Source organism: Sceloporus occidentalis, unplaced genomic scaffold (genome assembly GCF_023333645.1).
Source record: "Sceloporus occidentalis isolate IW3139 unplaced genomic scaffold, rSceOcc1.0.p SCAF_9, whole genome shotgun sequence".
In the NCBI taxonomy this organism is placed as follows: Eukaryota; Metazoa; Chordata; class Lepidosauria; order Squamata; family Phrynosomatidae; genus Sceloporus; species Sceloporus occidentalis.
The window spans coordinates 15,653,231-15,797,409 of record NW_028316989.1 but is presented as its reverse complement, the minus strand read 5'-3'; the positions used below and the strand labels follow the sequence as shown (position 1 = coordinate 15,797,409).

At 42.2% G+C, this 144,179-nt stretch overlaps 1 protein-coding gene across 3 annotated transcripts; it reads right to left on the bottom strand.

Moving 5' to 3' along the window:
• Positions 1–48,930: 48,930 nt before the first annotated feature.
• On the bottom strand, positions 48,931–135,308 carry SORL1 (sortilin related receptor 1). Of its 3 annotated transcripts, none has more exons than XM_089537365.1 (48): positions 135,041–135,308; positions 116,538–116,654; positions 115,364–115,489; positions 112,263–112,424; positions 109,636–109,703; positions 108,789–108,969; positions 104,226–104,327; positions 103,080–103,249; positions 99,173–99,365; positions 96,147–96,264; positions 95,156–95,229; positions 93,510–93,598; positions 93,227–93,405; positions 90,520–90,706; positions 89,870–89,998; positions 88,419–88,504; positions 87,858–88,030; positions 87,559–87,690; positions 85,099–85,190; positions 83,781–84,027; positions 82,342–82,480; positions 81,496–81,669; positions 80,811–80,924; positions 79,932–80,054; positions 79,627–79,746; positions 76,191–76,316; positions 75,531–75,638; positions 74,731–74,862; positions 73,972–74,103; positions 73,555–73,689; positions 72,679–72,834; positions 71,603–71,752; positions 70,234–70,362; positions 67,381–67,507; positions 66,612–66,781; positions 65,106–65,218; positions 64,694–64,798; positions 63,629–63,701; positions 62,114–62,196; positions 61,910–62,006; positions 60,591–60,775; positions 59,102–59,221; positions 58,372–58,536; positions 57,298–57,472; positions 56,907–57,013; positions 56,428–56,620; positions 55,522–55,734; positions 48,931–55,259 (listed from the first exon to the last, which is right to left on the bottom strand). In XM_089537365.1, exons 1-48 carry the CDS (start codon positions 135,080–135,082, stop codon positions 55,192–55,194), a joined length of 6,399 nt encoding a protein of 2,132 aa, XP_089393491.1. In that variant the 5' UTR covers positions 135,083–135,308; the 3' UTR covers positions 48,931–55,191. The 3 variants fall into 3 exon arrangements, with proteins under 3 accessions (XP_089393491.1, XP_089393492.1, XP_089393493.1); XM_089537366.1 differs by having other exon boundaries at positions 71,603–71,749; XM_089537367.1 differs by having other exon boundaries at positions 76,191–76,313.
• Between the last annotated feature and the right edge of the window lie 8,871 nt (positions 135,309–144,179).

Sequence of the window (144,179 nt, the reverse complement as noted above, 5' to 3'; positions counted from 1 at the left end):
CAGGGCTGACCCAAGACATTTTTCTGGTGGAAGAAAAGACCAAAATGGTTCTTGCACTACTACAATTTAATGGACAGAATCTTATCAGACTGGCAGCTGAATCTAATTTCTACTGCCCTTAAAGTAAAGAAGTAATTATTTGTTAATTTGATTCACAAAGGAAGCAACAAGTAATTTTAACAATTTTTCCTACTGTGAAAAAACTGAGAACTTTGAGGTTCAGGATGTATTCTGCATAAATGTTGTTGTTGTTTTTGTTCAGGAAATAGCATTTTTGGCACAGAAATGTCCTCTGTCCTGATGTGCACCAGTCCTCATTTTCCATCAGCCCTGTTGTACATCCATCACATTGCACATCAGTCCCATTGTGCATTGGGTTTTGTTGTGCGTCAGTTTTGTTGTGCATTGATTCCAATATGCACTGATCTCATCGTGCCTGTTGTGTGTTGGCCCTTATGCACCATGGCCACTCTGCTGGTTCACCAATGTAGTAACAGAACATCAGCCCCTTCCTGAATACAGATGTGAAACTGCTCAATTCCATTTCCTGCAGACATAGGACTACTTACAAGGATGGAAGTCCCCAAGTGAATTGTGGCCACTGTTCTCAGCATTTTCCCTTGCAAGGAAGAATTCTCTCCCCTTTCCATGAAATTTTCCTCCAGTTTCCAAATTTCAAGTTTTGCAATCACATAGAACTTGGGCTAGGTATTTCAAGATAAGAATCAGGTAAAGTGACCAAGAAAATTGAAATATGGAATATAGAAGAGTTCTAGGTGTGAATAGTTTTCAGTGACTCAGTCTCTGCAATGCTAGATATCTGGGAACTGAAGGGAAATTTCAATTGGGGTGCAGAATTCCTATTGGAGTTCAATGCATGCATTTTGGCCCCAACAACACGGGTAAGCTCAGATTTAGTTCCACTGACTCTTATAGCTTGCTTATAAGAGCAATGCTAACTGAACGAGCCTCTCTTAATTTTATGTTTTGCTTTTTGGTGAAGGAGTGATCCCCGAAAATGCTAGTCAGAAGCATGCATATTAACATGACAAATCAAATCTCTCAAAGGCATGTTTAAACAACAAGCTGCAGCCTTCACACTTCCTGTCAGGGAAAATATTTTATATCTCCCCTTTTATTTATACAAGGTAGTAGAAGGAGCAGATATAAATCTCATTCGCTTCCAGCCCTTTCGTCACTGTGTGCGAGAGATGCAGAAACAAGATGAAACGCTGTGCAAATAAACTGTAAATTTAACACACACGCCCTGTCTGGCGGAATGCTACAGGGCAGGAGGTGAGGAATAAACACATTGGAGAGAAAGCATGTGCTTAAGGAGGGCCGATTTGGGAAACCCGGATTCTGAGCCAAGATCTAATTTTGCACAGTATTTGAGAGGCTGGAAAGAAGGGTATTGTGGGTGGAGCATAGGAATACAAGGAGGAACCTAAGAGATCAAGGGAGACTATGGCTCTGGCTGCATCCACACTGCAGAAATGATCCAATTTGATACCATTTTAACTGCCATGGCTCAATGCTATGGGAATTTTGAGAATGAGAACCATCTAATTAAAAAGATTGTATGTACAGCACTGTGTAAAGTTACAGCGCTATATAAATAAAGCTTAATAATAAGAATAAGAAGAATGGTTGTTTGTTGGGGCACAAAGAGCTAAAGGCTTTCACACACACACACACAAATGTGCAACTTTACTTAGAATATGTCCCCCGTTAAAACCGTTTCTGTGCAGAAATTAATATTTTTTGGCTGTGCAGAAAAGGCTGTTTTCTGTATAAAACAAACACATGTGAATTTTTCGAAGATTAAGTCCCACATTGTGAAGATTCTCATTAGTCCAGAATGTTTGTTATGGGGGTTTCCCAACTCTTGAGAAACATGTTTTTGATCGCACCTCCCCCCCCAAAAAAATACTGTAATATATTCTTCCCATCTCTAAAAATTAAAAAAATCAGGGTGAGGACTAGTCTTATGTGACAGATATCTGTATAAACCAGAGATAGGTGTACCACCTTTCTGAGGTTAGAAGCTCCAAAGATGACTTGCAATGGCAATTTCAGTTCTGAAGAAATCACTGCATCTCTCAATTAACAGCAAAAGGCTTGCAAAATATTTCATTGTTCAGTAATCCCATTTTATAGGCAAATGAGCTTTAATCACATTATCTGTGTTCTGCTCATTTATTAACTGAGTCTGAAAAAGATTAAGAGTGAATCCCAGCACGATAGCTCATCCAGGTGCAGAATTTGGACATCTACGGCATTTGTTTTGCTTTCATTTTTAACCATCTCTGCAATTTCCCATTTGACAAAGGAATATACCTTTATCCTGGCTGCCAGAAAAGGAGACTCAGAGCTGTGACAAAATAGGAGATAATGGTCTAATCAGAGAGCTAGCTAAGTAATTCAAATGGAAATCCCAATGGAAACTACTCATCAATGAGCAGAGCTGGGAAAACTGGGAAAGACTTTGGGGTTCTGGTGAAGGGATGATGGGCCTTGCTTGGGAAGGACTAAAAACCAGGTTGAAGAAAGGAAAGGTTGGTCTTTGAGTAAGTGTAAGGAGCACACAGATTTGGAGAGTGAGGGCCTGTACAGACGGGGAGAAAGGGGTGCCGAAATGCTGCCCCTTTCTCCACCGGAAGGAAGCCACAGCAACCAAATGCTGTGGCCTCTGGGAGCCTTAAAAAGAACTCCCAGTGGGTCCTTTTTCAGTGTACATTGGGTGTCATTGCCGCCCTCGTGCACACCAATGACGTTCATGTGGCACAGTGCCATTTGGATGCTGTGTCATGCATACATCATTGTGGCGGCCCTCATGTGGATGGGGTGAGCCATGATGGCACCCAGACGGTGTGGTAGGGCTCGGTAGTGTGTGGACGCTCTTCTCTCCCAAGCCCTAAACTTGGCCCCAGGCCGGCACTTTGCACTACTCTGGCCTGAGTTTCTTTGTGAAGGAAAGACTTCTTTTATATGAGAGGCAGGAGACCAAAGAAAGCTTTATAACTTCCAAAGGCCTTGCCTGTTGAAGGGGAAGTCTGATATTTCATCATGGAGGAGGGCAGTCCTCTGATGATGTTTCTTCCACAAAAACAAACATTATTTTGGTGAGGAAATTCTCATTGTATCTTTTTTTAAAAAAAAATAAATAAACAGGTTATGTCACTGTAGATCCTTCTGTGCCCAGTTCTGGTACATGAGTCTAAGTGCGCATGGGTACCCTGAATTGTCAAGTGCACATGTTCTCAAGCAGCAACAACTGTAGGACACTTCTCTGCCATGTCTGCTCCATTGACTACAGACTGGAATTTGAACCATTGCTCCCAAGGTGGGAGTTCAAACCCCCAGTCCAACTGTGGACACGTTTCCTTTTTTCTTTTTATTCCCCTGATCTGACAGCCATCTGTGGCATGATTGTGTCTGATATCTCTTGCCACTTTAAGAAATGCCTGATAGCTAATCCATTCCAATCCCCTCTTTCCCTCCCTTTCCCTCTTTCACGCTGTTTCTAAAATAATACTCTGAAAGAGGTTCAGGGGGCAGGGAAGGATGGCAAAGGAGCTCAGGCTGCAGATTAAATATTTGTGTCAAAACATCATCCCGCCAAGTTCAAAACCAGCTCCTGGCCTCAGAAGTTAAGAGACGATGTTATGATCATTTCAAATGATCTAATCCCCTGCTAAAGAGACCTTTGTCTTCCCTACCCGCCACCTCCAACAAGACAGAAGAAGATGAGGTGAGCACCATTTATTAGCTTGCTGGAGCATGTGCTGAGCATTAAGTCTTATTTCAAAGGAGGATTTCTTTTTTAACTCCACCGCTTCATGTCTGCCAAAAGAAAAAGAAAAGATTGACTCTCTGTGCACTTTGCCATACTAAGAGAGAGGCAGAAGAAAACTTTGTTCAGGGGCTGTAGTTGCACCTATCCAGGTGCTTGAAAATCCTATCAGCATAGGCAAGGGTGAGGCAACATGGGAGTTGCAGCTCATAAAACACCCAGAAGACCACAATTATCAACACCACAGAGAAAGGGGGGGGGGACTATGGCTCAGTCTGTGGCACCCTACATTGGTGTGCACACAGAAGATCCCAGATTCAGCACCTGGTATTTTCAAAACCGAAGCTCAGTGGTAGTTGGTGGGCCCCATGTCAGTGCAGTGGTTAATGCACTCCAGGTTTTAGATAGCATCAAAAGTGCTATGTAGGGTGGTTCAAAACCTTGGAGAACTCCTTTATGTCTGAAGTTAAACCTGTAGTAGATTTTCTGCCCCAATGACATGTAAATCACAAGCCACCACTGACTTGTGCATCAGGGCTGGTGGAAAGGAATATTGGCCAAGGGTCTGCGGAACTGCCTCCCTGTTGGCTTGGACATTCATGGCAAAATAGCTTAAACGACTGTGCGGCTTTCCACTAATCCCACTACTGCCACCAACTGTGAGGGCTTCCATTTACCCTCACCTCTGCCACCAGCAAGTGGACTTCTTACTGACTCAATGCTGTGGCCACCAACTGTGGGGATGTCTTAGATGCCTGTGCAAGACACAGATGATTTCTGTGTGAAACTTTATTCATCTTATCCCCACACTGGACATCACCACTTTATATTAACTGCTGCCTCCACAGACACCATGCCTGAAGTCAAGCTTTCCAGTATATAGCATTCTTAGAGGCTCAAGTGTACAGCTATACGTGGCTTTCAGCTTACACTGAAAGCTGCGCCATGAAGAGGAAATGGTGCACGTGCCCCATTCGTTTCAATGGGGCTCAAGCACACGCGGAACTTGCCTTACATGGTGGGGTCCAGAATGGATCCTTGTATAAGGCAAAGACGCACTGCATAATACAAAAATAATGATTTATTAAACATAAATGGAACATAGAATCACAGATTACATATTTAATACATATATATCCTAAGTGACAATAACTCTAACACACTTTTCTCATTCTCTCTCTCACTTATTATTATTATTATTATTATCCTGCCTTTCTCCCAAAGTGGGACCCAAGGCAGCTAACATACATAAAACACAACAATTAAAATTGTACAATTAAAATTGTAAAACTATAAAAATTACAAATATAAATATAAAATTTATAATATAAATTTAAAATTTAAAACATATCCTAACTCTAACTTTAGCTCTGATTCTAGAATTCAAAGACATAGCTATGTTCATTTGGATCGGTATGGAAAGGTATCTTGTAGCTCATAGGTGAGACAAGACCCCTTAACAGTTAATCATAAAATGCAAAATTTAGTACCCTCTCAAAATCTCAGCCAAAGTTTAGTGTTTTTGAACCATTTTGTTCTGCAAATCCAGAGCTTTGCTCCCCTATTTGCAACTATATAACACATCCACCCATGTTCTTTCTAAATTTAATCCCTGTAAATTAATAGATTGTGAAAACAACATGGAGTCTCTCCAGATGAGAAAACGTTCTCTGAAAGTCGCAGGTTTTGTTTTTGCACAAACATTTTGGAGATCCATATGGTGCTTTCTTCATCCTGAAGTATTTCCTGGGAATTCCTGTCATTACCAAGGACCTTTCATTCCTACTTCCCCAGTTTAAATTCTGTTCTTCAGTCCCCTGAAATATACAATGTTAGAGCTCTTTGGCTGCAAATTCTAAATATCTCATAATCCACCCTCCCAGGATTCCATAGGACAGGGCCATAATTCCATAGAATGGGGCCATGACAGTTAAAGTGGTTTCAAAGTGGTATTAATTGTGCAGTGCGGATACAGCCAAAATCTGCCAGCTCGAAGCAGCCTGTTTCTCAAACATCTTCCTTCTCTGATGGCCACTGTCCCTATGCCAGTGAAGTTACACCAGCATAGTGCATCAACTGGTATTCCAGTCTGCATGTGCATGTCTGGCTTTTGGGGAAAAGATGTGCTTTTCCAGGTCTTGACTTTTTAAAAAACACTTGGTATATAGGAAACCCTTGAGCAACGATACATTTGTCTTTGGAGGAAGGATCATTTGTCTCCATGCCAGCTGTTTAGCCTGGTTTCCCATGCTTGAAAATTTAGATTTATTGGATGCCACAAATAGAAATGGATGCCATTTAATCGTCTCGTGTTCCATGAAGGGGAGACGATGGCTCGGCAGGGAAAAAATCAGGGCAGTTCAGAAACAAGGCAAATGGTAACTGGGAGGAAAGGCCCTTGTTTGTGGTTTCCAAATTCAATTCCGGACACCATGATCATTGACAAAAGGATATAATTGTTCTCTGCTCTGTAAGTGTTGCCTTTGCTAAGATTTGGTAACCCTCTTTTCTTATTATTCAAAGCACACTGGATCTAGAATTGCTTCTTTTTTCAACTTCAGTGGCTTGTTGGAGTGCTGGACCACAATTATGGCAAGAAGGGGCTCTTTCACACTAGAAAATTAAAACACTTTGATTCCACTTTAATGATGAATATGGAAGGTTGCTTACACAACCTAAGACCTTGCTGCATACATACCAAGTGTTCGTCTCCTGAACTACAGCTATCTACTTTCTCATCTCATCTGGTCAAGACTGTGCCTTCTTTCCAAGTTCAAAATTAATCCTGGCCTCAGATTTTTAAGATGGGTGTGTCTTAGGACTAATGGCTTCTAGAGGCAGCCAAGAACATTACTTAGCTTTCCAAATAAAGAATACATAATGGTCAACTTGATCTATAAAAACAGAATGCATAATGTTTGCTTTGTCTTTAGCCAAACAGTGGTCTTTACTCTTTCCTGTGGAATCTCAAGGTGTGCTAAAGCGTACATGTCTGAATATTAAAAGAATGTTTCCCAGTTAATTGTTGCCTTTGCTAAGATTTGGTAACCCCCTTTTCTTATTATTTAAAGCACACTGGATCCAGAATTGCTTCTCTTTCATAAATGAATTATTAGCAGACAGTGGGGAAAGGATACCTGCCCTGTCCTCTTTTCCCTGTTGCTACACTTCATTTCTTTATACCTGAGACTTCAACACAAGGCTGAAGATACTTCATCACCAAGTAAAATCATCCATTTGTGATTTTTCTGGTTGTGATTTTTGCTTCTGTGTGAGAAAAAAAGTATACATAATTTTCAGAGGAATGAGGCAATAGGAAGAAAATGCTGGCACCTGCTGAATGTTCGACTGCACGCCCAAAACTCAAGGATGTAACTACATACGGTGGGATGAGATTCGCCCTTCCAAATAAGAATTCTGCCCTCCCAAATGAAATTGTCCTTCAGTCCTCACATTTTTAGCATTGGAGTAATTTAAAACTTCAGATATCCAAAGAAAAGGGATGGGCACAATCATCCAAGAAACACAGCAAATGTAAGAATTCAAGGTGAGGATGATTTTCAGTGTCTCACTCTCTGCAATGCTAGAAATTGGGGGAATGAAAGAAAATTCCATTTGGAGGAGAAGAATTGTCATTTGGAGGGTCCATGCCCTGATTTTCCATCTCCTGTAACTACACCTCTGTCTCATTTATGGTTCTAACCACTGTAGAACACTATTCCAAATGCACAAAGCTCATGCTCTTAGCCACTATACTAGCAACATCTCTGGACTACAAAACTTGTGGAAGTGGATGTGGGGAGATAAAAACCTAAATTGAAAATTGTCTGAAAACATCACATTTGCCAGTCTGGGCACTGTGCAGATGACCCCACAATTTTGCTCCTAGACAGAAGAGTGCTGAATGATGCCATGAATGAATTAAACCCTTTTCTCTTCTCCTCCATAACTTGAAGGACATTTGAACCTGACCTTATTTACTTATAGTTTAATTTTAGTTCTTTCTCTATTTGCCCAAGTAGACACATTAAAAAAAACAATTTCAGGGAAAGTTATCCCATCCTTGAATGACTGGAAATGAATGCAACTCCAAAATGAAGGATTTCTCACTTTTCAGGGAAAGTCTCCAGACGTAGACAGACATCTGGGATTAGTTCCATAACTGTAGGTTAGCAAGTGAAATTCCATCTATACATTCTCTTACTTTGGAAATTACTGGCATAGTGAGGAAGAATCTCTACTTTTATCGTCATGCTGTAATGGTAGAGAAAAATCAAGCACTGAGGTATATAGGGCTGAGGGACTAGCATTTTCCATGCTTGGGTAACATCCAACTTGGACTTCTTGTTATTTGTCATCAAGTCAAATTCAACTTATGGTGGCTCAATAAGTGAGAGACCTACAAGACCTGAACGGATAGATGCAGGCCACATTTTCAGTTTCTTCCACAGATTTTTTGGGGGAAATCTCAAGCTCTTTTCACTTTGAAAACAAAGAAATTTGCAAATTTCAGTAAATCCATAGTAAAAATGAAAATCTGACCCATCTTTCCTAGCACAGGGAGAAACCCAGGAAAAATAGTAGAGATTCTGCCCATCCTCTATTCTAACAAGCTTCTCTGCACTCCAGTTTAAAATGAGATGAGGTTTTGCCCTAATCGTGTTCAATAATAATAAAATATCAAACGAAAGTAAGGTGTTGTTATAACAATATTAAACTGAACGAATCTCTTATTTTTAACAGGAAAAAGGCTGATCTGTTCTTTTTTCAGTACAGTTGCTTGTTACTTCTTCACATGATCTAACTGCAAAAGCTCAAAGCAGTGCCAAAATGTTTATTTTATACCTTCCGTCACAAACTCAGTGAACTGAACTGCAGCCATTTCTGTCTGCTGGTGTCTCATGCAATAGTGTGGGTGTTTGTGAGGGGATATCATGGCAGGCTTTGATTTCTCCCCTATTTATTAATACAGTTCAAAGGCAGCCAGGTAGTTATCTGCCTTTTGTTTTCTCTGGGACAACCCCACACCCAAGAGCTTTGCATGTGCAAAATCTACACACAACTGGGGAATTTCTGTCCTGTGCAAGAGCGTGGGAAAGTTGCTTTAGAGGATTACAATTTCCGATTTCCCCAACCAGCATGTCCCATTGCTCAAGATGGATGAGGAACCAGTGGGGTCATTGAAAAATGGCAGAGATAGTTGCAGGGATGTGGCTACTGGAGAGGATGGGGGCATTGCCTCTCAAAGCAGAATTTACCCTCCTAATGAAATTTTCCATCAGCCCACTAAAAAACTTCCACACCAAGAACTCTTCTACTTGCCATGTTCACATTATCTTGAACCCTTCACCTGTTCCTTTTCTTAGAATGCCAAAACTCTATTTTTAAACTGAAGTTTTAACTTACTTCAATACTAAAAACTTGGGAAGTGATGGAAAATTTCATTAGGAGGTAGAGATCTTATTTTTGGGAAGACTGTGCTTTCATTTTGCCCTCCCTCATTGATACAAGCCCAGGACTAGCATCAGAGAGATGTAAATTTAAGTCCGCAGTCATCCCTGATGCTCACTGTAATGCTCACCTTAGGTCAGCCACTCTCTCTTAGCTGTTCCTACTTCTGATGGTTGCCACTGATGCTAAAACAATGAGGAAATAACATATATGCCACCATGAGCTCCTTGGAGGAAAGACAGCATATGAATGTGATAAATGAAGTCATTATATGCTCAGCCTCAACACTCCATCTGCATCCTGGTGACCATGCTGACTTTCCTTGACAAGGTTTCTGTACTGTGAGATTTACTGACACAACATATGTGGTTGTAACGTATGTGAAAGAACCCTGTGTAGGTCTGCCAGGTTGGGGGCATTGTAGCACCTAAGATTTCGAGGCCAAAATCTGAGCTCTAGGCACAACCCTGGTAATTGTCATTAAGCATGACACATTAAGCATTGATCACACTTGCTCAAAGTATGCAATTAAAATAATTAAAACTAGTTCAGATAATAAGCACCACGTCGAACGAATGAGAAAACGTTTCTCTGGCTGGCAGTTCACTTTTCAAAGTGCCGCACTGAACAGAAAGAAAGAAAACCCACACTTTTCATAGCTCTGTTTCAAATGCCTGTTTTAAAAGAACATATGGAAATTGTAGCCCAATGAAAGTGAAAATTTCCAGCCTCTGCTTTGAACAGAAACCAGTCTATGGCAGCTATTGTAAAGCAGCCCGTGAAGAACTCAAAAATGTATCCAATTTTCAATGTAATACATTTGCCCTGAGATTCCTCTCCATGTCCTCTGAGGATTGGAAAAGAGGATCCAGACACAGGGATCTGGAAACCCTAGTCCTTTTGTACTTTGAAGGCCAATAAATTTCTACTTGCATCAGCATATGTGAAATGCTTATCCTGTATAAATAAAGGGTGTCCATTATTATGGGTTACCTTCAAGAAACCCACTAAGATTTATTTTCTCTGTTCTTTTTCTGCCAGAAGACAAATACTGTGCCATTTCATTTGGGTAGATGTTTGGCAACAGCAGAAGAAGGAACTTTTAAAGGTGGATTCATATTACAATAGAATCATGGAGTTGGAAGGGGGTTCAAGAACGATCTACTCCTATTACTTCTGCCCTGCAGAAATAGACAACTAAAGCAATTCTATGAATAGGGAGGCAATTTTTTGCTAATTTCCTTCTAAAGGAGGCAACAAGTAATTTGAACAATTTTCTTCCCAGTGCAAGAAAAGCTTTGAAAACAACACAGTTTTCAAAGCTTATTCGCAAATCAGAACTTTTTCTGTGCAAACTTCACAAGTGGTTGTATTATGAAGAAAACGGTGTTTTCTGGGGGAGGAAACAGCATTTTTTTTCTGTGGTGTATGTAATATTCCTGCACAGAAATGTTATTATTTTATGCACGGAAAAAGTACTACCCTGCACAGAACACGCAAATGAACCATGAGTGAATTTTGTGCAGAATAAGTCCCCAAATGCAGCATTGGAACCATTTGCAAATTTTGTGCAGAGTAAGTCCCAAACTGCAAAAATTATTGTCAGTCCAGGATGTTCTGCTATAATTTTTTAAAAATATTTTCAAACATTATTTCCATCCCTTCTTGAGGAATGACCATCCAAACTCTGTTTAGAGAATTCCATAGAAGGAGAGCCTACCATTCTTTATTCTACTTCTGAACAGCTTGAACAGTTAAGATATTCTTCCGAATGTTTCAATGGAATTTCTTTTCTTGCAATCTGAATTCACGGTGCTTTTCCTGGTGTTTTATATCATCGTTTTTAATTTTAACTCTTTTAATTATTTCCTGTTTTAGATGCATTTGTATTATTTAACAGTAAGTTGCCCCGAGTCCCATTGGTGGGAGAAAAGAAGGATACGATTCTAATAAATTAAATAATTTCACATTTATCTGTCATTTCTGGGGTGTTTCTTTCTTAAAAAGAAATGCCTTTTGTAGCTTGAGAAATCTTGCTTCCGAAAGTGAAAAGAAGGTGAAATTGTATTACATGGTCCATGCTGACACCATCCCATAATAAACACCAGACTGTGGGTAAGCCACATTCCTTCGTGGCTGAACTTTTTCCACCCTTCTTCCGTTATCTCTGGTCCCATTGTTTTCATTCCGGGGATTTCGTCAATCAGCACTTTCTCTTCTTCCTACTGGCATTCTTTTATCGGGCAGTTTGCAAATAAATTTGTCACACTCCATCCCTTTGCTCCAGACTATCTCCTCCCCACTCCCATGAAGTAAGAGAAACTGTTTAGATTATCCGCCGCTCTGCAAAGAGAATATTTTCAGTTATTCCCTGACATTTTTATCTGTTCTCTGTTACATGGTGAGTGGCGGCAGTGGATTATACAGGGAAGTCATATCAAACATTTCAGTGGCTGCGATGGATTGGGCAGATGTGTTCATGCTGGGGCACCCCACAACATGACTTAAATAGATTTGGCATAGGAATCTAAAGCAAAATTTATTATTGCGTCTAAAATCTATCGTTGCATCTATCTACACTTCACAATTGTAGCACTTTGATAGCTTTTTAAACTGTTAGAGGTATCAACAGTGTTGTTGTTATGTGCCTTCAAGTAAATTTCTGGTAGGCAGAAGAGGATGACAACATCCTTACATTTCCATGAGTGTCATTTTGTAAACTGTGTTTAGAAGTTTACAGGTGAGTCATGACTTAGCTAAAATTGAAGTGGGATAGGGCTTGTGGATTTAATCTCCTCACACCAATAGTTTAGGTACTTGGTCTCATTCAGTATACAAAGGATCTTGAAACAAAGTGAGATCTTGAAACTGAGAGAAAGAAGTTGTTGCATAAGCCTTTGTAGATTTTGGCCCGGTACAGACTGGTGCAAAGCACCAGCGTGGGACAGATTTTAGGGCTCGGGAGAGCAGAGCGTCTGCAGGCTCCTGAGCCCTACCATACTGTCTCGGTGCCATTTTGGCATGTGTGCATTCACATGGCGTGCACACTGATGGTGTGCCTCATGCTCCATGCCCAAACAGCGTGCTGCTCTGGGGTGCTAATGGTACCTCAGCAACTGTGGAGAAAGGAGCCATGTTTCATGGCTCCTTTTTCATTACGCATCGTTGCTGCGACGTGTGGTCTCTGTGGCAATGATCCTCTGGAGAAAGGGATGGCGTCTCACTGCCCCTTTCTGCCCATCTGTATTCCCCCCATGTCTACTTTCTCAGATGCATGGAGTGGTCCCGTTCTTATACAGTGGAGGATTTCACAAAGGAGTACCAGAAAAGCTCAGATAGCTTCATGAGAGCTAAGAAAGAAGAAATTCTTGTGATTAAAAACAAAAGTATTTGGCCGCATCCATATTGCAGAAATAATCCAGGGCATGCATTGTCATGTCCAGATCCAACTTCTACAAATGGTTGTAGCTGACACACTAGCTTTAACTGGGCAAACCTAAACCAGTAAGCCAGCAGGAAACGTACAAGTAATAGCACCACCAGCCTAGCCTCTTGGTGTCTGGATTCCTTCCCATTTAGCAAAGTGCATGGATAAGACAGAAACACCTGATACACCTTCACAATAGTGCCACTTCCTTCTCTAATGAGTAGTGGAGGCAGCTAATCTTGGTCTGTTTACTGCCTGGCTCTGTTCTAAGGTGATAATCCTGCAGACCCTGGCTGTCTCTGGGCAGCATCCTGGGGGAGAGAGGGGGGCGCATGAGACTTTGCTCATTGATCTGCAATCTGACAAATGTCTGCAGCTGCAGATAGTGTTTGCTGCTCTCCTGCTTTTTGCTGGCTTGAATTCCTCTATTTGCATGTTTTTGTAGGGAAGTGGATATAAAACCTTGTCAGGCCTACCAGCTCTTTTTACTACCTCTGCCATCCCACTGTTTCCCACTATAGAGCAAAAAAGGAGATGCAACTCTCCTTAGGTCTGCCTAGGGGGTCTTATCAGGTTTTAACTGCAACCTCACCAAATAGCATCAGGCTGATTCCTATAAGGTGCCAGTGCTACTTAGAGTGGTAGGGCCAATTGGCTGCCACAAATGTGTGGCAAGTCTCCAGGAAAGAGAGGAGGAATATTAGCCAATGGCACAAATATGTTACCTATCTCTCACACACTTGATAAGAACATTGACAGTCCATACTGCCCTTTTTCCCAAATAGCATTTCTTTGAGTTTCCTTTCTTTCATCTTGCTCCTGGATCTCACTGTCTTTTGCTGATACTGAGGTCAAAAAGAAAAGAAGAAGAATTAGAACCTGGGGGGGGGGTATTTCTCTTTCTCTGGTAAATGCAATAGGTGGCACTTTGTTTTATTCACCAGCATGTTTATGCTGAGAGTCAGTGAGGTGTAGTAGTTTGAGCATATGACCCTAGAGACCAGGTTTTGAATCCCAGCTCAGCCATGTAAACCCATTGAGTGACTTTGGGCAAGTCACACTTTCTTAGCATCAGAGGATGGCAATGGAAAAACCTCTTTGAAGAAATTTGCCAAGAAAACCGTGTGATACATTCACCTTAGGGTCACCATAAGTCAGAAATAACTTGAAGTAACACAACAATGACAAGCTCCTTTATACATGGAGTTGTATTTTATGGCTGGTCATGACATAATGTCTGTACTCAATTTACAGTTGCATAAATTGAGTACATAATGTCTGTACTCAATTTACAGTTGCATAAGTAGAGATCCACAAGTGTTTGCAAATTGCAAATGCTGTTTCACATCCTTGGGTAGCGCATAACTTTTTGTCTGTGCCTCCCATGTACAATTCGATTCACTGGGACTAAAGAAATAGCAAGCACATTCTCAAATACACAACTGAGTGCACAGTGTTGATATTGAGAAGACAAGGTGGTGCCATGCAACTACCACTTAACAACACTAGTGTAGATTTATACTATGCAAGTAGAATGTAAGACAGTGATGGCAAACCTTTTAGAGGCCAAGTGCCCAAACTGCAACCCAAAACCCATTCATTTATCGCAAAGTGCCATGTCCCTCTGGCTTTCTAGTAACAAACTCTGGCAAACTCTGTGTTGGGGTGACAGCACATGTGCCCACAGAGAGGGCACCACCACTAATGTAGGATCTTGCCTAATCCATGTAGACCTCTGGGAAGATCCTTCTTCCTTAGCACCAGGTTTTGACTAATAGCAATTTTCACCTTAAGACACTAGTCTGCATCATTTTAACCTGCAATAGTAGCCAAACATTCAAGAAAGCCATGAGATCACATTCTCTTGAAAGTTTTGAGGCTCAGTTCACAGGAGATGGACACTAATTTCCAATATCCAAAGAGTAAGACTTCACTTGGAATGTCTGTGGACATTCTGTGATGCCACAGAAAGCTAGGACTGGCAAAATCCAGAGAGAGTATTATTCTCTACTGGGGTGAGATTTTCCTCACTCAGAAGGGATCGTTTATTCTAGATATATAGATATAGACCATATAGATATATATGTAATTTTTCTATCCTCCCAACAAGCCAGCAGTGCTGGAGTTTCTTTGATAAAATCCTACTCTGATCCACATGATCGGGAACATGTGTGGAGCCTGGGCTGCAAAGGAAATCGCCTACTGTATGGAGAAAGAGAATTTGTTTTTAATAGCTTCTCACCAGGGATTTATTCCTCAAATTCCTAAAGAGGGAGGAGATGTCTAACCCTCAAAACTCCCAAACGGCATCCATCCCAAGGTCAACAACTCACGGCTGGAGATGGTGAGTGTGATAAGAAAGGCTGTGTAAGAACAGAGAAGCACATGCATTCATTGCCCCAAACTGCTGAATGTTTCACAATATAAATTGGAACTTTGGGCAATGCATAGTTAAAAGGCTACCTACTTCCTTATGTTGCACTGACCTTCCCACCATTGTCCAGAATGGAAGCAGTAGCACAGTAGACCAAGATAGGGAAAGTGCAGTCTTGGGGCTACATGCGACCCTTCAAAACTGTTTTATAGTCCTTGAATGTCCTTTCTGCCCTTTCCTGGACCAAAAGGGTGTACAGTCTAAGATACACAGAAGCCTTTTCCTCTGTTCCTCATTTCTGCATAATTTCACCATCTTTGTTGAAATTCTTTGGCTTCACTTGATATTCCCCTCTTGTTTTACCAGTGGAAGGACTCCAAAAGTATCTTTCAGTGTTGCTCTAGCCATCCCATTTCCAAGGCAAACCCTAGAAATTTCGATATATGTTATTATGAAGCCATAACCTGGTGCCAATCTCATGGCACAGCTTGCAAGCCGATTCTGTAGAAATGCTTCCATCCATTTTGTATCACACATTCAAGATGTTGGCTAAGCTGCGTGTGCTAAGGCCCATTATTAGCAGTTGAAATGTTGGGGGTTGTTTTCTTTCTTTCATATGCTCCACAAAGGATAGCTCCCTTCAGAAACTGCTAGCACTGACCTAGTAATTGCCTTGCCTTGTCATACCCAGGCTCATCCATCATGCACTGCAACATGACATATCAGCCAGAGAAATTCAAAAAGAAGCAGTTTTCTGTCTGCTCTGATTTGCCAACAGGAGGAAAGCAATGATTTTGCAAAGAAAGGGAGGCGGAATACCCATAGCTTTAAGTCTTTTGATTGTGCCATGCTAATAAATTTGCCCTCTCAGGAACTAAGTGGTTTAGAAAAGAATGTGGATGGGTTCTTCCATTAAACAGTCTATGATGAAATTTAGGATTCTACTCCAACAGATAATGGGTTGGATAACTCCAAACTAATGCAGCTGAACTTTACTCCCATTGAAATCAGCAGACATGGTAGTCATCAATTCATCAGCAGAAGCTGATGGTTTATACAATAGAGGGGTGGTGAATCCAGTCCAGATTGTTGTCTGAACCTGAAGGAGATATCCAAGATGCTGAGCCTATTTTGAAAATAGGATCCTTCACCTTGGATAGCACTTTTGAACTTTGGGCTAAAACCCAGAGTGGATTCAGCGCCTCACTGACCTGGGTGCCAGCATCTGAGTCGCATTGATTTCAGGAGGAACTGCCTTACAGACACACGCACCAGTAACACCCCTTGAACATCATCATCATGCCTCTTCCTCAATAATGATACTTATTAAAACCATATATATTATATTATATATGCTTGCACACAAACATTTTTGTAGCACTTTTCAAATATTCTTTCCATTCCTAAAGTAGAAACAAGAATCTGTCGAGGTAGAAAGAGGAGATGGGGTGATGTAAGCCTCTTTCCACTATAACTGAGACCAGAAGGAAGTGCAAAATATTAAAATAAAATCAGTAGCTACTTTGCACATTTCATGTTCTTCCTATCTTACCAAAAGCAAACCACTGTGGTCAACTAGTATCATGTGGAACAAAGAGCTGACAATAAGGCAGACAGAACACAAGAGGCAAGATCTGGTTCCTCAGCAATTCTCAGTTTTGAGAAAAGCACCACCGCTGAGTGTGCGGCTGAGCAGTTCAGCCAATCTCAATTTCTTCACAACAACTGTGTTACCATTGTGGTTAGCAACACACTGTGATCTGAGTGCCCTGAGCAATTGTGTGCATATAGATTCCAAGTGATATAAATGTTGTACTTAGTTTAGTTTCTTTACTGTATTCCACTCCGAAAGGTACCTCTGGCTGCTTCATTTGGATTAAGGATATATTTCCTAGGAAAGCACATTGACAGGTTTCTAAGATTTTGTCTCGTTGTTTGCTCCTTTGCGCTAAGCTTTTCCTCAATGGCATCGGGATGGTGGTGGGGAAAGACACCCTCTCCTCCATTTCTCAAACCAGACCAAATGCTCTGAATTTTTATTGGGAAACTATGAAAGAGCTCTGCATTCTTACCTTTATTTCAAGACCTCCTATGTGAAACAGGAAGGTAAACATTAAAGCTTTGCTTCTTTTAAATTAGTTGATAGTGGGAGAGAGGATTTTTCTTTCTTTCCCCCAGCCGCCCTTTACAGTAATGAAGAGGAAAAGAGCACTTTTAATTTTTTTTTCTTTTTTTAGAAGCCACAAAGACTTTTGAATTTCAAGACACTGGGATAACAGACACATGGCTTTAATTTACAGTTGGAGCCCCCCCCCCCATCACCACTACCACCGCCAGCCTCCCCTTTCCCTTCATGCGAATCCTATAAGAAGGACGTGTTGCTACAACGAATCCCACTGGGAACGTCTGGACCAAAGTCGAGGAACAGCTGGAGAGCTCCACCGTCCACAAAAGTCGGCTCCTGACACTGATATGAATTATTAGTTTAGTCGGAGAAATGCCTCTTTGCTTTCTCTCCTTACAGGCAATCCCATGCGGCACTTGAAAGGCATGAAAAACCATTCCTTCACCTCGGGCTAGGAGTGGTTAAAGGAACATTATGGCTGGAATCCTGTTGATGTCTTATGCATGTATAAGTTCCCTTATGCATGGAGCGGTGTGCAACATTCATATTTGACTGCAGGTTACAGAATTAGGGTTACATATGTGGTATCATGACGCCTTGTTGCACATTGCATACTGTACATTTCACATTGTGAAATAATGCACTTTGCATGGCTGCACTGGACACATCAATGCCTGGTACACATGTGATTCTTCAGTGTCACAATTGTGTAATGCAGTGGCATAAAGCAGCTTCATTCCCCTAACCAATTCAATGCAGGATTTCAGCATGTGTGAATTTTGTGTGATTAATAGAATTAACACATGTAAAATGAGCAACATTTTTCAAATTCTGCCTCCTTCAGTTGCTAAAGATGAAACTGAACTGCATCCAAGGGAGCACCATGTTTTCAATATTCTCCAGGGGATCATGGCGTTATTTGTCCAGCCTGAGGTCATGGGATGTTAGGGTATCAAGTCTATGAATCTTGTGGTCTCTTCCAACTCTATGATTCTATGAATCCAGAAATTCTCCATTTTGTCCAAAATGCCTGAAGGAGATGGCATCTCAATAGCAAACAGACAAATCAGAAAGGCTGTGATGTTCTGAGTTGAAATGCCTGGCCACTGATTGCTGATCTTCCTGGTCAGGACTGCAGTTCCTGAACTATATACTTAATTCTGTGACTGTTTCCTCTACAAACTGGAGATGCCATCATATGTGTCTGCATTAAATCACATAAATAAGATTGCAGCACCAGCAGATGATGTGTTGTTTAATACAGTAGGTCCTGCCAGTCAGTGTACTTCTAAAAGTGGATGAATGTTTTGGGTACTTACAGATGAGACAACACTTGGAATTAAAAGGGTGCAGTAGGAAAGCCAACGTGATGTAGTGGTTTGAGTGTTGGGCTATGACTCTGGAGATGAAAATTAACTCCACAATGGAAACTCACTGGGTGATCCTGGGTGAATCCCACACTTTCAGCCCCAGAAAACCCCGTGATAGGTTCACCTTAGTGTTGCCATAAGTCAGAAATAACTTGAAGGCACACAACAACAACAACAACAACAACAAAAGCAAGAAATATCATCCTTCCCTTCCTAGCTCCTATCATTTCACACTCCTGCTGCTGCTACTTCCCCTTAAAATCCTTGTTTTATTTTCCTTTTCAAAGAAAATAATAGAATAACCCCCTGGTGAAAGAAGTTTTCTACTGCTGATTCAACCTTATTGGAAAGCATTTACCCAATGGCCCCAACACAGTCCAGGAGAGCCATGGATGGGATGTCTGCTTTGCATGTGTACCTGACCAACCATCATGAGGCCAAATAGGCTGCTTTCTATCCCTGGGTTCTTCTCAGATGAGCTGAAACAAAATGGGAACCCTCCAAATACACCAGCAGCAATAGGGGGAGGCAGGAATCTTTGGGTAAATTAGGCGCAATATTTTTGTCCAACATGTTCCAGACTTTATTGGTCCATTACTTGGAATGTCCTTTTTCAGGGTGGGAAGTGAATGCACCTAAAGTTCAAGAGAACAAACAGTGGAGAAAACAAACCAGTCAAGGGTCATACATGGAGACTCAGCAAGGGCAGAAGCATGATTGAGTTTATTCACGGTCTTAGCACTAAAGTCAGTTTGAGAAGGGTCAAATACCAGTCAGGTAGTCTTTGGTTGAGAATTTTAAATACCCCTCCCTAAACTGAATATCCCAGGATTCCATAGGATATTGACATTACCATCAAAGGGGTATCATAGCACTGCAGTTGTATAGTGTGAAAGGGCCTGAGGTGGTGGTCCCTAAGAACATACCAGAATTCCTTCTTTTGCCCAAAGTTACAAGATCATTGGGTCCCCTTAACTATTTCTGATTTCCTTTCAGAAGGTAGTCTGATGCTCTTTGGGATCATGTCAACCTTGGATTCATCACCCTTGAAAGTATAAATTAACAGGAAGTTCAAAATGTTGCTTCAGATGAATCCCATGACATGGTGATGGATGGTGAAAGCTATTGCTTTTCTTTCTTATTCCAAAAATAGCAAACTGACTTGATATACCCAAGCGCTTCATGGGGTCCATTTAGTCCTCCCATTTCCAGCTACTTCAAGGCTGGTGGGGGAGAGGAATCTGGGACCTACAACTTGCTGGTTTATCTCATTATCTCCTGTTTTGCATTTTAATGTGCCTTCCTCTGAAAAGGGCCTCATTGATATTCCATTCGAGCATGTGTTTGTTTGTATCTCTTGGGGAAATTTGCTACAGTTATTACTAAGTCAAAAGCACGCACGGCTTTCTTTAGCTTCTTTGTAATTTCACTCTCTTCTGGAAAACAATCCAATATTTCACACTTTGTAGGGCTGTGGGAGAGGGGTCCTCTGGGCATAGACTGAGCACTTGCCCCAGGATATATTCATCTATTGATCTTCCATGGCTGTGGATGCCATCACACAGAAACCAGAAAGCTGGAGGTGAGTAGGAAATGGGTGGCATTGCTCAGAGATAGGGCACAGGTGAGGAATGCCATTAAACTGGTACCGACTATATTGCAATGGGTATTTAGTAGAGTTTGTTCTTAGGGTCGCTTCTGACTTATGGCGACCCCAAGGCAAATCATTCACAGGGTTGTCCTGACAAGTAGGGGTTTGCCATTGACTTTCTCTGAGGTTGAGAGAGAGATTCCAACCATGGTTTCCAGAGCCACAGTCCAACAGTCAAACCATGCTAACTCCCTTTTAGTCAATCAGTCAGTCAAACCTTTATTACAGTCAACAAAGCATAAGGGGGGGGGGGGAATAGTTATATACATTTTACACACCTGTAAACAAAAATATGAGCACTCAGTATTGGGAAGTAAGAATCAAGCACATCAAAATCAAACTGTGGGATATAATTAAGTACAAATAATATGCAATTCATATTGCAGAGGGTCTTCATTTCCTACCCCTGCTCCCCAAACTAAACCCCTGGAATCACCATTCTAGACAACAGGGAAGATTTCACATGCTCTTTTTAGCTTTATAAATGCTACTATTTCAAGACAGATTATTATTATTATTATTTTGACTGCGGTAGGAGAGAACATTAGAAAGAGAACAGCATAAGAGGCAGGCGGCTTTATAAAAGTTTTTGTGGTTTTTCTAGTCCCTTGATTGTCTTAAGCAAACTTCAAATCCCCCTGATTACCTGGCTTAAGTTAATGTAAATATGTGCCATGCATGTTTAGACATGTTTAAAAATTTAGATTAGAACCACATTGAAGCTCTCTGGTTTATTATTGGTAAACGTTCACCACAATCCAGAAACTGAAGACATTTTGATGCTCACATGGCATTTGGTATATAATATCTTTCCCATTAAGTAAACCAAGCCTTTCCAATCTTGGGTGCCAAGATGTTGGGGACTACAACTCCCATCAACTCCAACAGCATGCAGATCCACCCAGGCTGCACAAGCTTGAAAAGAGCAGTTTTAACAAGGCCTCCACTGTGGCCTCCAGTTCAGCCACCAAACTGCAACCAACTCCCTGTTTCTGTATAAATGAACAGTTATATTAAAAACATAAATTGGAAATAATTGAAAATGCAGTTAACACATCATAATGGCAATTTAAAAATACAGTATACCCCCAGGTGGAGGATTGTCTGCAACAGCCAGCAAAACATTCAAAGGCCTGGGTGAAAAAAAAAGTCTTTACCAGGACCCACTTCAGTCTGGATTCAGGCCTGGTTATGGGATAGAAACAGCCTTGATCACCTTGGTGGGTGACCTACTCCAAGAGTTGGGAGTGAGTCCTTATTGGTCCCCCTGGATCTTTCAGCAGCATTTCATACTACTGGCCATGGTATCCTTCTGGGTCATCTTGCCAACAGGGAACTTGGGTGCATTTTTTTCACAGTGCTCCTCGTCTTTCTTGGCTGAATATTCCCAGACGGTGGTTCTGGGGGACTGTTGTTCAGCCTTTTGGCCATTGGCCTGTGGAAATCTTTGTTGTTAACTGCCCTCAAGTGTATCCTCACTCATGGTGACTTTATGGATGGGATATTTCCAGTTCCCCCTATCCTCCATTGCCCTGCTTAGATCCAGTAAATTTATACCCATGCCCTCTCTAAGACAGACTATCCACCTGGCATGCAGTCTTCCTCTCTTTCTACTGCCTTCTACCTTTCCTAGCATTATTGTCTTTTCCAATGAGTCATGCTTTCTCATAATGTGGCTGAAGTATGACAGCCTCAACTTGATCATCTTTGTCTCCAGGGAGGTTTCAGGCTTGGTCTGCTCAAAGACCCATTTGTTTGTCTTTTTGGCTCTCCAAAGTATCCTCAACACCCTTCTCCAGCACCACATCTCAAATGAATTTATTTTCTTCCTATCTGCTTTCTTCACTGTCCAGCTATCATATCCATACATAGTGATGGGGCATACAATGGCTTGGTTGAGTCTAACTTTAGTGCTCAATTGTATATTTTTACTCTGCTGGGGTCAATACTGTCCTCTACGCTTCTCTCCATCAACATAAAGAAACAGGGAGAGATGTTCCAGAGCTCTGGGGTTGAGAGTCATCTGTATGTTGATGATACCCTGCACTCTCTCTGTGTCCTTTACAAATGATGCCAAGGAAACTGTGGTAGCACTGAATCATTCTCTGGATGCAGTAAAGGACTAGATGCAGGTAAATAAAGTGAGGCTTATTCCAGACAAAATGGAAATAAGAAAACCAATTTAGGTCTGGGAGTGCAGCCTGTTCTGGAAAGGTTTGCTCTTCCTCTGAAAGATCAGGTCGGTAGCTTGGGGGTGCTCTTGGACCCAGTACTGCGCCTGGAAAGCCAGTGTTCTGCAGTGCACTCTCTGCAATGCTGCACATTTGGGGACTGAAGGAAATTTTCATTTTGGGTGGTACTATTGTTATCCATGGGTAAACCCTTGATGCGGGCTACTCTAAACTGAGTGGTCTTACATCTGAGTAAACGTGCAAGGAATTGCTCTTTTAATCAATATCTCACAAACAACTGAAACCATCCACATGAAACTATCAACAGTATCCACTTCAGGGACCGCAAATGTTGGCGGGCCTGTGGGACAAATCTTTGCCCCAGCTCCAGTTCTGGGCTTTGTCAAGCCAAGCCAAGTTCTGTCTCAAAAGAAAAGGGGGAAACACCAGAACTACATTTGATTTTGTTCAGCTGGGGAGACCGACAGCCTCCAATGCAAAACAAAACAAAAATACCCTACCACTTGTGGAGCAGAAAAAAATTGTCTTGCAAAAACACAAAAGCAGCCACAAGTGGAGCTTTTGTAGCCCACGGATCACATTTGGCTTACCCTTGGCCAAGTTGTTACCCCCCCTCCCATGTCATCATCTCACACCACCAAAATCTAGGAACATGGAACTATATTCTTTGCCTAGGTTATTCTGAACGGCACCATTATGCATTGTGAAGCCTATATAAAGGAGGACACTGTCAAGACTAAAACCTCATACACTGCCCTGAAAGATCTCTTTCTTTAATTTTCTTTTCATCTTTCTTGCTGCCACTTTTTGGTTGTTGTTGTTACTGAGTTTTTGCATTAGCACACATGGAGGACCACACTGTATGAATATATTTGTGTTGATTTTCTGGCTTTACTTTGCCGGTTGGTGAACAGTGGAAGCAGAGAGGTGGTTTTCTCAAGGTCAGGAGGAGGAGCCCCAAGGCGTCCTCCTCTGGATTCTGCAAAGTTCGCACATACTTGCTTTCATGCCAGGCTAGCCAAGCACTGCCAGAGAGAAACATACTGCAATTCAGCCTGTTGCACAGCAAAAAGTTCCAGCCAGCCTGTTACCCGCCACAATTGTATTCCTTTTGAACAACTTCAGAAAAAGAAGCGAGATGAAGGAATCCTTCCTTCCTTCCTTCAATTTCTTTCTCTCTCTCTCTCTTTTTAAAACTACCCTGTGGTGCCAAAATAAAATTGTAGCCAGGGTCTATTTTCGGAGGCCTCAGTAAGGGAGTGTGTGTGTGTGTTTTAATCTGGAGATACAATGACTGTCACCCTGTAGCCTCCAGTTCCCAGGCTGGTGCTGCCAGGTCCTTATGAATGCATGCTTTATGAGCCGAGCTTGCAGGTGTCTGCAGGAGGGTTCTGGTGTGTGTGTGTGTGTGTGTGTGTGTGTGAGAGAGAGAGAGAGAGAGAGAGAGGGAGGGAGGGAGAGAGGGAGGGAACATGTAATCACCCATGAATAGTAGGAGAATGACAAGAACTAAAGACAGGTTCTGGCAAACCGAATTAGGCCAAGTTGTATCCTTCTGTTGGAGAAAAGCTTTCCTTTCCTTCTTCTCTTTCCTTTTGCTGCATATGTTTCTATCCAAAGCTCCCGCAGTCAACAGCCTTGTGCTGGTTAGTTCACCAGCTTTGCTGCAACCCTGAATTCCAAGAGAAAAGATTCAGCAGTGCCTCCCAAGAATGGTGTGTTTTTTTTTTTTAAAGGACGCTAACTGCAGACTTCGGAATCCAAAGAAGTGATAGTTTTCCAATTATTGTTCTTGAGAGATTTTTCAAGCGATGCAAGACAGCTGTCATTGTCCATAGTATGTGCTGCATAGGCAGCTGTGGGTCAATCCTCAGAATGAAAAGTCTGTGGGCTGGTTCGTGCTCCTGCTTATGGCAGGGATGGAGGAATCCTTGCTCTTCACTCAGAAAATGGGACATAGATGGCACCAACAAAGGCTAGCTAAAATGCGTGTTTTCAGGGATAATCTGTCCAAAAAGAAGAAAACCACACACACACACACACACACACACACACACACCAGACCCATCATGTCCAGCAAGGATCACTTGTCCTCAAGTGATATTATCTTACATGAATGGTCTGGTCTAATGTACCAGTCATGGCCTCATAGAGTTTGAAGAGACCTCTAGTCCCATCCAATCCAACTGCAATGCTAGGAATTTGGAAACTGAAAACTGAAAGAAAATTTCACGGAGAGGCAAAATTCTTATCCACTCCTATCCACAAAAGCAAAATGCACCTGAAAACAAAAGTGGTACTTAGACCTGAATGGATCTCTACAACCGCTTCATGGAAGATTTGGAGGACAAATCAAGAGAACCTACCCCAAACAGAGAACATATCAGCCATATAAAGGCCACTTGCCCTGTTGTTTTGGTGTCCACATAGTTCCTGATTATTGAGAACAAGTGTTAAACTTAAAACAAAAGTTGTCTTTTTGCCTAATGAAGCAACCTTTTTTCCAAACCAGGCCCTATGAACTCCACCAACACTTCCCCTTACAATATAGAGAATGCAGGAGTACAGTTCACATGATAATACAATACCATGCCAGTTTGGAGTTGCATACCCTCCAACTGTCCTTATCTGGAAGGGACAGTAAGTGCTGATTTATTCTCTGCCATCCCACTTTTGCATCTGCTTTAAAAATCTCCTTTCTCCTTCCACAATCCCATGTCATCATATTTTATTCCAATTGCTGCAGTCATCCTATTTTATTCCAATTGCTGCAAACAGCGATCAAAATCAAACATAGTTCACATGCCATTCACTTAGGAGGAAGGAGAAGAGAGAAAGGCAATGAATGTTGCTCTTCCCAGTAGACTCAAGCAAAAGCAAACTGCTGTATCATCTCCTGGTTTGTCTCTTCTTCCTTGTTAATCATTTTCTTGTGTTGACCACACTGATGTTGCTTGGCCACATTTATACCAGTTTTCATCTGTAAAATGCTGGAGGGTAGGGAGTTGCATCCCATAACACCCAAGCAATAATTCAGTATTCCTTTTAGATCGTATACTGCTTCATTATTTCATTGCCCATAAAAATCCCACCTCTCCCCCAGCAACTGCTGTACAGTCGGGCAAGGCTCTGGACCCAGGGTATAGGCAATAATTTCCTGTTTGCAATCTAGTTGGCAATCTCTCCTTTTTCAGTGTCGCTCTTCTGTCAAACAAATAAACGGAGCATCACATCCTTTTATTTAATAAAGAACTTTATTGAAGCCAGATGGTAAGAGGACAACAGGCTCAGTATATTACAGGATAAACTTTCGCAGATTTGGTCTATGTTCATGAAACTTTGCTGGCCTCTTGATCCAAAGATCTCCACTCCGTCTCAACTTCCAGGTCATTTTGGCTCAGTGGTATCCGTTCGGTTTCTACAGTAAGCCTCATTATGGAAAGTACAACCTTAGCATTTAAAATCACCAAGTGGCAAATATGTTTAGTCTGCATCAAGGTAAAAGCCACCACTTTAGCAATGTACGGAGAGAGGAAGGCATGTGAATTCTATACTGTCAGGTTTCTTGCCAAGCCCCTTGGGTTAATGTATTGTCTATAAGCTGGAAAATATCAGCAAGAAATCAGTATATTTGACAAATTCATTTGTGTAGGCTGCTTTACACAAACATTAAGGGTTGTCATTCTGGAATAATCACATCGCAGCTGAAGTGGACCCCTCTTTATAAGGTATCCCTTTGCAAATGCTGCCTTTTGTGCCAAGCTGCTTACACAAATAGATTTGTCAAATATATCCCAGAAGTAAAGGGATGTAGGAGCCAATATGGGGTAGTAGAGTAACAGCTCTAGAGATCAGGGTTCGAATCCTGCTCAGCCATGGAAAGCCACTAAGTGACCCTGGGCAAGATTCAGGGAAGGCAAAGGCAACAAATCTTGCTGACAAAACCCTGTGAAAAGTTTGCCTTAGGGTCTCCATAAGTCAGAAACAACTTCAAGGCACACAACAACAACAGCAACAACAATGGTAACTTAAAATATCAGTTGCACATTTATAAAGATAGTTTAGGCATTCAAAAGAACAGGGCAGGCAGAGTGACCAAGGAAATGTGAACACAGCAAATAGAAGAATCCTAGGTGTGGAGGATTTTCAATGTCTCTGCAAGTGTCATCCACCTGTCCCATCACTATGGCACCAAATGTGGAGACCTTCTAGATGCCCTCATGGTTCCTGTGTGAGACATTACTTATATATTTCCACCACTGGACACCTCCACCTTTGAATCACTGCTGCCACCACAGACACCAATAACATTATTGCAGCATTCTCAGAGGGACAAATGCATAATACAAAATTTATTTTTTAAAAACAGAAGTTGAGTACAATAAAAAATACTGTATAGAGCATATAGTAAAAAATTACATTTAATACATTTAAATCCTAGCTGACCCTAACTAACTCTAACTCGCGTCTCTCTCTCTTTCTTATATTGCTAACTAAATCCCAATCTCTCTCCCTCTGACTAACTCTAATTCATAATTTTGACAGACTTTTCGTCTGAATGTAAGACATGTCAGCCTTTAAAAACAATTCAAACCTTCACCCGATCGCCAGTCACCTCCAACATTCCATATTCTTACTGCTCCCAACAGATCCTTACCTTATAACATATACTGCACATTGAATATATAACTATAATTTATCTTAATTTCGCTAATACACTCAACATTATAATAAACACTGAGTTCTGCAGATACTGTAGACTGCCCAAATGACCACTAAATGAGTCCAAGAGCAAATAAAGATGGGATTATCACACTCATTGTTCCAGCTAAATTGAGGTTCAGGGTTGAAGAGCAATGACAACTATCTTCCCGGGTTTCTCCTTCCCATGAGGTAACATACGGGACATCTGCTTGAGATCAGGATTTGAATCAGCAAATGAGCTCGAACCTGCTTCAAGTCCATTTGCTGATATATTCAGCCAGAGCAAGCTGCCTGAGTCTTCTCTCTGGTTGAGTATTATGTAATTTAGGAGGGCCAGCTACTGAGTAGCTATCAGTCCTGCTTGGACTTTTGTCTCACCCTCCTACTTTTTTCTCTCACCAGGCAGGGGGGTTCTATTTTCGTCAGGTCTGATTTGGATCCTTTGAGTCAGGATATGTCATTTGTTACAACTGTGGAAGGGCGGCAGCATAGGTCTTGGACCTAGGAAATCGTGATTGATTTCCTAGATCCAGGACCTATGCTGCAGTGTATGGCAGGCATTGGTAACATATGAGAGTCCTCTTTTGGGACGCGGAAAAGTGTTGTGTGGACAGGGAGGTGGATGTGGATGTGGATATCTTGCCATCACTCCCCAGTGACTGGGTAAAACTGGCCAGGAGATTCTCCATTGTCATCCTTGTGGCTGGCCAGTGTATGGTTCAGCCATCAATAGTTGGGTTTGTCAGTGCCTAAATACAGACCCATGCCTTTGCCAAGCCTGCTGTTTCAGTTGCAAACACTAAAGTTGTAGCCTTCTTTCTCCAATGATGTCACCCTTGGATCAGCAAATAGCCTAAGGCCTGTTACAGACTGCCAAAATAAAGCTGCTTCAGGTCTCTTTGAAGGTATGCTATTTAAATGATGCATGGGTCCTAAGAGTCCAGAGGTCACACCAACGCCACACTCCATTCCTAAGCACTGGAGTGCAGCTTTGGTGCAGCTTCCGGATTCTTAGGATGCATGCATCATTTAAACAGCATACCTCCAAAGAGACCCGAAGGCAGCTTTATTTTGGCAGTCTGTAACAGGCCAAAATGATTAAAATAAGGCTAATGAGTACCCAGCTTGTTGGAGGCAATTGGCTTACAGACTGCAAACCACTTAGAGAGTGCTAAGTGGTATAGAAATGAAAATGCTATTGCTATTGCTATTCTGCTTTGGACATAGCATGATCCACAGGAATGATGATAATGCTGTGGAAACTGGGAGGTAGTAGGAAAAGAGGGAGACCACATTACAGATGGATTGACTCAGTAAAAGAAGTTTGAGTTTGCAAGACTTAAGCAGGTCTGTAGATGAGGGAGGTCTGTCATTCATAGGATCACCATAAGTCAAAGCCAATTTGATGGCAAATAATGACTGCTTGCTAGCCCTTGTGCAAGCAGCATATCCCCTAGCACAAATCCATTCTGAGTAGCACCCTTCTGCTGTGGCTAAGAAAGCGAAACTGGTAGTTACATGAGTGTAAGTACACAACAGAATTCTGGCCATAATGTCCTGCTCTGGGTTCCCTCCTAGTCTGAGGACTTGGCAGGCTGGCTGTTGCTGATGGTGGCAAGGATGAAGTTTCCACAATGCCTCAGAATGACACAACACCTAGATAGCCTGCCTCTTTCTTAGACATGGCCAAGAAGGGAATGGCCTCTGTCTGCATTGATATCCCTCCAGACCATCTTAACTGACAACAGAAGTAACTTCTGAGACAAAGTGGAGACTTTTGACTCTAACGTTATCACTTTTCTTCTCCTGTATGCTTTCTAACATCTTTGCCTGATGAAGAAGCCAGTGAGCCTCCAAATGCTTGCATGGTGTATTTTGTGCTTTTCAGTTGTCCCAATAACAGCATCGTTGTTTTGTGGAGTTTGTATTTTGCTACATGGCCAACATGGCTACCCCTGAAAATAATACCTTGATAGAGGCTACCTGGTTTTTGAATCTCTTCTTTAATCTCTTCAGCATTATGGCTGCTTTTTAAAATCTTTTTAGTTTGTGTTATACTGGTAAAATGTGGGGGTTGTTTTTTAGCCATATCATGTATTTGACCTTTATGGTGCTACCTGGAGCATGAGTGAAAACATCTGGAAACTGAGCAATGATTTCCAGGTGTAAGCTTTCCACCATTTGCAGGCAGTAGTGATTCTAAAGCCTCCCTTCTTCAACTAAATACACTTTAGATGGGTAGAAAGGTACTCAGTTCAACAAGGCTGTTTTAAATTGTTTGGATCCAGTATCCCTGGAAGATCTTTTAGGTGATGCCATCCTAATGCAGAAACACAAGTAAGACATGCACCAAATCAATGAAGTATGGAAAAGCCCTGTTGATGTTTTTGTAAAATAGCTTTTAACATCTGCCATATTATTCTGGGATGTAGAGATCCAGCAGCAAATAGCAGAGGTCTATTAATATCTAATAGCTCTTAACCATGAAAACCCACTGGGTGACTTTGGGGAAGTCGCACCCTCTCAGTCTCAGGGAAAGCCCATGGCAAACCATCTCTGAAGAAATCATGCCAAGAAAACCCCATGATAGGCGTTCAACGACCTAAAGGCATCCAACAGTATGCAAGCATCTGCAACATGTGGCTTCAAATTCATACCAAACAGTGTGGGAAAGCTTAAACTTGCATAGCATCTAGCATTTTGCTGGAAATTTCTAAAATATTATTATCCTGATCCTCATGTCATAGAGCTTGGAAAGTTATTACTTAAAAGTAACCAGTTCCCATTACTTGTTATAGTATTTCAAAAGTCCTTCATTGCTGTTACTTGCTGCAGTGTTTAAAATCAGCTAGTTGCAATGCTCATTACTTTTGAGTTGTGGTTTGCTAATATTTTAATAAAACAAAACAAAACAGGGATGATTTTTTAAAAAAAACATAACACTTAGAAAATACCTGTTAGAAATACTCTAAAAATATATGCTTAAATCTATCCATTGGAAGAAACTACAAACTGTTACTTGTGAGATCAAAGAAGCAATTTCATTACCATCTTGTTATGCTGCTTTTGTGTCAGTTGTCATTAATTTGGTTTCAACTTAAGCTGACCCTATAAATGCAAGACCTCTAAGAGCCCTGGTCCTCTACACTGTAAATTCAGACTTCCTTGATAGAATCAATTAATTTCAGTATACCCTTGCTACAAAAGCTAATTCATAACAGATCTCTATCAAGATCTGCTTTCTATGTTTTAGGTGGAATCGTTCCTGTAGTTTGAACCCATTGCTCCATATCCTAGTCTCTGGAGCAGCAGAAAACAAGCTTGCTCCATCCTCAGTACAACACCTTTCAAATATTTAAACCTGGCCAGCATATCACATCTTAACCTTCTCTTCTCCAGGTTAAACATACCCAGCCCCTTAAGCCGCTTCTCATAGGACATGCTTTCCAGACCGCTTATCATTTTGCTCACCCTCCTCTGGACACGCTCAAGCTTGTTCACATCCTTCCTGAATTGTGGTGCCCAGAACTGAACACAATTTTCCAGGTGAGTTCCCACCAAAGCATAATAGATGCAGAACAAATGTGGGGGCTGAAGGAAAATTTCATTCGAAGTAGCAGCATTCTAATTTGTGGGGTCAAAGACCTCAGTTTGCTTCCTCAGCTACACCTCTGAAAGCCTGACAGCATTGGGGAAAGCCACAGGTAAAACACAAGACCTCTGACACCAATGGTGGCAGTTGGAAAAAGAGACCAAGAGCTGATCAGCCCGTAGCAGCCTCAGCTTCCCAGACCAGGAAGAGAGGGTGAAGTAGCAACTCCACTCCCTCGACTTGGGTGAGCATCTTTTCCAGTTCTTCATTGACTGCCCTACTCCGATTCCCAATTATCTCCTAGCTGGCCCAGTTTGGCCACTAAGAAGCACATGACATAGGAACCGTGTGCAAGCCAAAGAGTGATGTCAAGCAGGTGGCTAGGCGGCAGAGTGCTAGCTATGGATGGCCATGATTGTAAGGTCCTGCTTCTGCATGAAAACTTGAGGAACAGGGTGGGGCCATTTTTTTTCACCAAGTCACAACCTTGCTATTAGTGACCCTGTTCCTCCTCAAGCCCTTTGTTACTGTCTCTAGTAAGACATCTAGCTTGAAATGGCTAGACTGCAGAACTTCTAAAAGGAGGCCACTTCGAAATGCAAACATGATAATGTTGTGACCCTATACTGGGGTTGTGTAGAATAAACATTTACATACGGAATTACATATTTCTTGCTCTATTCTGTTGAGTGTTGCATGATTGTGCAACAGAATCAAGATTCCAACTGTGCTCAAAACTGTGCATGTATGCACAATACCGTGGCTTCTGCAACTCCACTTCTACAACCTTGAATTCCAAGTGGATCTGTGGCATTGTCCAAAAATGTCCAGCTCCTTCCATAGGGGAACTTCAGAAGCCTAAGATATCAACAAGTTTCCAGCCCACTATGATGGTTCACCTGTGATTCTATGGTCCACTGCAATCGCACTTCACCACCTCACTATGGCCCCCTAGAAAAAGATGAAGAATTAGTACGGATTGGAAGAAATGAGCAGATGACATCAAGTGTCTTGATGGCACACCCATGCGCCACATCCCCCTGCCCAATGGCTCCACTACTTTGATAGGTCAGTTGACACTCTGTGTCTATGTGCCTTCAAGTAGCCTGTTGACTTTATGGTGACCCCAGAAATTTCATAGGCTGTTCTTAGACAAGGAATCCTCAGAGATGTTTTTGCCAATTCCTATCTCCAAAGTATAGCCTACAGCACCTGTTATTCATTGGTAGTCTCCCATCCAAGTACAAACCAGGGCTGACCCTGCTTAGTTCAATTCTAAATTTCTTTTGTCTGTAATTAAAGGGTGGGGATTGGCTGACACAATAGCTAATCTTGGTCTCTGCAAAGTGTTCTCCTTTTTAAACTCTCCTCCTCTCTTCCACACCACAAACGTCTTCTAGCCTTATATAGTAATGGATGATTATTGTTATTGTGATTTTCAAGTAGCGAGGCAGTTGCCGGAACTGCCGACCTTCCTTTTCACTGCCAGCGTCGATTGTGCTCAAGAACTGTAAATGAATTCAGACTTCTGACAGCAATGCATCTATTTTGCTGCATCATGAGATGCTGTCAATGCAAACACTCAGAAGAATAAATAAATGAATGGGCATAATGGAGAGCTGGAGCGTAATATGGATCCAGTAGCTCAGGGCAGTAACTCAGTCCACTGCATTGCACAATCTCTGCTGAAGATCCATAAATGCAACTTTGTTGCTCAAGGGGTGTGCCTGTGAGTGTGTGTGCACGCAAGCACCCTTTTCCCTCCCCATATTTCCAAAGATGAGAGTGATGTTAGAGACCCTCCAGAGGTCAAAGTGGGTATTGGCAGCTATTCCAATATATAACCAACAGTCCTTTGTATCATGAATTCTGCAGAGGGTTCCCCCCACCCCACCCCTTCTCATTCTCAGTCCTTTCCCTCCACCCAATTCAAGAAACCCAAAATGGCAAGTAAAATCCAAATTACAGACAGGCGTTATTTGATGATTCTGATCATCCCCTCTTTTCATGTCAAATCCAAATAGATTTTTTCTTCTCTCATTTACAGAACATTGCTTTATAAAAGACCACGTTGAAAGCTCAGCAAATTTCACTGCGTGTTCTTTGTCTCTATCTCCTCTATCTCAGCAATTGGTCTGGTCTCTTATGGTTTTGCCAACCTGGGAATATGACCATTCCTTCCAGGCTCTGCAAAGATTCACAGTAACTTGGATCACACCCTTTAAGCTGTCTTCTTTCACCTCCTTAAATAAGGACTCCCCCATTCAAAAAAAAAAGTGCAATCATTTCTTTTGCTGATCACAGTCTTTTCTTCCAACTGCGACTTGAAAATGCAACGAGAGGGGGAAATGTTTGGGTAGGTGAGTGGGAGACCATTCTCCCTCTCTCTGTTGGCAGTTGTGCCTTCATTAATAAAAATGATAGCAAGGAAAGAAAAGGGAAATAGTTTTGAGCTTGGCATTGAGAGAAGTTATCCATAGGCTGTGCTGAAACCTGATTTAAGAAGACCGTACCTATGGATCAATTCCTTCTGAAATTATAGATTGCTCAGAGCCTGTAGAAAATGAGAAGGGATGAGGAAGGATGTCTGCATTGTTTACAAAAGAGCCTTCATAGTTACTGCTCAATGCATGCATAGTTTTTTTTTGTCTGCTAAACTTTGGCAGACGCATGGTGCTTCTGCAATTCTTAGGCTCACTTAACCTGTCACCAGTCTCACCTCTCAGAAACTCTGCCCTCTAGGAATATATTTGCAAGAGAAATCTAAACTGGTGTTTTTTTTTTTATGTGTGTGCAATGCAGGTAAAGATCAGGAGGCTGCAGAGATCAGCAACTCATTATATATATATATATATTAGCCATGTAGCTTTAAGAATCTAGACTGAAACACCTTAAATGAACTCTGCAGCAGACAGATTTTTTTAAAAGAAAAAAAAATGTCTTGGCCCTTGTTGCTTTGCCATTATTCATGATGTAATTTTTCAGGTGTCAGTTTGCTAGATCAGGATTGGAACAGGGCTTGTTGCTAGGACATGAATGGCAAAGCCGGTCTCCATTGGTTGGCAGGGATTTCCTCTCCACCAATTGCAAAGTCAAAACTGGAATAGAAATGAGAAGGGAGCAAAGCTCCCCGTTCCTTGCAATTAATGCATTTGCACTGTCAAAGCAAATTGTAGAGCAAAGTGATGTATATTAATATTTTTTTCGACAACAAAAAAAGTCTTACCCAATGTCAACGGATGATGGAAAAAAAGTCATTAAAAGACATGCAGTCATATGTTGAAGTACATGATCTGAGCCAAAGACAAGTGTAGAAAAAGCTTACACACCGCAGAGCATTATATAACATTTTTATTACCTCTTTTTGCCCAACAGAGCAAATTACTTCTGTCGCCGGTTGTTCTGGATTTTTATTCCTTCTTTATCCCCCTTTTTTCTTTTTCTTTTCTTTCCCTTTATACACTCTTGAAGATAAATGGGCAAACAACGAGAAAGTACCAACATGAAAGTGGCGTCTGCAAAAACCATTTATTTGCTTTTTTCTGTTGCTTTGTGACTGCAAAATTAGAAGAAGAAAAAAAGGGTGGGTGGGAAGCAACAACAGTGCTGCCGGGAGCCCAGGAATGGGTTAGGGTGGGCTGCGAACGGAGCCCTGCCTGTAAAGATAAAATATTTTAGGTTTTATAAAGTAACACTGGGTCGGTTGGTGTTATTTCTGATCCCAGCTGAGCTATAAAAAGGATTCTTGCTTCAGCTGTGTGTGGGAGAAAAGAACAGAAAAAGAGGCTGGCTTGATAGAGGAATAGCCGAGTAAGCGGTATTGTCTGCTCAGCCTCTTTGATGGTTTGATGCTAAGGCGTTTCTCCGGCACGCAGAAGAAAATGGAGGATTTCATAACACATGTGGAATAGACAGTGGGCAAATACGGGCGGCCATTTACCACAGGATAACCTGCCGTGGTGAATTGGTGCCAGTATGGTTAGAAGAGACTCTGGGCAAATCCCCATTGGGGGTCAAATGAAGCTGCGGTCGCAATCCTACATTGTGCAAGTGGAACGTAAAGCTCTGCCAGATGCAAACCTACTCTGGCTGTATCGGCATTGCAGAATTAATACACTTTGAGACCGCTTTAACTGCCATGGGTCTATGCTATGGAATCCTGCAATTTGTAATTTTGTGAGAGGTTTAGCCTTCTCTGATAGGGAAGGATTCCATAGGATGGCAGTTAAAGCAGTGTCAAATTTCATTCATTCTGTAGTGTGGCAGCATCCTCTTCCCTGTTCATTCATCTTATCTCTCTAGCCCCCCTCCCCAAATCTGGGCCATGTTTAGGATCTTCTGGGGAGACTGTTCTCTCTTGACCCATCCACTTCTCTCTGGGCTCATTCACATCACACAATTATAATGCCCTTATTCTATTGTAACTGCCACAGTTCTGTCCTATGCAATCTTGGGACTGGCATTTAGGATTTCCAGCCAAAAATCTCTAGTGTCTCAAATAGAGACATAGGGATTGAAAGAATATTCAAAAATATCCAAACAATAGTCAAAAAATGTCTTTTGAGTGCTGAGAAACCCTGACGAGAAAAAATTTGGATGGATGAGAATCTTCTGCGCAAAATTCACATGTGGCTGTTCTGTGTTGAAAACAGCATTTTCTGTTCAGGAGGTAGCATTTTCTGTATGAAGACTAACATTTCAACACAGAAATATCAATTCCTCTGCAGAAAATGCTGGGTTTTGCACAGAAAATGCTATAATTGGGAATTTGTTCTGTGTAAAATTCACACCTGGTTGATGTGTGCAGAAAACGGCATTTTTTTTCTGAGCAGAAATCAGCATTTTCTGTGCAGACATGGACATTTCTCTATTCAGATATAATTTTCCTTGCAGAAAATGCTCTTTCCTGGGCAGAAAAATGTGACTTTCTGCACAAAACAACCAAGTGCAAATTTTGTGCAGAATAAGTCCCGAATTGCGAATAGCCTTTGTAAACAATGCTTTTTGAAGACTTTCTCACAGTGGGAAGAAAATGGCTGAAAATTGTTCATTGCTACCTTTGTAGAGAAACGTTGTGAAGAATTACCTCCCCACCATTTCCATTTCCTTCCTCTGAGGCTGAGAGGCTGTGACCTGCCCACAGTCTTACAAAGATCTAAAATATTAACAAATGTTTTGTAAAATACAACAGAAGCAGTACAAACTCCACTAGAAGGCAAATCAAATACTTGGTTATCACTTGTAAAAAAAAAAACCCCAGACAGATCTTCAACTGATATCTCAAAGACAACATCACTTGTATTTGTTGTTGTGTGCCTTCACGTTGTTTCAAACCTATGGAAACTCTAAGGCAAATCTTGCCAAGAAAAACCATGACAGGTTCACCCCAGGGATGCCATAATTTGGAAAAGACTGGAAGGTATACAACGACAATGACAACAACAATGACAACAGCCATGTATTATTATTATTATTATTATTATTATTATTAATTATTATTTTCTGATATCCTGCCTTTCTCCTAATACAAGGACTGCAGTCCAGTCAGAACTAGGAAAAGTTACTTTTTTGGACTACAACTTCTCCATTCTCCCCAGCCAACATGCTGGTGGAGGAAGATCTGGGAGAGTTTTAGTCCAAAAAAGTAACTTCACCAAGCTCTGAGTGCAATATATGAGACACTCTTTAAAACAAAACAAAAACCCATGCAGTTTCCAAATGCCAGCTTTTAATTTTGTTAGCTTTTACAAAAATCATCAATAGCATCATTTAGCCTGCTTATAAAACCAGCCTTTATAGTTACACTCGGAAGGCACTGTGGGGCCCTCGCAGTTTATGCGAATCTAAGATTCAGATTACTTGGTTGGGTGGCTTTTAGCCAAAGGAATTCATTCCTTCATGTAACTGGAGCACATCCTCAAACCACAGGCAGTCGAATATTTTATGACAACCCCCCCTCCTGCCCCTCACCCTCTTGCACTGACAGAAGATGCATTGCTATGTCAGGGCATTTATGTAAAGGATGGATTCTCAATGAAAATGAACCACCAGGAAAGCAGCTTCTTCATTTCTTCGGAGATCTGACAAGGGTGGGGTTGTTAATTAAACCAATCTGGGCAACTGCCCTCAGACATCTGGAATCAAGATTGCAATTCCAAATTTCAACAGGGCTATAGAAAGCAATGGTTCCACCTGCTATTGCCAGAAGGGAAGGATGGGGGGAAGCACGCAATGCATTTCGGTGTTGTACAGCTAACTCTAATGCACTTTTGCATAAAACTTGGAGACTATTCCAACAAGGGGATGAAGACCCATGAGAAGGGCCTTTGTTTATATCTCTGCATGGGGAGAACATGAGTCCTCAAAGAGGAACCCATCCTTGCAACCACTGCATCTTCTTTTAAATGCCTTGCCCTCTGTCTACCTTAGCCTGTTGTGAGGGTTGCTCAGAAGACTTGACAACTCAACAATATAGGAAGCTGTCATACCACTGGTCCATCTAGTCTAGGCATATTGATACTGACCAGTAGCAACTTGCCAGGGTTCAGGCCAGACCTTATCCAGCCCTACCTGGAGATGTTAGAGAATGTACTATCTGTGGGCCTCTGGAAGACACCTGTGATCCCACCATTGGGTTCAGTCCTGCCTAGCACTGGCATGTGGAGCCATTAGGTTAACTACTCCACATGGTGCTCCTCATATTATTAGAAGATATGTAGTCTCCCCCTGCCAATCTTTTCTAGGAATCCAAAGAAGGCTGCTGGAAAGTGAATGATAAATCCCATAGTCCAGTACCAATTGGATACCAGTCCCAATATCACTGGAATACTGTGTTGGAGGAGAGTTCTGCCAAAGTTCTGCCACCTTGGACAGCCAAAGAGACCAACGAATGGGTCCCAGAGCAAATCCAGTCTGAAGTCTTCCTAGAAGTGAAGATAACTAAACTGGGGCTGTTATACTTTGGACGTATCATGAGAATATGCGACTCACTGGAAATAGCAAATGACTTGATAGCAAAAAGCAACAACAAGCAATATCAATCCTTTTCATCTTGTTTCAGTTGCTGAGAATGGGAAGACACACTCTAGCAAGTCTGAATCTGTGTCCATGTGCAGAGTCTTGGGGAGATGACATTCTCCTTCCATTTTGATAAATGGTACATTGTTGGTGATAAGATTTGTGTCCCATAAGAAGCAGGTGAACTGAATAGCTCTGGTGGCAGCCATTGCCTCTGGGAGGAAATTACCAACAATAACTTATTCTTTTGTCACTAGGAAACCTTGCATGGCAGAGTTAGTGGTACAGCCAGTATACACTGTGCGGAGATACACCTTACTGCGCTATTATTTCCCCTGAAGCACAAAGGCTGGAGAAAGAAGGACCAGTCAGCTGCCTTTTGCTTGCATGCATATGCTTGCCAACCGAAGGCAATGTTCCTTCCTGATAGAAAATCAATGCCACTGTAAACACTGGAACAAAGGCGTTTGCAAAGGAGAAGGGAGGGAAGGAATCAGGAAGGCAGAGAGATGGAAACTAAATCAGTGGGAAAAGCTAAAACAATGTTGGGGAGGGAGGGAGAAAAAGACACAAAAATGAGCATTGCGCACATATTCCTCACTCCATTGAAGTTGTCCGTGAACATATTGGCAGCGGGAATGAAAAAAGAGGCCCAACAAAGGAGCAAGGGGGAAAAGGTTGGAGCAGCCAGCAAGGTCTTACTGTAAGGCCAGCGGGCCAAAAAGAGTATTAAGGGCTGTATGTATCAAACCTGTTTGTCTGATGGTTGGCTTGAGACCAACCTACATGGAACTGTAACTGAATAGTTCCAGCCTTGAGTGTACAGTGCTTTTCCCTCCCCCTTTTTCAGAAGTTGCTGGCATGCAACCCTAATAACATGGAAAGTAAAGCCATTGTTGTTTTTGTTATTGGCCAGAATGCTCTATTGTGGTCTATGTTATGCAACTTAACATATACATATAGCAGAAGCGTTTAAGAAACCTGTCTTCACAACAGCCAGGGACACCTTGGATCTCTAAAGGTGTTACTTTACTGCTGCTAATGGACTTTAAATTTTATTGTCCTTTCTCTTGGTCTCTGCCTGGCCAAGAGGGGAAAGGCCTCTGCCTGCATTAAGATCCCTCCAAACCAACTGAACAACAACAGAGAGAACATCTGATAGAAAATGTTGGTCTGTAACTCCAACACCATCACTTTTTTCTCCTGCATGATTTTTAAACATCTTTTGCCTGAGGAAGAAGCCAGTGTAGATCTGAAGGCTCACATGCTGTGTTTTGTGCACTTTTGGTTGGCCTATGGTAAGTTTCTATTGATCCTTTGTGGATTTTGGATTTTGTTTTATTATACTAAGAAAAGCTAGTGAAGAGGTGTATAACAGGACACCAGCAAGAGCGTTTCAATGCATGTTGGGCTTACCAGAGTTTATCAGCATCCCTAGCTGGTGACTCAATGCATATCAATCCCATTGTGCATCGGTCACTTTGCTGGCTTCCCAATGTCATCATGTAATAGCAGCCCCGTGGTGGATGCGAACATTATGGAGTTGCCCAGGTAGTACCACCAAGTTCTTCCTAATGCTTAAGTGGAACCTCTTTTCCTGTAGTTTGAATCCATTGCTCCATGCCCTAGTCTTGGTAGCAGCAGAAAACAAGATTGCTCCATCCTCAATATGACATCCTATGGCTATCATGTCACCTCTTAACCTTCCCTTCCCCAAGCTAAACATACCAAGCTCCCTAAGACACTCCTCCTAGGGCATGGTTTCCAGATCTTTCACCATTTTGGTTACCTTCCTCTGGACACGCTCCAGCTTTATCTAAACATCCCATATTCACGTCCTAGCTATTTAAGGGTACTTATCACTGGCACAGTTGTTGTGTATTCCCTTGCCATTTCAGTGATTCATGGGCCATCAAAGTGTCCCGCTGGCACATTTATGCTAGACTAAGCAGCCACATGTGAATTCATGGTGGAAGATTTACATCACCTATGGCCCAGACTGCATCTGGTTCATCCCCCAAAAATGTCTTTGGGAAGTCAAGCAAAGTTTGATAAGAGTAACTCTGTTTCTCTGGGGTATTTTGCACAAGGCAAAACTGTTGAATCTGATTCTAAACAAGTGGTTCTTTTTCTCCGCCCAAAATGTAATATCAGATTGTCCCAATCAAGTAGCGCGCCAGTTTTGGAGATCATTATTTCTGCAGTGCAGATGCACCCTTAGAGAATTAATTCTCCCCCAAACTAGACTATGTCTTGTCTTCAAAAAGAAACCTGGGTCAATATAGGCACATCCATTTCCACTCTCTGGTTATATTACTTCCGTAAAAGTTCCATTGTTAACAGCAGCTCATGATTCTTTGAGCTCGAAAGGCCAACCAGCTGTTGAAATGTGAATAGGAAGGCACTTGGCCCTTTAAGAATAGCCTTCTGAATGTCTGCTCTTTTGTGTGTGTGTGGAAGGGGGGTTGTGTGCCGGCTTCCCTCAGAGCGGGCCGAGTTAAACAAAATATTACAATAGTGAGAACTCATCTGGAACAAATAATTTTTGGAGGCCACTACCAGAAGTATTACTGAAAGGGAAAGAAAAGAAAATGAGCTTCTTCTTTTGCAATTTTGCCGTGGATGCGGTCAAGTCTGTGCCGCCACCTGCTGCCTTTGAACAGCATTGCAATGGACAGGAAGTTTCAATTTAGTAATGATTTTGTTTGGTCTGCATTGCAATGGAAGTGCATATTATGTAAAGAGGGCAGCAAAGCCTGGCAACACAGTTGGGTTTAGCAAAAATCCACCACCGACTCACTGTAGTTTAGGGCTTATAGCATTCTTCACCAAGAGCTTTTGCCTCAAGAAACCTCCATCTTGCATGACCTAAGCTTTTGTCTGAAACTTTCCCCTCTACATCAAAGGACATATTAAAAGCTCCTGTTTTCCATGCTTATTGCAGAACACCTTTGCAATACCTAGAGGTTAGCTGTTTGCTAACATTTTGCATGCTATCTTTTGGCAGTGATTTCAAATCATTGTTCGACTTCATATTTATTCTTTTGTTTTCTTCTTTTAACATATTTTTTTTAGTGATGGTATTGACTTTGGGCTAGCTGTAGATTTACTGCTTGTAATTCCTTCCTTCTTTCTTTTTTTCCTCCTGTGTTTTACAACTGATGTAAATTGCCCTGGATTTTTTTCTTCTTCTTTTCATTGAAGTGCGTTGTTGATTTATGTTTAGCAAACAAATCTGTGGATTTGCAAGTCGTTTTCTTTGTAAGCTCCTTTGAGAGGGCGGTTCATTTCGTAAGGCTGCGTGGAAGTGTTATGAAAGTGTAACAACATGGTTTGTTTCCGAATGGTTGTATAGTTTATAAATAATAACCATGAAGGGAGTGAATGTTTCTGCCTATACGTTTTGCATTGCCAATATGCGTGGTGTTGCACACAATAACATTGTGGTTTCAGTTTCTTGTATCTCATTTCTGATAGTAAGAGGGGGATATAACAATAGAAGATGCAAGGGTAGGAAATCGCGGATTGGGACCTGAATCCTATTAGTAATCTCAACTAGAGTTGACCCATTCAATCTTGGGTTGATAACCCTTACACAAATCCCCTGGATTCAAAAGGTCTACCAAAGCTGAGACTACCCAAATGATTCAGGCTTACATTGGATTCAACAGAGGGGAAGGCAAAAGAAGTCATCAAATTCGATTTGTTAGGCTTAGTCCCCAATTTCGGTAAAGGATGAGTAAGGTGGGCGAAGCCCAAGGCTTTGTGCACTCACCTAATAGTCACTGCTACTGCCCCGCCAACATTGCTGCTGAGCAGAGAACTCACTGACTTTAATTTAGGAAGCATAAAGCCGAGCCCTAGGCAATTGGCAAAGAGTGGAGGTGAAGCACATCTGGTTTTTGTCAGTCACACTCCAAGGCTGGCTTAGTTTTCCCTTGCTCTTCATTGCCACCTGCTGGACCCATTTCCAAAGTGACAACTGGTCAGCAACACAATGAACAGAACAGGTCTCTTCTTGAGCATCATGTTTAATGACATATAGTGCTAATGCTACTGCTTGCAAAGATCAATGTATGCTAGGGTGTCACTAAGGGTGTGTGTGGGGGTGTGTGCAGATGTACCAGATGACTCCACTACTCCCCAACCTCTGCATTTTGGACGAAACGAACTTTTGTGTACATTTGTGTCCCTTTAAAATGCTGAAGAGATGGTGAGTAGTAGGGCAAAGCTCAGTGGGAGGAAAAGCCTTAGGATTGTTGCTTTTTAAATAAATAAATAAATAAATAAATAAATAAAGTCTTTTAATTCTTTTAAAATTTTGTGTCTGGCCTAAATACCCTAAAAGCACCAGAGCCTGTCTGATCTTGGAAACCAAGGAGGCTCGGCCATGATAGTACTTGGAAGGGAGACTACTAAAGAATACCAGGTGCTGTAGGCTATATTTCTGAGGACGGCATCAGCAAAATCAGCTCTGAAGATTCCTTGCCTAAGAAAACCCTATGAAATTCATGATGCCGCCATAAGTTGGCAGGTGACTTAAAGGTACATATATGTACACACAGACCTCTGTGCAATGTAGGGGCTCAGCATATCCAGACGAATTGACAAGGAATGATAGTTCTCATATTCACCCTGTACACATTTTATGCTTAAGGGATGCATAACACCACATGGTGACCAATGATGGGATTAAATAAGGTTTGCCACACCGTGACCACAAGACCATTTAGAAGAGTCCTATACCTGGTGGTAGTGAGATCTTGTAGCATTTTTGAGACTAACTGAAAGAAAGAAGTTGGCAGCATGAGCTTTTGTAGGCTTCAGTCTACTTCCTACTGAAGTCTACGAAAACTCATGCTGCCAACTTCTTTCTTTCAGTCTCAAAGGTGCTACAAAGTCTCTGTACATACTGATTTTGCAGACTAACATGGCCATATCTTTGAATTCTACCACTGGTGGTAGTGAGTGGGATTGAAGTGAATGTCCACACAAGCATTGGTGGTAGTCATGGAACAAGTAAAGGTCTCAACGCTTACCATCACACCTTTCCGAGTCAGGCTGTTCGTCATATCTTCCCCTATTCCTTTCTGAATGGGGCTTTTGCCTCCTGAATGCACACAGAGACTTGCAGTTTGCTGACAACCTTGTTGTCGGATGCTTGAAATGTAATTTACTGCATGCAAATATGCCAGACACCCACGCAGTTGGGAAGAAGAGCACCAAGGTAGTATTCCCTGCGGATCAAGTTAATGAGGAGAGAGCAAACTCCATGAATGTGTGTTCGCAGCAAAGATAATTGGAAAAAAGTTAGGGAGATGTCATTAATTCCACCATACAGGCATCTTTCAGTGTGATTTTGCAGTTGTTTCCTCACTTGGGGGGCTGCCTTTAAAAAGAAGCCTTTAACACAAACACAAAAAACCCTATGTCTTCCGCAAATATATTTTCCTCTACTAGTATTGCAGAACTATGATCCCAACTTTGAAAATTCCCCTACGATGGGATACATACAGCCTGTGAGTCAACAATTCAACTTTCTCAGTCTCTCCTGTCTTGGATCTGTTTACAAAATATACTGAGCTGAAAATGTCTTGAAAGCAAGGGAATGAGCACCTGGAGAAACTGGAGCTTCTGACCAGCCTGGGTTTTATATGGGAAGCAACAAAACTCATTTACAAGTGTGAGCAACAAGCAAAGCTAAATGTTTTTGATTTGATCTGAGGCTTATATAAATGCACACAATGGGAAGTGACGTTCTTTGGTTGCAGAAATAAGTGTGCCCAATGCAGTGCAAACGTTTTCATTTTATTTTTATATTGAATTGCATAGTCTTAACACAATTAATATGCCAAGTTATCAGAAATGAGTGGAGTCTGACATTTTGCAAGGACCTAGACAGCATGTACTAACATCACTGACAATTAGAGATGAGGTTTTTCTAGTACCCTGTGTAGGTTCAGAATGTCTTGGATATTCTAAAGGCAAAGGTGAAAAAGTGAAAAAATGTCAAATTGCTGTTGTTACTATTAAGCAATCAGAAATTAGAAACCCTTGCTGGTCTATCGCCAGTAGGCACCAAACTTTCTTCTCCCCAACTCTGCTCATGAGATAGGTAACTCTTGTGTTGAATGGCAGCACTGCACAGCTGAACCAAGAACTCAACTGAACCATAAGCACACCAAAATGTGAAATCTGCCGCTATGTGCAGTTGTGCCACTTGGGCAAGTCTACTTCCACAACATCAAAATGTAGTATACCATACTAGACAAAATTTGCTATCCTGTATTGGGCCAAAGTGTCTGTTCCTGCACGGAAACCGACATGTATTTTAAGACACCAACAGGATTCCAGCCAATTATCAATTCTCCCTATCTGAAATCTGGATGAAATATGTAATCCTGTTCATAGATGACATGACAAAAGATCTCACCAGATCCAAACATTTCAGAGACTGCCTCTTCCAAGCATGCATTTCAATTTTCTCCTGACTCATTATGAAGTCCCCTTAAATCATACAAAGTAAAGTAGACATCAACGCAACATACAAACTATGCCAATCCACACACACACCCCAACTGCACCCAAGCAAACCCTGCACCTTGATCTCCACATTTCTATCACGATAAACCCACAAACACACAGGAAGAGCATTCAGAAGCAACTGCCTTCTATTTTCGACAAAAACTCAGGACACAAGGCAAAGGGGTTTATTGGTTTATTTTGAAAACAACTGATTCCTTGACTCAGTTACCGTAACTTTGTATTATTCAAGTGGGAAGAAGGGATGACATTGAAAGACAAAGAAGTTTTCTTCAAATTGTGCAATAATTAATACTCAGCAGAAATTAATGACTAAGAAAAAATGACACAGATAACAAAGTACTGAGACAAGTCAAATGGAGAGGAGTGACCCATTACTGCAAGAAACTCTGTGAAGACAACTCAGCATAATTCCATGAAACTGGAATGATCATTTGAAATCTGGGGAAGAAACTACCTTTTATTAGTTACCTTGAAGCTAGAGTATCATGGAGTCTGCGACCTTTCTTTGGCCAGGTTGCATAAATATGCTCTCTCTTGCTTTCTGTGCACATAGACCTTTATAGAAAAAGCCAAACTCAGATTAATTTGTGAAGTCAAAGGCTTTCATGGCCAGCATCCATAGTTTTTTGTGGGTTTTTTGGTCTATGTGGCCATGTTCTGGAAGAGTTTATTCCTGACGTTTCACCAGCATCTGTGGCTGGCATCTTCAAAGGAAGATCTTCTGAAGATGCCAGCCACTGATGCTGGCAAAACATCAGAAACAAGCTCTTCTAGAACACAGTCAAACAGACCAAAAAACCCACAAAAAACTATCAGATTAATTTATTTTTGGTCCCTTGAGCCTAATCCATATCTATCACAACTTGGATTATAATGGATGTAAGGCTCTGAACCCAGTTGTTTGGCCCTCAGTCAAACATTTTTTCCAGCAATACTCACATTTTGAAAATTTCAAATATAGGATGCACCATTTAAAAATACTGTACAACCCTCTTTCAGAATTACACTTGACTTTGCTGCTACTTCATGATGCGCATCAAACACATGTGCAGACAGATTGTGCATGTTCCCTCTGCCTGGCTAGACCAATCCAGGAACCAGGAGCCCTTTCACACTACATAGTAATACAGTGGTCCCTCAACATTTGCTGGGCTTAGGGGTGAAGGACCCCCATGAATGTGGAAAAACCACAAATCAAAAACCACTATTCTTTTTACCTGAGAGAACATCTCTGTAGGAATCCCCAGGTCCTCCAGTGCAATTCTATGGTCAACATCTGCCGAAGTTGTTCATAGAATCATGCTGGAAGACCTTTTTCTCTAGGCACTTCTAGGTTCTCCAGTACAACTCAATGGTCAACATTTGGTAGAGTTGTGCTGGAGGACTTAGAGATTCCTAGAAAGAATAAATTAATCAAAACTGCAAATAATCCAATCTGCAAATGTGGAGGGTCAACTGTATTTCTACAACTCCACTTTTATCTGTTGTGGTTCCACTTTCTGCAATCCTGAGATTTGTAGTCTAAGGACATTTAGAATTCTCAGCCAGGGAGCTCTAGTGCCTCAGTGCACTATAAACCCCAGGAGACCACAGGATGAAGCCATGGCAGCTAAAGTGGCATCAAACTCGCTACACATGAAAAGACCCAGCCTGCAGGTGCATGCAACCAGGACCCATTCACACTACACAATTGTAGCACTATATTCCACTTGAACTGCCATGGCAACATCCTGCGGGATCCTAGGATTTGTAATTTGGCAAGGCATAAGAGCTCCCTGGATGTGAATTCGAACCCTAATACTGCAAATCCCACTATGAAACCATGGTAGTTAAAGCAGAATCATAATGTTGTAACTGTGATGCATGACTGGATCTCCACTCGAGAAGCTTTGCTAGTTGTGGGAACCAACTGAATCCATCCCTCTGCACCCTCTTCCTTCTCCATAAAATTAATATCTTACTATTTGGGATGAGCAGATCAGGTTTATCACACTTATATATGTATGCATGTGTTTCCTCCTCCTTAGGGAAAGACTTTCCAGTGTAAACTGGATGTTAAAACTACTAGTGCCTTTCTTATGTTTATCTTCATGATCTTGCTTTCTCATCTCGCCCTTAATCCCTCCGTTCATCTACCACTAATCTTATTAAATCTCCCTTCCTTTTGTTACTTTCTCCCTTTCAGTGTAAAACCTCCCGTTAATATTCAGCTGATTTCCTCTTTGACTCACATTAGCGCATGATTTCAAAATGCTGCCTCTCGCCTCTCTGCCTCCTGCTGTCTTAATGCACTAATTGGCTTTTCTGTTTCTACTTTACATATGGCATTCTTTAACTCTGCTTTTGTTCAGTCTCTCCTAGTTTATGTTAAATTTCCTTTCTGCCCTGGATATTCTTTTTCAATTTGGTCCCATTTGTTTTTGAATTGTCAGTGATCCTGGATGTTCTGTTTTGAAATCTCAGTACAGAGCCTAAAATATAGTCAATGCTATAAGTCAGTGTGTATGTAACTTTACAGAGCCAGGTGTAGTGGTTTGAGTGTTGGACTAGGGCGGGTTACAGACCGCCCATTTGGGGCGGGCTGCACCCGCCCCTTTCCCCGGTGTATCGGAGCCTCAGCGGCCAGAACGGCAGCCGCTGAGGCCCCGATCCGCCGCTTTTCAGGCTGCGGGGAAGCGACAAAAGGCCCCTTCCCCACAGCCTGGAAAGGGGTGTCCTTGGGGCTTCAAGCCCCAAGGACACCCCGCGGTGCCGGGGAGAAGGAGAAAGGTGCCGCTTGGCCCCTTTCTCCCTTGCTTCGCTGGGCGCAGCCGTCTGAAGGCTGCGCCCAGCGACGCAAAGTGGCGCCGCAAACCAGGAAGGAGCTCCGAAACGGAGCTCCTTCCTGGTCCGCGGAAAGGGCGCACTAAGCACCCTGGCGTGGACCGACAACGTCACGTCCGCGCCACCCCGTATAGAGGCGGCGCGGTCGTGACGTCGTCATGGCAGCCCCCATGTGGAAGGGGAGCCGCCATTTTGTACGGACTCAGTCCGTACTAGGGTTAGGGGGGTGCGGAAGCACCGCACCTTCCTAACCCTAGTACGGACTGACTCCGTGTGTGTAACCCACCTAGGACTCTGGAGATCTGGGTTCAATTCCTCGCTCGGCCATAGATACCCACTGAGTGACCTTTGGCCGAATCACAGTCGTCTCAGCCCCAGAGAACCCCACTAGGATCACTTTAGGATTGCCGTAAATCAGAAATGTCTTGAAGGCACACAATAACAAAAGAAGAGCTTTCAAAGATGACACTTGATAACATTTTGGTAATATCCTTTCTACAATAGGCATAAACCTGGAATTTTTAACCTGCTGTCCATGGACCTCTAAAAGCACCAATGGATGGGTTTCAGAAAGACTGTGAAGCAGGAGCAAAAAATATTTTCCCCCTTCTATTCCCTTCCTGTCACTCTGAAAATTATGTTCAATTTTGGGGGAAAGAGATTTAATCAGATTCTCAAAGGGATCCATGATCCCCAAAAAATTAAAAAAAACCCTCACTGAAATAAACACCAGGTTGGATTTGGACTTAGTTATGTGTAGACAAAATCCAGTGAAGTAGGTAAGGCGGCCAGTTTGCCATAACTGCCTTGATCTGCTGATGTCAAATGACTTCGTATCTTCTCCTTCTCTGATGTCAAAAGAGGGAGAAGCCATTTTAGTCAGGCTGCTGTTCACTCCTTGCACAAAAGGGATAGGCAGAAACCTCAGAACTCCCCTTTATCTCTCATACCAAGAAGAAGAAGAAGAACTCAGATGAAAATATCTCAAGACATAACCATGTTTCAACAACTACTGACATGTAACAGACGACTCCGCATTCATCTATTTACAAACATGAACACTGCCACACACCTTTTTGTGCTTCAGACATTCATAAAAATATACAGTTTATTCATCAGCCCTGCTCATACGTCTGAAGCAAAGGGTTCACTAATTCATATAAAATGCTCTAGCCCTGTCAAGAATCATCACACAGTGGTGGTGGTTTTTTGCAAAATCAAAACAGGGTTTGGGATTATGGATGAGGGTTGTGTCAGTTGAGAGACTGAGAGTGTCCACCAGTTATATAGCACTAAGTCAAAAAGTGAAATTTGGAGAGGGCTCATAGCTCAGTGGCAGAGCACTTGCTGTGAGTTGAGAAAATCCCAGATTCAATCCTTTGTGTCTCAAAGGAGAAGGAACCAATTGCAGGGGAAATAACTTTGCCTAAGACCCAGAGAGATGCTGCCAGCCAAAGAGGACATTGCTAGGCTATGTGGACAAAATCTAAACACACACTGGGAAGAATCCCAGGTGAAAAATGTAAAGTTTGATGTCAAGTTACGAGAAATTATGAAGCCATGGGGAACTTTTCCCCATGTTCTTCCTGTTTTTTCAAGAAAAATAGATATTTGGGGGGAAATTGGAAAAGTAATGCAATAGCAGGTTCCTTTGGCAACTGAAAGTAATAAAAAGAGGAACCATCAACATTAGTAAAACAAAGGCCTGTTACAGACTGCCAAAATAAAGCTGCTTCGAGTCTCTTTGGAGGTATGCTGTTTAAATGATGCATGCATCCTAAGAATCCAGAAGCTGCACCAAAGCTGCACTCTGGTGCTTAGGAATGGAGTGTGGCTTTGGTGTGACCTCTGGACTCGTAGGACCCATGCATTATTTAAATAGCATACCTCCAAAGAGACCCAAAGCAGCTTTATTTTGGCAGTCTGTAACAGGCCAAAGAGAATTATTTTGTCTCCATTGTTCCATTGTGGAGAACTGAAAAATCAAAACAAAACCAAGAGCAGCAACTGCAGCAAGGTGAGATACCTAATCTTATATGGAAGTTTATTTACTACATAGCTTTTGGAAATAAGGCAGAAGGAATAAATATTGGAAAACCTTTTTCTTAAATGTTTTATTCTCCATTCTAGAAAAGAATATGTCATAACCCACTTTTTTCCCCCTGGAAAAATGATTTTGAAAATAATAATAATAATAATAATAATAATAATAGGGGAAAACTGTTCCCCCACCACCACCGTTTCTTTTTCTGAGCATTTCCACTTCTACTGACAATCCTACTGACATCCCTCTGAAGGAATCTCTGAGAGCAAGGTTTCCATTTGGATTTGCAATATACCAAGCTATTTCTGAACTGAGTTCCCTGTCTGGCTGGGGGATTAATGTCCAGCATCCTGCTTGAACCCAGAGTATGTATTACAAAAGGCCCTTGACTACTTTGCAAATTCTCAACAGCAGATGAGGAGGCACACAGTTATGTATGTTTCTTGGCAGACAAGACAGTATGGAAGAGATATCTCATAGCTATGAAAACCAATGGTCTATATCCATAGACAATCCTATGCCATAATGGGTTATTTTCATCCAATGGATACCCTGAAGCTCCTTTATGCTTCTGTTTACCTTGAGTTATGGATGAGTACCACCCTCAGGCTGTTAATGCAAACCGTGGTCCATTACTGGGAAAATGATTGGAATTAAAAAGTTAAAGTTTGTTTGATGAAGTTACAATTGGACCATTTGATATTCACTTCAACGGCAGGAAGACTACATTACACAGCAAAGCAACGTTTTTGGTTAAAGTCAGTAAAGATACTTGCATCCGTGACAAACACAAATCTTTGTGCTTCTCAATGTGGGGCAACGGGACTTGCATATACAAAATAGGGGAAGAAACATGTGACCTAGAAGCACAGAAAGATGAATGAAACTTTACAACTCCCTCTTCCCCTTCTTGGCTGCTGAAAAAAGTTTCTGTGATGTAGCAGTCAGCCCTCCTCATAGGTGGGCTTGCCTTCCGCAGCTTTGAGCTTATGCAGAAGGAAAGCCCCATTAGAAATAATGAGGCGCATACCCGTGCTTTGCGACTTGTGCGCCGTGTGCACGCACCTAATTATTTCTTATAGGGCTTGAGCATACACTCTTTTCTCCATACGCGGGGGAGTCCAGAATGGATCCCCCACATATAGAGAGGGTGGACTGTATTTTAGAAGCCTCTTATCCCAAAGGTCAGTCCCAGTGGTGGAGATGGGGAACCACCAACCCAAGAAAGAATTAATCCAATCCTCATAAAGGGTTGGAAGAGGACTCACACCCGATCTGATGCCCTGTCTCTTCCCAATTGTGAAGACAAGAGGACCATTGGAAATACCCAATGGGTATTACCCATGTAATCTCTTATCATTTGGCATTTGGCATTTGTGGGGTGGAGGCAGCAGGGACTGAAGAGAACAAAGACGACTCCCCTGTTTTAAAAAATAAACAAAAACAGGGGCATGATAGAAGTATATAAAGTTATGTTTAATGTGGGAAAGGAGATGTGAGTGATTTTTCTCTGTCATTATAGCACATGACTTCCCAACCTGGAGTGCAAGATGGGATTTTAGGGGCTAAAATAAAGAGGGGCTTGGGTCCTTGAGTCACAAGTCATCACTCATTTGTTTTTCCTGAATAAATGAGAATCTAACTGCTAAATTTAGAATTGCATTTTATGCACTGAGTCAAAATGCTTATTTTTTTAAAAAAAAAGTTCAATTTGTTTACCTGTGGTATTGTATGTGGATCAATTTGGGGTTCAGAAATTAGACTTCTTCAATGTGATATTACTTTTGCAGGGGGTGTGCACATTAATGAAATGTTTCCAAGGGGTGTGAGGCACAGAAAAGGTTGGGAACCACTGTTCTAGTACAACTCAGCTCCTCCACTGAAACTAAATGATCAGACAGCTCAAAGGAAATACGTCCTCACACAACACATAGATAAACTGTGGGATTTGCTGCCACAATGAGATAAGGGTGCAACTAAATTCAAGGAGGCCAGCAATGGTTACTAGTCAAGGTGGCTATATATCACTTATGGTACCAGGGGCAGTATGCCCCTGTATATCAATCACAGGGAATATGAGATGGAGAGTGAAGTTGCACTCGTGTCCCATTGGTAGGCATCCAACTGCATGAACAGAATGTTAAACTAGACAGGCCTTTGGTCTGATCCAATGTGGCTCTTCTTATATTCTCATGTTCTTCTAAACTTGGTCAGCCACCAATTGGAAGCATGCAGTATTGGTGCAATATATTTTAAGTCTACTGCATAAATATGAAATGGCTCCTTGGGTTAAGAGGTTATGAAATGTTGTGCTCACCACAGAAAAGCTATTTTCATCAGCCTTGGAGGAGGATGAGGGTTAACTTCTAAATGAGCCCTTACACTTACTGTCTGGTTGTATGGTAGAATCCACATTCACACAGAGACAAGACAAAGATACCAGATATCGTTTGACTACTGAAGGCTTAGCTCCAGGGACAAACCTGCATAGCTGTGCTAAGTCCACAACATCAACTGATTGGAAAACATATAATACATATGAACATTAAAAATACACCCATAGTTACCACTGAACAATGTTTGTAATGAGTAAGGTAGCTCTTTCAAAAAAGAAAAGTCAAAACCAATTGAGGATTTTCATTTAGGCAGTACTTAACAAACAAAACAAAACAAAAAAACACCAACAGCAAAATGGCATTTTGAAAGAAAGATAACCACAAAAGCACAATCGATCTAATGGCATTTAAAGTGAATTAAAGTGGCTGGTTACAGGTTCATCTTAGTGGTCGCCCTAAAGTCAGGAATGACTTGAAGGTACACAGCAATGAACAACAATGGAGATTTTCACTTTGCTTGGCCCATGTTCTCCCATTTTGCTGCTTGCACAGACCATAAGTCCCAAATCTATCTCAAGGGGCTCCAGGCATGAACAACACTGCTACGAGAGCTGTCCCTTCTCCATTCAAAGAGTCCACATACTCTTGAAGACGAGTTACATGTTGTGGATGGGGAAAACCTTCAGCATTCAGTTGAAAACTCCCTTCAGTCAGGTTGGTGCTTATGAATCCCAGAGAACACAGGGATTTGGTACCATTCCAAGTTCTGATAGATGTCTGAAGCTGATAGATGTCTGAAGTCACCCACCCACCCACAGCACTCTTTAGATCCACCTACTTTTCTTCCACCTCAGTCTCTAAGAGAAGAGAGAGAGAGAGTGGGCCACAGCATCTGGTTCCCATGAATGGGTAAGCTGAACCTCAACTGCATTCCTTGAGGACACCTGGAGCTTCATTGCACACATTCTGGGTGCAGCTCCATTGGCACAAAGTAACTTATTACGGGCTTTTCCTCTTCCATCCCTGTCAGAAGTGAACAGGAGCAGAGGGTTCCAACACCACCAAGATCTCTCCAAGCAATACTTCTTTTCGTGAGACAGGAATCACATTCTGATTTTAAAAAAGAGCTTATTTTAAACTCCAAAAAGAGATGGGGTGAGCAAAAAACCATAAAATGGAGGACTGTGGTTCCAAAAGGCTTCTGGTGCAATCTTTCAGTTTTGCTATGGTTCTCCATTTTGGGGACAAACTATTCTTTTCCAGTGCTGGAGGTCTACAGATGTTGCAGCAGGGGCAATAGTGAGTTACATGCAGCCATGGGTCAGAGAATCACAACTCCTGATCTAAGTGAACAGGAAAACCTATTCACACAAGAACCGCTGTCTGCATAGCGAAGGACATTCAGGGATCAGAGCATTACTTGGATCAAAAAACCCCAAACAAACCACTATCAGAAAATCAAACTAAAAAGTGTATGAAACTTTGTGCGCTTGGTTTGAGGGATTTTCTTCTTCTGTGAATGCATGCTAAGTGCTCTGCAGAAACTATTTCAGCCCTCAGTTTGACAAAACAATACATCTATCTATCTATCCCACCATCTTTTTTTTTGCATTCTCATAACACATAAAAAACATTCAAAGATAAAAAATAAAATGTACTGAGTTTTTGCTTTTGTTTTATGTTTTACTATGGCATTAATACCTGATTCAATCACAGGACACCAGGAAAAAAAATATATATATAATAAAAACAAAAGAAACAACCTGACTATTTTGCAAAAGGTTAAAGTGGCACATTTCCCCACACCGTCAGTGTGAACATGACTGAGAATCTTGGAACTCTGACCAAAAGCAGATTTCCTAATAAATTAATAAAAGAGAAACAAAACTCTCATATAAAACAATAGCCAAAGAATTTTTAAGTCAATGTAAAACCTTCAGGAACTATCGTCTCTCTTCATAGATATATAGATATAGATATAGATTTGTATTTCCTGAATATTTTTTTAAAAAATAAAATTTATCTTAGGGGAAAAAAAATCACTAACTTAAGACTCTGATCCTGAGAGAAATGGTTTTCCTAGTTGCTAGATTCAGGGGACTTGTAAGGGATTTAGGAAAGCCCCCCAGAAATGAACAGAAGTTTGTAGCAGCATCAATTGAGGGTTAAGATAAATGTGCACCCAGGAAACCAGTGGCCAAGCCATCCATACTGTCCCATTTCAGTTGCACAGGCTTCATATAATAAATGTCACAAGGAACAACTGTTTCCTTCCTCCTCATCCCACCTCCATTCATGCATGGGTAGAGCTAGATGCAGCAGAGAACACATGCCTGCCTTTGAAAATGGGCCAAACTGATGCTTCCTGGTGCACCAGAAGTGACATCACATCCATTCCCAGCCACCATTCTGGGCAAACTGTCAAGTCAAAACAGTCAATTTCAAAAGGATTGTAGGGTAGTTTTCTACGTTTTCTATGATTTTGGACTATCTGGGGGCAAAAAAATTGCTTTAAAAATGAACCAGAGGGTTCAAGGTGTTGCAAAAGTGGGGTTCAGAAGTGGTACATTGCCCCAGGGGACACACTCTCTCCACCTTCAGGCAATGTTCTCACACAAGAGAAAAATGTCTATGATTGAAGGGCAAGCTCTGAGCCTAGGGACAGTCCCTTAGGGACAGATTAGGCCAACTGCTATTTAGGCACAGAGCTCAGGAGTTTGGTAATGGTGTAAGAAATAAGGAATTGGAGTGGGTGCTGGTGGCTGCAACATCCATGGAGAGATTAATCCACTCTGCATTTTAGTGTGAATTCTGGACAGTGCTTTTTTTAAATTATTTTTTAATTGGTTTCCAAACTGAAAGCAATTAAATTGTAAAATTGTTGAACACATCATTCTTTTATCCCCCAAAATAAAAGTACTTCCTACCTTCAGAGAATTGGATCTTACTACTATGTTTTGGCTTTCGTTTCTTACTCATTGTCTTGTCCTCTCTTTGCCACTCTAATTTTATTTCCATCTGGACAGTGCTATCAAAGGTGCTGAAGCTTATTCCTAAAATAGGTTTGGCACCTTGTATGTCCCCCTTAAAAGTTCAGTCTCAAACTCCAGAATGGATTTGCCACCATGGAAACCATTAGCCACAACTCTGCTGCATCCCTAGAGCTTACCCATCCCTGTCATTGTGGGATCCAGATATATAGCTTCCTAATGTGATGGGGTCACACCATATTTTCCTGTTATTATGGATTACAAGATTGAGGTCAGAAGGCAGCTCTGTGTCCTCTGTCACATCTAGTTCCACCCAGTTATCACAAACTGGAATCAACATTAATGGGACTATCTCTGGCCATCCACAAGTCCTCTGAGGATCAGAGTCATAGTCAACAGAATATATATTTATATATATGCATCTCACAGACTTAAAAGCATGCCCAGCAAGCACAGCCTTGTAAGACTAAATTAAACATTTGAAAAGGAATCATTGAAATAATAAAAAGGAAACCCAACAACAAGAACAGATATTCATTACTAAATCAACCTGGTTTGAAAGTTCACAGCTGTGTACTACAAAGTGTAATAATTATTTCTTCTTCATCAGTTTTTTCAGCCCATACAAAAATAACGTATTGCAACTCAAAAGTGCATATTTTTTTTGTTTTAAAATAAACAGTTGACTGTTTTGTTTTTTTCTATCAAATAAAATATGTACACCATTTTGGTTTCTGGCGTCAGAAACACACTTCATGCTATCACCATGGGGACGTCGTCTGAAAAGCCCGTGATCATTGGTGCTTCATCGTCTTCATCCCCTACAAAGAAACACAAGTTATACATAACTTATGGGAACTGATATGGAGCAACATGAATGCTTGAAATGATGCATGAAGGTGTAAGCCTGTTACTTCCCTCCCCAAAAACTGTAAATAACAGGGCTCAAAAGGGCTGACTGCCAGAACAGAAACCCAACCATTCAACTTTTGTAGCTGAACAATCCAGCACAGCATTCTCCTTATGGGAACCACCAATTTCAAGATCACATTTGATTCCCCCCAAAAAAGGGATGACGCTTACCTAAATCATCACCTGATGAGAATATGGCAGACCCTAGACGGGAACTATAGTGGCTGTTGGCAAAGGCTGTGAAGCTGTTCTGAAGTCTTCTGTGCCTCATATATAAGACGACAAACCCTATGCCCACAGTCACTAGCAAGAGGAATAATATTGGTACCACGATGGCAGCAACATCTGTCGATTTGCCCATCGTAGATGCAGCAGGATCCTCTCCTACAGGAGAAAGAAAAGGAGGGATGTTTCATATGTTTCTGAGCAAGTAGGCTCAAGTCTATGAAAGCTCATGCTATCAACTTCTTTCTTTCATTTGGTCACAAAGCTGCTACAAGATTGCTTTGCATACTGACTCATATGTATTGAGCCTTTGTATGTTGCCAGAACAATGCAAGAGTTGCTTCCTCAGGCTGACCCGACAGGGTTTTGAAGCCTAGAAATACATGTTACATGTTAGTTACATGCAACACAGTGTATAGTTTACCATTCCTCCAACTCCTCCTCTATCCTACTTTATCTTCACAACAACCCTGTGATTTAAGACAAGTTAAAAGAGAAGGACTTATTCAAGATGAACCATTGAGTTTCAGGGCTTGGTGGTTGGGTGGGGACTTGAGCTTGGACCTCCCAAGTCTCAGTCCAACACTAACCACTACATCACACCGGCTCCTAGCACCCTCCTATCCCAAAACAGACTTTATTATTTATTTATCATTCCACAGCTCAATGCTATGGAGTGCTGGGAATCATAGTGTGTTGTGGGACCAGAGCTCTTTGTCAGAGAAAGCTGTATATCTCACAGAACTACAGTTCCCAGAACTCCATAGCATTGAGCCATGATAGCTAAAGCAGTGTCACACTTGATTATTTCTGCGGTGCTGGTATAGCCTAAGAGAGAGATCTTTTCCTTACCCATTCCTAGTTCATTATAGAGAAGTGTTGCGGGTTCTCCACACATCTGACCACTGTAGAGACATCTTGCTTGCACTGTGAAGGAGTAATTGTGGCCTGATTTCAGGTTGGAAACTTTGAACACATTCTCAGTAGTGTTTCCCAGGTATGTTGTAGTATTGGTCACACTGTCAGACATGTGTACCTCATACCCCTGAGAATAAAGCAACAGAAAACACTTTAAAGTTATTAAAATTATAATAAAGTTATTGGCATTGTGTTTATTATTATGGCTCACTCTCTGTTTGTATACACATATACATATATTGTATGTGTGTATGTATACTTTGTATGTATGCACATAGACATAGGTCCCTTTTTGAGAGAAAGGCGGGACAGAAATAAAATAAAATAAAATAAATAAGTGTGGTTGTGTTCATATATGTATCATCCAAAAAAGACAAAAGGGAGTGAATTCAGACACGGTGGTTATAACTTACCCGACTTTCACTAAAATGATTTTCTTTTAAAGCTAAGCTCTTCCAAAACAACAAGATATGGTCATTTTCTGCTATAATCTTTAAGGCATCTGGAGCAGCCAAGGAAACTGTAAAAGAAATGAGAGGAGAAAGATGTCAGTATTGAAGAAAATATCTCAGCAATATGAACAACAACTTTGCTCAATTCTCCCAAATAATTTTTAAAATGTAAGTGCAACTCTATGCAAGAATGTTCCAAAATAAGCCCTGCTGAGCGCAGCCAAGCTTACACAGCCTTTGGCTATTTAAAATGGCCTTTGGTGTAAAGAGCAACAGGGCTGTATAAACCCAGCATCTTGTTTTCATTCCAACTGTTTTTCCAAGACAGGCTTTCAAGTGAACCAGTGCTTACCTGTACTAATTTTCAGACTGGCTTCTTTGCTCATGTTTCCCAGCTGAACAATGATATGGTATTTTCCACCGGGCTCCAGCTTCTTGATGGTATACTCCACAGTGCTGTTACGAGTTTTCACCTTGTAAGTTCTGTCTGTCTTCCTTACTAAATCCTTCACTGCTACAGCATATAACTGAAGGAAGCAAAAACACATTGAAAGTTGATAATTCCTCCTTCCAATACCTTCAAGTCATTTCCAACTTATCGTGAAATTAAGGGGTTTTCTTGGCAATTTTTTTCAGAGGAGGTTCGCCATTGCCTTCCTCTGAGGCCGAGAGCATGCGACTTGCCCAAAGTCAACCAGTGGGTTTCATGGCAAGCAGGGAATCGAAACCTGGTCTCCGAAGTTGTAGTCCAACACTATGCCACGCTGGCTCTCACTACCCTATTTAATGCCCATGGCACCAAATCTTCTTCAGTCACTGAAACGGAAGGAGTCACTTCATTTACAACAAGTATAGAAAATTCCTGTTCCACAGAAGGGAATGAGAAAGCCCCATGGACAAACATTCAGTGCAACAAGGCTCGCTCTGCAATAAAAACTGGGTTTACAAGGGACTGGAAGATCAGGGCAGAACTCTCCATTTCTCTGCCACTAAGAGGGCTGGAGATGTCTCCTTCTACACAAAAACAAAAACTCTGGCCCACACAGATCTACAATTGTTGGCAACTTTGTGACTGGATGCATCACCATAATTCCAATTTTAAATTTCCTGGTCTGTTCAAATGTAATGCTAAACCTACAGCCTTGCCTCTGGCTCAAGGGTCCTCACCTTCCCACTACTCTTATGGCACAACAGTGAAGATGAGGTCACAAATGTTTCCCTCCATTTTCAACTACACATTTGATTCAAATTGGGAACTCTTTTGCCTGCATGTTTCCCCTTTGTAACAACAGCCATTCTTTACTCAGCTAAATGCCTTTTCCTTGCCTCCTAGGTTTCTGTAGCAGTTTATGAAACTGAAAATGAAAAAGTAAGTAAATTGTCAATCAGTTCTGGGCTTAGGTTCAAACCTGTGCAGCCATCTTACCATATCTTGGTCGGGTGAATCATACGGTGACTCCCACTTAATGACAGCAAATGTTTTTGCCAGGTGCACAGAATGTAGATGCCGAGGAGGCAGGCGGTTGTCAGGAATCATCTTCACCACGATGTAATCAGAAGGTGGTCCTTGGTACGGAGAAACCACACGTACCTTAACAAGGTCAGTAGGAATTGGTTATTCATCATCTGTTCTAGTGTCTCCCTATCTCTGAGATGGGAATTGTGTTTCCCATTGAACAAATACAGCCCATGCGGGAGGCCAGTGTAACCTTGGGACTCCCCAAATCCATCAATTAGATCTGAGTATCCCTTTCAAAAACTGGTTAAACCTCAAGAACAGGTTAAGATGTTAAAATTATATGGAATAAGGAGCTATGGAGCTCCTTGCTCCTTCACAGAAAGGAGATACACATGTGGATGTAGAGGTTTAGCAGCAGAAGTCTCCTTTGTGCAGTTGCAAAAATCTCTACTCCTCATCACAGGAGCAGAAACAAGCCATTCAAGAGTGTGTGTGTGTTTGTGTGTGAGAGAGAGAGAGAGAGAGAGAGAGAGAGAGGGAGAGAGAGAGAGAGAGAGGCCAAAGATCTGTAGCATCTTTAAACCTCTTCAAGATGCCTCCAAAAATTAATGTTCAACCATGAGACTGAACTGGCCAACTGTGCCCCGAGTTGCACTTGTTTGGGGAAGGGGAAGAACATTAAGGTACAACACCTTACCAGAAACAGATACTGCTCATCTCTGTTGACAATGACTGTGATGTTGTGCAGTGTGGTGGTGGCATTGTTAGGATTCCTGTAGAGCTCTAGGAAAGATGTGGCATAAAATATGCCATACACCTGTTGGAGGCAGGGAGAGGAGATGCAAAAGAGAAAAAGAGAAAATTTATCTGAAGATGCCAGCCACAGATGCTGGCGAAACGTCAGGAATAAACTCTTCCAGAACATAGCCTCATAGCCAGAAAAACCCACAAAAAAAACTATGGATGCCGGCCATGAAAGCCTTTGACTTCACAGAGAAAAAGAGCTTGGCATCTTTTTTTCTACAGCTTTGATAATACATACAGAATTCTGTAGCCCTTTAAAACATTTTAGTAACTGTCCAGCCCAAAGATGTCTGTGGTGGTCTTGTGGCAAATTATACTGAGGCCTTGAAATTTAAAAAGGAAGCAACTCTGCTTAAATGTATAGAAGCTTTTGACTTTGATACCAGGTATTAATTTTAAAAAATAAAAATATGCATGCAAGGGGATTTTTCACTCAACACTACTTCCCAAAAGCCTCCCATCTTCCAGGGGGTCTCTGTCACTAGAACCATTCGTAAAATGGGAGAACTAGGTTCAAATTCCCTCTCAACCTTGAAGCTCCTTCAATGGCACTGAGCAATTCATTATCTTTTGCCACATCCTACCTCCCAGGGTTGTCGTGAAACTAAAAATAAATGAAGATAAACTGGAAATACTGGTAATGAACTTGTCTTCCATGGATGATAAAAAAAAAAGCTATATTGTTTATAGTTAGAATATGTTGCATCTTTCACATGTAATTGTGCTACCTTATTCTGTTGTTGTTGTTGTGTGCCTCCAAGTTATTTTTGCTTTATGGAGACCCTAAAGTAAACCTATCGTGGGGTTTTCTTGGCAAGCTTCTTTAGAGGGGGGTTGCCATTGCCTTTTCCTGAGGCTAAGAGAGTATGACTTGCCCAAGGTTTCCCAGTGGGTTCCATGGACCAGCAGGGAATCGAACCTGGTTTCCAGGGTCATAGTCCAACACTCAACCACTATGCCATGCTACCTTATATACCATATTTTCCGGCGTATAAGACGACTTTTGAACCCCTTTAAATCTTCTGAAAAGTTGGGGGTTGTCTTATACGCCCCGTATAAGGAAGCCAGAGGGAAACTTTATGGGCCGGCGCGCGCGCGCCCAATGCCGGCTCTCCAAAGCCTCGGAGGAGGCCAGAGGGTGGCTCCATGGGCTGGCGCAAGCGCACCCAGCGCCAGCCTTCCGAGGCCTCGGGTGGTCTTTTACGGCGAGTATATGGTAAACTCTATTTTTATTTAAATAGTTGGGGGGTCGTCTTATACGCCCCGTCGCCTTATACACCGGAAAATACAGTAATATGTCAATGGAAGACTGGCATTTAGAACAGGGAAGATTATTCTGCTGACAGACTCTTTTCACCGACAGCAAAGGAAAGACTTCTTACCACATTCCTCGGCCCAGTCCAGGTGCACTCGACAGCAGTCTGGTTGACAGCTTTGGCTTTCAGACTGGGAGGGGACGGTCTGGTGCCACTGGTCACCACATGGGCAAAGGACAGAGGACTGTCTCCCAATTCTGTCTTGGCCCAGGCAGAAATCTCATATGGGGTCTGAGCAGTCAAGTTACTCACTGAAGAGGAAAAGAGGATCAGCAGCATTGAAAAGCATTTTACCACCTGACTGTCAAGGATACAGTAGAAAGCAAGCAGCCGTCAAGAAAGATTTGTTCCCCAACTTTCAAAGTAGCAGAAACTATTCTAGGAAAGCAGCCTGAACCACGGTCATCCATCTGGCTGACTATAAGCATGTACATTTATTTTTCCTCTTCCCTCCTCTGCTCTTATTCCTCTGATCTCATTCATGCCTTCAATTTATATGATAAGGCCTAAGGGCAGGAATAGTCACAATATTGGTAATTATTGGTAATCTACTCTAGGAGGAGCATATTTTGGCTAAAGGGTGGGACAGATACACTTTAAATCAGAGGTATGTATAGTGCAACCACAGGCCATATGTGAGCCCTGAATTCCACTTTTGTAGCTTTTGATTAGCTTTTGATTTGACTCCCCCATTAGTCCCCCAAAGCCACATCCAATATTTTAAAAAATTGGTATACTTTTCAGGCTGTTTCCATCCCCTTCCATCATGTAGAAAGCCCCCAAATGTGTGAAAGCACATGAAAATATCCTCAACATACCCCCACATGCACCCCAGAACTCTGCATTATCTCCAAATACCTCCCATTTTCCATTGCTGTTCCTCTCAAAATGGCAAGAGAATCTGATGTGACCGTGTGGTTTTTAGGGGTCAATGTGGCCAACAAGGGAGTTATGGGGCAAACTGTGTCCTTGTCCTACATAGCTGCCCATCCCTGTTTTAGACAGATTGTCTGACTGCTTTGGACTAAGTAGAGATATGAGGGTCTCCATACACTCCCCATAGTCTTACCTAGCGCTGAGACAAAATGACATTCTATACATACAACTGCCCTCCCACACATAGGCTGGAGTTGTAAGTAATACTGCATAAGTTGTCCACTCCCCAACTTGTAGCGTTTTTGGAGTATGGACATACAAAGACATTTCTCACTGGTTTTGTCAAAACTCTACCCCTTCCTCCATCCTTGTTTTTCTGTTTGGCACTCTTCTGATTTCAGAAACACATTCTCCCCATTCAATAAGTCCTGACTCTGGTTTTCAATCAAGGCCATCTCCTCTCTTGGGATGCACTCGGACGAAATGCTTATTCCAGCAATAAGGCTTACCAGTTTGTGCTGACTTTCCCCCGTCAATGTACAAGGACATTTTCTCTTGTCTGTGCGTGTCAAAAGTCCAGAAGATTTTCACGACATATCCGTTCACCTGTCACCCAGCGACACAAAAATACAACAACACAGGACAAATATATACATGTCATTGTGTGGATGTTGCTTCCAAATTCGGGTTTTGAAGACAAAGAGAATCATTACCTGAATGTTACTTTCCATTTTGAGAGTGAAGCTTATGGAGTTTTCAGTGTAACCATCAATATGGATAGTAGGTGGTGGAATAACTGAAACAGAGGTGAAAGAGAAAGTAATGGCTTTAGACAGGCAGCCAAAGCATAACTGCAAATAACTGCATCAAAATTTAGACCATCTGCAAAAGAAACTGTCTTGATCTTTCCCATTTATTTTGCAAATTGAACACATCAGTATACATAGATCTTGAAGTGGTGGATTGGGACTCACAGTAGGTCTCATTAGCACACCCCAAATACTGTATAATACTATACAAATGCAAAATATGATAAAGCATCATCTTGCTCACATGCAAATCCAGTACCAAACCATGTTAAGACTATGATATATCTGCTCTGAGGCTTAATTTCAGCCAATCTGCCAAAAGTAGCAGTTAAAACAAGATAGATTCTAGCTCAGGGATGGGCAAAGTGATATGAAATAAACAAAATACTTAAATAAATTTCTGCAAACATTGCCCCTGCAAACTTCCCAAGGGCTACATTGTGGTGACACAGTAACCAAAAGAGGGAGGTTTATTTGCCTCTGAAAACAAGGTGCAAGCAGAGCTTAAACCTTGTTTTAAAACAGAAGAACACTCCTGGTCACTGGATTAAACTGCTTTTTTTCTCCAGGGAATACAACAGGATGCAGGAGCGCATGATAGCTCCTTTTTGGGAGACATGTACCTTCATATACAAAATGGTTTGGCTGCCATTCTTGCAAACCAGACAGAGCAAGACCCTGAAACCAATAGTAAGCTAACTTAAAATTCCATTTTAAGAAGTATTTTCAGAGGGTGGGGAATGTAAAGCCCAATGGGTGCATGTGGCCTCCAACTCCCATTTTGGGGAACTGAGCTCCAACCCCAATACTTTTAAAAATTGTTTGTGTCTGGGGTTTTTTTCCTCTCAGATGTCTCCCAAATGCCTTAAAACAGCTCCCAAACATGACAGTTTGTTATGCAACCCTTTCATAAATCTTCCCTTGCAAAACAAAAACTGGAAGTGAAGATATGTCAATTCCAGGTTGCTGGCAATGTATCCGTGCAGCATGTTGGGGAGGGGGGTGAATATGGGACAAAAATTGCCCACCCAGCACAGTTGCCCCACCTTCGTTGGGGTACAGGGATCATGAGGATGAAGAATGAAAGCATAGCTGCTTAATGTAGCAAATGATGAATATTTACAGTAAGCCCAGGCCTTCAGCCAACTGCAATTGGCTCTGTAATTGTTGCACGGAATAGCCAAGGGAAGAGCTAAGCAGAACATAATGAACCTCCTCCAAGGCTGCCAAGGAATAGATTAATATTAAAATAACACTATGTGGGAAGAAAGCGAAACTGTTATTAAAACTGAGATATGGGTTTATGGTTTGGCTCCCCTCTGCCCTTCCCTCTGCTGCTGTCTGGTACAATGAAACAAAACAAAGGAAAAAAGGTGCATGTGTGTTTTAAACAAAACCCACATTATTGAATGGTTTTACCTTTGCCTTTCACGGTTCGTATGGATTTGGAATCGCTCCAGTTTCCCACTCCACGGCTAGTTACCGCAGCAACCTTTTCAAATCAAAAGGCTCATTAATATGCAAGAAGGCATGCTGGCAAAATTTGCTTTTTAATGGAAACGAAGCAGGGTTTTTACACAGGGATAAAGCTGGTAGGAAAAGAGTGCTCAGGGCGAGATGTACTGTTGCTCTGCATGAAAGCCATGTCAGATCAGAGATGGATCCCTGGTTCACAAGGAACCCTGGGAACAAGGTTCCAGGAGGAGGGAAATCTCCGGATGCCAGTGGTCCCAACAGTTGATACAGAAACCTGGGGAGAAGCTTCTCTGATCCATCACTCAGCTTCACCTGCTCTTTCCCTACCTCTGGAAGCAAGCCTCTCACTGCTTCTTCAACTCAAGGGAGAAGAAAGGATTAGGATGCTTCTGCTTCAAACTTGTTTCTGATATTCAAGGAGGTTCAAAAGCAGATCCATGGGGTAGAAAGATACCCACTATGCAGCAGCTTTCAGGAGCTCAGAACCAAGAGAGGTGGGGAAACAGCCTGGGCATGAAGTAGAGAGTAGGAATGTAAATCTTTAGATATTTCATTCCATATGTATGAGGGGGGCGGGAGAATAAAGTCTTCTCCCCTAAAGCTTGCAAGAGGTTGTGCACATTTTTCAATACATGTGTGTGTGGGAAGGCAATTGAGGACTCATTCTTACCCTAGTTTTAGCAAGCTTTTTTTTTTTAAATAAAACATTCCCTCCTCCACACACAAACAATGAAATGGAAAAAATGGAAGGAAGAGAAACAGCTTTTTTTTTGCTCTTGACCAGCTATGCCAAGCTGGCTTTCAGAATTCTCAATGCCCTTCCCTAAAGTGTTTGTCCCAGGACTCTGTAAGATGGAACCATGGCAGGTAAAGCGGAATAATAGTACTCTATATCTGCACTCTGAATGGACCCCTGGTCCTCCTATAGCTTTATGGAAGGGAGCAGGCAGGACATTAAGAAAAGTAACTGAAAGTGCTTGTAAGAAAACCACAACAACAGATACTCACCCTGAAAGTATATAAGGAGTTGACCTGCAACCTCTCAACTTCTGAGTAATTGCTGGGGGCTCTCACAGATGACCACTCCTTGGAATCAATCCTGTTGTACTCCACCTAGCAGAGGAAGAAAAACCAACCAAACAGGTAGACCCAGGTGACCACTGAAGTTGAGCTTCAGCAGGTTAAACTGTGTGAAGATGGTACTGAGAAGAGAATGTTCCATTTGATACATTAGGCTCTTTTCCAACATGTCCCCAACTCATCTGAAAGATTGCCCTTAAATACAGAGGGCTAACATCCCACTTCTGGAACTAACAATTACTATTGTGCCTTTGTCCACCTTTGTGCAGGCCTCCTACTTGGTAGAACATTTTGGAGGAGGAGAAGAAATAAGAAAGGCATCATCCTTAGTTGTACTTACAACATATTCTCTTATCAGGCCGTGGGTGTTTGTTGGCGGTGCCCACTGGCAAACCACAACACCTTCAGATTCTCTTTTCAGCATCAACTGAAGGTGGCACGGAGGGTCTGGCACTGGCAAAAATAGGAAGAGATGGAGAAAACTTTAGTAGCCAATAGTCACAGGTGCTCATACTCTCCTTATAGCACTAAAGACAGATGGAGTTTGGTGGGAGAGAGGATATAAGAAAATTGGTAAACACAAGAGGGAGAAGATGTCAGACTCCAGTTTGTGTACTGTGGCACCTATGAAACAACAGTATTATCCAGAGTCACTATCCACAATACTGGATTGACTGATATCCATTTCCTGTGCTTAGGACACACAGCTGCATGAAGAGCTTGGAAAAGTGACTTTTTTGGATGACAGTTCCCAGAATCCCCTAGCTAAGAGATACTGGGAGTCATCATCCCAAAAATGCAGCTTTTTCACATCTCTGATTGTATGCTATGTTATTCAAAGCAGTGCTACCTTATTTAACTGGTTTTAAAATAAATTAGATTACTACTTTAGGTCTGCTACTTACTAAGCAATACAGCACCCTCTCTGCCTTCATTACACTCCTAGCAAAATCTTACAAAACCTGAAGCTGTGTTCTGATTTGCTTTTTTAAAGACAGTACTTCCACAAATTAATTGTCAAGGTTAAACTGTTCCAATTTTTAATTTTCATAAGAATTTTGTACTGGCTGCATGTGCTCCACTGCCTCCTGTTCATCATATACTGATGGAACAGATGTTTTAGGAAATATTGTTACGAAGAATATGGGGACAACTGTGGTGTAGTGTTTAGAATGGAGAACTGGGACTTGGTAGACCAAATGGAGGAAAGGAAGCCTATAAACATAAACACATAAATAAATGAACTACAAAGCCACCGCCACATTGGCTTTTAAGGAAATATCTAACAGCCCTGCACAGTAGGAGAGGGAGAGAAAGAGACTGTGTACATAGACATGAATATTAAATATAGAATCCAGGCAGATGGCCCTGAATAATCCAACAGCCCTGCTTATATTAGTTTTTCCCAAACATCTGATAGTTAAGGCTTAATTCGATTTCTTCTGTTTTTGTCTGGGTTATAGTTGGAAGAAAATCCTGCCTTCCATACAATAAATTTAGAAAGAATTAAGACTAAAAATGACAAAGGACATCACTGTTCTGTGTATGGCAAGTAGCATAGGTATATATTGTGACTAGAAGTAGGCAGACACAGATCATGCAGGGAAGTGTCATCCAACCTCCTTTGAGGCCAGGACTTCTGTTGGGTTCCCTTCCTGGCTTGGGAATGACTGGATGAACTAGTCACTCCTTCTGCAGAAAATTACATACATATAGGCAAGGTGAGAGTGACAGATCATACAGAGGTACAGCATGCCACCTCCATGTGTAAGCAGGTGCCATGGACATAGATTAAACTCTATATCACTAATTCTACACCGTGGTACAAGCAACCAGGCTGACTTACATCCTTCTGGGGTACGCAAGGTGATGAAGTCATTGGTGTTGTACACTTTGCTCAGACACTGGACCTGAACTTTGACCTGGTATGTGCAGTCCGGTTTCAGCACTTTCAAGACACTGTTGGTTTTATTGCTGTGTGTTTCCAAGGACTTCCACATGCCTTCTCCAACCATCCTGGAGTTGCAAGTTTGGAGAAAAACAACATTGCTTTGAAATTAGGCAGGGGTATGTGGTTTTAGGTTCAAAATTAAGAAACTTGCTTAGATTTCATCATAAGTTTGCTATGAATACTGATGATAGAAAGCTCTGATACTAGTAGTTCCTTTCCCTGACTTTAGGCCTGGTTTCAGACATATGGCTTTTGCCTGCTCCTGTCAGCATTTTTGGCAACAGGGGTATGAATCCTGCAGCTTGCAGGACACATGCAGTGGGGGCAAGTGGATTTGGTAACAGCATCTGCCCTTCCAGATTCCCAGCATCCAAGAGTCGTTTTAAAAAACATAATTAACAAGAAGAGGATCACACCTCCACATAGTCTTCCCCAAAGGAGCACAATTATCCAAATTTCACTGTTTGGGGCCCTGCAACACTCCTCAAAAGGCCAGAAACAAGTGGAAAAACACATCTAGAAGTTACCAGGAGTGACATTCTGAGCACTTCTGCTAATGGTGAAGCTGCAGCTTGTGGGGTCCAAAGGACTGAAAATTGATATTGAACCCCTCCACAGAAGCCACCTCTGCTATTGCTGGTATCCTCAAAATTCCTTGAGTTACCTGTAATGAATAGTGTAGACACAGGAGGCAGGAGGCATCTTTTTAGGCCGAGTCCAGGTCAAAGTGACGTTGCCCGAGAAATCAGCGGTCCACTGGAGGTTCTGTACTTTATAGACAAGTGTTTCATCTAAGGGGGGAAAATGTGAAAATGCTTTCTTTAAAATGAGACAGGAAACACTGAAACAGTCAAAGAAAACTGAATCAAAGAATTGCCATACCTTGTTTCAAATAATGATCAGAACAGAGACTGCAGTCAAGAAGATTGGTAGGATTGGGAAGAACAGGACAAGATCACAAAATCTAAGGACATTACTCTGAACACTAATCTTAGGATCATCCAAGCCTTTGTATTCCCCATCATCATGTACAGATGTGAGAGCTGGACAGTAAAGCAAGTTGATAGGAATAAACTCATTTGAGATGTGGTGCTGGAGAAAAGTACTGAGAATACCATGGATGGCCCAGAACATAAACATATGAGTTCTAGAGCAGATCAAGTCTGAACTCTTTCCGGAAGCTAAGAAGACTAAACTGAGGCTGTCGTAGTTTGGCCACTTCATGAGAAGGCTTCAATCATTAAAAGGGACAATGATGCTAGGAAAGTTAGAGGGCAGTAGAAAGAGAGGAAGCCCACTTGCTGATGGCTAGATTCAACCAGGGAGGACATGAACCTGGCCCTGCAGGATCTGAGTAGAGAAGTTGAAGAAGGGGTTTTTGGAGATGTCTCATCCATAGGGACACCAAGTCGACATGAGGGAAGTTAACAACAACAACAACAACAATAGAAAACAAGAAATGCCAATCCAAATTCATACAGGGCACTCAGTGCCAATGACAGACCAACATTCAGCCCTTGGGAATGATTCTACATAGAGCAAATAAGCATTTTCTGCTTCAGCATGCAACTTCCCATGCCCATTTACAGAATTTTATAGGGGATGGTGACAACAGCAGCTTTCATTTGCAACCCTCCCAATATTTTCCTATTGCTATGCCCACCTTTTTCGTTTCACAGAAAACTCCACTAAGGAAGAATGGTGAGAACAGCTTCTCAACGTCTTCTAAGAGTAGGACCATGGGCTCCCTATCCGAAAGCATGCCCAAGAATCATGGAATGAGCTCCAGATCAAAGCAGAGCCAGCCAGTTCATGCTAGAACTGAGACAAAGACTTTCTGTCAGGAAAGACAGCAAGGAGAAAGGCAGAAATGGAGAGGTGGGATGAGATCTTTCAGGAAAGAAGAGGGTTGATGATGAGGTTTAAATGTGGCCAAAGTATGACAACCTCATTTTAGTCATTTTGTCTTCCAAGGAGATTTCTGGCTTGATCTGTTCAAGGACCTATTTATTTGTCTTTTTGTCCGTCCGCGGTATCTGCACTGTTCTCCAGCACTATATCTCAAATGAGGTTTTTTTTCCCTATCTGTTTCTTCAGTGTCCAGCTCTCACATTCATACGTGGTGATAAGAAATGCAATGGGATGGATGATCCTAACTTTAGTGTTCAGTTTTATATCTTTGCACTTTAGCATTTTATCTAGTTCTTCCCTTGCCAGTCCTAGCCTTCTTCTGTGCAATGTGCCATTTCACCATGTATGTGAGATTGAACAGATCACTCCAAAACCTCTCCAGACATCCAGGTAAAATGTCCATGTTTCTTCAAGGCCACTGATGCTTGCAAGGACAGTGCAAAACCGTCTGTGTACTTATGTTTACAATTCTGGCCAGGATGTTGGTCTCAGTGGCCTGGTGGGTGAGGCAAGAGCCCAGAGAAGCCTCTCAAAATCAATATTTAATTAAAGAGCTAAAATGTGATTGATGCTCAGTGGCCCTCTGTGCTTTAAGAAGAAAATGGTTGAATCCCAAGGCAAGGGAGTGGGGAGCAGGGGCATGGTGGGAAAGAGAGACAGCAATCGATTGCTATTAGCGTGACCATTATCTAAGCCATAATGAATTGAAAACCAGGAATTTTGCTGACAGAACAGCAAGGCTGGTACAGATCAAGATGAGAGGAAGAACAACTGACAAAGAAAGCATCTTAACATTATTATCTAAAAACCTACCATCTACATAGGTGCAATCTGCTGCTTCAGTAAAAAGGTAGATAAGGCTATTACTGATTGATTGCTCAGATTTCAGGAGAAAAACTCCCCGCAAGGGAGGAAAAAAAACAGGAAAGCTGGGCTACAGTCAATATTCCTGATTCACTATATTTCTCCTTGCAGCTTTCCTCACCCCTTGTCTAAAGTGGTAAAACTCCATTTTGCACTTCCAGGCTTTAACAGCTAATCTGCAACATAAAAATTCAGTTTCCAGTTATGCTGATATAAGGACTGTCTAGTTTTGTTTTGTTTTTGTATTTCTGTTTCATGCCATCAAAGAAGCCTAAGTGTTTCACCTAAGGCAAAAAAGCAAATATTTTAGCTGCCACCATCTTTGGAGTTCTAGGAATCAAGACCTACCATCTTGTCTTGCGACATTTCACCATCAATCCTGCTATCTTCATCTTGTGATCAAGTTTAGCCACAAACCCATGACTTAAGGCATCTAGCCGAATTTTTGGATGTTCATGCTTCCCCTCCCTTACGCAGTTGTTTGCACATAGCCTGATGAATAGTTCTAGTGACTAACTTGGTGGAACTGTCGAGCCTAATGAAAGTATTGCCTGCTTGTGGATTTAGAATTTTGTAGCATTAATGACATAATTGCCACTGTGAGCACTTACTGCATTAAATTACCCTGTGACCTCACTGTCTACAATCCCATCCCCAACTATGTGTACTGCACACATGTGTATGTGTGTGCGTATCTCTGTGTATTGTATGTCTATGTATAAAAACAGGCACACACACCTACCGGTACAGTTTCTTTCATCACTGCTATCTGAACAGTCTAGAAATCCATCACACCGTTCTGACATCATGATGCAAGTTTCTCCATCTTCACATTTAAATCCATTTGGGCATGATAGGGTACTGTGCGTCGCTGGAAGACAGAAATGGTATACTAATATAATATACTGAGTTCTTTTCTCATTACAAGCCAGATCATTGAGCCATCTCAGTAATGTCCATTCTGAGTGGTTGGGGTCTCATGCCAAGGGTAATCTTTCCTGTAATCTGAAATTATATATATATATATATATGTATGAGAGAGAGAATCTGGGGATTCTGACACCTGAAAGTGAGATTTTCCATTTTCAGGACATTCACGCATTGGTACGACAAATGGATTTACATCCTCAATCCCATGGGTTCAAACCTGAAAAGCAGGAGGTCCAAAAACCTTTAAGCCATGCTTTCCAGTATATAAAAAGTCTCCACCTAAATTCCTCACCTACATTCCATCTCCACAGTGCTGCCTCATCCAAATTCAATCTCAGGACAATTTGACTTTGGCGAGTGGAGTAGCAGAAAGATAATGGTAACAAGAGATAGACAACACACCTAATTCTACCAATATATTTCATTAAAACAATGAGAGCCTAAGGTTAAAAAGGTGAAAGTGAATTTAAAAGGTCTTCACCATCCACCAAAAATATATAATACTATAGGTGGTAAGTTTCTCTGGACCCCACCACTGAAAATGTCCTTTGGATTTCATAACTAAATTGCAGCCCCATTCAAACTGATTAAATCCAAACCGACTTTATTCACTCTTTCTCTGTGGTTGCAGTGTGTGCCTTCAAGTCATTTCCAACTCATGGTGACCCTACAGCAAGTCTATCATGGATTTTCTTGGCAACGTTTGTTTAGAAGAGGTTCACCATTGCCTTCTCCTGAGGCTGAGCACATGTGACTTGCCTAAAATCACTTAGTGGGTTTCATGACCAAGTGAGGAATTGAACCCTGGTCTCCTGAAACATAGTCCACTAAGCAATGCTGGCTCTCCATCTCCTCAAAATCCTAGCTGAACTGTCCTGAGTACAACTAAATCCCCTTCTCTCCCTCTGACTCTAATTTTTAACTTGAATAGACTTGTATTTCTCCCTTTGACTAACTCTAATCCCTCCTTGCCTCTTGACTAGCTGGTCTCCACCTCGCCTTTTAGCATCCCATTCTTTCCTTATAACATGAAGCATACACTGCATTCTTAACCATACCTTACCTTAATTTCTCTAATATACACGGCAACATTTTATTTTTTACAAAAGTCTGTAACATCACAACACCATAGTAGTGGATGTCCTACACCAGTGCCTGCCACAATCCTAACAAGGACTCACGGCAGTTGAGCTCATCCATGCCATCCGGACAGTCTTTCAAGCCATCGCAGCGCTTCCAGTTTGGGATGCATTTCTTCATAGGCTGGCACTCAAACTCAAACCGACTACACCGTCCTGGAGAGCTGGCCGAGGTTGATGTCGCACCAACTGCTGGGGGCAAGAATAAAGCAGCATTTTATGGTATCTATATGAAATTCACAACTGGATGCTGTGTCTTCATGGTTATGTGTGCACACTTTGCTTTTTAGGCTAGATCAGGAGTTATGTTTGCTTGCTCCCAAGACCACCAGATGGCAGCCTCAGCATGGTTAAGGGATGAGGAAACTCACAGCAGACTCAAAACAACAAGCCAAGTCCTATCTCTCTCCTGTAAATCTGCTTTAGATGTTAAGAGGCACAGGAGAGAAATTCTGGCCTGGCTACTCCAATTGAGTATCTGCCTCTGTAATCATCATCATCATCATCATCATCATCATCATCATCGTCGTCGTCGTTGTTTTGTTATAATCATTATTATTATTTCTTATCTGGCTCTCCCCTGGATCAAGGGGAACATTAACAATTAACAGACAAACATCATCAGTTAAAAAGACATCAGTTAAAACACACATCAGTTTAAAAGGACAGATAAGATGTGGACATATTAAAACAATCCACATTTAAAATTCATCATTTTAAATCCACAATTTAAAGATCATCTGGATAAGCCTGCTGGAAAAGACTGCAACAGTGGCAGGCCTGCGGATGAAATTCTTTAGCAGCAATTGTTCAAATACTTTTCTAATCTACTTCAAATCCCCCAGATGTATGGGGTATCTGATGTCAGGGGTGGCCGGTGCCTTCCATGTCCAAATCCATCGATCCTGGGTTTTAGTCTGATACTTATGAACCCTATCCCGAAAACAGGTTTAGCATCTTGGATGTCTCCTTTAAAGTTTGGACTAAAGTCTAGAGATCATTCATTACCTCCCACTGACATAGAAGCCACCAGCTGTCACTGCCTATCCTCTGGATGAAAATGGATACATGGTGCTCTGTAAATATAATAAAAGCAATCATTAACAGAGGAGACTTACCAGGGGTGGGACAAGCATCCTCATCAGAGCCATCAGCACAATCCCGGTATCCGTCACAAACCCAGCTGTTCATGATGCAAGTGCCACTATTGCAACGGAAGTGGTTTGGTGAACATGTGGCAGGGGCTGGCGTGGTAACAGGTACAATGGCTGAACCTGAAAATAAAGGCCAGCAAGACTGAGATGCACTAAGAACGTCAGAAGAGCCCTGCTGGACTCAACTATGGAATCATCCACTCCAACATCCAGCAAGATTCGGAGAAGAAAGGGTGAAAGGGGGCAACACATTTTTCTCTTTGGTGTCCTCAACATGGGTGCATGTTACATCTAATGCAACACAGAGCTGACCCAGCATACAGCCAGATAACACTGTTCCCCTTCCACATGCCCAGTTGTTTTCATCATCGACGCAAGTGGTTGTCTCTACAGATCAATACAGTGGATTTGCTCTACTTCCATCAAAACTTTAGACCAGTAGAGCAAACTTAGGGCAAGGAAGAGTGTGCACCAGCTCAGTTTTTTTATCAAAAGTTTCCAAAACTTTTCTTTCTCCCCCCCCCCCCAAAAAAAAAAGCCCCTAGAAATCATAAGGGGCCATTTTTGGACATGCACCTTTGGGGGCATTTGGGGGAATAAAAAAATTCAATGGGTCGGGGAACATGACAGAAGAATGCAACCTTCAAAGTTCCTCTGAGTGTCCTTTAACCACCCCTGTCCACCAGCCTGTCCAGAATAGCTCCATCACTCTGTTATCAAGGGACAGTAAGACAACAGTGGAGAGATGACAGTAAAGAGGTTTTCTATACTCTTTCTCCTGCTAAGTTCCAAAGCTACCCAACTATTTGGGTAAAGGAGTTCTACGTTCTTGACTCTTACCTCCACACACCTTCTCATCAGACCAGTCACCACAGTCATTCTCTTCATCGCATTTCCACCTGTTGGGGATGCAGTGTCCATTGTCGCACTGGAACTGGTAGTATCGAGAGCAGTTTGGAGCTTCAGTAGGGTTTTCTGGCCAAAGCAAGAGAATACAGTTAGGACTCACCTACTGAAAACTTCTTGCTGTTCTTCAGGTCTTTTGCCTTCAAGTCTCTTCTGACTCATAGCAACGCCGAGGCATTTTCTAAGCAGGATTCGTTCAGAGGGAGTTTCTCCTTGCCTTCCTCTGAGGCTGAAAGAGTGTGACTTTCCTAAGGTCATCCAGAGGGGTTCCATACCAGAGTAGGGATTCAAACTCAGGTCTCCTAGAACCCTATCCCTACTGAAACCAGTACAAAAGATCTTGATACTCACCACAGTTTGCTTCATCTGAGTAGTCCCCACAGTCATCCATGCCATCGCATTTCCACACCAAGCTGATGCACACGCCGTTCTGACATTGAAAGGTAAACTGGTCACAAGTGTGGTGGAACTCAGGGTCTTGGGCTGTAAGGAAGAGAGAGGAGATTTTTGGGGGTGGGGTGGGGGATTGTTTTTTAAAACAACAACAACAACACATAATCCAAGTTCAGGAGCTATCCAAAGGGATGGCCCCATCCTTATTTCAGCATTTGGACAGCTCCTATAAAATACAGTAAGCCCTCGGTATCTGCTGGTTTAGTTCCAGAACACCCAATGGACACCAAAATCCATGGATGTTCAAGTCCCATTAAATACAATGGATAGTAAAATGGTGACCCTTATATAAAATGGCAAAATTAGGGTTTGCTTAATTTATTGTTTCAGAAAAATTTCAAGCCGTGGATGCTTGAATCAGTGGCTAAAAAAAAAACCTGTGGATACAGAGGGCCAACTGTAGAGACTATTACTCACAGCAGATTCATGACTCATTGCTACAGGAGCCATCAGCCACCACAGGTCAGACCTCACACAGAATACCTAATCTGGTTTATTGAGGTGGTATATGAAGATAGAAAAGCATAAAGGGGTAAACAAGTCAGGTAACAGATGGAAAGATGTGCTGTTATGGCTGACTGCTCCCCCATTGCCCCTGCCCTGCCCCAAATCCAGGAATCATAGTTTAACATTGCCATTCTCAGCAACTATGCTTACAGCACCCGGCGTAAGCAGGGTCTTCATCTGAGCCATCTCGACAGTGCACAGTGCCATCGCACACCATGGAGCGCAGCAAACACTGTTGTCGGTTCTTACACACAAAATCCATGTAGCGTGTACAGAGGGGTTCTGCGGACCAGAGAAAAGGAAAAAGAGAGGAGAAAAATGTTTCAAAAGAAGAGCCCCACCACTTTCTTTTGGTACACCTAAACATCACAGTCTGGTTTTAAATATCACATCCTCTGATTTTAACTCTCCTTTTATTGACTTGCATTATTGTTCAAGATTTTTTTAAATGAAAAAAATCATTTATTAATTATTTTATTCTTTAATAAATGAAGAACAGCACTTCTCAAGATATCTGGGGCCCTTTCACATTACAGCTTGGGGTGGCACTAGAGCTTTCTGGCTGAGAACTCTAAATAGTCCTCCCTGAATTGTAAATCCCCGGATTCCCCAGGAGGCTGCCATAGCAATTAAAGTCTAATCATAATGCTATAATTGTTTACCCTGATGTGGTGGACCAGCAATGCTTTCTTCCAGAGACTGGTACCATATTTGACAACATGGGCTACAATGGTTTCTTCCTCCCCATCCCTGAATAATATCTGTGGACTGGTACCTGATGGTTCATACCCTGGGACTGGTCTGGAGACCTCCACTTTGAGTAGCACTGATGTAGATGAGATATCAACACAACCAGTGGAGATCTGGAAAAGGAGCCCTGTCGGATATCTCCATCTCTCTCACACACACAAACACATCACTGCAGTGCAACATCCCACAGCTATACTCACCACAATGCTGTTCATCAGAGCCATCAGAGCAGTCATGGGCACCATTACACCGTTTGCTTGAAGGGATACAAGTTCCGTTCGGGCACTGGAAACCATTGCATTTTGTCTCTGCCATTCAGGTTAATCACAACAGAGAAATAAATAGTAAAAATAAATAAAGCCATCTTGTGATTGAATGCAATTTTGAGCCCTGCCTGCACATATGTGAATAGTCTCACTGAGATGGGGGTGCGAGTTTGAGAAGTATTACATAGCTGAATGCTGGGATTTTTTTATTTGCAATTCAGTGCCAGCTAACTTTTTGAAAAAGTCTACTGTGCCACCTCAATCAGATCTCCAGTTTTGGTGATGTGGCAGACACTGTCTTGTTATCCTGTGCCTTTCCTCCCATCCAACTGACTTCATATTCCTTTATCAAGATAGCACATACAATCTGTTTGAGTAATGGCTTACTGAAGTGTATGCTCTTACTGATGTTTATGAGATAACCTTGAATTTATTATTTATTATTATTGTTTACGAGGATCTGGTACCACAGCAAATTACATTTCCCAGAATTCCATAGCATGGAGCCATGGCAGCTAAAGTGGTGTCAAACCAGATTATTTCTGCACTACAGATGCACCATTAGAGAGACATTCATTCCCTGTGTCCCCATACCACAGTTGGTGGGATCTTCATCAGATCCATCCTGGCAGTCAGCGTCTCCATCACATGCCCATCTCTGAGGAATGCAGTGCCCATTGTGACACTGGAAACTGGAGGCTTCACAGGTGTGGTAAACTGCTAAAAGCAAGCACAGAAAAAGAGAGAAATGAAAATTGGACTAAAAGGACACATGGAAGAGGGCCAGGGAAGGAAAGAGAGGAAGCAGTAGGACAGCTGTATGAAGATTCAAGAAAGGGGAGAGTTGCTGGGAGGAGATGTGCTTGTTTCAGTGGGAGCATAGTCCTGAAGGGGTGAGGCAAGGATTCCCAGAACAACAACAAAGCCTTTAAATTCCAATATGCTGGGTAAATCCAAGACCACAAATGTTAAAGCAGGGATAGGGAAATGAGCCAGGATGGTGTAGTGGTTTGAGTATTTGACTAGGATATGAAACAACATTTCTAGTGGTTTTTCTGAATGGATGAGTACTTATTTATGATGACCCCATGTACTACATGGGATATTTTTAAGACAAGGAATACAATCGGACTTCTGCATCCACAGATTCAACGATTCACAGTTTGAAAATATTCAAAAATATATAAATTCCAAAAAGAAAAGCTTGGTTTTGCCATTTTATATAAGGTACACCATTTACTACACCATTGCATTTAATGGGACTTGAGCATCCATGAATTTTGGTATCCACGGAGAGGTCCTGGAACCAAATACTAGCCAATATCAAAGGAGTCCACTGTACTTCAGAGATGTTTTTGCCAGTTCCTTCCACTGAAATATAGCTTACAGTTTTTCTGGTATTTGTTGGTGGCCTCCCATCTAAATACTAACCACAGCTAACCCCATTTAATTTCCAAGATCATGGAATTTGGCATCTTTAGGGTGTTTAAGCCTTAGGATTATAAGTCAGAAACAACCTTGAAAGCACACAACAACAACAACAACAATTAGCAAACAAACTTAGGTCCATGTTTTTAGACTAAAAAGGCTGGAATAATTTGTTTTCCTTGTAAAGATTAAACAGAGTAAGAGTTAGAATACTTCAAGGATTTTGTATTGTTATGGGAGAATTCAAAAGAGGTGGACCAAAGTTTACTTGCCCCAGCTACAAAAGGCACACTTGCCTTGATTGTCAAACCAGGTCAGGTCTTTTTCATTTTGAGGCATCTTTATTTTATTAGTGTTATTATTATTTCAAATAATTGATCCAGAATCCTGTTTAGCAGGAAGCCAAGCCATGTTCAACTTAATTGAATTGCACGCTGCTTACTGCCAACAAGTGAGTGCCGTGCTTCCTGGTATTCGGAGTACCTATATTCTTCTGGCCATAATATTCTATTAAGTATGCACTGTGAAATGCAATTATTTTCGATAAGAGGCATAAATTCAGCCTGCAGAGCTGCCAGATGGACTGTTTCTAAAATAACTGTTATACTCTGATCATTTCAAGCTGGGGCTTAACAAAATAATTTTGATTTTATTTTATTTCAACACAAAAGGAAACCTTTTCAGAGGTTTTCCGGTGAAGGTTCCTGTCTTATAATCATCTCCTCTTGAAAACTCACAGGAGAGAGAAACCACCGCAGCGCATCCAACGCTGCCAGAATACCAACTGCTCTGTCCTGAATGCTTCCAGGGATTTAAAATGCAAATATAGCCAAGGCAAGCCAAAACAAAAAGCAGCATTAACAAAACTGCTTCATAGGAAGGGGCGAGAACAACTTTGTCCCATCCAAAGAGGTTCAAGTTCAGTTCTAAACATCTTCATTTCAAATCAACTGAGAGAGAAAATTTCTCAAAAGACTTTTTCTTTTTAAGACTGAAAAAAATGGCTGAGATTTTTCTTCTTCTTAAACCCTTGGATCTCTTCCCCAGTAGGCCATCTCACAGAATTTTAACCACATACTCTCCACCATTTTTGTTTGTTTTGTGTGGCAAAGGCCATTATAGGCTTCACAACCCCCAATGTCAGGGTATGGCAGAAATGTCAAAATAGTCGCCAAGCTATCAACAATTTGTTGCTGCTGTCTTCATTTGTGTGCACTCACAGATAGAGAGACAAAGTTACAGGAGAAATGAAGGACACTGTGTCACTGCAAATGAGTCCTCCCCTTGAGAAATTTAAAGGGAAGTCCCCCAAGGAATAAGGCACATGTAATATCACTGTTACTCTGCCTCTGCTTGAAGTTTCAGTTCTTTTTGTGCTTAAGGAAATATATTGTTCTGTGTATTGCACTCTGCCCTGGAGACTCAAGGGCTGTATAGACCAATCTATAAGGCTGGCCTGGGGGCAGAGTTAGGGCATGGTGTCCATATGACGCACACCCTGACTCCGTTCCCAGGCCAGCGTGATGCCGCGTGCCACACAACACGATGTGTGGTCGTGATGCTCCTCTGCTGTTGTGTCTACATGATGCAGCGCTGAAAAGCCACATGTTGGCATCTATGGTGCCCTTTCCAGGGCAGAAAAAGGAGCCGCTTTTTGCAGCTCCTTTTTGCACCATGGAAAAGTGAGATTGGGGCCACAGCATGCATTTGCTGGGGCCCAAGTCTGGCACAAAAGGGGCAGTCTGTACAGCCCCTCAGTCCAGAGAAGCAGTGCCTAAATACCAAAACTAACAACAAAATCCCCTTCAGAAGGAAGACAGAAAGGAATGTGTACTTAAGCACCTACAGGGAGACTATGGGAGAGAGATACAGAAGTATTTAGAAGAGACAGACAGATAAGACAGGCAGAGGAAGGAAGAAGGAAGGAAGGAATTAGAATATTGGTTTTGCTGTTTTATTTTTATTTTATTTACTTTTTGCTGCTTTAGGTGCTTCCCACAATCTTAGTCCGACAACTGGAATGAACACACTGTTAGATGTGTCTTCACAAGTCAGTAAGTTGAAATTTATTTGGTGAAAACTTGCCAGAACCTAAGTATTCTATTTAGCTCTTTGTTTCTTCTATTTGGCATTTCTTCTATGCAAAATGACAACAGCATTAGTGATGATGATGATGATGATGTAAACTTTGGAATGATGGAATAATCAGCTGTGTGCCTGCACAAAGGTGAAGTGTCCCACACACTACAATTTCCTTTTAAAAATAGCTAAAATCTATGCTAAACAAGGTAGACATGTTCACAACATAAGACAAATAGCCACCATAAATTCTGCTGTTGTTGCTGTTGTGTGCTTTCAAGTCAACTCCTACTTTTAGCAACCGTAGCCTAGGGTTTTGTTGGCAAGATTTATTCAGAGGATTACTTGCCCAATACCTTCTTCTAAGAATGATTTGCCCAAGCTCATGCAGTGGGCTTCCATGTCTGAGCTGCAATCTCAATCCTGGCTTCCCGCAATCTTAGTCCAACATTCAAGCCATTCCACCACAGTGGCAAGAGCTTACTGATCCCCTTTCTTTCTTTTCCTTTTTTAAAAAGCTCACCTGTACAATTGGCTTCATCTGACCAGTCCCTGCAATCATTATCACCATCACACTTCCATGAAAGACGAATGCACATCCCCGAGTTGCAGCTGAACTCATCATTTCGGCACTGATGGGTTTCTGCAAATAAGAGGCCAAATAACAAGAGATCCAGGGAACTGTATATGAAATTCAAATGCAAAAAAACAAACAAACCAGACTTACAACAGGTTGCTCTTTATTTTCTCTTCTCTCCCTGCTTTACTTATGCAGAACCTTTGACATGTGTCATGAGACATCAAGGTTTGGGGCATTGCTACACTTACCACAGTGGCTCTCATCACTGTTGTCCCCACAGTCATCCTCCAGGTCACACTTGTAGGACAACGGGACACAGGTCCCTGACTCATGACAGCGGAACTGGGTGTCAGGATCACACATAGTTGTTGCTGTTAGAAGGGGAAGAAAAAGAGAGATCCTGAAGCCATAAATGATTCATCCTGGTATGCCAACAACTTCATTAAAATGAGCCCACAGATCTCATCGTCCAGTGGAGCAATGGGAAGATTTTCATTTGGTTATCCTCAAAAATGTGCTGTCAAAATGAGGCACCAAGCATGCAACCAGGAGCAATGACTTACTCCTCAATCTTAGGGGAGACCCAATTCTGGGACAGAAGATTGCATTCATTAACATAATTAATCTGCATTTACAGAAGTTCAATTGGCACAGCTGGTTTACAAAAATAAATTAAGAGAATACACAGCCATTGATTGCAGAACTGCTATCTGTTGGGCTTAAATGACAACTGGATCAGCAGTATTGTAGGAAAAGAGCTCCCAGAAACCTCTAGCTAGCATGATACAGAAGCTATTATGGGAATTCCAGTTCAAAAAGGTAACTTTACAAAGCACTGGTCCTAACTACTGGGCTGGGCGAGTATCTGATTCCTGAATGGATGCCGAACCACAGTGGTTAAAAACCCACTAAGAATATGTATGTAGTATTGAAAATGGTGACTTAAAGTGTCAAAAATATATAAATGGCTGATATTGATACTGAGAACTGATGGAGAAAAGGGAGCTTGTGAGGATGATTTTGAGACACAAATAAAAGATGCTAACTGGAATAAAATGGGAACATCCATGCCATGCAAAGCCATTTCACTAAATTAAAAGAATCCATTTTAAAAGGAGGTAACTTACGGCAGTTCTTCTCATCGCTCATGTCCCCACAGTCATTGTCATTGTCACACTGCCAAATGCTGTTGATGCAATTCCCATTGGAGCATCTGTACTGACTGGCGAGGCAGGTGTTTTCTAAGACACAGCAGCAGAGAGTGGAGAGGTAAGGAAACAAGATTTTTAATAATATAAATGGAAAGAAAGGCTATGGGCAGGAGCCCAACGAACAATGCAACAATTATTGTAATAAATAAATAAATCCCACTCCCAAGCATTGAGTGAACATCACTGCCTCCACACTGGAAGTCTGAGGGAGACCTTTGGGAAGTTACTTTTGGACAACATCCCCCAAAATCCTCCAAGCTGACAGGGAAAATTGGGAAGTAGAAGTCAAGCACACCAAGGACAGACTGTGTAAGCCACCCATGAAAAAAGTTTTGGTTTTTGGACTATTTCTGGTTATGGAATCCCCGATAAAGGAGTCTCAACCCATACAGAGCTTGCAAAAAGTTACTATTTTGTATTACAGTTCCCAGAATTCTCCAGTCAGAAAGGCCATGGCCATATCTTCTGCGGGACTCTGGGAGACACAGAATCTGGAGCATTAACAAGAGATTCATGTAGTTCAAAGCAGTAACTTTTCCAAGGTCTGTGTTCTGCAATATTCCCTTCAAGCCCCAGCAGAATGCAAAGGTGTGTTTCTTACCTTCTTTGACGCAGGTGCTGTTCATCAAGCGATATCCCCGTGGGCAATCGCACCTCACCTCTCCTGATGGGAGAACATGGCTGGAGACTCCCTCGGGGCACTTGCAACTCCGGCTGTTGTTAGATCTTGGCAGGCAAAGAAGGCTGCATGGCTTGGCAACGCAGGCATTCTGCCCTATCCAGAGAGAGAGGATAAGGAGGAAGAGCACCTTGTAAATGTCACAGTTCAAGAGGCCTTCCTTCCAGGCCAGCTATTTATTCATGCTTTCATCTACAATCCAAGAGATTCTGTTTCTAGCAGATCTCATTCAGCTGAAATGTGAAAGCTCAGATCTTTTTGTAAATCTGCCCCCTCAATTCGATTGCCTACGACCTGCAACTTTTGGTAATTTTCACAAATTATGGCTATTAGTGAATTTTACCTCTTTCCAACTTCCCCTTCCCATCCCAAAATGGGCGTGTGCATCCAAAATGGGAGCGATTTTTAAATTCGAAATGTAGAATGAAGTCCAACTTGTGTGCACCACATTTCTATTTCTCTACCTTAACATCAACAGTGTGATGTAGTGGTTTGAGCACTTGGCCCCACTCAGACATAAAAAGCAACTGGATTACCTTAGGCAAGTGACACTCTCTCAGCCTCAGAGAAAGGCAGAGGCAACACACACACACACACACACGAAACAAATCTTACCAAGAAAACCCTGTGATAGGTTCACTATAACATCACTATAAGTTGGGAAAGTCTTGAAGGCACACAAGAAAAAACAGCCTTAACATGCAAGAGAGATACTGAACTATAGGGCAAAAAGCACTAAAAAAATGTTTGTCAATGATCCAGTAATACCTGCAGTCTTTCCACGGTAAAAGATCTTCATATCCATCACACCATTGAGATGGTCAACCAGTGTCTCCATTCTGGACCCGCTGTGTTTCGAGGCTCTGAAAATGCTCAGCTCGGACCAATCATTCCAATAGATTTCATTCTGCAATCAAGCAAAGGCTTTAATTTTAAAACAGTAACAATTGATGGGACAATGCATGTGCAGCCAAAGTTCAAATTTAACTATATTTATCTATATAGAGATATATTATTTATCAGTGATTAACAAAACAGTGTTTTGTTTGTTAGTGGACTGACTTTGTCATTGAATTAGCAACATGATGCAGTTTCTGTCTTCTCACAAGAAAAGTGAACTGCAAACACATGAACAAACTTAAAATGTATGTTTTGTTAAGATCTCTACATAAACAGCCATTTTTAAGTCATTAACTGTATCCTTTCGGGATCCAGAATGAACTTGTTAGAAGAGGTGTTCGTTTTTAAATGATACACACACACAACCTCCCTCAAACACTGAAATCTGCAAAACAGTTGTACTTTAAATATGTGAATTTAATAATTATATTTAATGTTTATCATATGACTCACAAGCTTCTTGTGCAGGGGTTATATTCATGCATAATGTGAAGGTTGTATATGGGATCAGGATCAGGGCCAATTCCACACATGCACAGAGTAAAGAGTATTAATGCAAACTTAGCCAAAAGTTGCCTCAAAGTGCAACCAGGAAATTATCATAAGTAATTTCCAGTGTGTGTGACAGGTTATTTTCAGCCAATTTTCTTTGTAACAAGTACATTTGGAAAGGTTTTACTGATTTTCAGCCCATCCAAATTAAATCAACTGAGGGATCTGGGGACTTAGGGAGCACTAGTGGGTCACAAAAATGAGACTGGGCACCCTCTCCTCTCACCTGGACTTCAGGACTATGGTGCCTTTAACATAAACAAGCTCTACTCCACCACCACCACCCCCAAATTAATTCATTTTAAAAATCCAGTTAAATAAAAAATATTTAAAACTCCCAGAAGTGAAAACCAACTGTCTATTCCTGGTTAAAAATTTTCATTCGCTTTGCAAGGACATCCTGTACCGGAGGACATAATTTTCTTCTCAGGTTGCTAGGAGCAACTCCGTAACCTGGATTTAGATGCTAGCAGCCAAAGGGGAAATGGAGACTAGAATAGAGCCTTTATGAAAGATCCACAAAACATTATGTTCCTTCTGCACTGGATGTATTTGTTTGCCCTGATTTCCACAGCAGCTTTAAGACTCCCAAATAAGTTACACAGTCAGAGACAATGTAGGTTCATCCAAAGCCGGGATGAGGAACAGGGACCAATTTTTTTAAAAAACCCAGAACAAATCTTCCCAGGAAAACCCTGTGACAGAGTCCCCATAGGTAAGCAATGACTTGAAGGCACAGTAAGTTACCTAAGTACCTTAAAAACAGCAATGGCATAGGGATGGGGGAGGCTATCCAGGATCACCGATCTCTGCATGCCATTGAAATCAATGCGCTCAATTCTGTCCATGTAAGCTTCTGTCCAGTAGATCCAGTGATCATCCACAGAAATGCCGTTAGGCCACCTCACGCCCTCGGAGACGATGCAAGCAGGAGAAGAGCCATCCATTTCGCTCCGGTAAATCCCAGGCTTGGAATCTCCCCAGTCTGTCCAAAACATCAGCCTGAGAATGCAAGACCCATTAACAAAAGTAAACTAATTCATCAGATACTTTTATCATTAGTGAAACCATGAGCTAAGCCACAAAGCAACATTGCTACACCAACTAGAATGCAGTTAGAGAGTTTATGGTGGCCTAGCAGTATTCAATGGGCTTCTTGGGACTACAGACACACTCACACATAGACACTGACAGAGGTCACAAATCTTATTAGCCTACACCCATAAAATATGGGTCAGGCAGATCTTACGAGCAAATTTATGCTGGAATATAGTGGTCCCTTTGTATTTTCTGGAGTTTGGTTCCAGGACCCCCATGGATACCAAAATCTGTGGATGCTCAAGTCCCATTAAATACAATGACATAGTAAAATGGTATCCCTTACATAAAATAGCAACTCAATATTTGGTTTGGGGAATTTATGTATAGATTTTTAATATTTTCAATCCATGCATGCTTGAATCCATGGATAAAAAAAAATCCATGGATATGGAGGGCTGACTGTAGTTTTCTTGTTCAGTTGGTCTGTAATTCCCATTTTGGGAGTCAATCTAACATGATGGCATGACACCTAACCAGATTTTTTGGACTTTTTGCTTCTTCCTCCCACACCTTAAGATAGATTGATTGATTGATTGATTGATTGATTGATTGATTGACTGTAACATCTAACCTGGTGGAAGAGGCCTTGAAACCCAAAGGTTCATATACTTTTGTGACATTCTAGTGTTCCTAACCAAAAAAAGAGAGCTCTACTGGAATTAGTTTCCTGACAAACTGGCTGATGAAAAATAAGCCACCAGTGTGCTGAAGCTGCAATATGGACAAATATGATCTACTCTTCCTCCCAAAATCACACTGCCCTTCGAGCAAGAAACAAAGTCTGTTGTTTTCGTTTTGTTTACAAGCAAATGCATTTTGAGGCTTCTCCATAGGAATAGGGGAGGAAAAAATGTACTGTCTATTCTGTACCTGAATTTCACTCTTGTTGCTCTATGAGGCTGACGACTGTTAACATCTATGTTTTAAATCTTACAGACATGGCAGCTGGTATTTTTCCAGCATCCTACTTACCCTTCTTTAGGTACTAGTGTCAAGGCTCGTGGCCGTTCGAGCACAGAGGAATTCAAAATTGTAAGTCTCAGGTCTCCATCTGGGTTGGCAACCTGGTAGAAACAACAGAGTGAAAAATTACTAATGTACTGGTTGCTTTTTCCAGCAGCAAGAACATTGCTAAGTTCAAAATCTTGCCAGCAAAACAGTCCCACTACAGTCCGGCCAAAAAGTTTATAGCCAAAGATTTGGTCCATCAGTCCAAGAATCAAATCATCTTCTGAACTCTGGCATTCACTATATCTGCAGCTCAGTGTCAATGTTTCCTCTTTCCCTATTCTCTCTCTCAGATGGCAACCCTTCAGGCACTGTTGGACTGTATATACCATCAGACCCAGACCATAGGTGGAGGGAATATGGGAGATGCAATCTAGCAACACCTGGAGGGCCACAAGCTGCCCACTACTGATTTAGAGGATATTTTTGTTGTTGATGATGTAGGTATTGCTAAAAAGGAACCAGAAACTCTTGCCAATGTATGGTTATGCACCCAGACAGCTAACAGCAGATCTGGATTTACTTATTTTCTACTTCTCCCTTACAGTCCCAATCTGATGAACCTTTTGAAAAATCTGATCAAGAAACAGATTCTTTCATCCTACAAAGTGCCTTCAAACTGCTTGTTCACTTATGGTGACCTCTCTGAAATATAGCCTACACCACCTGGTATTCATTGGCAGTCTCCCATCCAAGCACTAAATAGGGCTGACCCTGCTTAGCATCCAAGATCAGACAGGATCTGCTGCTTTTAGGGTATTTAGGCTTTACACAAAGTATTTTTACTTTGCTATAATATAGAGCCATTCATTCCATTGCTCCATATGAAGCAAAACAAAGCCCAAGCATACTCTGTGAAGCTTAGCCAATTGCTTCCTGCAGGTAATTCCTGACAAATCTGTTCACTTATTCATTTTGCCAGACACCCACACACCACACATTATTGGAGCAAATGGAGGTTTGTTAAAAAAAGAAGTAGCGGTCCATTTTGACGCAGACCAGTTATCATGAAACAGTCTGCAAATGTGTCAGGGCTGATTGTCTTCCACAAGGTCTAATACATTTTTAGGATTGTTTCTGCTCCACACCTAAATGAATTATGCTTTCCATTTGGACACATTTTGAAGCAGGGTGTTTAACTGCCTTGCTAGTTCAACCTAAGATGTATTCCAGTATCTAAATGCTTCCAGTTCTAAATGCCTCAGACAATTTTGAGTTTCAAATATGCATGTGAAGGACTGCCTTTCTGGACCTTATCGCACACACAAATTTAAACGTTCTAGGGACTGGAGGAGGACGCTCGTGTGCGTGACGGGGGACGGAACAGGGCCTCTTGGAGGACTGAATTGTGTGTGATAAAATCCGTTTTTGGGCAGCCACGCGCGCACACGAGCGTCCTCCTCCAGTCCCTAGAACGTTTAAATTTGTGTGTGCGATAAGGTCCTTTGGCTGCCTTTGTCCCCCAATGACCATATAATTGTACTTGCTACCTCACCTCCATACCCACAAGGTTTTGAATTTGAATTGATATTCTCACACAGAAATAACTTATATAAATCTGTCTCTGGATTCTCCATTCCAAAATGTGCCTCTGAGGAAGTAGGCTCAAGTCTACAAAAGTTCATGCTGCCAACCTCTTTCTTTCTGTTAGTCTCAAAGGTGCTATAAGATTCCTTTGCATACAGGGCACCATCCAGTGTGCCACCAGCTTGGACTTCTCTGGCCACTGACTGAGACTGAGGCCAGCAAAAGTGAAGGCAATGACACGTGTACACTCAGGTGGATTAGATGATGCTTTCTGAATCTTTCTTTTTTCAAAGCTCCCATGCTAAATGCAACTTAAAGGGCTGCCTCTGTTTTCCCCCGCTCCTATCTTGCGCTGTCCTCAATGGCACAGGAGCCAAGGGAGTGTGCAACAGAAGCAGCCAGACAGAAGGCAATATCAGAGCTCACCAATGCAGTTGGGATTCACAAGTCTACTGAAATTGCTTCACCTGTTCAAGCTAGTCCTTTGTTCTCTTTACCAGAAAGCTTTACAAGAGAGCTTGAAATGTTACTTTCTTTTTGTTTGTACTCCAACTTTCAGTGGCCATGCTGGCCAGGGAATCCTGGAAGTTGTAGTATACACTTTTCCAAGCTGTATTCAATAAAGGATTTTCATTCCAGATGGGACTTTGTCTGAGCAACTAGCAACAGTCTTTGCTGGTTCTTAATTTGTTACCCAGTTTGACTCCCAAGTTCTGGGTCCTGGCCTCAGCCTCCCAGCTCCTAGTCAAAAGCTGCCAAGGGTGCAGCTCTGAGCACTGGCATTACTTGGGTACAACAAATTAATAATAATAATAATAATAATAATAATAATAATAATAATAATAATGTTTATTTATATACACAAAGAGTGTGTTCAAATTGTAGAGAGAAGCTCACCTCAATTTTTGGAATGCCAGCATTCACCCAGTAAAGCAGCTGACTGACAGATTCAAAGGCCAATGCTTCAACTGTCTCCAGGCCAGTGCTGACGATAATCTCCTGCCCAGAACTTCCATTTAGACACAAACGCTGAAAATAAAGACAAGTGATCCAAAGTACTTTCAGTTCTATGAGTGCAGAAGGTTACTCCTTGAGCATCTCTGTAGAGCTATCTGCTCCCTCTTTCTTTAAACACAGTGCCAAGGAAGCTTTGCTTTGCACTGAAGATGTGCAGAGGTTCAGAAGGGCAAACTCACCTGAATAATGTCCAGTGTCACGTCAGCCCAGTACAAACAATTGTGGTCATAGTCAAAGTCAAGAGCCACGGCTCCTCGCAGCCCAGTCAAAGGCAACTCTTCGCTGATGCCAGAGGACAGATCATAACGATGGATGGAGTATCGTGTCGTGTACAAAATGAATTCGTTCTCCTCTAGAGGCAAGAGAAGAAGGCTGGTGAAGGAGTATTTTTGACAACTGATTTGCTTGGGAAGGAGTAAATGACTGGGGAAAATAGTTCACATTTAACTAAAGCTCTCTTGTAAAGCTTTCTGATGAAGTTCAGAGCATCAGACATGAATCTGGGAGACCCAGGTTCTAGTCATCACTAAGCCACCAAGCTCACATGGGCCAGTCACTTTTTTCTCAGCTTATCCTTAGATAAAACAGGATGGATGAAAGTTGTGTATGCATCTGGGAGGTCATTGCAGAAAAGCCAGGATACAAATGCAACCGATAAATAACAAGTAACCCATTCAACAACCAAAAAACCCCTATTATTCATCCCTTGTACTACATTAATACTTGCCATCATCACCTACCTGCTAAAGGGCATGGTACTGGTTCCCCTTCCAGCCGGGCCTCAACATCACCCCCTGAGCAAGTGTCTCCAGATATCTTGCGATAGCTAGTAAAGACAAAGAAAGGCTGTTTTCAAGGACATTACAGCTGCTGTTTTACCCAAAATCAAGAGAGCACCCTGTTAAACAGGTTTTGTTTGGGTGTGTGTGTGTAGATATTTTGGGCTTACAATGTTTTCTATGTTCCTCTTCTCCAAGGACAGTGTTTAAAAAGAAATGCATGCAAAATGCACAGTGGTGTGGCCTCCTAAATTATTTGGCACCCCAGGAAAATGCATGCTCTCCAATGTGCATTTGTAGAGCTAACACAGTAATGTAGGGAAGAGGTATTTGTCAGAACAAATGAGCTGGCATGAAGGGAGTATGTTCAACTCTTCACACACTTTTCAACTCTTCCCTGAAAAGTCCCCACATAGAAGGCCTCTTTCCTTCCATCAGCAGAAAAGGAAAGAAATGAGCTACAAAATAATGGAGGAGAGAGGGCAACACTCACAATGGCATCGACTAAAGCACTCCCCTGACAGCCAGCATGGTATAGCAGTTTGAGTATTAGACAAGGACACTAGGAGACCAGGGTTCAAATCCCTGCTATGGAAACCCACTGGGTAACCTTGGGTAAGTCACACACTCTCAGCCTCAGAGGAAGGCAGTAGCAAAAAAACATCTGAACAAAACTTGCCAGGAAAACCCAGTGGTAGGTTTGCCTTAGGATTGCCATAAGTCAGAAACTATTTGAAGGAACACAACAACAGCAACAACAACCACTTCCCTTTCACCACTGATACTTCTGCAAAAAGTGCACATTAGTCAAAACAATCATTATCCACTGTCTATCGCATCGGGATTCCTGCATCCAACTTATATGGATGTTGCCGTGAGCACAATATGCTAGAGAAGCATTATATTGCATCTGGCTCCAGTAAAATTATCTTGACACACATTGGCATACATTTATCTTCATCCCAAATGGCGTTGTAACTCATTAAAAAAAAGGCTCAAAACCTATACATGTTGAGTATCCCTTATCCAAAATGCTTGAGCCCCAGAAGAGTTTTGCATTTTGCAATACCTGTATTTGTATATACATAATGAGTTATAATGAGGCTGGAGAGAGAGGGAGGATCTGTGAAATGGTGGGAATCCAAGCGTATTGCTTGGCATGAACACACACCTCCCACCATTTCACATCTCTCTCTCCCGCTGCATCTCTCTCCAGCCCCACAAATAAAATACAGGTACATAGCTCAAGAAGTTTTGGATTTTGGAATATTTCAGATTTTGAAATTCCAGATAAAGGATGCTCAACCTGGAATAAGCACTAAGCATTTGTATTTTCTCATAAATGCCCCTCTTATTGTCTTTTACAAGCCACTCATCCCACAGTTCTCTCCCATGAGCAGCCACCTCCTTACCCTTTAGTCTTCTTGTAAGTTGACCCAACAGGACATGGCACAGGGGGAGAATAAGGTTTGCCAGCAAATTCAGGATCAGGAACACAAACCTCCAGTGACAAGTCTTCACTTAGTTTGAAGCCAAAATCGCTGAGCAGGAAAACAGGACAAGAGAAGGTCTGTATGCAAAATTGTATGCAAGTGCATTTTTTTAAGTACAGTTTCTAATTGCAAGAGATACAAAACACTAAGGGTTGATAAAAACACAACTGGTCAAGGGATTATTTTTAGAAGGATTCAAGCAACTCATAGCATGCCCTTTCTAACATTGGGGAGGGGGGGAGATGTAAAAGCTGCAGTTCAAAGTTGGGCCTCCCTCTGAATCTGTATGATGAAATCTCTTGGACATAATTTGTATCTCACCTTCCTCCAGAAATCCATCTCCTTTCCATCTCCCCAAGGATCAAGGGAGTTTAGGATACATGTCACATCTCCCTCACTATGTTTACCCATCCATGCGAACTTTGGGATAGATTAGGCCAAGAGATAGAGACTGGGTCAATGTCAACCAGTGAGCTTCATGACCAAGTAGGAATTTTAACATGGACCTCCCTAGTCACTGACAGCTGTCTCAACCAAAGGTTGTGCAATGGAGAACTCTACTAACTCACCACTCATAGTCTTCTCGTGTGCAAGAACAGTTGGAGACCATGACTGGCCGATCAAAATCTTCTCCATTAAAGCACGTTGCATGGGGAGTTCGCCTTTTGAAGACCGTCTTATGCCCCAAGAGGCACTCATTGCCTCGCTCATCCGACGGGGACCACAGTTTGTAATCATTTTCCGTGCAAGGCACCCCTGTGAAACAAATAGGAGGGTTGGACTTTTGAAAAGGGAACAAATAATACCAATGTGAGCAAGTCATACGCTTGCAGCCTTGGAGGAAGGCAATGACAAACCCCCTCTGAACAAAGCTTATATATACACACCTTACCAAGAAAACCCCATAATAGGTTCGATTTAGGGTCACTATAAGTCACAAATGACTTGAAGGTACACAACAACATCTTTCTATATCCATGTTTACCATTGTCGCATGTCATACTTGAAAAACGAAGCTAGTTTTTGTTCCACACGCTGACAGGAAAAGAAAGTCATGAACATAGAGAAGAGTATTTAGGTTGGTTAAACATCTACACCTAGTACTCATTTTTAAAAAATTTAGGGGGGGGGGGTAAGAAAGGGGAGAAGAGCATGATTAAGAGAGTTCATTTCAAACCATCAAACACAACATATCAGTTGTGTGTGGTGGGCTGCAAGAGGCTCAAAATACTACACAGTCCCACTTCAAACCTGTTTAAAAAATATCAGTTCCTTGCAAGGGTCTGACACGCAGCAAGATAAGGCTGGCTGTAGTTTCAGCTATGTACACGTTTGGCCTAGAAACAACAACAAAACTCTGCAACTGCTCAGGAAAGCCATTTCCCAATTCCCTTTAGAGTGCAGTGCGGAGGCCGAAATGCCCTTGCTAAACAAATGTAAAGACAAGTCCTTTGAGATGGAGGATGGCCTTGTTATTGCCCTCCAAAATAAACATGTTCTGTTTCTTTGGTTCATTCTCATGAGTCATGCTTTGCAATCTCTCTATCTAGCCTCTGAAGCAGTCTCAAATCTTCTCAGGCACTATTGGATCTTTCTCTAGACAGAAGAGGGAATAGCCAAGCGGAAGATTTCCAGCATCAACCAAGAGTCAACCCTGCAGTTTTCTAATCTGTTGCACTAACAGCTTTTCTGACCTGAAGGTCTCCTGCAGAGCTGCTTTTCTGAAGAGTAAAGACCTCTCTGTCCACTCCCTGATCCTCCATTGGTTCTTCCTCACCTAACTGTCCTGCAAATGCTTCCAAATCAGACCAAGTTAGCTTTATGTCTTTGCTCCCTAAAAAGCAAAATTCTGGCCTTGACTATGTGGAGCCCTGCATGAAGTGTGTCTCATTTGCCAGCCTGTGCCTACCTGTTTTCCTCCTAGTCATCCACTTTAAGAGTCAATGTGATGTACTGGTTTGAGCATTGCACTATGGACCTGGAGAGCAGGGCCTGAATCCCCCCCACTCAGCCATGGTCACCGTGGGCAAGTCACACTCTCTGTCTCAGAGAGAGGCAAAAAACATGCTAAGAAAACCCCATGAACCTTAGGGTCAACATAAGTGGGAAATGACATGAAGGCACACAACAACAAAAACACGTCCAGTTTCCTTGTCAGCCACCTTTTTATCATAGGCTCTTCTTAGTAGCTTCAAACAACAAAAGAGTCTCCCTCCAAACTGAAAGTATCTCTGCAGTAGTCATTAGCTCCATGCCATTTTAATTATTCTGGCTCCCCTCTAAGAAATTCTGGGATCTGTAGTTTGGTGAGGTATTTGGAAGGTTTCAAGGAACCCTGAGAACAATGAGAATCAAATCAGTTTAATCCTCTAGAGTAGACAGCTACTTCAAGGCACTCTGAAGTAGATTTAACTCTCTAGGATAGACAGCTACATCAAGGTACCTTTAAGTAGGAGAACAGCCTACTGTTGTCTCTATTCAAGAGAATTCTCAGAGAACACCTTAGCAAATTATAAATCCCAAGATTCTTTAGGATGGTATCTTGACAAAGTGGTCTGAAAATGAGATAACTGTGTCATGCAGATACATCTTGAAACTGAGTTTCCTGAGTTACCTGTGAGCAGTGGTTTCCAATATACATGCTTCATACCCTTCCATGGGCTCTATTGCAGTGCTCCATTCCCACTCCAGTACCAATTTTACTGGGTCCTCTGCCTTTCCTGGACCTGACTATCTGCATGTCGGCCCAAATAAAAGCAATGCAAACCTGTGTTACGCTTCCCAATGTAAAACAGTACTACTCTGATACTAATGGCATTCAGGAGATGAAAGTGGAAAACATGTTCTGCAGAGCAGTATCAGAATTACTTGGAGCATCTTGTTATTATTTTTAAACCTCTTCCAGCTGCCATGTGACTCCACTTATAATGGAGCGTTGGGAAACAGTGCTTATACATTTCATTCAAGTTTCTTCTTCTGCCAAGCTGACATGCCTCTCTCATTTGGATATATGATTCAAGGCAGAATTTTAATCACTGTTAATGTATTTTGTAGAGACACTTTGAAAAAAAGAAATGTTCTTTCCCCCAAAAATCAACACTACTGCCACTTATTTAAAAAGAAAAAGGAAGGAATGAAGGAAAGAAGGAAGGACATTCCATTACAAGACAAGATGTGAAGGCTACAAACCTAAGGACATTAATCAGCTATGGATTAAGTACCTCTGAGCTCAGTAGGATTTACTTTTGAGTAAACCTATTTTCCCAACCCACTCACCCAGCGCGTCAGTGGTATTGATCTGCAGGATAAGCCAACTGTGCCCATTCTCTTTGTAAGACCCAAAGATGGTGAAGATGGTGCTTTTTTCTCCAGGCTCCGTCAGAAGGCCATAAACAAAGACCGGTTTCTCTGAGAAGGTGAACGTCTTCCATGTCTCTCCTTCGTTGGTGCTGTACCTACAGACACACACACAGAAGACGGCAGGTTACTACATATGCATCACAGCAAATCTAATGGAAACCTCCTTGTTCAAGGAGATACGACAGCCTCTTTTACTTACTTGAGCTGGTTTGTCTCTGTACCCTGAGCCACTGCCATGAGGATGCCTCCATGGTCACCCCAAGAGTAATAGTGGGGTCCGGACAAGACCTGGAGCAAACAGAAAGGCATGACGGGATAATACAGCATCTCACAACCAACCATTAGAAAGCAGCCTACATTCCTCTTCTGTGTACTGAATGCAAGACCCACAGTGTGTGTGTGTGTGTGTGTGTGTGTGTAGAACACAAGAGCTGAATCAAAAATTTCTGTTACAGCTGCTCTCTTTCTCCTACCAGCCTCTGTTCTAGACAAGCCAAACCGACAACACTCTCACAGTATTTAAACACTTTGCAGATGTTCAAAAGCAGGCTTAGCCTAACACCAGTCTTAGGGAGCCTGCCGCAAAACCCACTGCAAGCCAGACTGCCCAATGGGCCAAAAGCCTTCTTAAAATTTGGGCCAAGCCCCTACTCTGATGGAAGAGAAACAAAAGTCTTTGGCTGCTCACACAAGCCTTTCCTCCCTCCTGCACCCAACCACTCTCAGCCAAATAAGAAAGAATCCCATTACATTGTGGCAATGTTTTTGAAGGCAGACAGCCAAGCATAACATATGAAACTTAAGACATGAAAGCAAACCAGGCAAGTCCTCTTGTTTGGAAGCCTTGATTTGGTGAAGCAATGTTAGCAATGTCATCATTATATTTGAAAATACTTAATTTCTGTTTAATTTCTTAATTAATGTTTAGTTTCTGAACTGAGCAACACAGGGACCCAGATCTATGTGGAAGTGATAAGCTTTTGACCCAGATGCTCTAATTTGTGAGGCATGGGAGCAGGTTGGTTAAGAGTGTAAAGAGCACTGAGTATTCTGCATATGCTCAAGGAACTCTTACACACAGAACTGCATATATACTTCCCAATACTATTTTTTCCTTTGCAATCACTCTCAAAATGGTGACAAGAAGAGACCAAGTCTTCACTTCTTGTTGAATTTTTTTAGGTTTGCAGAACAAACAGCTCCCTTTTCACTTCCAACTTATGTCAACCTTAAGGCGGGCCTATCACAGGATTTTCTGAGGCTGAGAGTCTGTGAATTACTCAAAGTCACCTAGTAGGTTTCCATGGCTGAGCAGGGAATCAAATCCCAATCTCCGGAGTCCTAGTCCTACTCAAACCAGCACCATGCTGACTCTCTTTCCTCTATAGTCACTCTCAAAATGGCAACAGGAAGAGATGTGCCTTCAGTTCCTGTTACCATTTTGAGAAGATGTGCAGAGAAAAACAGAGGTAATTGGTAATTGCTGGGAGTAAACTGGCTCCTGGTCTCATGAAGTTGCCCACCTCTGCTCTGCATAGTGAAATACCTCTCCTTATTGCTCACAGTAAAAGCTTAAAGCTACAATACACTGGCATTTTTGGTTCTACCTCCTTTGCCTTTGGCATTAGAACAGAGACCCCAAGATCGTATCTGAAATTCAATCTGGCCCTCCCTTGCAATAGTGGTTCTCATTTGGTGCATCTGTAGTGAACACAGCTTCATCATGGACTGCTTGACTGAACAACTCATGGAGTGAACAACTCATGGATTCATTTCACCATGGACTCCTTTGCTGGAGGACCACAAGAGGAAGACTCCATGGAGTACAAATTCCACATGCCTTACCTCTTTCCATCGGACACCTGCACTGCTAGAAATGTACACATTCATTTTGCTTGCCATGTTCTTGCCTACGGAGCCTAGAAAAAGAAACAGGTGAACCGTCAATTTCTCAATGAGGTGCACATTATTGCTGCATAGTGTCTTAGGAGTCCAGCTGGTTTATATTGATCAGATCCTTTAAAAATCTGAAAACTATATACATATAAGTGTTAGAGAGAGAAGATTGGAGGTCCCCCATTTACAGGGTCATCATAAGTCAAAGTTGCCTTGATGGCAGTTAACAAGAACAACATCAATGCACATGCAAAGGGATCTTGCAGCACCTTTGAGACTGTAGATGCACTGAGAAAAAGTAGGGTCAAGTCTACAAAAACTCATCTTTCTATCTTTCACAGAAGCCACATCTGCACTGCAGACTTAATCCAGTTTGACACCACCATAACTGCCATGGCTCAGTACTATGGAATTCTGGGGTTTGTAGTTTTGTGATACTTTTCGTGTTCTCTGTCTGAGAGCTCTGGTGCCACAACAAACTATAAATCCCAGGGTTCCATAGGATGGAACCATGTTAGGTAAACTGGTGTCAAACTGGATTATTTCTGCAGTGTGTGTAGCCTTAGCCTCAAAGGTATTGCAAGATCCTGTTCCACGTCCATTCATGTTGTTACTGTTAACTATGATCAAGCAGACTTTGACTTATGGTGACCCTATGAATGAGAGACCTCCAATATTGCCTTCTGAGAGACCTCTCTTTGCATACCGATTTTACAAACTAACATGGCAATGTCTTTAAATTCTAACATCAGTGGAAATATTTCTGAGGAAATATCTCCCTAAATTCCATAGCCTCAATCCATGTCAGTTAAAGTGGTGTCAAACTGGATTATATCTGCAGTGTGGATGCAGCCAAAAACAGCCTTGGGAGCCCGTTGCAGCCTATGGACCATAGTTTGCCCACCCCTGCCACAAACCAAAGTCAAAACAGCCATCATACCTGTTGCAATGATCAATCCTGGAGCAGACTCTTTGGACAAGATGGGCATCCTGCGCAACTGGAAGTTGAGGAGCTGACTCAGCCGCTGGGCCAGGTGAAGGGAGCAGCCCTGAGAAAGCTAGGAGAATTGAACAATCCCAGTGTCACTTGAGTCACCTTGCAGGACAGAGATGAAATAGGGAGTGATCCCTCATGCACTGCTGAGTGTGGAGCTTTATTCACAGCATGGAAAAATTTCTTTTGGAGATTACTACCCCTAGAATCCCCTAGCTCACATGCCCAATGGCTAAGCTGTCCATGGGTTCCAGGAGTGGCAGTCCAGAAAAAAGGAACTTTTCCAAGCCCTGCATCCTCCTCTGAATAAGCATAGTTCTGGGGAGGCTAAAAGAAATTCCCTTTATGTATGCATTTGCAAGTGTTCAGTGCACACAACTTCAGTTTCAAAATGAACAGGCTGCATTTTTAATGCAATTTGCTTATTTTGCTTACTAGGTTAAAACAAATGGGAAGAGAAGGGAACTCATGAAGGGGAAACAAAAACCCTGCGGCTCCTTAAAGAACTGATGGACGTACTGTAATGCAGGTGGCCGGTTGTTTTGTCTTTCAGTTTAATGTATTTCCTGCCCCTCTAAAAGAAAATCTGAAGAAACCTTGTAAACTGAAAGTAAAGCATGGCAATAAATAATGAGGACAGAGACAATTAAGAGACACAGCAGGAGAGCAAAACACTCAGGATAAAAATCTACCTTAAAATCCTGGGAACTATAAAACTAGAAGCATAAGACGTTCCCAACTACATTAAAAGGTCAATTGTTCTCCTATTCTGTTAGATCCATCAATTAGATTAACAGACCTAAGAAAAGTTTTACATTCAAAGCAAATGCTTCCTTGTCTTTTTCATTTGTTTTCATTTGTAGTACATATCCCACCTTTCCTTCAAGGGCCACGGCTCTCCCATTTTTTGTCCTGACAACAACAACCCTGTGAGGTAGATATCACTAAGAGTGCATCTGTGCTGCAGAAATAATCCAGTTTGATACCACTGTAACTGCCACGGCTCAGTGCTATGGAATCCTGGGAATTATAGTTTATTGTGGCACCAGAGATCTCTGAAAGAGGCGTCTAAATGTATCACAAAACTACAGTTCCCAAAATTCCACAGCACTCAGCCATGGCAGTTAAAGTAGTGTGAAACTGGATTATTTCTGCAGTGTGGAAGAGAGACGCAATACCTCAAATCACCCATTGAGCTGAATGGAAATCTGAACCCTTAGCTTTTCCGTACCGGTGCAACCCTGGACTGCAGTTGTTCACTTTGGTATGATTTTAATTGCGCTATTGTTTTAAACTGTAAGCCATTCTGAATTCCAATTCTGGGCGGAAATGGGGTATAAATGAATATATCAACAAGAACAACCACCATCCTCATTGTGCAACACTGTCTCGGGTGTGTAAACTCTTCTTCTCATGTTTGTTTAAAACTAACTGCTCAAGCGGTCACTTTGCCCATTTGCAAAATTGGCATCTAGACCACAAACTTTGTGTCAAAAGAGAGAAAAATACTTTTCAGCCTGAAGCTGAATTTCTAGTTTGGGAAAGCTCTATGGGGTCACCACCAAGAAGTGGGTGAGGCAAAGTGGAGACAGTAAAGCCAAAAGGCTGAAAGTGGGCAGTTTTTACATTTTCTCAACAACCGCAGCTCAGTTGTATACACGCTTGTTCAGAAAGCAAGCCCTGGTTCAACAGCGTCCCAGGAATGCAAATAGAAGTGCAGCCCAATGCCACACTTTTGATCAGGCTGCAAAGCAGAGCTCAGTTCTGTAAGGATCCATTTCAAGGCTTCCATATCCGCTCCTCTCTGAGAAATGTTCAGAGAGAACTAACAAACCTGAGGGCCAGATGGGCAGCCTTCAATTGCTGGAACAGTTTCCCATCCCTGCTTTATGTCACAATGAACTTGTTAGATCTCAAGGTTAAAAGAAAAGAAAAGAAAACATATCACTGCCCTCTTGTAACAGAACTGAGATGCTTTGCCATCTGGAATCCAGGACAATAGACAAATACACACAAAAAGTAAACGCTTTCTACAAAAGAGATAAAAATTCCTGATTATAATTCCTAAGCTTACAAATTTGTATCACTTGCTCCTTCCAAGTAAAGCAACCAGGAAAAGCTGGAGGAGGAAACATTGTACTTTCTCTGGGGAAGAGAAGGTTAAAAGGTGATATGATATCTCTGTTTAAATATCTGAAAGGATGTCATACTGAAGATGGAGCAAGTTTGTTTTCTGCAGCTCCAGAGAACAGGACGCGGAGCAATGGATGCAAACTACAAGGAAAGAGATTACACCTCTACATTAGGAAGAACCTCCTGACAGTGAAAGCTTCTGGACAGTGGAAAATGTTGCCCCAGAGAATGGGAGAGTCTCTTTCTTTGGAGATTTTTAAAGCGAGGCTGGATGGCCATCTTTCAGGAGTGCTTTGACTGTGTATTCCTGCATGGCAGGGAGTTGGACTAGAATGCCCTTAGGGTCTCTTCAAGCTCTAGGATTTTATGGTTATAGGACCAGCACTTTTAACTGTGGCCAGAAAGAGACCAAGAGCCACTGGAATAGTTTCAAGAAAGGAGTCATATGCTCCCTATAACCAGCCCTGGTCATCAATCTTGTTGCAATACTTTGGACCTGCTGAACCCATGTAATGAGTGAGATTAAAAGTTACTCCACCAAATGTTATGCGCAACCACTTCTAGTTACTTTGAAAAGTTACCTTTAGATGGCATTTTAGGAATGTTCACAAGCATTCTGATAGGAAAACTCTCTTCGTCAAATGTTACACTAAGCAACAAGAACAAACTACTTCTAAAAAAGACTTTTCTAAGCAAAGGACGCCAATCCTCAATTCATGACCCACTGCACCCACTTTTACAGTTTCTGCTTGACCTCACACAGGCGAAAAAAAGAATACAATGACCACTCCTAAAAGCCCTTTTAAGAAGCAACAGGATTTCTTTGTAGGCATCATTACCTCACAATTAATCTTTTCGCCATAGCGAGTATACTCTGGAGCCTGGAGAAATTCCCAAGTCCCACCTTTGTCGAAGGTGATGACGGAGCGCATGTTCTCCTCGCTGAACAAGCCGTTGATCAAGGTGGCAATATAGACCCCTGGCACCCCCTCGACCCGGTGGAAGTCCGCAAAGGGCTCATTTGCAAAGTATCTGCCGGAAGAGAAGCAAACACAACATAGTAGACCCAGGCACTGCAATCAGGTTTCAGGCTTCAAAATAGTTGGCTATTGAGAACAGAAATTAAAATATGGTCCCAAGCGGGAACTTTCTGTACTGTAAAAGTATGCCAATAAAGAAATAGTTTTAAGAGGCATCGCAGCACAGGAAGACATATTTATTCCATAACTGCATTGGCACTGCAGAAATAATGCATTTTGACACTACTTTAACTGCCATGGCTCAATCCTATTGAATTCTGGCATTTGTAGTTTTGCAAGATATTTAGCCTTCTCTGCCAAAGAGCTCTGGTGCCACAACAAACTGCACAGCTCCAAATACCATAGAACTGAGCCACGGAAGTTAAAGCAAAACTGGATTAATTCTGCTAATGTTCCTGATAGCATTGGTGGTACAGTATTTGTCAATTTTCAACTCCGGACTTTAACAGACACCCTAGAAAGATTACTTTTGGGAGCTCCAACTACCAGAATACATCAGCAGCCATGGGAAATCTAGGAGGTTTAGTGCAGAAAAGAATTTTTTCCTGGCTCCAATCTTTCAAACTCTGGCCTGTTGCCTTACCCTATCCCGGTTTTGCTGCATTCAATATGTGGTAAGCCAACAATTCTACATTCAAGGGAGGTATTCTGTAAAGTGTTACCCCTTAGTCCTGGCCTAATGACACGATTGACCACGAAACTGGCTGCAAGTAGTTTGGCTTGGCAGAGAACATGCAAGGAAGGAGGAACAGCAACTGCTAGGTTCAACCAGTAGAGAGCAGATTTGGATTTTGAATGGCTAAGATTAGTACTGGCAAGCCCATCTCTAAGTATTCCTTACCTAAATAAACCCTATAAAATTAATGGAATCGCCATAAGATGACAGGTGACTTGGAAGGCGCAAGAAAGTTTGGTTTGGAAGCTGGCACCACATGGCTTTGTGCACTTGCTCCTGTGATCCTGCGATGTCTGTCCTGTATATTTAGACATTGTTATCATGATTATCTTCCCTATAATTGAGGGGTGGGCAACTGTAAAGGATACAGGGGACTACAAAGATTCACAAAAATGCCCTCCTCAAACCTAGAAATGGGCAGCTGTCTCATTTGGAAAACAGATAGCCTTTTATGTTATAGATCACAAAAGGAGGCAGAAGTCCAAAACCAAAACAACAAACAAAATGCTACAATAAAATCACAACTGTAAAAATCATTACAAGTTTGTGTACCTTTCATGTTTACCCCTGTGCATGTAATTTAGTACACACTGATTCAGTGGTTTTGTGTTCATCTAAGAGTCAGTGTGGTGTAGTGGTCTGAGCACTGGACTACAACTCTGGAGACCAGGGTTTGAATTCCTGGTTGGCCATGAAACCCACTGGATTACCTTGGACAAGTCACACTCTCTCGGCCTCAGAGGAAAGCGAAGGCAAATCCCTCTGAACAAATCTCTCCGAGAAACCCCTGTAATAGTTTCTCCTTAGGGTTGCTGTAGCTCGGAAATGACTTGAAGCCACAAAACAAAAGTGGTTTCGTGGCTGTGGTTTTGCGCATCATGATTTTGTAATGATTTCTTATGTGTTCTGCAGTCATGTGCTTTTATAACATTTTGTTTATTGCACTTTATTTTGTTTTTATAGCATTTTGTTTGAGATATTTATGCTAAGCAGCAGCGGGAGAAGGTGCAGCAAGCAACTTTGAAAGATGAACTGCTATTCCTGGAAAGTATCAGAAGCAATTTGCTTTTCTCTTTGGATCCAAAAAAGCACAGCCTGGAGAATATGGAGGGGTCAAGAACCATAAAATCTGCTTTCAGGGACTTCAACGCAGCCCCAGGACTGCATTTTACATATGCCTGCTATATACTAAGAATTCATTCAAGGGTTGAACTACACTGGCAATGGAGCTTAAATAGGACTAGTGAGAAACAAGAGGGAGGTGACAACAAGTTTGGTGGAAACCCCTTGAGGTCTGTGGGAGTGTGAAACATCTTTCAGAGGAAAATAAAAACCCTCAAGGGAGTGGGTGGGATTTAAAAATAGACCAAGGCTGACTGAGTATGCTCAGTTGGGCACAGAATGTGACCAACTGTATGAAATGGAGAAGAAAATGAGGAGGGAGGAGGAAATGGGATGAAGTAGCATGGAGGAAGGCATGACCTGCTGGCACCATGAACAGCTTTCAACAATTCAACATTTTGTTGCAGGTCCCGCATGCATAGGCACTGTTTCCCAAATATTTCTCTCTCCCAATGGGATTCTGTAAAAATGCAAAGCTGCTGAATCAAACCAACAATCAAGCTTTTCCAGCAGTGCACTCTACAAACAGGTTTTTCAGAACCAGGTTATGAAGACAATGCCTCCTCTACCCTTGCATCTAAGATTAAAAGGTCTGTTGCTGTTGTTGTTATGTGCTTTCAAGTCATTGGCACTGATTTATGGTAATCCTAAGGCAAGTCTATCATGAGGTTTCTTAGCAGGTTGTGTTCAAAGGAGGTTGGCCATGGCCTTCCCCTGAAGCTGAGTGCATGTGACTTGCCTAAGGTCACCCAATGGGCTTGCATGACTGAGCCAGGATCCGAACCCTGATCTCCAGAGTCATAGCCCAAAAGTCAAACCACTACACCGATCTTTCTCTCTCACTGAAAGGTATACTGCCTCTGAAACGGGAGGTTCAGTTCAGGTACCATGACTCAGCCACTGAGTTTTTCATGATGTTCACTTTGTCAAAAAGGAAATTGAGGTTTGTTTAACTCCAGTTTTGAAACCATCTGAGCCAGTGGCCACTGACCACATCCCACAGTATTGTGCGCAAAATACATATTGGGTCAACCATTTTTATATCTGTCCTAAGTTGAGTTCCCATCAATTTCACCAGACATCTTTTGACTTGGTGGTGGGGGAACTTCTTTCTGAGAAAACTCGGTCCTGAAAAACTGGGAGGAGGATGCTTTAGCCTTCCTGATCTTTTCGATTTTAACTCTTACAAACCCTAGCCAGCATACCTAATAACTGGGCATCATGGGAATTGCAGTCCAATAATCAAGACAGCCAAAGGTTCCCCATAACAAATCTAAACCATGCACCAAAAATTAAAAAAAGGTCCAACCATAGCAAGCAAGGTGATGAATGTATTAGAAACTAATGTACAGACGGAGTCTCCCTTATCCAAAATGCCTGGGACCAGGAGTATTTTGGATTTATTTTTATTTTTGAATATTTGCATATACATAATTAGATATCTTGGAGATGGGGCCCAAGTCTAAACATAAAATGCATTTATGTTTCATATATACCTTGTACGCACAGCTTAAGTATAATTTTATACGATATGGAGAACAGCCTGCAAGTTATGTTTCAAGAATCATGTTTTCTGCATATGTGGGCAGCCCTGAAATCCTGTACTATTGTTATTTATATGTTTAATAATTTTGTGCATGAAATAAAAGTTTGTGTATCATCAGAAAGCAAGGGTGTCACTATCTCCGTTGTGCATGTGAACAATTTGGGATTCTGGAGTATTTCAGGTTTTGGGATTCTGGATAAAAGATGCTCAACCTGTATTAGCATTAGTTTGTTCCAGGCCACTGTTGTTGAAACAGGAATCATGTGTTGATTTGAGAAATGATTTGAGAAAATGTGCCAGGGCAAAGAGAACCTCGGATAATGTCCTCCTTTCTCAGTGAAGGACCACAGGAGTCTCCTTACCTGACCAAAGTGTCACTTCCAACTCCTCCAGGGCTATAATAGAGAATGTTCTCCAAAGTCAGTGAAAATCGTAGGCCTTCTGCTTCTGAGATGTAGAGGTTGGTGCTGTTGTTACTGTGACTGACACACACAAACACCTGGTCTTCAGATGTGTCCGCAATATAGTATTCCTTCAAGAAAAAATAAATGAGAGAAATAGCCTCTTTCTCTTTTTATACTTCAAATGCACTCAAGGGTTACAGCTCAGCAGTCTGAAGTGTGAAGTGAGAGTCAAATTTTCAAATCCCACACCTCTCTAACTAGGTAGCTTTAGCCAACCCATTTTTTTCTCCTCTGACTCATCATCTCCTGCCTAAAATAGATGTGATAATGTTTCCTTTCAGGGCAGTTGCAATGGGTATACACAAAGGTTGTGTTGGGTTTTCCCTTACCAAAGGAACGAGTTATTAAAAAAACAAATGTAGCACCCCGTTTTTAAAAAAGTGGAGAACTCCCCAAAAGAACCAATGGGAACTGAGAGTGTCCAGTGGACAAGAAATACAGTACGATCCTTCTCTCTAGTCATTTTATAGGTCCACCAGCTCAATTCTATGGGATGATTCTGCTGGAAATTGACCACAGAGTCACACTGGAGGACCTAGATCAGTGATTGTCAAACTTTGGTCCTCCAGATGTTTTGGACTTCAGCTCTCATGATTCCTGACAGTTGGCCAAGCTGGCTGAGTCTTGTCGGAGCTGAAGTCCAAAACACGTGGAGGACCAAAGTTTGGGAACCACTGACCTAGATATTCCTAGAGAAGGGTTCTCTCTAGATATTTCTAGGTCCTCCAAAATGATTCTATGGTATGCTTCTGCTGGAAATCATTCATTTCAAGAGGATTTACTATTATCCATGCTAAGTCCAGGGAGGTATTCTCCACAGATATGGGGGTTGTACACAGTGACTGCTGTGGGGGGAAATATAAAACCAAAAGGGAGAAGGAGCAGAATGGAGTATCTGGAAGTGGGCATAGCTGGCTGAGAATCCCAAACAGAACATTTACTTACAAGTCTCCTTTGTATATTTTAAAAACCAACTAAAAGAACACCCATCTCCTGAAGCTTTCTCTTTGAAACGCCAACCTTCCCATATACATATGTAAATACCTTAATAGGGTGCCTTGTCACAAACTGGGCTGCTTGCATAGGTTTGCGGTTAAAGGATACCCACAGCTGAACAGATGTTTGTTGCTGAGAGCCCAAAAGACGCTGCAAAAAAGAATAGAAAGAAACCATAAACATCCCTTTGATCCGTAGCTTGTAACAGTTTGCAAGAAGGTTATATGACAGTCATTAACAGGTATTCCTATTGCTTTTTATTATTATTTATATCCCACATTTTTCCCAGGACTCAAACTCTAAAAGCTGCTTAACAACAATTGGAACAGATACAGCTAAAAACACAAACAGGTGAAAAACATACAAGAAATTAATGTTAAAAGTTTAACTAAACCAGCCATAGATGTTTAATGTGGCAAAGCAATATTTAAAATGGTGTGCTCTGTTTTGATTTTGTATGTCTTTATCCTTTAAATGTATTTTGAAACTGTGTTGAATCATGGGTTTTTAACAGATTGGATGTTGAATTGACTTTTAACCTCTGCACAGTACATTTCTGAGCCCTTGGTCAGGAGAAAGGCAAGATATAAACTGAATCAATCAATCAACCAATCAATCAAATATTTCTATTAAAAACATAAAGAGAAACAGAAAAGAACGCTATTAAACGCCTTCTTGAAAAGAGTCTGTTCCCAAAAAAGGGTAGAACAGAAAAGACTTCACTCATCAACAAAGGGACAGTAAGGAAGGGGCCATTATCTGCTCCTTAAAAGGGAATCTGGGAGCTACTACTAATAAGGCCCTCGCCTATATTGTTGTTGTTTGTTTGTTTGTTTGTTTACATTCCACCTTATTCCCAATACAGGGACTCAAGACAGCTGACAGCAGACATATCTGACAGCAGACGTATCTGTAAGGGCCGTGAGGTCAAGAGAAAGGCATGCACCAAAAACCTCCAAGCCTGAGCAAGTTCATAGAAGAAGATACAGCCCTTCAGATAACCTGGAACCCATTATAGTGCTATACAGTATGACCCCAGTATATGTGGGTGATATGTTTCCAAACTTACTGCAGATGGTGAGAATTAAAGATAGTGGCAACCCCTATATTTCTGTTGGAAGGTCTATAAAGTTGAGTTGGAGGACCAGATGCCTAGATTGGTTTCTGGAGATCCTCCAACATGATTCAATAGGCAACTTCTGCTGGAGGTTGACTATAGACTCACGCTGGAGCACCTCCAGATGCTGAAGAGACCTTTTCCTTGGTGTGGGTAAGCGAAACCACATCACCCAAACTGATACTGCATTGCCATCCTCATGCTGTATTCCCCTTTGGCAATGTCTTGTAGAATCCTAGGGTTTGTAGTTTGTGGAGGCACTAGAACTCCCTTGCTGAGAATTGCTCCCTAAAGTTCCAATTTCCAAGCTTGCACAGGATGTTGCCACAGTAAGTAACGTGAAATATAGCACTATAATTGGGTAGTGTGAATGGGATCCTGGAACCAAACCATTAAGAACTATCCAAGGCAGGAAAGGTAATTTGCGAGCTAGGATTCCATATTTTGGATATCTTCTTTAAAGCTCAGGCTAAAATCTGGTGGATACTCTGGAAGCAAGTAATCACTACTGTAAGCATATCTAGACTTACTACCCTTCTTACCTGGGTCTTATATGCAGCTACACTGAATCAAGAAACTTTTACAGGTCTGCACACACCCTTTTTCTGATTTAAGGCGGGGGGGGGGCCTTTCTAAGTCTGCCAAGGACCACTTAACCTCTCCAAACTCACTGTGGTCCCAACCCAGACAAATTCAATCATTTCAGCAGGATGGCTTATATTACCGTGGTTTTGGGTCTCGAGCCTACGCCAATACTCATGCAATTGCTGGTCACCATCCAAGCAATTAAGAAATACTACAAATGTTGTAAGTACGTTTTGGGATTCCTCTCTTTGCTGGCTTCAAAAATAGTATGGGGAGGGGGGTGTTTTCCCAACAAGACTGTCATCAACATATTTTTATTTCTTGTTCATCTGAACAGGCAAATGCCTTAAACCAAATCGGGACCAGCGCTTTCTTTTTCTGTCCAGTGGCACTTGACATTTTTAAACTAGGAGGTGGGCAACTATGACAGATTCAAGGGGCTCTTGAAATCTGCCAGGGGCCACACAGATCTCCAAAAAAAAAATGCTAAAAGGGGTGGCTCCAAAAGTTCACCTTTGGTTTTGAAAAAATGGGTATCTGTTGCTGTTACAACAGTGCAATAGTACAACAGGGCCCTTGTTGGCACACAGCAACAACTATGGATTGAAACCAGGAAATCCTGCAACCCAAGCATTCTGGCCACTGCACTATGGGGCTCCTTTTGCCACTGCCTGCATGCAAAGACTTGGGGGCAGGCAAATCTCAAAGCCATGTTCTAGTTCACCCACATTCCCCCCCCCCCGAAATACTGCAGATGGTCTTCCTTTCCCATGAAACCCCCACCTTCCATTTCCCCATCCTCCTGTCATGTCATTTTCCCTATTACTTACAGGCATCTAAACTTCCCTTTCAGTGCTCTGGAGCTTCACATTGACCTAGATCTGCCTGAAGTACTGAAATCAAGTGCTTACAGAAATACGTTTTAACTCTGCTGTTGCACACCCATGCATTGGATATGATTACTCCCACTGAAATTCCCCCCACCATATTTATTGCATTTTTATACCATCCTTCCTATAAAGAGCTCAGAACAGCATGCATTGTTGTTGTTGTTGGCCTTCAAGTCCTTTCCAACTTATGGCTACCCTAAGACAAACCTATCCTGGGGTTTTCTTGTTAAGTTTCTTCAGAGGGGGTTTGCCATTGCCATTGTCTGAGACTGAGAGAGTGTGACTTGCCCAAGGTCATCTAGTGGGTTTATATAGCCTAGCTGAGGTTTGAACCCTGATCTCCACAGTCCAAGACCAATGCTCAAACCACTGTGCCATATTGGCTCTCAAATCATACATATCCCTCTTTTTATCCTAATAATAACCCTGTGAGGTAGCTTAGAAACGCAGTAAATAAGCTGGGGGTGGGGTGGGGATTTGAATCCAGGTCTCATTAGGCATCTTCAATAAAGGATTCCAATTGCAGAACACATATTTTCTTGTTATAAAAATCTGAAGAGAAAAAAAATGGGTCCTAATTCCCCAGGGTAAATATTCTAGAGTCCCTTGCTAAAAAGCAGTCATCATCAATAGCATTTGAATATCTCATCCAGGTAAATTCTGTGTGCAGCTTCAACACATTTATCACAAGAGCTGGCAATTACAATGCACCATGCACCAGATCCAAGTATCTACTGCCTTATTTGCAAGAAGCCCACTGATACACCTGTGATTGCTTATGTCAATATGTTTCTGGGTTATTTTAACTCTCTCCCGCTGGAAATGCACAGCGTCAATAAGCACCAAGCTCTCTGCCTGAGCCCCTTGAAGGAATAATAAACTCCGATTACAAAGGAAAGTCAGCGGAGATACCCTGGTGGTTTCCCCTCTGAAGTTCACAACACGTTCCTTTCCTATTCTTCCATTTGTAAGACAGTGAGCCTTGCAAAATACCGTTTGGAATGGCACTGTCGTAGCAAACCTTGGTGTGCTTAAAGTGTCTGATCCCTTCCTTCAAAAGCAGAGAGGCCTCCCTGCTATTTCAATGGATGTTGTTTGAGTTCATTAACTATGTGTATGTTTAAAGCAGAGGTGAGCAACATGAAGCTGTATAAGGACCCCCAATGGCTTCTTTTGTGGCCCTTGGCTGCTCCAAATTCCCAAAACAGCCCTTTTTCTCAGGCCTAAACAAATTTCCCTGGCCTCTTCTGGGCACCTCTAAGAACAAAAACACACTGAATAGGTTGCAGGAACACCGCTGCCAGCATCATTTAATACTAAAAATACTTATTTTTTCAAAACCCAGAAATAGTCTTCTGGACACTTCCAGGTTTTTTTCTGGTTCTGGGGGTGCCATTTTTGGCAGTTCATGCAGCCCCAAAAGACTCCCAAGGCAGAAAATTACCATATATGCTTGACTATACCAGTAAGTCAACCTCATGTATAAGACAAGAGCAGGTCTGAGGGCCAAAATTATGGATTTTTATATAATCCGTGTATAAGTCCAAGATAAAACTTTGGGGCTCATAACAAAGGATGTAATGGATGAAGGAACAGAAAATGATGCCAAGACAGGCTGCTATTTTCCCACTCAGACTAATTAAAAAATGTCTGAAGTGGCATAGAGAGGGGATGGTGCTTCTTTTAAGGTCTCCCTGGATGAACTACACTCTTGCCTTTTGCCACTCTATTCAGAGAAAGGGATGTTCCTTTTTTGATAAGAGTTAAGATATTATGTACCCATGGATAAGTCAACCCAGTTTTTTTGGGTTGATATTTTTTTTTAAATTAAATTTTCTAGACGTATACATGAGTATATATAGTAGATGCATCACAGTTGCCCACTTCATTGTAAAGCAGGGGTGAGCAGGCTGTGGCCTTCCAGGTATCACTGGACCACAAATCCTAGCAACCCCAGATAATGTTGAGGGATGCTGGGAGCTGCAAAATCCACAGTGATTAGATGCCGGGGTTGCTTACCACAGACTTGGTTGCAAACAGATATTTATCCCTGAGTTGGAAGTCTTCAACGTCCTCCAGAAGAATCTCTTTGTTTTCCCTGGTTTGAAAGAAATCGGTGCTGCGAAGGATAGTGGAGGATCGCGTAGGTTCGTGCCGCTCTATGTAAACTGCATTCGGCTTGTCATATGGTTCAATTCCCCTTATCAGGAGGGAAAAAAGTAAAAATTATATTCATACACATACTTATTAAAAATCGAGAGCACTTCATATCTGCCAAATAAGTGATTCTTACAACCGTCGTATAAGGCAGACTACTGTCAATTTCCGCATTTTACAGTTTTAGCTTGAAGACAACAAACAAATGGATATCATAAATTTATGGTTGCAAGAGCATTTGAACAAGGAGCTTCACTACTCAAAACCAGCTCAGGGAAAAAATTTAACATACTCCTTCTCTTGGTAGAATTCCAAGCTGAGTTGGTCTGGAAAATCAGTATGCAAAGGGATCTTGCAGCAGTTTTGAGCCTAACAGAAGGATAGAAGTTGGTAGCATGTGCTTTCATAGACTTGAACCCACCAACTTCTATCCTTCAGTTAGTCTCCAAAGTGCTGCAAGACCCTCTGCATACTCCTCTCCCTGGTATTCCAGTAATTTATGTGGAAGTGACTTTGTTTTTCTTATGGTAGTGGCAAAACTAAAATGCACACATACTACTGCCTTCCTTCTTGACTGGCAGGGTTGGGATTCAACCACTTCATTTGGAATAATGGGCAAACCAGTTCATAATGGGAGTGGAAGAAGTGAGACTATGCAAAGAGAAAGAAGAGGCTCTATAAGGGCTTCACCAAAAATTCCAAAACTTACCAAGAAAACGATTTCACATGTTCATGAATCATTATCCATGTCTGCCCAAAATCATCCGATTTCCAAAGCTGAAAAATTAGAACATGGAGATCAGCCAAACCCAGGAGCTCCACAATAATTCACAAAAGCACAAATCCTGCACTTATGGTTTAAGAACGTATCCCTCCCAAACAGATCCAAGAACATAGTTTCAATTCACATTAAGGCTGCAAAATCCTCCACATCTGAATGAAAGTACCACACTCAGTTCCACTGAAACCTACTCTCCATGTTAATGTGGGTTTAGAAATGATCTGTAAAGCCTTTACCTCCGATACACAGGTAAAAGTCCAGTTGCATATGGACCCAAAATGGCCCTATCCCTGCTCTCCTTTTGGTGGCAGATAAAAGCAATATTATGCGTCTGCTTTCTCAAAACTGACAAGGGCTGGACTTTAAAAGCTGTGCGAGGTTTGTATAGTTTGCAGTATTTTCAATTTTATCGTTTTTAACTTCTTAAAATTATTTAATTGCCTTTAAAACTTTACATCTACATTTTAATGCTTTGTATAGTTTTTAACTTGTACTGTTTTAAAGTTTGTTAGCCACCTCAAGTCCCTATACCAGAAGAAAAGTGGGCTATAAGTAAATAAAATCATCAGCATCACCACCCACATTCAACGGGGATTTAGATGGAAACTGGAGGCTAGGTTGCAGAAGTACAAAAATATTTGGGGAAGGGGAACCCCAAAGTCCAAGGGGGACTGTGCATGCATACTCAGTGGACCTAACATTAATAAATAAATACATAAATTATGGCTGGCCTTTCGTGGAGGGGATTTTGGTGTGGACAGAAACGTAAAAGAGATGTTGCAGGATTGAATGCAATATCTTGGGAATTGGCCATGGCTGGCTCGCTGACTGGAAAGTGAGAGGAGCATTACACAGCTCCATGTTTTGGAGGCACAGATCTATGCGCCCAGAAATTCCTCTATCCTTGTTTCTTTATTTTCCCCTCAAGCAAGCAGTGAGCATCTCTCCTGCCAGATCAGAGAGAAGCCATGAAAATGGAAAGGAGGGAATGCAGAATGGGGAGAGCTTGCCAATAGACAGAAAAGGTCAGGGAGGGCATGCGATAATTCCTTTCCTCTTAACTGCTGCTGAGAGAAACACTCAATTTTATTATATTTTTTTATTTTTAAGCAGGGAAAGCAACCCCAGCCAACAAGACTGGGAAAAGCGGAGATATTGTCTCTCGGCTCTTCACCACCAAACAACAACTCCCGAAGGAATTAACCATCTATCAATTATGGTGAAGCAGATATCCAAACAGTGAAGGGAAAGGAAAAACAAAACAAAACCACACAAATGCTGGTATGTGACCATGGAAGACAAACACTGCCATGCCTGCCAATTTTCAAGGCAGCACAGTATGCTCGCTGTCTGGCGTCTCTCTGCCTCCCAGATCCTGCCCATTTCAAGCCCCGATGTGAGAACAATGTGAGCCGGTCCTGTAGAGAAACAAAGGGCTGCTTCTTGTTGGAACGGGGAGGGGAAAAGGGGGGTTAAGACAGGGACACTGGCCTATTTTCTTATTTCCATGGGCATTGTTCCACAATGGACAGACGAGGAGTAATGCTGCCAGAGACCTTGTTTCCACACAGACACACAAAGCAAAACAAAAGCAACACAATGGGGTTTGGAAAAAATGGATGCTGACTGGTCAAAACCAGCGTTGTCTCTGCCTATGGGCACTGCAAGAGACTGGAAAGGCTCTACAGTCAGAGGGATCTTCATCATCATCATCATCATCATCATCATTTTATTTTTATTTATATCCCACTTTTTTCCAAATCTGGGATTCGAGCTGGCTGACAGCAGATAGGAAACACACTCACAAAATACCCAAGGTGACTGATGTATCAAAGCAATTCAAATTGTTTTAATGTGTGTACATCTTGCTTGTTCTTTTTTATTGATGTGTCTTTTTAACTGATCTTTGTCTGTTGACTGTTGTTGTTCCCTACCTCAATCCACTGGGAGAGCCTGGTACGAAATTATTATTATTGTTACTACTACTACTACTGTTATTAAAACCAGGCAGCTGCTGTTTACTTTGCCTATTGTGAGCAGGTACACACATCCACAATAGAATTGTCTATTGAGTAGAATCCCTCTCTTTCCCATCTTACTGCATTGTTTATAACAGACTCACAGCTGTAATACTACACCAAAAATCTGTGTTTCTCCAGCCCTCCTTCATCCTCCTCCCTATACTGAAGCTGCTAAAAAGCTTTCCACTAGACAGAAGGCAAGGAAGAAAAGAGGAGTGAGCATAAAAGGTCTTTATGAAAAGAAGCTTCTTTGTTAGAAGCTTTGGTAACTGACACGTGCCTGCGTTCTGGCTGTTATTATGTCTACAGGGATACTGTCCAAATACAGTAAAGCCTAAGCTAAAAGGGAAAAAATAAGGCAGGTTCTTTGCTCCAAAGAACTGACAAACTAAGCCATGTACAGGAAAAGTCCAGAAGACAGGGAAAAGATTATCTAGGTGCTTTTTGGATGGAACATTGTATACCCTGCCAAGGAGAACATTGGCAGGGATCCACGGTCACTTTCAGCCATCCAAGGAGAGCCACAGTACTCACCTGTTTGTTGGGATGGGACTTATCAAAGCCCAAGACGAGGTTTGGGAACCGGCTGTGCAAAAGGAGATCTGAGGCTTTGAAGGGAATCGGGAAACCCTGAACGGTCTTGCAAAAGTCGGTCGTGAGCCAGAGGTACTGCGTGTAGGCGTCCACAAAAATATACTGGGGAGGAGAGGAGAGGAGAGGAGAGGAGAGGAGAGGAAGAAACCAGAGGTGGGAGAGAAAGCAGAATCACTCAGCCATCAAAAGTCACATTTACATAATGGAATATTGGTTTCTCAATCAGAATCTCCTGCACAGCAAACACCACAAACCAAGGGGGTCCCCAGTCAGGAGCATTTTGGATCTTTCGGACGACAACCTCACTAAATCTCCTGCCAATTGGGTGGGGATGACTGGATCTGTAATCCAAAACATGTGGAGGGTCCTTGGTCAGGGGTAGGATACTGCCCAACATTTTGGCCCAGGAATTCTGGCCAAGTCTGTTGGGCTGCACTGTACTGTTCCCCTGTGTGAGCCAACTATGCAATTCATAGACAATTTTTATAAACCCAAATGCAGACTCATGAGCAATTTTTTATTGCATGAGAGTCTTTCATAACCATGCTAAGCTATCCCATTATATGGAGCAAAGCTGGGCAAATACACAGGAGCCAAGGGTCCACAGTCCCCCGAGTGCTCACCAAAACAGCGACTGGAAGTAATATTGAGTCATTTGCATACACTGAACCATCAGAAAGCAAAGATGTCACTATCTCAGTCACCTGTGTCGACAATTTTGGAATATTTTGAAATTCTGGTAAAGGAAACTCAGTCTGTACATGAACATATATGTACCCATCCCAATTTAACTATCTGGACACTGTACATGTTCTCTGCTTGTAACCGTGTGACACTGAAATATTATATTGAAAATGTCACACTTTGGAATATCCCATCCACTCTGTTCTGTACCTGCCATTTGGACTACAGTACATTTTGATCCCTATCAGAGTTTCTGAAGCAAAGGTTAGAACATTTTGTTATGACACTGTATTATTTCTGTTTTGCTGGCCAGTCTGCTCTCTCTCCCATTCCTTTCCACCACTACCATATCATAAATCATATCCATGGAACAATTCGCATTATTCATTAAGGCTGAATACATCAGTTAATGGGGCTTACTGGTACCTTTCAGCCTCTCTTTTTTCCAACATACTCAGGGTTCAATTTGAAGATAGGATGTCACCAGCAATGGTGATTTTTCTGTTATTCTACCATACTGTCACTTGTTGCATGAACCCAGAGCATCCTTAACGTTCCTCTTAAGAAACAGATCACATCTAGGGCTGCTGCAGAATTACTGCAGTTTGACACCACTTCATGGTTCCATCCTATGGAATCCTGGGATTTGTAGTTTGTTGTGGCACCTACCTTCATTAACAATAAATTCAATAAAGGTACAGAATCAGAACTGCAGAGAACTCCTGCAGGGCCAGTTCTTCCACTGGATGCCATCTGTTTCCTGACATGCACACATCTTTTAATGTCTAAAATTATATTTGTGGAAAACTGGAAAGGATTTCTGGGTCACTTTCTGTTTCACCAAAAATGGTGAGTCCAGAGGATGAGAGAAAATGGCACAGATAACCCCTGGACTATCTGCATTTGCCTTAGGACTCTATGCCAATGGCAGAAGAGATAGCATTGTGCAGAACTTCCCCTTTTCAAGGGACACTGAGAGGAGGAGGTTAGAAATGATGCATTTGAATTTCTGCAAGACACATTTCAGCTTTGCTTGGGCCCCACAACAGCTAATGGTTTAGGAATCACAGCTGTGTGGTACACATCTGCCACCGCAAACAAACACCAAGCCTTGGCTTTTTTTTCCCCTGTAAGAAAAATTAAAAATTAATGGATGAGAGACTTTTATTTTCCAATCTGGATTGTTTTTGTGTGCGTGTTTTTGCCCCTTAGAAATTAATTCATCAGTTGTCCTGATCAAATGCAGTTCATAATCCTCAGGAGACACACATATTTCCCTCGGCTGCATGAACCCGTTAATATTAATCAAACGTCTGTTCGGTTATTGTTGAGTCGTATTGTTTTGCCTGTCTGAGGTACCCGCAGGCCTCTTTTGGTTTGCTCTAAATATATGGCAGGAACTCTGTGCTAATGAAACCAGGTTTTGAAGAAGAAAAACTTGTAGAGCTGTTTAAAATAGCATTACATTTTGCTAATAGAACCCCCTTTCATGGGAGGGGTGAATGTGACCAACTCACCTAACATGTATGCTATTCAACGCATCTGTAAAATGGGTATAATAACTCAAAGCACTGGGTCAAAACTGGGGGGAGGAGTTGGACTACAACTCCCACACTCCATCTCCCACAGCATGGACACAGGATGCTGGTACAAGGTGTGGAAACGGTAACTTTTACCCATAAGAAACTTTTCCAGATCCTTGACCATAACTAATCTACTTAAAGAATGAACATAATTCTGAACTACTTGTATAAAGAAAACTGCATTTGTGACAAAGTGAAGTCTGATTCTCCATCACTCTACATATATATATATATATATATATATTCTCCTTTCTTGTTCATTCAGTGCTTAAGGCCATTCCAAGAATAAAAAAATCTGAAAGCATGTCATAACAAAATAACACCATCAGCAGTAGCCATCTAACCATCAGCAAAACCAGTGATCCAAGAGCAATTAATATTCCAGCAAAGCACCCAAAGCAACAGCACCAGAAGATGCTTCCCTGACATTTGGTAACATCTTCGCATTAAATGTGAAGTCATTATTCAGCTTCCTATCAACAATCTGTCATGATCTCACTGAATGAGATCACCCACTTGATCCACTGCAAACAAGGAGGGAAGCAAAATCTAAGAGGAAGAAAGCAGCCTCCGTTTGGGGAAAAGGAAGCAAACCAATTATATTGGCATCAAATAGTTTTTCTCCAGCAAAAGTGTCAACCCGACCCAAGTTTCAACACCCAAACGAAACTGACAAATATTCAGAGGGCAAGTGTATAAATCTTCTTAACAAACAGAATTTGGGTGCATAAATTATTTGGTTCTTTCCTTCTTATTATTATTTTCATTCCTTACCCTTTTATTGTCAGCTGGGCTATGGTAGAACTGAGCGATCACGGCTTGGCTGGTATTCCCTGGACCAAAGTTGAACTTCTCTGATATCTTTTTAAACGCCTTCCCATAGTCATAAGACACGTAAACCTAGCAAGGGAGAAATGCTGCTGTTACAAACAATAAAGAAGGTTGGTTTCTCAGCCTCTCACAGCATTAAAAAAAGGAAACCTTCCTAAGAATTGATCATTTGCTCCCAGCCTGTAGGACTCCCTTCCACAAGAGGTTCAGCTGGTCCTTTCTCTGATCTACAAGCAAAGACTTCAGAAATGCTTTTAAACTGGTTGCTTAAGAAGAGTCTTTTGAAAAGAAGGGGTGTTGTTACTTCTGTTTTCACAATTATATTTTAAGTGGTTAAAAAACGTTTTTAATTTACAACGGGCCCTTGTTATCCGCTGGGGTTTGGTTCCAAGACTTTCCATGGATACCAAACTCTGTGGATGCTCAAGTCCCATTAAATACAATGGCACAGTTTAAAATTATGTCTTCTATATAAACTGGCAAGATCAAGGTTTGTTTATTGGATTTATTTTTTTTTAACATTTTCAAGCCATGGATAGTTGAATCTGTGGATAAAGAATCTGTGGATATGGAGAACTGACTGCACTGCTGTTGTGAATAGGATTGGTTTTTGCTTAGTTGCTTTCTAAGCAACCTTGATTTCTAGACTGCACTGCTAATGTTGAAGAGTGCTGGGAGCTGCAGTCCAAGAATATCAGGAGGGCTGCATAATTCCTGGCTCCAGGTCCATAGTACAGTATATACTGCCAGCTCCTGGGCATATTGGGATCATTCCCTGGAATACAATTGTTCCTGGTTAGTGATCATACAGGTGGCATTCCCAGAGAAAGGACTACAGGGAATAAAACATCTTTTCTAGGAGGAGTAACATTCAATTATATTTTTTAAATACGTTCTTGAGAATTCGAATTTCCTGCCAAACCTCTATACAGTAAATATCATTTTTAGAGTGTCATCAGGGAGCTGCTTTTCCCTTGCTTGAACTGCAAAATACAGCAGCAATGTTACTCACTGTCGAGTAATAAATGAGCTACCACTTGATTCACAACTACATCTTCCTCCTTGAAATTAAAAGTAAAGACATAAGGAAAATAAATCATGCCTTGGAAATACTTACATCGCTTAACTTGGGACCCATCAAGGCTAAACTATCCCGAGCCAGGGCCACAATCACATTACTCTTCTCTCCAGCCCAATGCACCACCATCTGGTTGTGGGAATCATTCAGGCTAACCTGCGGGGAAGGAAAGCAGAGAAGGAACCTTATTAGAAGGATAAAAGATGTGAGCGGTGTCAAACTGCAGAGAAGAAAAGCAAGGAAAGTTCCCTACAGCAGTCTTGCTTGCTTCTTCGTTCCATTTGAACAAATACACCAGCCTCCACTTTTCCTTTGGTCGGGCAGCCAAACCTATAAATCTATATTTTTAAAACATATTGGTGAGATGTGACTACCTGCTCTCTCCTATTTTCTGTGTTTTTGTGTTCAGAGATACTCCTTAAGTGATTCAAGGCAGCTGCTATTTATCTTGTCTGTTGCAGACAGGCACACAGAGCTACAGTTGGCATAAGTTGGAAACGATTTGAAACGACCTGAAGGCACACACACAGCAACAACAATAGAAATCACATAGCAAGTATTGAGCTTTTGAATTAATAGCACCATCAACACTGGAAGGATAGTAAAGGTGCTACAGTAGGATTGTGTTTTTTCCCCAGCACAAATTTAATTGCATTATTACAGACATGTTGCTGACACTAAATGTTTGTGTTTCTCTAGCCGTCCTTTACTATCCTCCCAGTGTTGATGCTGCTATTAATTCAAAAGCTAAATAAACTGCCATGTGATTTCTATTATTGTTGTGTGCGTGTGCCTTCAAGTCGTTTCCAACTTATGCCACCCCTAAGATGAACGTATCATGGGGTTTTCTGGGGCTGAGAGTGTGTGACTTGCCCATGGTCACCCAATGGCTTTGATGGCTGAGCTGGGAATCAAACCCTGGTCTCCGGAGCCATAGTCCAATAAATACTGGCTGTGGTTAGACTTTTCAAAAACAAAAATCCAGGGAAGGGTACAGCTGGCACACACAAGCTAACAGTTCAGAGAGAATAATACAGCTTGGTTCACAAAGGGGAAAAAACATAATCCGGCATTGTCCCAGAAGCTTCAGCTTCCTGGGATTAAAATGCACACAGAATAGCTGGTTTCTCTCTCTTGCATTTATCATTGCACTTCTCCAGGTCTCTGGCGTCCATCCACTCCATTCCTGGGACCTATTCATCAATAGTTCTGCATCAGGAGACAGGGACAATCTCCCCTAGGGCAACCGTGAGTCTGCTTGGTACATGATGTGGAAGAACTGTCACAGTAGGAAAGGGTCAAACTCAGCTTCCCTGAAGAAGTCTTTATTTCCAGCTTCGGCACTGCTGGAAGAAGCCCTTCCTCCGTCGATCACTTCATTCCTTATTCATTAAAAAACTGATGCCGAACACCTACGCTCCCTAGAAGTGGCTCAGGTATTAATGCATGTTAAACACTCCAAACATTACGGAAGAAAAGAAACCCCGAATCAAAGCTGAACAGCTTTTGGGGAAAGATACGCTGCAGCTAGAGATTGTGAGAACAAGCCCACAGGGAATACCATTGCCTGTTCGGGTTACATCAAAACAAGCAAAACCCCACGGAGAGTCTTTTGACGCTCAGCTTTGCTCTCCTCCGAAAAGCTGCAATCAAGGTGTAATGAGAAATGAAGTTTAGGTCTGCATGGCGCACTCATGAATTCTAGGACTGCCAGAGAAATTTTAAAATTAGCACAATTTGAAATTCCTCCTGGAGAGAAGATTGAAATGTAGGGCATGTCCTGGAAAGGGAGGATAGCTGGTCACCCTGAGTACCCACCAGTGCATTAATTTAATGGTGGCCTTCATAGTATCTCCCATCCAAGCATTTCAGGCTATTGCATCACGTACTATCCAAGCAGCCTCAGATATTTTGCCTCCCATCTTTCCTTCAAGCAGCTCAGGGCAGCATTTCAGCCTCATGTCACAGTGCCATCAGGCCAGACAAGAATGGATGTCTCTTGCCAAGGCCACCCAGTAAGTTTTAACAACCGACTGGGGATTTGAAAGTTGGGATGATTCCCACACCCAAGCCCTGTGTTCCAGCCATGGTGCCTTCCACCATTAAAATGGCTCTCAGTGCAAAAGGATTTCATCGGAGGTCTCAGCAGCCCAAAAAAAGCAACTCAGATCAGGGCACAGCTAGCAAACAGAAAGGCCTTCCGAGGCAACAAATTGACAGTTTTGAGAACAAAGAAAAACACTTGCAATGTTTGGGAACAAGCAAGGAATATTTTAAGAACAGGGTGAGGATGTAACGGTGGGGAGCATAAAAAATAAAACAGAGATGCATTTGCTGAGACTGCAATCTGAAGACGAAGACTGGCATGGAAATAGGGACAGAAGAGATTCAGCCTCATGCCATTTCATTTTAATTCAAAACCATACGCCAGCACTAATACTTCAAGTCTGTGGCCCTCTTTGTCCTAAGAAAAAGATATCAGCACATGTTGAGTCTCTCTTATCTGGAATTTCAAAATCCAAAATATTGAACTGATGGTACATGAAGGATGTGCTTCCCAATGGCATTCTTTGCACTATAATATAAAGGGATTGAAAAGACACAACTGATCCTGGATGTTGGTCTAACAATGTACAACCGCCGATAAACTGTTATTGTTAAAAAATTTGTTCCACTAAGAGGGTTGGAAAATAGCAATAAGAGCCAGACCTTAAATAAAAATAATGAATTAAAAAACTAGGAGTGATATATAAAGGTTTAAAGGTTTAAACCAGCTAACCCTGTAGTGACCATATTCTGTCATTTCAAAGACACATCACTTTAAGGTGTCTTCCGTCTCACTGATTCTAGTTCTTAATTTATTTATGAAGAACCTTGTCCATTAAAAAATAATAACAACATCCTAGACATTCTTGTGGCGATATACCAGCTTGCCTGTCTTAAGCAAATAAAGAGGGAGAAGATAAGAATCCAAACACTGATACACATCCTATACCAGCTGGTCGGCTGCTGTCGTGTCGGGTCAACACCAAAGCTGAACACCGGCTCAAGGAAATCCGAAGACTAAGAAAGGGAGAGGCTGAAAGGTGACTCTCCTGGCACTGAAATTGAAAGAAAAACTGAGAAACAGCTAGTGAGGGGAAGATTAGAGGGTTTCTGAGTTAAGGTATTGTTTACTGTTGTGTGCCTTCAAGTTGCTTCTGACTTATGGAGACCCTAAGCAAAGCCTCTGACAAAGAATATCTTTCCTTTGTCAGAAGATCTGACAAAGAAAATGGTTTCCCCTTCCATTGTATGTTTTAAACCTCACAGTCTTTCCTACACACACATGACAAAATGTGTGGATTTTGCAAAATTCTTAACAAAAAACAAAGGAAATTCTCGCCCATCTCTCTCTCACACACAGTAGCGTACGAAGTTACGAAAGGAAGCTGCCAAAATCCTGCCAACAGAATGAAGCTTTAGCACCACCCAGCATTTATACATCGCCCCAGGTGGAATTCGGCATACCTGAGCTACCTGCACTCAGCTGCAAATCAATCACCTGTTTGTGACTAAGACAACACAAGGAACTCAGATGCCCCCAAGAACAAGTTTCTTAATGGAACCGCCCTTAAGTAAGCAAGAAAAAGTTGGCACCAGGTGCTTGGCTACAGACAATGTTGACTCCGCTGTATGCAACTCAAGCAACTGGAAATTTGATACCACCTTTTCCCAAACACTTAGAACTTCCACTTGCAAGATCAGCCTCCTTGGGGAAAGGAGAGGACACCCACCATTTATAATAGTAGTTCAATGGAATACAGGCAGGTGGAGTAGGTGAAAAGCAAGCAGAAACATAAGGAAGCTGCAATATCATTTGCACTGCATTTGTAATAGTGCACTCCTGTAGTTTTTCCAGTCTTCACATCAGCTTTATTCACTCCCTTCTGACTTTATTCAAAGGGTAAGGGCTGATTCTGTCAGTCCTCAACTAGCCAGCTGGGTTCTAGCCTTAAGTGCCTAGAAATCAGAGACCCACCAATAATCCTGTTCACATTGTTTCTTGCATCTTCCACATGGTGTATTGGGGCCAAAACCATGCTACAAAAGCCTAACCATATCCTCAACTGCAGAGTAGATAATTTCCCCGCAATCCACCCTGAACACTCCATGATGTCCTGCTACAGCATCATCCCCATATGTCTAAGCTCTTCGCCTTTTCACAGATATTGTAGAAATTGGTTTTAATACTAAGCAGTTCTACAATGCTTTAGAACATGGAAGGCAAACTTCAGGCCACATGTAGCCTACAGATGTTGTCCATCCAGGCCAGAAGGCTTCTTCTCTTATTTCCAAGCACAACTAGAGCCAATGGGATATTAGAAACAGAAGAATTAGTTGCTTAAGACTGAATTACTCCAAGAACTTATTTAGACTCTATTGCTGAAGGGCTCAAAATATTTCATGTGCCCTGTCTTAGGAATCCTTATCAAAATCCTACAAGCTAGGCTGTTGTTGTTGTTGTTGTTGTTGTTGTGCGGGGCGGATTGTTGTACAATCCGCCCTGCACACTCAGATCCGGGCAGCATCTGTTAAGAGTTCCGGAGGCCAGATTGGTCAATACCACCAGAAGGGCCTTTTCCATCTCGGCCCCTACTCTCTGGAACTCGCTGCCCATCGAGCTCCGTTCAGCAACCTCCCTGGCCCAATTTAAGAAGGGGCTGAAAACGTTCTTCTTCAAGCAGGCTTACCCCTGATTTTCTGCCCTGAGACCCCCCTCTCCCCCCCCCCCCCCCCGTTAGTAGTTTGTGACTCGGCACAAGTTCTTTTATTGTTTTAATTGTATTGTTTTAATCTGTGTTGGATGTATATGATGTATATGATTATAGCTGTAAACCGCCCTGATGTTTCGAAGGGCGGTATATAAATAAAGTTTTTATTATTTATTATTTATTATTATTATTATTATTGCCATTGCCATCATCATGCCTCTGGTGGCACAGTTGCTGAGGACAAAACAGAGGAATGAGACATGAAGAGCAGATTTCCTGAGGTCAGCACCTCAGAACATTTTTATAAGATATCTTAAAAGATAGCAGGAATGGAGGAACATTAAGTAGGAGTTGAACTGTCATTCCTTTCAGCCCAGCCAACATAACTAATGAGGGTTTATGGGAGTTGTAGTCTGGAGAGTCACATATTCCCCACATCCAGTGTATGTGATGAAACAAAGCAGATGTACAGTCAGCCTTTCACATTTGCAGGGGTTACAGGTGCAGAACGACTGCAAAACTGTGTAAACTGCAAATATCCGCAGCGGCCCCATTAATTCTGGGAGCTATAGCCCATAAAATAACTTTTCCACCCTCTGATTTCAACACAACGAAAAATCCAGTAAATGGCTCCCATAGTTTCCTTTTTTTTTTTGTAGTGAGTCAATAAAGATTTGGCTGCATTATTTCCCCACCTCCACAGCCCACGATGGCCAATTTTATGTCTTTTTCCTCATCATTTGGACAAGCCCTGGTTTATCTTTGCCTTGAAAATCTTATAAATCACTTCTTGCCTGTAATGAACAAGGGTCTATACTTACAGCAGAATGAGATTACAAAATTTGTTACTTTAACAGTTTGTTAATCTGAAATTCTTAATTGTTAAACCAGCATCCGGTGTCACTTGCTTCTTTTCAGTCCCTTTATTTTATAGTGCAAGAAATGCCCTTCAAAAACAAATGCAACAGGTAATGTAAGTTCAACCAAAACCATTTGGTTTAAAAGAGCACTTTTTGAAGAACAATGATTTCACAACAATTTAAGCCAGTGGCCATAACATCTCAACTGTATTTAGCTACTTGATTTTCCAATTTAGTCCTATGTTGGTGTAGTGGTTTACACAAAAAGCCCAGGGATCTTGTAGCACCTTTGACACTAACTGAAAGAAAGTAGTTGATGATATGGAAAGAAGTTGTTGGTGTGGCATCTCAGAAAGTAGGTTCAAGTCTCCAAAGCTCATGCTGCCAACTTCTTTCTTTCGGTTAGTCTCAAAGGTGCAACAAGATCCCTTTGTATACTGATTCTCCAGACTAACACAGCGACAGCTTTGAATGCTGCCACTACTACACCATAATATGAGATCAATAATCTGGCTCAGTATTATACAAGCTTTCTGTGTTTATAGGCTACAGAAAGGTATGGGATGAACTCCTCCAATGAGACCTGAAGCAAGGAGAAAGCATCCCAGGACTATCAATCATTTGGTTCTCCCCAGCAACTGCGGGAATTACAGCCCTCGGCCACTTTCTCCCAGACTAACAGATTTAATCCACTTGCTGCCCAAAGTCTAAATACTAAATACAGTGTTGCATAACAAATCCATCCAGAATCTGAACAACTGCGCTGTAGCTTTTCTCTTCTTGTTCAAAGTGGGAGGGAGGAGAGGTCGCTCCTAAACAATGTTTCCAGACCCAACCCAAGTAAATTCTGATTGTCAAGGTCCAACACTGAGCTGGGAACATCTCCTCTTGTCTCATCCCCGAGGCCCCAGAACCGTTTTTGTACTACATCTCCCAAAATCTCCCAGCCAGCATGACTCCCCCTCGCCCATACAACTGATTAGAATCCACTAGGATTTTGAGAGTTGCAGTCCAAAGAAAATAACTTTCCTAAGCTCTGTCAAGACTTTAATGTTGTACAGGAGAGGGGACAATGTGATCTTATGAACTATTGTAAAATGTGGTTATTAGATAAATTAAGGCTGAAGTATGGTTATGCCCTAGCCAGTTTAACTAACAGGAATTCTGAGAGCTGAAGTGAAAAACATCTGGAACACCAAAGTTTGGGAATCACTGCTCTAGCTGCAGATCCTGCATTAGACTCAATGGCGTATCAAGCCATCTTGCCAACTCTGTGATTCTATGTATCTATTGGGAAGACATGACAGCATGAAATGCTGGAAGTGACCAGTGATTGGTTTGAATGTCTTAAAAGTTGGTCTATATGACACTCAGAAAGAGAGATCTCAATTAATTATAGGGGAAAATAGGGATTTAGTTGGACTTGGGACTGTTAGTTAGGTTTGGATAGTATTATGAGGAGATAGGAAAAAAGAAGTAGAGAAAGTGACTTATTGATTTGAGTATTGGACTACAATACCCTGGAGACCAGGGTTCAATTCCCCACTCAGCCATGAAATCCATTGGGTGACCTTGTGCAAGTCACATACTCTCAGCCCCAGAGGAAGGCAATAGCAAACCTCCTCTGAACAAATCTTGCCAAGAAAACCCCATGATAGGGTGTCCTTAGGGCCGCCATAAGTCAGAAATGACCTGATAGCACACAGCAACAACAAAAAATAAGTAGAGACAATTAGAATTTACATGAATCAAAAAAGTAACCTGTAACTCTATGTCTTAGTTCTATTTGATCATTGTTGCTGCTGCTGCTTGTTGTTGTTGTATTATACACCAGTGCCTCTATGAATGTTGCAACAGTGCTACTGGTTGTGCCCAACACATAGTGTCTGTGGTAGCACCAGTGATTTGGGTGGTGGGATCCACAGAGGTCCCCACTTTTGGTGGCAAGTGTCATAATAAGTAGAAATTTCACAGCTGATGCCACAATGGTCTAAGTGGAAGCTCTCAGTGAGCCAAGATCTAATTCTCTCTCTGTGTACCTTCAAGTTGTTTCTGACTTATGGCACCCCTAAGGTGAACCTAGTATTGGGTTTCCTTGGCAAGATTTATTCAGAGGAGGTTTGCCATTGCCTTCCCCTGAGGTTAAGAGCATGTGACTTGCTGGATAGACAGATATGTAGGTTTTCTTACAATAAGAATCAGAAGCCAGAGTACAGATATGAAGCTTGCTTCTGAAGAGTGCATCAACATCTCAGTAAAGTGAGGATGTACCCAAGCTTTTAATCAATCTTCTAAGCATCCAGTTCTGCATTTCCTCTTTGTTAAAACATGGACCCCCCCCCCCCCGCTCCTTGTACTTTTTTATTTGCTAAATGGCTCTGAATGATTTGGATGGCTTTAAATGGTTTCGGTTTTATTTTGTGGGTTTTTCGGGCTATGTGGCCATGTTCTAGAAGAGTTTATTCTTGATGTTTTGCCCGCATCTGTGTCTGGCATCTTCAGATGCTGGCAAAACGTCAGGAATAAACTCTTCTAGAACATGGCCACATAGCCCGAAAAACCCATAAGAAAACTATGCATGCCGGCCATGAAAGCCTTCGACTTCACATTGGTTTCTGGTCTGGTTTGATTTTCAGTTGCATTCTGTCTCTTCTAAAGCAGGCTGCTTGCATTAACCTTGAAATGCCAGGCACAAAAGTCTTTCAAATATTCCAAACCCAAGTTTCAGATCAGGGCCTCCACATCCTTAACCACAACTCACGCCGGCACAGATCTTAAGCAATAATACTCAGAGAAAACCACAGATGGTCCAGTGGGTGGTGAATTCATGCAACAGAGGGGATGGTGAGGGAAAAAAACATACCTGAGCTTGGAGAAATTGACCTGTTTTTACTATGACTCTGAGCAACAGAGCTTCTGCGAGTTATAAAGGAGGTCAATTTTCCAAGCGCTATCGCCAACTTCCAACAGCAATCATCGGGAAATCAAGAAGATTACATCTCTGCCAGACCACACAGTTTTACTTACATGGGGGGAAATAAGGCTAGATTACAGGCGGTCAGAGATAAGCCTGATCTTCACCCCAGATAAGGAGGTCATCAGATGCACAAGGCCTGTTAAGACTTCGTGCAAATGTGTGCAAGAACCGGAGCCTAGAAAACATTACTTTTTACATCATAAAACATCATTTTTTTACAACTGCCAGCCTGAGCAAGGGATTCTGGCAGTTGTCACCCAAAAATAAATTTTTACGAAGTCTGGGAAGTGCATCCCTTCCATCTAACCAGCCTTCAAAGTAAATGACAGCTGTTAATTCCAATTTGGGGTAGGGAGGAGAGAAGTTAAGTGTCACATCTTGGACCAGATTTCATCGAGCCCAAATCTGCCCCTTATTTCTTACTCTGTATGGTGCAGTCTCCAAAAAGGAAAAGAATATTGCAACTGCATGCATGCCAAATATACACACACAACCACGCACACATTCATTGTAATATACGGTCTCCATATACGCTCAAGCCACCTTGCCGGCCACAAATATTTCACCTGTTCTTGGTTAAAAAGCTACACCAAGTACAATCCAACAGCAATAAATGCTCTTTCGAAAGCTTAAATCCTACACACACACACACACACACACACACATGTGGTTGTGTGTGTCTGTGGTTTAAGTCACCTGTCAATTTATGGTGACCCCATGAATTTCATGGAGTTAGGCCAGGAATACTCAGAGGTGGTCTTGCCAGTTCCTTCCTCTGAAATATAACCTACAGTTTGTTGTCATTTGTGTGCCTCCAAGTCATTTTTGACTTATGGTGACCCTAAAGTGAACCTATCATAGGGTTTTCTCAGCAAGTTTCTTCACAGGGGGGCTTGCCATCACCATCCTCTGAGGCTGAGAGAGTGTGGTTTGCACAAACCCAATGGGGTTTGATGCTCAAGCAGGAATGAAACCCTGATCTCTATAGAGCCGTAGTCTAACACTAAACACACTATGCCACTGCGGTGTATTGGTGGTCACCCATCCAAATAATAACCAAGATCAGACAGGATCTGGTATCTTTGGGGTATTTAGGCACTCTTACTTTAGAGGGGGTGTTGTTGTGTGCCTTCAAGTCATTTCCACATATGGCAACCCTAAGGCGAACCTATTATGGGGGTTTCTTGGCAAGATTTGTTCAGAAGGGGTTTGCCTTTTCTTTCCTCTGAGGCTGAGAGAGGGAATAAGGCCTTTTAAATCAGCAGGTTTTATTTTCAATTAAAGCAGCATGGAATTGGGTCAAAAATCTCACTGTTTCTAGTGTGTGTGTGTGTGGGGGGGGGAACTAAGGGCATATTTAGCCTTCTGCCATCCACGGTATATAAGTGCTTGACCTCTGGGCTCAGTCTGATCAGGGGATGCATCCCTCCCTGTTTTTCTCTGTGTGCATCTGACTGCTAAAATAGAATGCTGCATCTAATCTGGGAGGTAAAATAGGATACAGGATCAGAAATTACAGTCGGCTTGGTACTAGCGGAGGATAGAAGCAGAGGAAGAAGGAAACACAAAACAGCAACATGGGATTTTTTTTAAGGACAAACAGATTTCCTGCCAATTTCAAAAGATCATGTTATCTTTACATTACCCCCCTGCAACACACACCTGTTGCATGGGACAACAAGCATTTTGCAACAAGCATTTTGCCACAAAAACCGCTTAGAGAGCTACAGACGAGAAAGAAAATGCTTAGCTGTTTTAGCACTCAGATGCACAGTAGTCTTAAAAGGGGGATGGGGGAATAACAGAATTTCTATTTCTACAGCACTATATAAATAAAGCATAATAATAATAATAATAATAATAATAATAATAATAATTGTTTCTTGCAGGATCTAACTATTAGAAGGTATCTGGCCGTGTCCTCCAATCCTATCCCTTGTAGGCAACCAACCAAGAAGACATTACCTCTCCAGCCTCTGTTTTCTATACGGCAGAATTAAAATAACACATCGCCTCCGCAGGGCTGGAGCAATAAAGGATAAAGAAATTAAGGATTATAAAACTCTAATTTTGCATAATTACTGATTCTTGAACAGCTGCGGGGAAAGGAAAAAACATGATCTAAACTAAGAAAAAAAGTTTAATGGTTAATACATTCCTACTAAATCAAGACATTCTTAGGAGATGCCAAAAAAGAACACACAATGTGAAAAATGGAATAAAAAGAGGTTATGGTCTGACTGTGGGAGGTTTGGGAAGAGCCAACGGTTGATAAGTTAGGATTTGGGGTTAAAATTAACAGCAGTTTACATGAAATGCAAAAAATTGATTTTTACTACACTCTGGAAATTGCCCTCCCAAACAATTTAAAGATGACTTAAATAAAAACCATGCTATATTCTTGCACACAGATATCTTTTCATTGCAAATTAATCACTTGGGCCCACATCCAACTGTTAGCCCAAACCAGAATAAACTAATTCAATCAAAAGGATTATAAAGGTATCATCACTATGCCTGCAGCTGCACTGCAGAAATAATCCAGTTTGAAACCACTTTAACCACCATGGCTCAGTGCTATGGAATCTTGGGAACTGTAGTGTTGTGAGACATTTAGCCTTCTCTGTCAGTGAGTTCTGGTGCCACAATAAGCTACAGTTCCCAGAATTCCATAGCACTGAGCCCTGGCAGTTAAAGTGGTGTCAAACTGGATTATTCCTGCAGTGCGGATACATCAGCAATTGATGAGGAAGGCTATGAATCTTTCTCTAATGTCTGCAGGTGATCTTGGCGGAAGTATTTGGCATTTCAGCATCACACAAATGCCCTACAACCAAACAGTACTGGCAGCACATTTGAGATAGATAGATAGATAGATAGATAGATAGATAGATAGATAGATAGATAGATAGATAGATAGATAGATCTCAGCCACAATTCAGATAAACAGATAGCTTCCAGGAAGTTGGGGTGTAGGGAACAATCCCTATTAAGATTCATATAAGAAGAGGATACACTGTACAAAACTGTAACCAGAGTTTGCTTTTATTTTGAGTCTCAAAGATTAACTCCCTCCTATCTGTTTTCAGTTTTAATTTATTTGTTTTCACTTCTCAAACCACATCTGTTACAAGCAGTAACTTGACTGTGGGGCGTTTTCTGTTGTGAAATACTTCCTTGCAAAAGATAAGCTTTCTAATTCAGCTTGCATAATCGGTGCATTGATCTGGTCCCATTCGGAGCAAGCAAGAAGGAAAATAAAGACCAAGCAGCCCTGCATTCAATGGTGCCCAACCAACTTTGCCAGGGTTCAGTGGTTTTGCTGCCTTTTTGGAAATGCAAAAAAGGGAGCAGGAAGGGATGTGAAAATTCCCACCCAAGAAACATGGCTGGTAGATGGAGCAGAGACCTTGAGACAAGTTTTCTCTTGGGGGGAAATGGCACTTCATGTGTCCATTTACACTACAGAGTTATAGCAATGTGACACCTTTTGAACTGAGATGGATCTACCAATATAATCCTGGGGTTCGTTGTTTGGGGAGGTACTTAAAAATTAGAATCGTAAAATCAGAGTTGGATGGGACCGCAAGGGCCATATAGTCCAATCCATTCCCATACAGGACTAAAAAACTAAAATACTCCTGAACAATGCTCATCCAACTCATTTAAAGACTTCCTAAAAAAAAGAAAGTCCACCTGCCTCTGAGGCAGTCTATTACACGGTCGAAGAGTTCTTTCAGTACAGAAAGTTCTTCTAAAGTCTAAGTGCAATCTCTTTTCTTTTCCCCCAGTTCTCTGCTGGAGAGCTTAGTGCTGAAGCTCAGGGAAGTGAACTAATGCTGTCTAGGAGAGAATCTGGAGAATTTCGCCCGAACTACAAATCCTACTATTCCAGAGGATAGGGCCACACCAGAGAAAAGTAGTGCAGGCACACTTCTTGTGGGAATGCAGAGCATGGACAAGCCACACAATCAGCAACGTGCAGAAAGAGGGGAACGTAAGGTGGCTATGAAATAGATTCCCAGCTTCCAGACTGAGTATTTATGTCATGGTATTAAAGTGCTGGTTCTTTTTTTAGGCTTCTTGCTCAATCCTGTGCTACATCAAGCACTGAGAAATCAACGATGAAGTTGACTCTCAGCTTCCAGTAATGATATTTATTCCATGACAATGAAGCACTGGTTCCTTCTTTTAAAGTCTATGGTATTAAGGAATCAACTTTATCATCATGAGAATGGTAGAGAAACAGGAAATAGTTTTCAGAGACCTAGGGGCTGTACAGACCGCCCCTTTTAGCGCTAGATCAGGCTCGTGGCAACCGCACAAAAAGGAGACACAAAAAGCAGTTCCTTTCTGCACCACGGAAATGGCACCATAGCCACTGGCACTGCTGCTTCTCTATGCTCCTTTAGCACTGCTTCATCTGGATGCAGCACCAGAGGGGCAGCATGATACCACCTGCCATGTGGCGTGGAGCATGACAACATGCCAGCCTGGGGGCGGGGGCGGGGCATGTGTCGTGCAGATGCCATGCCCCCACTTTGCCCCCAGGATGCCCTTAATGGCGTGTCTGTACAAGTTTTTAGCCATTTTAATCTGGAATATCAGTATTCAAAGGGATCTTGTCACACCTTTGAGACTAACTGAGCATAAGAAGTTGCAGCAAAACCTTTTGTAGATTTGGTCGACTTCTTCAAGTATTCACTCTATGCATCAGAGGAAGCAGACCATATCTAGGAAAGTTTATATTACAACATATTTTGTTAAGCTGGCCTCAAAGATGATACAAGATCCCTTTGCAAAACGAAGTAGCTTGTTTGCGATTGAAGCCTTCAAGCCAAGGCCTCCTCCCCTTCATGCCAGACCTACAAGTAGGCAAAGTCATGTGGCTGCCCCAGACAGTGGACTTTGGATGTCACGAAAGGCAGCAAATTGTTCCTTGTTTGCTTTCCTATTACAGTTATGATAATGTTTGATGATGATGCCAGGGATGGGGAAAGTTGCCCACAAAACCTTCTGCCACATGAGCCAAAATAACTTGGCAGGCTTTGGATACAACGCATTTTCATTTAAGTAGATTTGGGGAGGGCATGATTTGCCCTTCTGCCTCAGAATGCAAAATATCATTGTCCGGCTCTTTCCCAGACTCCACAAAAACTCTCCCCTTTAACTGATCCCAGTTATTTCTCTGTTTATAACAAAATTCAAAAGGGGTAGACATATCTGTACAATCAAAAGCCAAATTTCACTGAGCAGAGAGACAGAGAAGAATAAACACATGTTGGTTAAAAATGACCTGACCTTTATTTCTGCAACTCATAACATACTCAGAAATAACCTTGTTCAGAGAATTAAAGAATACATGAGTCTAACAAGGCAGCCACATTCCAAGTACGGAATATGATGCCACGGTACTAAACCACAAGAAACGAAGAGCATAAACTCACAGGGTCCCACAAATCCAGCTAGATAGGATGCAATGATATAATGCTACAAGGTTGTTCCATGGCCTCAAGTGAACTCCAACTCATGGCAATCCAATCATATGGTTTTCTCAGCAAGATCTGTTCAAAGGGGGCTTGCCATTGGCTTCCTCTAAGGTTGAGAGTGTGTTACTTGCCTAAGTTCACTGGGATTCTGAGCAAGGATTTGTACCCTAATCTCCCAGAATCCTAGCCCACTCAAAACATCACGACAAAGTGCAACACCATTTTGCAAATATATCTACCACGAACGTGTCAGTTCAACTACTTTGGAAGCCAGCAAAAATCTTATTTTATATTCCACTACCAGAAAAATGGTTGATAGGAACATGGGAAAAGCTCATTTTTCTTAAACACATAAGACTGTGGAACTCACTGTCCCAAGACAATCCACTCACTACTGTTAAGCTACCAAGTCAAAATGTATCTTTGCCTCCTTTATGAAATGCAAGGCTAAATTCCCTTGCTTTTTAAAGCTGGTCATTGTTTCTTCACCTGAAGCCTGGCAATTCCTAAATTCTGCTGTTTAAATATTCAAATGGCTGAATGTCATTTTAAAATGTCTGTGATGTCAGCCACCTTGGACACTTATGAAACAAGACAGAAGAGAAAATGTGAAGTCGAAGGCTTTCACAACCAGCATCCATAGTTTTTTGTGGGTGTTTTGGGCTATGCGACCAGGTTCTACAGGAGTTTATTCCTGATGTTTCGCCAGCATCTGTGGCTGGCATCTTCAGAGAAATTATTTCTGAAGCTCAGCATAGTCACTGGTGAGGAATGCTGGGAACAAATCTTGCCAAGAAATCCCCCTTGATAGGGTTGCCGCAAGTCAGAAACAACTTGAAGGCACAACAACAACAATGTGCATAAGCTGCCCTTATGAGCACATAAGTCATGTACAGGATGTTTGCCATCTCTAAGGAATGTACTTCTCCATTTCTTCCTTCATTGCTGCTCCCCTGCCCTTTCTCTGCCTGCCATCATCACACCACAACAACAGGACAGTGGCCTAGGACTACTGGGAGTTGCAGTCCCACAACATCTGGAGGGCCAGAGGATTCCCATCTCTGACATAAAGATATCAAACCTTCGAAGAGCACTTACATCCGGTGTCCCACTTGATGCACTGAAGAGATTCTGGAGTGTAGAGGACACAAGAAATGAACCTTCTTCAGGGAAAGAGGGGTAGCCAAAAACCTTTGAAAGGAGATGGTCTCTCCCCAGGGATCCATAGGGTCATACCTGCTGCCATCTCAGGTTTGCAAATAGTAAGACAAGTACCCAAAGAAGATTCGGGAGCTGCTATGTCAAAGGGTTTTCTCCTACATTATAGATCCCTGACCTATATAGACAAGGGTTTCAAGTGGAGTTCTACCACACATTTGATGCCTGACTTACAGTCATTCACAACTTGTCATGTCTGTGTCAGTAAAGAAGTACCAAAAGCTACCAAGCACTCACAACTGAGCGGAAGAGTTAAGGTCAGATTTGAAACTGTTGTTGCTGCTGCATGCTTTCAAGTCATTTCCGATTTACGGCGATCCTAAGGCAAAGCCATTTTGGGGTTTTCTTGGTGAGATTTGTTCAGAGGAGGTTTGCCCTTGCCTCCCTTTGAGGCTGAGAGCGTGTGACTTGCCCAAGGTCACCCAGTGGTTTCATGGCCAAGCTGGGATTCGAACCCTGGTCTTCAGAGTCCTAATCCAACACTCTGAGCATGTGCCACGCAGATTTGAAGGCCTTGAGAGAATAGTAACCTACCAGTAAAAACAAAAAGATCTAGAGCAGCCTTGTAAAAAAAAACCACTCACCTAAAGGTGAGGAAGAATCAGCTTTAAGCCATTTAAAAAGTAAGCTTTGTAAAAAGTTGGGCTTTTTTTTTTTTAGTTTTCCCCCCTTGCAGGCCAGAAATAGAGAGCTAGTGAGGTATAGTGGTTTGAGTGTTCAACTACAACTCTGGAGACCAGGGTTCAAATCCCTGCTCATCCATGGAAACCCACTGGGCAACTTGGTAAATCACACAATCTCAGCCTCAGAAGGCAGCCATGGCAAACCCCCATTTTTGTATTAAGTGTTGCTGTAAGTTGGAACCAAGTTGAAGCCACACAACAACAAGGCCAGACGCATTCAACAAAGTCTACCGAACGATGTTTCTGGACCCCATTAACTTAGTTCACAGAGGCTCACAAATCTTGCAAGTTTTTTTTACAGATCCTCACCAATCTGGAATGATTGTGCACCTTCTCACAGATCTCTTTGCCAAAATGCATCTCTGAACCTTGGGTCCCAAACACACTGCAGAAATCATCCCATTTGGGACTGCTGGAACTGCCCTGACTCAGTGCTAGAGAACTCTGGGAATTATAGGCCTGTTACAGACTGCCAAAATAAAGCTGCTTCGGGTCTCTTTGGAGGTATGCTATTTAAATGATGCATGGGTCATATGAGTCCAGAGGTTGCGCCAAAGCCACACTCCATTCCTAAGCACTGGGGTGCAGCTTTGGTGCAGCTTCCAGATTCTTCAGATGCATGCATCATTTAAATAGCATACCTCCAAAGAGACCAGAAGCAGCTTTATTTTGGCAGTCTGTAACAGGCCGTAGTGTCTCGGGACAACAGAGCTTTCTGATAGAGAAGGTGCAACATCACACCACACTACAGTTCCTACACTTCCCTAGCATTGAGCCAGGGCAGTCCTAGCGGTCTCAAACTGAGTGATTTCTGCAGTGTGTTTGGGTCCTTGGTCTCCCCTTCTCAAAAAACTTACTTGGAGAAGTCTTTCAAAGAGAGCAGATCTCTTCCCAGGGAGAAAGGATCATACCTGCTGCCATCTCAGCTTTGCAAACTGTAGTAAAACAAGTACCCAAAGTGGGGAGACAAAAATGGCTGGTGGCTTGGGCCAAGGATGCCCAACTGGACCTCTCTCTGTCTGAGCCACAACACTGCGGTGCCTTCTCTCTGCATTGCACTACTGTTTCCTTGTCCATTTGACACTGAAGGATTGGTCCAGGAACATTTGCAGCCTGTATCCCCTCCATCACTATCACCTTGCAATCCAACCTGGGAGTTGCCTGGGCTGCAATCTCAACCATACTATTACCTTCAATTCCCCAAATGGTGAGATTGTTTGAATAGTCCTAGAAAGGCAAGCTAGGGCTCTCCTTGGAGGGAAAGGAGAGAAAGAAAAGAAAAGCAGGGGTAACTGAAAGTCACCCCACCTGAAATAAGCACAGAGCTCCAAAGAGATTGAGGAAAACAAGCTCAGATGGAGGACTGAAGCCTCCATCCTCAACACCAAAGGCTATTAGAAATGGTCTATTTCCAAAGGGAAGGGGGCAGAGAAAGTGGTGAAAGGATGCCCCCCCCCCAAAAAAAAATTATCCACCAAGACCTTAAAAGGACCCTTCCTGAGAAGCCCCCTCCCTCCCTGTCCAAATGCCATCCAGTGCTTTCAGAACCTGAAAGATAAACTCAAGTGAAGCTTGGGATCCCTTTGCAAAAATTCAGAAGAGCCTGGGCCGCTGTTGAAGGTGGCTTTGCAACATTATGGGGAGGTCGGTTGGCCACATTTTTAGGGGAGGTCAGTTGGCAGCATTTGGGGGGCAGTTTGCCCAATTTGAGGGAGGAGTGTTTGCAACCTTTAGGTGAGGTCAGTTGGCAACATTTAGAGAAGGTCGGTTTGCAACACTGCTTTGTTGCAACATTCAGGAGTCAGTTTGCCTAATTTAGAGAAGGTGGATTGGCAACATTTGGGGGAGGTCATTTGCTAAATTTGGAAGTCAGTTTGCCAAATTTGGGGGGGTCAGTTGGCAACGATGGGGGGGGTCAGATTGCCAATGGGGCGGTTGTAACATTTAGAGGAGGTTGGTTTGCAACCTTTAGGGGTCAGTTTGCCAAATTTAGGGAAGGTCGGTTTGCTAAATTTGGGGGGGGGGGGGTTTGCAACCTTTAGGGGAGGTCAGTTGGCAATACTTGGGGGTCGGTCTGCCAAATTTTGAGGAGGTCGGTTGGCAGCATTTGGGGGTCAGACTGCCAAGTTGGAGGGGAGGGTTGCAACCCTTAGGGGAGGTCGATGGGCTACATTTAGGGACCAGTTTGATCCCAAAAAATTGGGGGGGGGGTCAGTTGGCAACACTTGGGGGAGGTCGGTGGGCTCAATTTGCCCAATTGGGTGGGGTGGGGGGGGTCGGTTGCAACCTTGAGGGAGGGGAGGGAGGGGGAGTCAGCTGGCAACCTTTCCAGGAAGTCAGCTGGCAACCTGGGCTTGCAGCCTGGCACCATTGGAGGATCAGTCTCCCAAATTTTTGGGGGGGCAACCTTTGGGGCAGCTCCAGGGGCACAATTTGGGGGGTGGAGGTGTCAGGGGAGGCCAATGGAGGACTTGCAACCTTGAAAGGGTGCAAAATGGCCAAATTTGGGGGGGGGGGGAGGTGGGTTGGCATCTGGGCTGGAGCGGGGCAGGTGTGCTCACCTGGCCGTAGACCTGGAGGGGCTCCTGGGGCTGCTGCTGCATCTTCCTCTCCTCCTTCTCTGGGGCTGGGCTCCTCTTGGGACGCCGGGGACCCCCCTCCAGCACCGCAAAGCCCCGATCCTGGGCCCTGGGGGCTCCTGGGGCCAAGGCCAGGCTGGGCTGGGAGGAAGCCGGCCCCGGGCTCCCTGCCAGGAGGAAGGCCAGCAGCAGGAGCCCCAGAGAGGACGGGGGTCCCCGGGAAGCCAGGCAGCGTCGCCCGCCTGGCGCCATGTTCCTCGCCTTTGCAGCACAAGAGCAGTAGCAGCAGCAGCAGCAGAAGAGCAGCAGCATCGGCTGCGAGGGAAGGGCGCCGCCGCTTGGAGAGAATGCGCAGCCAAGAAGGAAGGAGGAGGAGGACGGATCCGGCCCCTGCTCGCAGGGATCGGGCTCCTGGGGCTGAGCCAGATGCGCCGCCTCCCAGCGCCAGATGTTCCGCATCTGCCCCCCACTAGGCATCACTGGAGAAGCCTGGCCTTTATAGGGAGGCATCGGAGGGGCTTCCTATATGCTTCCCTGTGGACAAATGTTCCCCAATGTATCCCTATAGGAAAAGGATTTTGCAATGTATCCCTAGAAGAAAGGATTCCCCAATGTTTCCTTATCAATAAGTATTCCCCAATGTTTCCTTATAGGTAAGTATTCCCCAATGTATCCCCATAAGCAAGGATTCTGCAATGTTTCCCTATGGTAGAATTCAAAGATATAGCTGTGTTAGTCTGTTCTCACCCCAGGCAAGTATTAAAACAGATACCCAGCAACATGTTCAGAGATCCCTCCTTCTGTAACACCGTTCAAGATACAGGAGCTCTCTGCAGTTTCCACTCAGGATAGTCAGAACATAGAATCATAGAATTAGGAGACCCCCAAAGGTCATCTAATCCAACCCCCCTGCCATGCAGGAATGCACAATCAAAGCACTCTTGACAGATGGCCATGTTTAAAAACCCTCCAAAGAAGGAGATTCTGCTGCTCCCTGAGGCACCATCATCCACTCTCCAACAGCTCTTGCCATTGAGGAATTCTTCCTAATGTTTGGGTGGAATTTGTGGAGCGTTTGGTGATGCAAGAGCAACTGAGCCCCTGACAAGTCTTCTGTAGCGGTTTGAGTATTGGCCTGTGACCCTGGAGACCAGGGTTCGATTCCCAGTTCGGCCGCGAAACCCACCTTGGTCACACTCAGCATCAGGGGAAGGCAAGGACAAACCTCCTCTGGACAAATCTTGCTAAGAAAACCCCAGGATAGGTTTCACTTTAGGGTTGCCATAAGTTGGAAACAACTTGGAGGCACGCAACACACACACCAGGCAAGAAGACGGCCAAAACACAAATGCAACTAATGATAATGTGCAACCAACTCTCCACTTGCAAAGGGATGATGGATTGGCTGACCTTTGAGGTCTTTCTCTGTATCCTAGCTTTGGATGATGAATGGATGGGATATATATATATATTTAAACAAACCACTCCACTTGTAGGGTTGTGGCCGAAGAGAGCTAGATTAACTCATCCTGCGTGCCACGGAGGTCCATTTTAAAATATTGAAAGCTGTGTTAAATATTCCTCTCCGGTAAAGCACTTTTGATGGACCAGCAAATAAGAAATGCTCTCTTGCGATCTGCTCTGCGCTTACATGGCCAAGAAAGTAGGGAAGGCATGATGCATCTCCAAACTGTACATGCAAGTCATTTTAAAAACTGTTTTAACTTGTTAAAATTGGTCCCATTCTTATACTATACAAAGTAGCACTACAATACCAATTACTGTATTATTTGATATGTTTTTAGACTGTTTTAACTTAGATTTTACATTTCAAATTGTTTAAATCATTTAAATCAGATTTATGGTACAGTGCCATGCGATCTTTTGATATACCATAGGTGACAAATAGATAGACTGATTGATCAATCAAGCAATATATTTATCAATGGACAAATGGATGGGTGGGTTACGCACCCATCTCAGTTTAGCATGCCATAATGTAGCCCTTCCCAACCCACTGCCCTCAGATATGTTGGACTACAACTCCCACCATCCCCAGTCTCAATCCAGCTCATCTGCATAGGTGCCACGTTATGGGCAGCTATGAGCAAAATCCTTCTTCCCTGCAAGTATGCTGGGTGACATTGTTTGCATGGATGTGGATGAGTCACAGGTGGGAAAAGTTTTGCATGGCTACTTTTGAAACCATTCCAGGGTCCACCTGAAGCTGGCCTTTGGAAAGGTAAAACTAGGTGCAACGTGGTTTTTACACAACTGAAATGGATCTCTGGCACAGGGACATCTGAGGGCCAAAAGCCCATTTGGGTCTGTCAATGTCCTTAAACTCAAAATCTGAATGGTATCCAGCAATGCAAAATTATCTAGATGTCACTTGGTCTGCATCGACATTGCAGAATTAATGCACCTTGATACCGCCTTAACTGCCATGGCTCAATGCTATGGGATGTGTAGTTTGGCGAGACATTTAACCTTCTGCGTCAGAGTGCGCTGATGCCACAACACACTACAAATCCCAGGATCCCATGGCAGTTAAAGTGGTGTCAAACTGCACTAATTCTGCAGTTTGGCAGCAGCCTAGGATGCAGTTTCACTGCCCCGCATCACTGTTTGGCTGTGGAAGGGTACAAACTGGTGTCGTCTGGCTGCTGTTGCACAAGATGATCCTGGATGCCTCCTTATGCAATGCCTGAAAAGGACATACGCTAAGTTAACCCTCTGTTATATCAATATAAGCCACCAAAAAATCAAGGATATCAATATATCCTCCCATCTAGAAGCTGGATGACTCTCATCCCTTAGGGACTGACCTTTCAAATGCTACACCCAAATGGCACCCAGTGTAGATCCAATTAGCATCTTCTTTTCTTTCTAATTTGTCTCTTTTTTCCCTGGTTGAGTGGATTGCAGTTAGGAAGCTTTGGGATGATCCAGCTCAATTGGTGGGAAATGTTTCCCCAGAGTATTCCAGGTCAGGGTGTTAAGAAGGGTATAAAATTGCTTCTGGTTATGCGGGGTTTCTTTTCTTTTTCGTTAATGGGACGCAAGCATCCATTCGAAGACAGTGGGAAGGGGGGGAAGAAATCCTCATCACCGCAAAAATGTTTCGTTTGGATCATTTCCCATAGCCAACAGCTGGTTTCCTTCTGCAATTGCTGCTCTCTATCAGAGTGGAATAAGAGGTTAATGGAAGCTATCCAAAGATATTTAACATCCGTTCTAGACATTGTGCCGAAGGAAGTGGCGGAATTCAGGACATTTTGGAAGAGTGAATGCTAACAAGGAGTGGCGGTTTAAAACAAAAATGCGCCCACCCTTTGAAAATTCCCTGCATAGATAGATAGATAGATAGATAGATAGATAGATAGATAGATCTCTCTTGGGGTGCATCTACTGTTGAAATAATGCAGTTTGACACCACTTTAACTGTCATGGCTCCATCCTACAGAATCCTGGGATCTTTAGTTTTGTGAGGCATCAGCACCCTTTGGCAGAGAAGGCTAAAGACCTTCTAAAACTATCAGTCTCAGGATTCCATAGGATGGAGCTACAGTGCTTAAAATGGTGTCAAACTGCATTGCTTCTGCAGTGTAGCTGCACCCCTAGCAATGTTCATGTATCATATAAAATGACATTTTCATGAAGGGGAAATTTAAAATTACGACCCACTCATCCCAAATGCATTCTGAAGTGTGACATTCGAGCATTCCACACAGTCTATTGTACAATAGCTCAGTATGTATGCATCACATCTCAAAAAATTACTATGGGGCACGGAGACCAGACTTCCCCCTTTCCTAGGACATGTTCTACATTTCAACTTTCTGTCCAGGAGGAATTTCAAAATGTCCTCCCATTCTGAGCATGACAAAGAAGCATGAATTTACTTTTATATTCGTATTTTAGCTTTTTACTTGTAACGTCCTCCGTTTTTCTTGAATGCCTTACATTTTTGGCAGTGCCTTTTCCTCCTCTGCAGTTCCGATATCTGGTTACCTTGCTATGCAGAGGCCTAAAATCAAATTATTCCTTTTGGATGTGCCAGGATGGCTGGATTGGGACCTTGTTGGAAACCAGGAAATGGAGGATGTGTAGGACTCTTTGGCAGAAATCGTGTTGGTCAGTCCCATCCAGGCAGCAACAAGGGGTCTTGCATCCCCTGTCTGAGATTCTCTTGCAAATACAACTTCCTTGCTCTGAATCAAAAAAGTTATTTTGAATTACGACTCCCAGAATCCCACAAGTAGCATGACCACACTAGAATTCTGAACGTTGTAGATCCCTCCCTTCTGTCAAGAAATAGTAACTATCCCAAACTCTAAATACACAAAGGATTGTGAACAACTTTATATTGCAGTTGATGCGTGGAATAAGTCATCCACACCAGCCCTGCTTAGCTGCAGAGGGTGATGCTATTTGCAGATGGAAAAAGAATGGATCAGAGTGTCATTTTTCAATTATGCTTGTAGAGTTAGAGACCCCAACAGGCCTCTCTCTGCATCTAGGTGTAGGAAATACTTAACAGTGTTTCTGACTATTGCCCTGGCTATTATAATGTAAGGTTAGGGAGGGGGCTGCGAGAGAGTTTATTTTAAGGTACATCTGGATCCTATCAGCAGGAAACAGAATGCACTCCAAGGGATTTAGGTAAGGAGGCTTTGAGAAAAGGAGAAGAAATATGTCCTTGCAACATTACCTCATTAAAAAACAACAACAGCGAACTTGAATGTTTGAGGAATATTAAGTTATGTGTTCCAGTCGCTGCAAAGTGAGTTAAAGTGCACTCAAGTGTCCCTGAACTGTGGGCTGCAATTTCAGTCAGCAGAACATATTTTGCTAAAGCTATTTAAAAAATATTCCCTCTTGTACAGCGTGGATAACGCTCGCCTTTTCCGCTGGATGCGAGGCTTGATCCGGGTCAGAACTCAGAAAAAAAAAATTACTTTGGGGACTACAAATGCCCCAAACTTGAGTTTGTAGGGTTAAAAAAAAATCATTTCCAAGCTCTGTCCAGAGCCAGCCTTTTGTTTAAACAAGGTAATGGGATCAACACAGTTAGGGAAGCAATCATGATATGAATGGATTCCAACACTGGTAAAATATATTTCAAAGAATTAGGAAGGAAGGAAGGAAGGAAGGAAGGAAGGAAGGAAGGAAGGAAGGACGGACAGATGGACATATGGACGGATGGACAGACGGACGGACCAACGGACCAACCAAGAAGACTGTACTGTCCAACATTTCCCTGATGAAAATCAGAACCAAGCAATGTCAGAGTGTGGTAAAGAGAGCAAAAGTTATAAATGAGGAAAGCACACAAGCTTCTCCTGCCTTCTCTTACTGCTGCTTTTGAACTTTCAGCAATAGAAATAAGCTGAGGACAAAAGGGGAAGTGGGAGGAGGAGCAAGAAACTGGAACTCTTTAAAGCATCTGAAAAAGTGGGGTGACAGAGGATTAATGAAGTCCTTGCAAAATCAGAAGAGCTGTAGGGCTACCAAGATTTTTTTATGCACCTATATTATCACATCACCCCTGATTTTCCCCCTCCCCAAGAGTAGTATGTAAAATGTCTTTACAATTAAAGATGAAATACAGCCATATCAAAATTAAAAGATGTCAGAAGTTATGTCCTTACACAGTCAGCCAAAATAGACTTGAATGCCTTTGGAAGTCCAACATGATCTTTATTTTCATCTGTTCAATAAAACTAACAGGGCATTTTCACACTACATAGTTATAGCTCTAGGATTCCACTTTAACAGCCATGGCTGAATCCAGTGGAATGCTAGGATTTTTAGTTTGGTGCATTGCACAGTGTAGCAGTTTGGGTGTCGGACTAGGAGTCTGGAAGACCAGGGTTCAAATCCCTACATTGCCATGGAAACCCACAAGTCATTCTTATGTCTAACGTTTTCTATTTTGACCCCACTTGGCCACATGCGTCCCAATTTTCATCTCTGATAAGTTGGAGAAAATGTGTTTTGTGGTCTTCACTGTCCTCACTTGACTCTTATGAAATAAGTCTTGCTTATTTCCACAAAGGCTGGCAGAACTTTGTAAATGCTATTTATGATTAGCTGAGCCAGTGCCGTGATATATGGGGCTATGCATTCCTTTGAAAGTGAAGTACTGTAGCATAGATTTGGGCAGCATCCTCATTCAGAGGAAAAATTCTAATTTATGGCTGTGCCGTTCCTTTCCTCCTAGGCTTTTTATCCTGGCATGGGATAAAAGCCTACATTTGTTCACCAACCATCTTTCCTTGATCAATAGCCATGTGTTTCTCTAGAAGGGACCAGAAGTCAAGGGGGATGTCAGTACAGCAGCAATCTGATATTATTAGTATCATTCTAATCAGAACTTGGAAGTGTTGGGAGCTTTTTGGACTACAACGTCCAGAACCTCCCATCCAACATAGCCAATGAAAAAAAGTAACGTATCCAAGGTCTAATTTTAACTGTCATGGCTTCCTGCCTCCAGGAATCCTGGGAACTGAAGTCAGGGAAAATCCTGACCTGTGCACAGTGACGCACATCTGTTATACATGCTGTGTCTCCCGCCTTATCCTAAATGGTTGGCATCAGAACTGTTTTGGATTTCAAATTTGGGAGGGGGGGTTGGAATATCTGCATACATACACACACAATGAGATATCTTGGAGATGGTACCCAGGTCTAAGCCCAACATTCATATATCTTTCTTGTGAACTTTATACACAAAGCCTGAAGGTAACTTTATACAACACTTTTAATTTGTGCATGAAACAAAGTTTGTGTACATTGAACCGTCAGGAAGCAGAGCTGTCACTATCTCAGCCATGCATGAAAAAAAATTGGGTGTTGGAATATTTCAGAATTCTGGAGAAGGGAGACACAGCCTGTATTCTGTTTGTATTACTGTAATATATAGGCTCGCCAGAGTGAAAACTGAAGAGGGCTGCTGTACCTTGAATGGTTGTGTAGAAGAGAGGATTTCAGCCAATGTTGCTTGTTAACCTGCTTACGTGACAAGCAAAACTAGCTGAAATGTCCTCTCATCTATCCTGAAGCCCTCTCCAATTTTCACTAATGCATTTTATGTCAGGCTGCCTTTGCAAAGTGCTCAGAAATGTCAGTTGGATCACAGAGCTTCTCCTGGACTGTTGACTCGTAAACAAGCATAAACTCCCTTGTTGCACCAGTTTTACTGGACGCTTGTTATTGTTGCTTGCCTTCAAGTCACTTCTGAGTTACAGTGATCCTAAGGCAGACCTGTTATGGAGTTTTCTTAACAATATTTTTCAGAAGGAGGTTTGCCGTTGCCATCCTCTGAGGCCGAGAGAGTGTGGCTCACCCAGGATCACCCAGCGGGTTTCCATGGCTGAGCCAGTTTTCAAACCCTGGCCTCCAGGGTCATAGCCCAACACTGAAACCACTACATCATACCACTATTCAAAATACTGGTCATGACCTATGAAACCCAACATGGCTTAGGTCCAAATTTATTTGAAGAATCATCCTATCCATATCAGCTTGTCCAGGTTTTGAAAACTCCAGAGAAGGCTCTCCGTTCTGTGCTACCTCCATCGCTGGTGCATCTAATGGGAAATGAAGGAGCATGCCTTATTGGTGGCTGCTCTTAAGTTTTGGAACATCCTTACTAGAGGCCCTAAAATGGCTTCTTCCATAACGTCCTTCTGGGAGCTTAGAGGGTTTCCAGGTAAAAATCAAGACAGGGCTCCTGTAGCTTTAATAATAATGTAGCAGAGGGAATTGCAGCCATTAAAGGCACAGGAGCCCTTGCCCTGAATTTCACTTGGCGACCCTAGCAGCATGTGAAGATATTTTTGTTTCGATAGAAGTCGGAAACGACTTGAAGGCACACAACAACAGCAAAGGCTCTTATCAGCTGCTTCTTTATGGAGAAAGGACTTTAAATAACTGCACTCTCCTCCTTTTGTGTTTTGCTTTTTTTTATGAGATTGACCTTTCTTTACAAACATGTAATAGTATTGATAGTTGACTTATTTTTAAACATTGTGTACGCTGTTATTTGTGCAAGCCACCTTAAGTACCAGGACTGGTGAAAAGGCAGATGGATGGAAATGATGATAATGATAGAAAATGATAATGTTTCCAAGCTCAGCTGAGCAGTCTTTGCTAACAGCTTCCTCGCTGCCTTAACAGAACTACAGTTCCCGAGAGAGAAGCAATGACTGTTGAACCAAGGTTAAAGTCTTAAGCTCATATCCAGCCAAAAAGCTCAATTTCTTTAGGGGGGAGTAAGGGGGGGGTAGCATTCAGTCCTAATTTGACTGGATTTCTCATTTTTATTAGAGCAATTAGGCGGCACTTTCTCAAAGTGCCAAATCTCCTAAGGTGAGCGCAAAGCAAGCTGCCCTGGTCACTGCCTAAGCCTCTCCGATTCCTGCACAGTCTGGCCAAGTTTTCTTGGCTCATGATGCAAGGGGCAGAAAATGCTTTCCTACAGGTCTTGGATCTTATTGTCAAGGATATCACAGAGGCAGAGAAAAGCCACTTTCCACGTCCAAGGTGGCTCACATCAAATTAAGAGCAAAATACACTAAAAACCTATTTGATACAGAAGTTTAAAAGGCAGTAAATAAACATCAAATAGCTGTTAAACTAAATTTGGATTTGCAGTGTAGCCTCTTATCCATCTTTGGATTGAGTCTTCTGCAAAATAAATAAATATGTATTTTTGGTGGTGGTGGTGGTTTGCTGTTTCTGGTGTCGATAATCCTTCTGTGGATGTGCTTGCCTTCCATTTAGGAAGCCTAGTAAATATTTCAAGAGTTCAGAAGTAACTAGTTACAAATAACTGGTTACGTATATCGCATCCCTTTTTGTGATGACTGAACCATAGCTGAGTTACTATGCTGTTGTCGACATAACAGGAGTCATTCCTCTGCCACGTAGCTGCAACTGGTTGAGTTACTTCTGTTGTTACATACACAACCAGAAAGAACGTCAGTCATGATGGATGAAGGGTTCTGGGAGCTGTAGTCCCAAAGAGGAGCTTTCTGAGCTGTGCTTTCAACTGCAACATAGCACTTTCTGAAAGCAATTTTCCAGACTCTGATTCTAATCTAGCCCTCTCCTT

Bases quoted from the DNA above. Each gene is read 5' to 3' on its own strand.
- SORL1 (XM_089537365.1), bottom strand. From the start codon at position 135,082: ATGCAGCAGCAGCCCCAGGAGCCCCTCCAGGTCTACGGCCAG. The intron at 67,508-70,233 runs GTAGGTGTGTGT...TTCCCCCCTTAG, and splicing joins TGATGAAAGAAACTGTACCG to ATGAAACACTTGTCTATAAA. The intron at 62,197-63,628 runs GTAAAACCATTC...CCTCTGTTTCAG, and splicing joins ACGAACCGTGAAAGGCAAAG to TTATTCCACCACCTACTATC.